Source organism: Heptranchias perlo, chromosome 2 (assembly GCF_035084215.1).
Source record: "Heptranchias perlo isolate sHepPer1 chromosome 2, sHepPer1.hap1, whole genome shotgun sequence".
NCBI classification, from domain to species: Eukaryota; Metazoa; Chordata; class Chondrichthyes; order Hexanchiformes; family Hexanchidae; genus Heptranchias; species Heptranchias perlo.
The window spans coordinates 161,164,487-161,308,665 of record NC_090326.1 but is presented as its reverse complement, the minus strand read 5'-3'; the positions used below and the strand labels follow the sequence as shown (position 1 = coordinate 161,308,665).

General features: G+C 46.8%; 1 protein-coding gene across 1 annotated transcript; it reads left to right on the top strand.

Annotated features, from left to right (window-relative positions):
- The first annotated feature begins 31,603 nt into the window (after positions 1-31,603).
- On the top strand, positions 31,604-107,770 carry LOC137332493 (growth hormone-releasing hormone receptor-like). The gene is made up of 15 exons (XM_067996389.1): positions 31,604-31,832; positions 44,113-44,302; positions 53,412-53,601; positions 55,124-55,229; positions 61,300-61,407; positions 62,628-62,725; positions 71,809-71,906; positions 73,972-74,104; positions 83,163-83,316; positions 86,641-86,701; positions 88,325-88,394; positions 90,326-90,417; positions 97,998-98,127; positions 99,590-99,631; positions 107,672-107,770. The coding sequence occupies exons 1-15, from the start codon at positions 31,604-31,606 to the stop codon at positions 107,768-107,770; spliced, it is 1,800 nt and encodes a 599-aa protein (XP_067852490.1).
- The last annotated feature ends 36,409 nt before the right edge of the window (positions 107,771-144,179 follow it).

Below are 144,179 nucleotides of genomic sequence, written 5' to 3'. Positions count from 1 at the left end.
CAGTGAGGGGAGCCCCCCTGCAGTCTATAGTGAACTCCACTGGCTCACTGCTGATTCACCCGCCCTGAGTCAGTGAGGGGAGTCCCCCTGCAGTCTATAGTGAACTCCACTGGCTCACTGCTGATTCACCCGCCCTGAGTCAGTGAGGGGAGTCCCCCTGCAGTCTATAGTGAACTCCACTGGCTCACTGCTGATTCACCCGCCCTGAGTCAGTGAGGGGAGCCCCCCTGCAGTCTATAGTGGACTCCACTGGCTCACTGCTGATTCACCCGCACTGAGTCAGTGAGGGGAGTCCCCCTGCAGTCTATAGTGAACTCCACTGGCTCACTGCTGATTCACCCGCCCTGAGTCAGTGAGGGGAGCCCCCTGCAGTCTATAGTGAACTCCACTGGCTCACTGCTGATTCACCCGCACTGAGTCAGTGAGGGGAGTCCCCTGTAGTCTATAGTGAACTGCACTGGCTCACTGCTGATTCACCCGCACTGAGTCAGTGAGGGGAGCCCCCTGCAGTCTATAGTGGACCGCACTGGCTCACTGCTGATTCACCCGCCCTGAGTCAGTGAGGGGAGTCCCCCTGCAGTCTATAGTGAACTGCACTGGCTCACTGCTGATTCACCCGCCCTGAGTCAGTGAGGGGAGTCCCCCTGCAGTCTATAGTGAACTGCACTGGCTCACTGCTGATTCACCCGCCCTGAGTCAGTGAGGGGAGTCCCCTGCAGTCTATAGTGGACCGCACTGGCTCACTGCTGATTCACCCGCCCTGAGTCAGTGAGGGGAGCCCCCTGCAGTCTATAGTGGACCGCACTGGCTCACTGCTGATTCACCCGCCCTGAGTCAGTGAGGGGAGCCCCCTGCAGTCTATCGTGGACCGCACTGGCTCACTGCTGATTCACCCGCCCTGAGTCAGTGAGGGGAGCCCCCCTGCAGTCTATCGTGGACTCCACTGGCTCACTGCTGATTCACCCGCCCTGAGTCAGTGAGGGGAGCCCCCTGCAGTCTATCGTGGACCGCACTGGCTCACTGCTGATTCACCCGCACTGAGTCAGTGAGGGGAGCCCCCTGCAGTCTATAGTGGACCGCACTGGCTCACTGCTGATTCACCCGCCCTGAGTCAGTGAGGGGAGCCCCCTGCAGTCTATCGTGGACTCCACTGGCTCACTGCTGATTCACCCGCACTGAGTCAGTGAGGGGAGCCCCCTGCAGTCTATAGTGGACCGCACTGGCTCACTGCTGATTCACCCGCCCTGAGTCAGTGAGGGGAGCCCCCTGCAGTCTATCGTGGACTCCACTGGCTCACTGCTGATTCACCCGCTCTGAGTCAGTGAGGGGAGCCCCCTGCAGTCTATAGTGGACCGCACTGGCTCACTGCTGATTCCCGCTGCCCCTCCAACATTAGGCCATTGCTCCTTTCCCGCTTTAAATAGCGTCGGGAGTCATAGGACAACAGCAACAATTTGCATTTATATAGCGCCTCGAACGTGGTAAAAACTTCCCCAGGTGCTTCACCGGAGCGATTATCAGACAAAATCTGACACCGAGCTGCAGAAGGAGATATTAGGAGAGGTAGGTTTAAAGGAGCCCAACTTTTGCGTATTTATGAGGCGTCGCCTGACTGGGTCGACGCCTTCGATGACCCCCATAACCCGGGAGTTAAAATGGCGACTGGGGCGGGAACGGGGCGCGATCGGGGAGGTTATTCCCAGAGGATGCGGGGGGGGGGTGTAAAAATCGGGGCTGTTTGATGTCCCAATTCTCCTCAAAAAAGTCCTTTATAAAATCACGTGTTGCCTCCCTCTTTGAGTTGATTATACAGCAGCCCACATTAGGGCCCACAATTTCCCAGGGCCCAAAGGGCTTTGTCAAGCTCAATCGGTTTCCCCTTGCACCGAGAAAGGATTAATCAGACCGGCCCTCCATTAATCACCTCAACTAAGAGTTTCAGTAATGCATGGTAACTAGGTTCAAACCCGGGTGTGGAAAATAATGCATTTGCAAGATCACCCTTGGAAACGGGCCACACTGAGGCTTCATTTCCACCGTGCGCTACCTGGTAAATTCCTATCCTGTGCCACTTTGATGCAGACGTTAACCCGTTTAACCCAACCAGGCTGACCACTGTGTTGAAGGTGTCAGCTGTGGCTCAGCAAGTAGCACTCTCACCTTCTGAGTCAGTAGCTCGTGGGTTCACGTCTCACTCCAGGGACAATTCAGTGCCACGCTGTCGGAGGTGCCGTATTTCGGATGAGACGTTAAACCGAGGCCCCCACGTCTGCCCTCTCAGATGGACGTAAAAGATCCCACGACGCTATTTCGACGAAGAGCAGGGGCGCTCTCCCCAGTGTCCTGGCCAATAAATATCCCTCAATCGACATCACTAAAAACAGATTATCTGCTCGTTATCTCATTGCTGTTTGTGGGACCTTGCTGAGTGCAAATTGGCTGCTGCGTTATATAGGAAGGTAGGAGCAGCCTGTTCTGCCATTCATTTAGATCATGGCTGATCTCCATCTTACCCACCTTGGTTCTGTAGCCCTTAATATCCTTGCCTAACATCACAACAGTGAATACACTTAAAAGGAGTTCATTGGCTGTAAAGCACTTTGTGACGTCCTGAGGCTGTGAAAGGCGCCATAGAATCGTAGAAGTTTACAACATGGAAACAGGCCCTTCGGCCCAACATGTTCATGTCGCCCAGTTTACACCACTAAGCTAGTCCCAATTGCCTGCACTTGGCCCATATCCCTCCATACCCATCTTACCCATGTAACTGTCCAAATGCTTTTTAAAAGACAAAATTGTACCCGCCTCTACTACTGCCTCTGGCAGCTCGTTCCAGACACTCACCACCCTTTGAGTGAAAAAATTGCCCCACTGGACCCTTTTGTATCTCTCCCCTCTCACCTTAAATCAATGTCCCCTCGTTATAGACTCCCCTACCTTTGGGAAAAGATTTTGACTATCTACCTTATCTATGCCCCTCATTATTTTATAGACTTGTATAAGATCACCCCTCAACCTCCTACTCTCCAGGGAAAAAAGTCCCAGTCTATCTAACCTCTCCCTATAAGTCAAACCATCAAGTCCCGGCAGCATCCCAGTAAATCTTTTCTGCACTCCTTCTAGTTTAATAATATCCTTTCTATAATAGGGTGACCAGAACTGTACACAGTATTCCAAGTGTGGCCTAACTAATGTCTTGTACAACTTCAACAAGACATCCCAACTCCTGTATTCAATGTTCTGACCAATGAAACCAAGCAAGCTGAATGCCTTCTTCACCACCCTATCCACCTGTGACTCCACTTTCAAGGAGCTATGAACCTGTACTCCTAGATCTCTTTGTTCTATAACTCTCCCCAACGCCCTACCATTAACGGAGTAGGTCCTGGCCCGATTCGATCTCCCAAAATGCATCACCTCACATTTATCTACATTAAACTCCATCTGCCATTCATCGGCCCACTGGCCCAATTGATCAAGATCCCGTTGCAATCCCAGATAACCTTCTTCACTGTCCACGATGCCACCAATCTTGGTGTCATCTGCAAACTTACTAACCATGCCTCCTAAATTCTCATCCAAATCATTAATATAAATAACAAATAACAGCGGACCCAGCACCGATCCCTGAGGCACACCGCTGGTCACAGGCCTCCAATTTGAAAAACAACCCTCTACACCCACCCTCTGTCTTCTGTCGTCAAGCCAATGTTGTATCCAATTGGCTACCTCACCTTGGATCCCGTGAGATTTAACCTTATGTAACAACCTACCATGAGGTACCTTGTCAAAGGCTTTGCTAAAGTCCATATAGACCACGTCTACTGCACAGCCCTCATCTATCTTCTTGGTTACCCCTTCAAAAAACTATTAGGGTACGGTAGCGTAGTGGTTATGTTACTGGGCTAGTAATCCAGAGGCCTGGACTAAAATCCAAAGTCACGAGTTCAAATCCCGCCACGGTGGCTGGCGAATTTAAATTCAATTAATTAAAATAAAAATCTGGAATTAAAATACTAGTATCAGTAATGATAGCCATGAAACTACCGGATTGTCGTAAAAACCCATCTGGTTCACTAATGTCCTTTAGGGAAGGAAACCTGCCGTCCTTACCCGGTCTGGCCTATATGTGACTCCAGACCCACAGCAATGTGGTTGATTCTTAATTGCCCTCTTAGGGATGGGCAATAAATGCCAGCCTTGCCAGTGATGCCCACATCCTGTGAACGAATAAAAAAAAAAATCAAATTTGTGAGACATGATTTTCCTCTCACAAAACCATGCTGACTGTTCCTAATCAGTCCCTGCCTCTCCAAATGCCCGGAGATCCTGTCTCTCAGAATACCCTCTAACAACTTACCCACTACAGATGTCAGGCTCACCGGTCTGTAGTTCCCAGGCTTTTCCCTGCCGCACTTCTTAAACAAAGGCACAACATTTGCTCCCCTCCAATCTTCAGGCACCTCACCTGTAGCGGTGGATGATTCAAATATCTCTGCTCGGGGACCCGCAATTTCCTCCCTAACCTCCCATAACGTCCTGGGATACATTTCATCAGGTCCCGGAGATTTATCTACCTTGATGCGCGTTAAGACTTCCAGCACCTCCCTCTCTGTAATATGTACACTCCTTAAGACATCACTATTTATTTCCCCAAGTTCCCTAACATCCATGCCTTTCTCAACCGTAAATACCGATGCGAAATATTCATTTAGGATCTCACCCATCTCTTGTGGTTCCGCACATAGATGACCTTGTTGATCCTTCAGAGGCCCTACTCTCTCCCTAGTTACTCTTTTGCCCTTTATGTATTTGTAGAAGCTCTTTGGATTCACCTTTGCCTTATCTGCCAAAGCAATCTCATGTCCCCTTTTTGCCCTCCTGATTTCTCTCTTAACTCTACTCCGGCAATCTCTATACTCTTCAAGGGATCCACTTGATCCCAGCTGCCTATGCATGTCATATGCCTCCTTCTTCTTTCTGACTAGGGCCTCAATCTCCTGAGTCATCCAAGGTTCCCTACTTCTACCAGCCTTGCCCTTTACTTTATAAGGAATGTGCTTACCTTGAACCCTGGTTAACACATTTTTGAAGGACTCCCACTTACCAGACGTCCCTTTGCCTGCCAACAGACTCTCCCAATCAACTTCTGAAAGTTCCTGTCTAATACCATCAAAATTGGCCTTTCCCCAATTTAGAATTTTAACTTTTGGGCCAGACCTATCCTTCTCCATAGCTATCTTAAAACTAATGGAATTATGATCACTGGTCCCAAAGTGATCCCTCACTAACACTTCTGTCACCTGCCCTTCCTTATTTCCTTATTTCCCTTATAAATGCAAGTTCTTTCTATTTTTTTTAACTAGAACTTCTTAAGCAGAAAGGTAACACGGAGGGGGAGGGAAAGTAAACTCTTCAACGTGGGGTAGCGGTCTCGTCCGCTCCTTGCTCTGCGACTTTGATTTCGTTTCCATGTTCCCGCTGGGACATATCGACATTGGAAGGAAAAAGAAAGGTAGGTCACCGGAGAAGGAGGGGGAGCAGAGCGACACGATGGGATCAATCACTTGAATTCAAAAGTCCATTCATTTGAAAGCAATTACTCTGATAATAAACTTTACATAGCAACGCCTGAAGGCAAAGCAAACTTCATTATCAGCAGGTATTGCTCCCAACTGGACGGACGGAAATGACTATTGAATTGAAATGATGATTTTCCTCACTTTCCCCTTCTGTTCACCAGGCACTGTTTATTTTTTTAAGCCCAAGCCGCAGATAGCTCTCCTTCTGATTGCCACCAGTGCCAAGCAAACAAACTCCCAAACAGGGAAAAAGCTCTGAGTTTGACGTTTCTCCTAACAAAAAAATGTGCTTTTATACAGCAACTTTAACGTAGTAAAACGTCCCAAGGCGCTTCACAGCAGCAATTTTCAAACAAAATTTGACACCGAGCCACATAAGGAGATATTAGGACAGGTGACCAAAAGCTTGGTCAAAGATGTAGGTTTTAAGGAGCGTCTTAAAGGGGGAGAGGCGGAGAGGTTTAGGGAGGGAATTCCAGAGCTGGGGGCCTAGGCAGCTGAAGGCACGGCCGCCAATGGTGGAGCGTTGAAAATCAGGGATGCGCAAGAGGCCAGAATTAGAGTCATAGAAAGTTACAGCACAGAAGGAGGCCATTCGGCCCATCGTGTCCATGCCAACCGAAAAAGAGCTATCCAGCTTAATCCCACTTTCCAGCGCTTGGTCCGCAGCCCTGTGGGTTACGGCACTTCAAGTGCACATCCAAGTAGTTTTTAAATGAGTTGAGGCAGTGAGTTCCAGACCCCCACCACCCTCTGGGTGAAAACATTTCTCCTCATCTCCCCTCTAATCCTTCTACCAATTACGTTATATCTGTGCCTCCTGGTCACTGACCCCTCTGCTAAAGGAAATATGTCCTTCCCTAGCCACTCTATCTAGTCCCGAGTTAATTTTATACACCTCAATTAAATCTCCCCTCAGCCCCCTTTGTTCCAAAGAAAACAATCCCAGCCTGTCCAATCTTTTCTCATAGCTAAAATTCTCCAGACCTGGCAACATCCTTGTGAATCTCCTCTGTACCCTCTCTAGTGCAATCACATCTTTCCTGTAATGTGGTGACCAGAACTGTACACAGTACTCAAACTGTGGCCTAACCAATGTTTTATGCGGTTTTAGCATAACCTCCCTGCTCTTATATTCTATGCTTCGGCTAATAAAGGAAAGTATCCCGTATGCCTTTTTAACCACCTGATCGACTTGTCCTGCTACCTTCAGGGATCTGTGGACATGCACTCCAAGGTTCCTTTGTTCCTTAACACCTCTCAGTATCCTCCCATTTATTGTGTACTCCCTTGCCTTGTTTGACCTCTCCAAATGCATTACCCCACACTTCTCTGGATTGAATTCCATTTGCCACTTTTCTGCCCACCTGACCAGTCATAGGAACATAGGAACATAGGAACTGGAGTAGGCCATTCAGCCCCTCGTGCCTGCTCCGCCATTTGATAAGATCATGGCTGATCTGTGATCTAACTCCATATACCTGCCTTTGGCCCATATCCCTTAATACCTTTGGTTGCCAAAAAGCTATCTATCTCAGATTTAAATTTAGCAATTGAGCTAGTATCAATTGCCGTTTGCAGAAGAGAGTTCCGAACTTCGACCACCCTTTGTGTGTAGAAATGTTTTCTAACCTCACTCCTGAAAGGTCTGGCTCTAATTTTTAGACTGTGCCCCCTACTCCTAAAATCCCCAACCAGCGGAAATAGTTTCTCTCTATCCACCCTATCTGTTCCCCTTAATATCTTATAAACTTCGATCAGATCACCCCTTAACCTTCGAAACTCCAGAGAATACAACCCCAATTTGTGTAATCTCTCCTCGTAACTTAACCCTTGAAGTCCGGGTATCATTCTAGTAAACCTACGCTGCACTCCCTCCAAGGCCAATATGTCCTTCCGAAGGTGCGGTGCCCAGAGCTGTTCACAGTACTCCAGGTGCGGTCTAACCAGGGTTTTGTATAGCTGCAGCATAACTTCTGCCCCCTTGTACTCTAATCCTCTAGATATAAAGGCCAGCATTCCATTAGCCTTCTTGATTATTTTCTGCACCTGTTCATGACACTTCAATGATCTATGTACCTGAACCCCTAGGTCCCTTTGGTCATCCACTGTTCTTAACTTTTTACCATTTAGAAAGTACCCTGTTCTATCCTTTTTTGATCCAAAGTGGATGACCTCACATTTGTCTACATTGAATTCCATTTGCCACAGTTTTGCCCATTCACCTAATCTATCAATATCGCTTTGTAATTTTATGTTTTCATCTACACTGCTTACAATGTCACCAATCTTTGTGTCATCGGCAAACTTAGATATGAGACTTTCTATGCCTTCATCTAAGTCATTAATAAATATTGTGAATAATTGAGGCCCCAAGACAGATCCCTGCGGGACTCCACTAGTCACATCCTGCCAATATGAGTACCTACCCATAATCCCTACTCTCTGTCAACTTTCGCTCAGCCAATTTCCTAACCAAGTCCGTACTTTTCCCTCGATTCCATGGGCTTCTATCTTAGCTAACAGTCTCTTACGTGGGACATTATCAAATGCCTTCTGGAAGTCCATATAAATAACATCCATTGACATTCCCCTGTCCACTACTTTAGTCACCTCTTCAAAAAATTCAATCAGGTTTGTCAGGCACGACCTACCTTTCACAAATCCATGCTGGCTCTCTCTGATTAACTGAAAATTCTCGAGGTGTTCAGTCACCCTATCCTTAATTATAGACTCCAGCATTTTCCCCACAACAGATGTTAGGCTAACTGGTCTATAATTCCCTGGTTTCCCTCTCTCTCCTTTCTTAAAAAGCGGAGTGACATGTGCAATTTTCCAATCTAGAGGGACAGTTCCTGAATCTAGAGAACTTTGAAAGATTATATTTAGGGCATCTGCAATGTTCTCACCTACTTCCTTTAAAACCCTGGGATGGAAACCATCTGGTCCTGGGGATTTGTCACTCTTTAGTGCTATTATTTTCTTCATTACTGTTGCTTTACTTATGTTAATTTTATCGAGTCCCTGTCCCCGATTCAATATTAATTTTCTTGGGATTTCCGGCATGCTATCCTCTTTTTCTACTGTAAATACTGGCGCAAAGTAATTATTCAACATGTCTGCCATTTCCCCATTGTCAATGACAATATCCCCACTTTCAGTTTTTAAGGGGCCAACACTGCTCCTGACCACCCTCGTTTTCCTGATGTAACTATAAAAGTTCTTCGTATTGGTTTTGACATCCCTTGCAAGTTTCTTTTCATACTCTCTTTTTGTAGCTCTTACTATCTGTTTTGTGACCCTTTGTTGATCTTTGTATCTTTCCCATTCGCCAGGATCTGTGCCATTTTTTGCCTTTTTGTATGCCCTTTCCTTATGTCTTAAACTGTCCCTTACCTCTTTAGTTGTCCATTGCTGTTTTTTTTGGCAAGTAGAGTTCTTGCCCCTCAGGGGTATAAACTGATTCTGTATCACGTTAAATGTTTCTTTAAACATTTCCCACTGATCATCAGTTGTTTTACCCATTAACAGATTTGCCCAGTTTACTGTGGACAGTCTCTGTCTCATCCCCTTGAAGTCGGCCTTGCCCAAGTCTAGAATCTTAGCAGCTGACTCACTTTTTTCCCTTTCAAACACTACATTGAACTCGATCATGTTATGATCGCTATTGGATAGATGTTCGCGTACAGTTAAGCCGTTAACTAAATCCGGTTCATTACTCATTACTAAACCTAATATGGCTTTCCCCCTTGTTGCCTCCAGGACATACTGCTATAGAAAATTGATATCTTCCTGCAGTCTGCAGCTTTCCTCCTCACTATCATCCACTTGGCCAATTTTTGTATTATCTGCAAACTTCTTCATCATGCCCCCTACTTTTAAGTCCAAATCATTAATATATACCACAAAAAGCAAGGGACCTAGTACTGAGCCTTTCAGAACCCCACTGGAAACAACCTTCCAGTCACAAAAACAACCGTCAACCACTACCCTTTGCTTGCTGCCACTGAGCCAATTGGAGGAGCACAGAGATCTCTGAGGGTTGTAGGGCTGGAGGAGGTTACAGAGATAGGGAGGGACAAGGCCATGGAGGGATTTGACAACCAGGTTGAATTTTAAAATCGAGGTGTTCCTGAACTGGAAGCCAATGCAGGTCAGCAAGCACAGGGGTGATGGGTGAACGGGACTTGGTGTGAGTTAGGATACGGGGCAGCAGAATTTTGGATGAGCTCAAGTTTATGGAGGGTGGAAGATGGGAGGCCGGCCAGGAGAACATTGGAATAGTCCAGTCGAGAGGTCGGTACCAGGGGCCGGAAATATAAGATAGTCACTAATAACTCCAATAAGAAATTCAGGAGAAACTTCTTTACCCAGAGAGTGTTGAGAACCTGACGATCCGGATTCTTTCCCCTCAGTCTGGTTCAGTAATAACTGAAGTCGAATACATTTTAAAGTTCAGCACATCTTTAATAGCAGGGTTCTTAGTCTGCAGCATTGATTTGGACTCCTGATAGAGTCCCTCTATGCTGGCAGAGCAAGAACAAGAAACATACAGAAATCCACACGTTTTTATACAGATGAATAGGGTTGGAACATACTTAACGAGGGTCAACACCAATCATAAGCCGGGCATAGGTTGCCATGCAAGGTTACATTATTTCCGGCCAATCATAAATCGTCCATGTGCTGATCATGTTGCTGTTAGACATCAAAGGGGATACTTCCTCACCTTCCAACTTGGAATGTTCTTCCCTGTTCCTTCTGTTCCTTATCTCCCAACCTGGAATGTCTTTCAACTTTGGCTAAGCTCGTTACCTATATTGATCTGCCATAAACATGGAGACATTCAGACCAGTCCTTGACTCACATCAAAGACCTATCATTGATAAGACAATGCAGGCCTGCTGACTAAGCAAACATATGGCCCAGCAGGAGGGCCAGGCCACTTGTATCAATCTCAGTTACTAACTAATTAACCCTTTCTAACCATTTTGCATTCTGCTTCTTTGCCACGTAGGCATTCTAATATTTTACTAAAAACTGACCACGTAGGGATTCTCATTCCCCCCTTTTATCATATCATGATAACCAATTATTACGGTGCTCACTGGTTCTGCAGGTTCTGCAGTGCAGCAACATTTAAGTAAGCAATAAACTATAAGAATTATAACAATGAATATGACTAGCCCTTGAACTAGAGAAGTCCCAATAGAACAGAGACATGTTTCATCAATACGCCTTTGTACTCTTATCTGTTCTCAGGAACAGACTCCTTCTAAACATCTCTCAAGTAAGTTGCGAATGTCCTTGGTCAGCTAAACCTATTCATGTTAATTTGAAAAGGCTAACATAGTCAAATATCCTATGGTGCTTTATATTTTGTTTCCAGCCTAACTAGACTGAATGGTACCTTTCAGACCATTTTACACCTGTGAATTGGTGCCCTCCCCATTATATCCCTTAATCCAAATTCTCCCTACAATATCCCGTTAGATGCTGTACCTCATCCTAACCAGGTTCCCTTCGTGTTGGCCACCAGTCCGGGTGGAAGAGAGGCAAAGCATCTGATAATCCTATCAAACTATAATTGTCTTCCCTTTTACATGCACCTTACCCCAGCGGGTGCTACTCCCAGTACCATTAAGATGTGTTCTTAGTTGAAACCACAGAGACAATGGGGACATTCTCACCCAGGCTCTGTTTTACTATCTTTGCCAAACCCTTCATCCTCTGCTTACATTTATTACATGCAATGAAAATCAAGAAGCACATTACAACAAACTGCACTACGACTAATACATATGAAATTAATCTAATCCAAAGATGGATCTGTATATTCAGTCCCAAATTCCAGAGGTCATTTCACCAGGTGGTGACTTTAATTTGGTCAATGTCATGCTTAATGTTGTTATTGTCCTGTTGTAGGTTATAATAAACCTTCTGGGAGAGGCGTATCTCCATTCGCAATGCTTCCAAGTATTTAGGCAACAGGGGTGTCAGATACCCAAATGTGTCCTGATATGCTTTTAAGTCCTTTCTGACATTCTCAGAAACTTGTAAGGTGGTGAGGTTATGCCGGTGTATCTCTACCAGTTCCTCGGGTCCAATCCGAACCAGGACTTCAGAAATGGAGTAGAATTCTGGACTTAAAATATCACAAGTTAGATTGGCATATTTAAACGTTTTCAAATTAGTTGTAACACAGTATTCGCCCTCTCCGGCATATGCCACTTAAGTGGGTTTTAGATCCGCCTCTAGGACCTCCATGGTACAGTTAATATCCGGATTGGTACCGGTATTATTAAACCCACACTGTGCTTCTAGGCTGTGTCCAACACTATGTGGACACACAGTGACAGCATGTCTAGTAACACATCCCTTTAATTTTGTTCCAGCCAATCAGCTTAAATCTACGTCCTCGAGTTCTTGAACCCTCTGCTAGGGGAAACAGGTACTTCCAGTCTATTTTATCTGGGCCCCTCATAATCTTGTAATTTTGTATCCATCGTGCAGATATCTTCTAAATATTGTTTCTCCCAATTTTATTGTTAACTGATGGGAACCTAACCCTGAATTTTGGAAATCCAAATTACTGTGTCCCTTTTTACTTTAATTTCAGTCCTTTTGATTGATACCAGTGTTTCCTGACTGTTTCATTAATTAGTTGGTTTCTCTATGGACCATGTGTCAGTGCCTTGTTTAAAAGGATTTCTCACTCGCCTGGACCACATTAACCATTTTCCTGTTGTGCTGTTGTCAAGTAACTGAGCCTGTCTGAGACTCATTCTTCAATGTATCTTCTTCATGTATCTCCGCATACTAGCAGCATCTCATAGGAATGAGCTTAGTGTTCTTGGATATTAACTTTCTGCTGGCCAGTCTCTTCTTCCTCATGGTATTTCCGAACATTTTCCATGGCACACATCATATGTCCTGTAGGATTCAGTCCTGTAAAAGCAACTGGTTTGTTTAAAGAGTCATGATGTGGAGATGCCGGTGATGGACTGGGGTTGACAATTGTAAACAATTTTACAACACCAAGTTATAGTCCAGCAATTTTATTTTAAATTCACAAGCTTTCGGAGGCGTCCTCCTTCGAAAGCTTGTGAATTTAAAATAAAATTGCTGGACTATAACTTGGTGTTGTAAAATTGTTTACAATTGTTTAAAGAGTGGTTGCAATAGCTCACCAGGCCACAGGCCTTTGTAATCATGTTCTTCATCCTGATCTCCGTTTCAGATGATGGCAACATACATTTGTATCTTTTATGTCCACTGTAGCCACTCTTAGGTTTTCAGGTTATCTTATCAAAAAGATCAGGGGTGTCTAGAGTGCTTATCTCCCCCTGCATGGTCCCGATGTCAGGGTAGTGGCCAGGCTATTGAGTGTAGTTTTCTCATTATTCATTATAGGCAAGGACACAAATATCTCCACGAGAAAGCTATCAATTTACTATTCTCAACTACACTTTCCTGACTTCCACTAGATTGTATATTTATGCCAGATTGATTTTTTATCATGCCCAATTCAATGACTTTAGAGAAGAAATTCCCATATCTCCCCACCTCGAGCACTCTGTCTCGGAAGACAACAAATAGGTTAAAACAAAACAAATCAAAATGTTTTCAAAAGAGAATCAGGTTGATATCACCACGCTGTGACATTTGGTATCCGCTGATGTCTGCAGCTAAAGTCTTAAATCTTTAACACCACTGGATCGTTTCCTGCACCAAATTTCTCCAGCAAAGGTTGCACCGTAACTTTGTAACTACTCTTGGTAATCCTGCACCATCAACACTCACGTGGTCCCAAAAAAAACCCAGGGTCACCTGTTTTAAAATAAACACAGAAAATCCATTGCGGCTCTTCTTGAGAGCCCAAGTGATTAATTTGTCAAATCTTCATTGATTATTTATTTATCCAAAGGAATAATCCCTATACCCGAAACAAATTTAGAAAACAAAACAGGAGAGAGAATTTGCCTAGTTCCACTCTCTCCCTCTCTCTGAAGCACGCAGCCTGTCTGAAATAAACACTGTCTCTCCCACATACAGATGTACGCAGGGCTGCAGACTGGAATTTCTAACTCCAAGTCCTAATCTCTGTGTTTTCAAGATGTAACCACATTAAGCAGATATCATTAGCAGCCGCCTGCTAAGATACGTTATATTCCTCTTTTATTAATTTATTAATGGTTTGGGCATGTGTTTCTAGCACTGTAGCTATCCTTTGCAAATATATGGTCAGCATTTGATCCTCAGACAATTCCTTATCTGTATTTTCAGTTATCTTTTAATATATCTTTAATGCAAGACCCTAAATCTCTGACCTTTTGATCTAATGTTGTCAAATCAATGGTGTTAACAACTGAAAATTGTAAACAATTTTACAACACCAAGTTATAGTCCAGCAATTTTATTTTAAATTCACAAGCTTTCGGAGACTTCCTCCTTCCTCAGGCAAATGTTTGAGGAAGGAGGAAGGAGGAAGGAGGAAGTCTCCGAATTTGCCTGAGGAAGGAGGAAGTCTCCGAAAGCTTGTGAATTTAAAATAAAATTGCTGGACTATAACTTGGTGCTGTAAAATTGTTTACAATTGTCAACCCCAGTCCATCACCGGCATCTCCACATCATGACTACCGTTAACAACTGAGGCAAAGGCAGTTGCTATATCACTTATCACAGATCTTTACGTCTCCATATTTGCCTATCTCTTTTTACGATGTCCACCTCCATTCCATGTGGCTCTTTGTTTTAACACTTGAGTTAGGAGGTGTTGATCTAATTGCTAAGTTTTCTTAGCATTCTCAATGCGAGGTATATAATTTGTCAGGGAAGGTCTCCCCTCTTTGGTCAGATCTTGTATTCTACTATTAATTTCAAATAAAATTGAACAGCCCCAGAACTTGTCAAAACTTCCTTATCATACTGTGGCAGGGTAAAACTGATAGGTGTTTAGTACCCTGTGTCAGTACATAGCTCAAGTAATGGACTTCCAATTGTCTAACCTATGCTTCCTTTTCATATGATTTGTTTTACATTCCTTTCTTATCAATTTTTCACTGTAGCGTGAAAACTTATATCTCAGTCAATTGTAGCCTTTGGCATTTCCGAGTGATTGGGACAATTTTACTAATATAACCTATACCAATTGTTACCTCATGTTCACCTGTGTAATGGTTAGCCTCAGACAGTTCTCAACCGACTGGGTCATTTCTATCAGTTTGAACTGCTCTTGGCATGACAGTCTGGCTTCTTGGGATGGAAGGGGTTAACATTAACTTGCTCTTGTGGTAGGAGTAACTTGATCCTTCTCCCTTTTGAGATTAAGTTCTCACCTTCAAAATTTCACTTCACACAGGTTTGACTGATTTTTTTTACTTCTCACATTTGTGGATTGCTTTATACTATATTTTTGCACACTATTTTTTCACATACTTTTAGTGGGTGTGATTATAATCAACGCTCCGAGCTGTTCCATCTTTCCGACTTTTCCTATCACAGTGATACCAGATAGTTTTTTAATGTATCCCGTTAATTTTTAACCTCTTTTTAAACCACAGCCAATCACAAAATAAACAATCAAAATGCCAATTTTTTAAGATCCCATGTCTGGAATTTAACATGCCCACACTTTATAAGAACCAGAATTCAACAGGTCACTTAACCTCAATAACTCCAATTTTAATGCAGCAGTATCAGAATTAAACACACGACAAGACAGATACATTACACAAAGGAAGAAAACACACAAGACACAGTAAGAAGGGGGCGTGGCCCACAACACCGACAAAAAAAACACTGATCAAGACAGGCTTTTTAAAGGGACAGTACACTTAAACAACAAAACCTTTCTTTTTCAGGTCTCTGTCTTTTAAACATTTGTCTAGTCACTTAATTCTATCCATATTTTTTTTTACAGTACTGTCTCCATAAAGCAATTAGTTCTTTGGCTGTGGTACCTCTGTTATTTTTCCAAATTAATTCCTGAGCCTTTTTTGGCGGCATCTAAGTTTTATCAATAGTTCCTGTTTATATCCAATCACCAGGAACTTAAACCCTGACTACCCTCAGTGATATTAACCACTGACCTACCGCTTACACGTTATTCCCTCAGTGATATTCGACCACTGACCTCCTCCTGCTATTTCTGTGTATTCGCCAGACTGACCTGAATCTTGTAAGGACGCCACACGAGTGTTAGCGATTGGACGATTCGTCGTCAGACTGACGGATTGGAGGAAAACCGACATAGTAAATTAAGACTACTTACATCGGGGCGCCATTTCCTTCCTCCGTGTCTGAGACAATCCGCCTCTTACTCCGCGAACTCTCGGTGAACGACCGTTAAGATCCCACTTCTGACACCAAATGACGATCCGGATTCTTTCCCCTCAGTCTGGTTCAGTAATAACTGAAGTCGAATACATTTTAAAGTTCAGCACAACTTTAATAGCAGGGTTCTTAGTCTGCAGCATTGATTTGGACTCCTGATAGAGTCCCTCTATGCTGGCAGAGCAAGAACAAGAAACATACAGAAATCCACACGTTTTTATACAGATGAATAGGGTTGGAACATACTTAACGAGGGTCAACACCAATCATAAGCCGGGCATAGGTTGCCATGCGAGGTTACATTATTTCCGGCCAATCATAAATCGTCCATGTGCTGATCATGTTGCTGTTAGACATCAAAGGGGATACTTCCTCACCTTCCAACTTGGAATGTTCTTCCCTGTTCCTTCTGTTCCTTATCTCCCAACCTGGAATGTCTTTCAACTTTGGCTAAGCTCGTTACCTATATTGATCTGCCATAAACATGGAGACATTCAGACCAGTCCTTGACTCACATCAAAGACCTATCATTGATAAGACAATGCAGGCCTGCTGACTAAGCAAACATATGGCCCAGCAGGAGGGCCAGGCCACTTGTATCAATCTCAGTTACTAACTAATTAACCCTTTCTAACCATTTTGCATTCTGCTTCTTTGCCACGTAGGCATTCTAATATTTTACTAAAAACTGACCACGTAGGGATTCTCAAACCAACCCTCCCCCTCCCCACTCTCCTCTCCCCCTCACCCCTGCCAAGGTGCTGACTCATGCAAAGGGGGTACAGTTGCACCATTGTTTGATTCCTTCCCCCGTGGGGAGCTCACGCCTTAAGCCACTACTTTGGGCAACTTTCATTGTAAGTTGGACTTGGTTGAAGCCTGTGATAAAAGACTTTATTCACCGACCAGTGATGCAAAATCCCACACCACAGGCTGGATCTTCCACTAGGATATGGCATATCTCGAGAGGGTATGAAAGGAGAATGAAGAACTTGTATTTATATAGCACCTTTCACGGCCTCAGGACGTCCCAAAGCACTTCACGGCTAATGAAATACTTTAAAAGTGTGGTCACTGTTGTAATGTAAGGAAACGCGGCAGCCAACTTGTGCACAGCAAGATCCCACAAACAGTAATGAGATAATCTGTTTTTTTTAAGCAACGTTGGTTGAGGGATCAATATTGGACAGGACACTAAGGAGAACTCCCCTGCTCCTATTCAAAATAGTGCCATGGGATCTTTTACATCCACCTGAGAGGCAGACGGAGCCTCGGTTTAATGTCTCAATCGAAAGGCGGCACCTCCGACAGTGCAGCGCTCCCTCAGTACTGCATGGGGAGTGTCAGCCTGGAATAAATGCTCAGGTCTCTGGAGTGGGAGTGGGACTTGGACTCCCCCTCCCCCCTCCCCCCTCCCCCCCCAACCTTCCGACTCAGACGACAGTGCTACCGTCTCGACCACTCCACGTGGTAGCGAGTTCCAAAATCCAAACACTCTCTGGGTAAAGAAGCTTCCCCTGAATTCCCTATTGGATTTATCAGTGACTAGCTTATATTTTCGGCCCCTAGTTTTGGACATCCCCCCCACAACAAGGCATGTCTGTCTACTAGAGACGTGACAGAGAGAACGTTAAGAGTGACTTTGTCTGCTTTTCTACATTAGGAGGGGCTCTACAACGTTCCCCTGAGCATGCATCCCACGTAGTTTTAGATTTCTGTGCCCTGCATAATGTTACCATCCAAAATGGACTGGGCATAGGAACATAGGAGCAGGAGTAGGCCATTCAGCCCCTCGTGCCTGCTCCGCCATTTGATAAGATCACGGCTGATCTGTGATCTAGCTCCATATACCTGCCTTTTGGCCCATATCCCCTAATACTGAAGCTGCCTGCAAAGATGGCCCCAGCTGCATTGGAGGCAGAAGGACATGGAGTGGAGCATCACTAGGGCCATCGCTCAGTGGTGGTCTCCTCAGTGAGGGCTGCCAGGGGCACGAGAACTCAACTCGTCTCAACCCAAGTGTGTTCTCTTCTCTTCAATCCCTTTGTTGCCACTGCCATTACTCCATTTCCACAGAATCGACAGCACAGAAACAGGCCATTCGGCCTAACTGGTCTATGCCAGTGTTTATACTCCACACGAGCCTCCTCCCACTCTAATTGGAACATAGAAACATAGAAAAATTTACCGCACAGAAGGAGGCCATTCGGCCCATCGTTAATGTGCCGGTCGAAATAAAGCTACCCAGCCTAATCCCACTTTACAGCACTTGGTCCGTAGCCCTGTAGGTTACGGCACTTCAAGTGCATATCTAAGTGCTTTTTAAATGAGTTGAGGGTTTCTGCCTCTACCACCCTCTCAGGCAGTGAGTTCCAGACCCCCACCACCTTCTGGGTGAAATTTTTTTTCCTCAGCTCCCCTCTAATCCTTCTACCAATTACTTTAAATCTATGCCTCCTGGTTATTGATCTCTCTGCTAAGGGAAATAGGTCCTCCCTATCCACTCTATCTAGTCCCATCATAATTTTATACACCTCAATTAAATTTCCCCTCAGCCCCCTTTGTTCCAAAGAAAACAACCCCAGCCTGTCCAATCTTTTCTCATAGCTAAAATTCTCCAGTCCTGGCAACATCCTCATAAATCTCCTCTGCACCCTCTCTAGTGCAATCACATCTTTCCTGTAATGTGGTGACCAGAACTGTACGCAGTACTCAAGCTGTGGACTAACTAATGTTTTATACAGTTCTAGCAAAATCTCCCTGCTCTTATATTCTATGCCTTGGCTAATAAAGGAAAGGTATGCCTTTTTAACCACCTTATCAGAAAAGATTTACTAGGATGCTACCAGGACTTGATGGTTTGACTTATAGAGAGAGGTTGGATAGACTGAGACTTTTTTCCCTGGAGAGTAGGAGGTTTAGGGGTGATCTTATAGAAGTCTAAAATAATGAGGGGCATAGATAAGGTAGATAGTCAAAATCTTTTCCCAAAGGTAGGGGAGTCTATAACGAGGGGGCATAGATTTAAGGTGAGAGGGGAGAGATACAAAAGGGTCCAGTGGGGCAATTTTTTCACTCAAAGTGTGGTGAGTGTCTGGAACGAGCTGCCAGAGGCAGCAGTAGAGGCGGGTACAATTTTGGACAGTTACATGGGTAAGATGGGTATAGAGGGATATGGGCCAAGTGCAGGCAATTGGGACTAGCTTAGTGGTATAAACTGGGCGACATGGACATGTTGGGCCGAAGGGCCTGTTTCCATGTTGTAAACTTCTATGATTCCATCTACCTGTCCTGCTACCTTCAGGGATCTGTGGACATGCACTCCAAGGTCCCTCTGTTGCTCTACACCTCTCAGTATCCTCCCATTTATTGTGTATTCCCTTGCCTTGTTTGACCTCCCCAAATGCATTACCTCACACTTCTCCGGATTGAATTCCATTTGCCACTTTTCTGTCCACCTGACCAGTCCATTGATACCTTCCTGCAGTCTACAGCTTTCCTCCTCACTATCAACCACACAGCCAATTTTTGTATCATCTTAAAACTTCTTAATCATGCCCCCTACATTTAAGTCTAAAGCATTAATATATATCACAAAAAGCAAGGGACCTAGTACTGAGCCCTGCAGAACCCCACTGGAAACAGCCTTCCAGTCACAAAAACACCCGTCGACCATTACCCTTTGCTTCCTGCCACTGAACAAATTTTGGATCCAATTTGCCACTTTCCCTTGGATCCCATGGACTTTTACTTTTTTGACCAATCTGCCATGTGTGACCTTGTCAAAAGCCTTGCTAACATCCATGTAAACTACATCAAACACACTACCCTTATTGACCCTCGTTACCACCTCAAAAAATTCAATCAAGTTATTCAGACACAACCTTCCCTTGACAAATCCATGTTGACTGTCCTTGATTAATTTGTGCCTTTCTAAATGACGGTTTATACTGTCCCTCAGAATTGATTCCAATAATTTGCCCACCACCGAGGTTAGACTGACTGGCCTGTAATTACTCGGTCTATCCTTTTCTCCCCTTTTAAACATTGGTACAACGTTAGCAGTCCTCCAATCCTCCGGCACCACGTCTGTATCCACTGAGGATTGGAAAATGATGGTCAGAGCCTCTGCTATTTCCTCCCTTGCTTCTTTTAACCGCCTGGGATACATTTCATCTAGGCCTGGCAATTTATCTACTTTCAAAGATGCTAAACCCCTACATACTTCCTCTCTCACTATTCTTACCCCTCTCTCTTTGCTTACTCCTTTCCACCCTACCCCATATCACTCTATTATGTTCTAAACTGGATAGCCAGGTGTTGAAGGATAGAATACTACAGCCTAGTCTTCAGTTGCTTCAAGCTTTGATTCACAGAGCTCCACATTACAGCCCCACCACACCCTAGATCAGCTCTCTTATAAACAGAGACACGAGATTTGATACGCACCGCCTGAATACAATGAACACTAATTGATATAAATCACATGGATACAATTAACATATTACTCTTTCTGTTACTTCTTCAAATAATTCAATAAGTTTGGTTAAACATGACCTTCCTTTTAGAAATCCATGCTGTCTCTTTCTTGTTATATTCTTCCTCCCTAGATGATTTGTTTTCTCATCTTTTAGCAAAGATTTTAACATCTTTCCAACCACTGACGTTAAGCTAACTGGTCTCTAGTTCCCTGGATTAGTTTTATCTCTCTTTTTGAAGATAGGAATTACATTTGCTGTTCAACAGTCCTCTGGCACTATTCCTTTTCCTATTGAATTTTTATTTATGGATACTGGTCCCTCTGCTATTTCTTTGATATCGTTGGGTACCCAGGGTCTTGTCCACCTTAAGTTTGGCTAGTTGCTTACCTATTTCTCTCTCAATCATTATCTTAAACCCTCTTTTATGTTGTGATCACTGTTCCCTCGTGTCTCCTTTATATCTTAGCTGTTGTAATATTCCTCTTGATTTCTTCTGCTGATGTCATTTCCTCTTAGTTAGCCTCTTCAGTGAAAACAGAGACAAAAAGTATCTCAGTATCCCTGCTGTTTCAATATCACCTCTTGTGAGTTTATCTTGCTCATTCCCTTAGTGTCCCTATCCCTACCTTAATTCACCTTTTTTCAAACTTTTGTGCCGATAGAATATTTCACTATTTTTGTTTCTATTCTTTGGTATTTTTAGTTCACGTTTCCTCTTTCTCTTTTTAATCTCTTTTCTAAGCCCATTGTATTCCCTTTTGTCATCCTCTCTATTGTTTATGCACTCTAGAAAAGAAAAGGCTGAGGTGTGACCTGATAGAGGTCTTTAAAATTATGAAGGGGTTCGATTGGGTAGACGTAGAGAAGATGTTTCCACTTGTTGGGGAGACAAAAACTAGGGGCCATAAATATAAGATAGTCACTAATAAATCCAATAAGGAATTCAGGAGAAACTTCTTTACCGAGGGAGTAGTTAGAATGTGGAACTCACTACCACAAGAAATAGTTGAGGTGAATAGAAAGGAGAGAGAGGGAAACCAGGGAATTATAGACCAGTTAGCCTAACATCTGTTGTGGGGAAAATGCTGGAGTCTATAATTAAGGATAGGGTGACTGAACACCTCGAGAATTTTCAGTTAATCAGAGAGAGCCAGCATGGATTTGTGAAAGGTAGGTCGTGCCTGACAAACCTGATTGAAGAGGTGACTAAAGTAGTGGACAGGGGAATGTCAATGGATGTTATTTATATGGATTTCCAGAAGGCATTTGATAAGGTCCCACATAAGAGACTGTTAGCTAAGATAGAAGCCCATGGAATCGAGGGAAAAGTACGGACTTGGTTAGGAAATTGGCTGAGCGAAAGGCGACAGAGAGTAGGGATAATGGGTAAGTACTCACATTGGCAGGATGTGACTAGTGGAGTCCCGCAGGGATCTGTCTTGGGGCCTCAATTATTCACAATATTTATGAACAACTTACATGAAGGCATAGAAAGTCTCATATCTAAGTTTGCCAATGACACAAAGATTGGTGGCATTGTAAGCAGTGTAGATGAAAATATAAAATTACAAAGGGATATTGATAGATTAGGTGAATGGGCAAAACTGTGGCAAATGGAATTCAATGTAGACAAACGTAAGGTCATCCATTTTGGATCAAAAAAGGATAGAACAGGGTACTTTCTAAATGGTAAAAAGTTAAAAACAGTGACTTAGGGGTTTAGGTACACAGATCATTGAAGTGTCATGAACAGGTGCAGAAAATAATCAATAAGGCTAATGGAATGCTGACCTTTATACCTAGAGGACTGGAGTACAAGGGGGCAGAAGTTATGCTGCAGCTATACAAAACCCTGGTTAGACCGCACCTGAGCAGTTCTGGGCACTGCACTTTCGGAAGGATATATTGGCCTTGGAGGGAGTGCAGCGTAGGTTTACTAGAATGATACCCGGACTTCAAGGGTTAAGTTACGAGGAGAGATTACACAAATTGGGGTTGTATTCTCTAGAGTTTCGAAGGTTAAGGGGTGATCTGATCGAAGTTTATAAGATATTAAGGGCAACAGATATGGTGGATAGAGAGAAACTATTTCCGCTGGTTGGGGATTCTAGGAGTAGGGGGCACAGTCTAAAAATTAGAGCCAGACCTTTCAGGAGTGAGATTAGAAAACATTTCTACACACAAAGGGTGGTAGAAGTTTGGAACTCTCTTCCGCAAATGGCAATTGATACTAGCTCAATTACTAAATTTAAGTGTGAGATAGATAGCTTTTTGGCAACCAAAGGTATTAAGGGATATGGGCCAAAGGCAGGTATATGGAGTTAGATCACAGATCAGCCATGATCTTATCAAATGGCGGAGCAGGCCCGAGGTGCTGAATGGCCTACTCCTGTTCCTATGTTCCTATGAATAGCATAGATCTATTTAAGGGGAAGCTGGATAAACACATGAGGGAGAAAGGAATAGAAGGGTGTGATGAAGTAAGATTGCAGGAGGCTCGTGTGGAGCATAAACACTGGCACAGGCCAGTTGGGCCAAATGGCCTGTTCCTGTTCTGTAAATTCTATGCAATTATATATAATATAATGCTTTGTGATGCCTTTTTCTTTAGATACAATTTTATCCTCACCTCCTTATTTAGCCATGGTGTCTCATTCTTGGCTGTTTGTTCTTATTTTTTAATGGAATACGTTTCTCCTGAACTCTCTTGATATTGCCTTTAAACATTGCCCACTGTTGTTCTACCCCTTTGACTGTGTCAGCATTTAACTCCAGTTTATCTCCCGTTGATCTATTCTCATTACCTCACAGTTGGCTTTCTTCCTATCTATTGCTTTGGCATTTGTGCTATTTATATGATTATCTTCAAACCTCATTATATTGTGATCAGCACTCCCTAAATGTTCTCTTGTGCTTACTTCCCTTATCTGCTATGATATCAAGAAGGTTAAGTTATGAGGACAGGGTTGCATAAACTTGACTTGTACTCCCTTGAGTTTAGAAGAGTGAGGGGTGATCTGATTGAGGAGTTTAAAATGATAAAAATATTTGAAAGGGTAGATGAAGAGAAACTATTTCCTCTGCTGGGCGAATCAAGAACGGAGGGATATAATCTTGAAATGAAAGCTGGGTCATTTAGGAGGGGAATCAGGAAGCATTTATCACAGAAAAAGTAGTAGAAATCTGGAATTCTCTCCCCCAAAAGGCTGTGGATGCTGGGAAAATTGGAGCTTTCAAGACTGAGATCGATAAATTTTCGTTACTTAAGAGTATCAAGGGATTATGGAGCAAAGGCAGGTGAATGGAGTTGAGATACAAATCGGTCATGACCCAATGGGATGGCGGAGCAGGCCTGTGGGGCTGAATGGCCTACTCCTGTTCCTATGCTCTGGTTCGTTTCTCACTACTAGGTCTAGCAATGCTAGATATTAGGAGAGGTGACTAAAAAAGTGGTCAGGTGAGTGTTGAGATTCATTGAAAATTACCGCATATATAGTCATAGAACAATGCCTGGTGATTACAGATAATCTTTCCAACTGCCCGTTATCAAGGCCATCACATGAAGGAGAAAGCCTCCGAAAGCTTGTGATTTTCAAATAAAACTGTTGGACTATAACCTGGTGTTGTAAGATTCCTTACATTTGTCCACCCCAGTCCATCACCGGCATCTCCACATCATAAAAAAGTGGTCAAAGAGGTGGGTTTTAAGGAGGATAAGGGGGAGAGGTTTAGGGAGGGAATTCCAGGGCGTAGGGCCTAAACAGCTAAAGGCACGACTGCCAACGGCGGGGCAAAGGGAGCAGAGGATGCACGAGGTCAAAGTTGGAGGATCACAGAGTGCTCGGAGAGTTAAAATTCTCATGCTTGTTTTCAAATCCCTCCATGGCCTCACCCCTCCTTATCTCTGTAACCTCCTCCAGCCCTACAACCCTCTGAGATCTCTGCATCGAGTTACATCGAAACTACAGCACAGAAACAGGCCATTCAGCCCAACTGGTCTATGCCGGTGTTTATGCTCCACAAGAGCCTCCTCCCTCCCTACTTCATCTAAACCTATCAGCATACCCTTCTATTCCTCTCTCCCTCATGTGTTTATCTAGTTTCCCCTTAATTGCATCTATGCTATTTACCTCAACTACATTATCACCACTCTTTAGGTAAAGAAGTTTCTCCTGAATTCCCTATTGGATTTATTGGTGACTATCTTATATTAATGACCTCGAGTATTGGACTCCCCCACGAGTTGAAACATTTTCTCTACGTCTACCCGATCAAACCCTTGCATGATCTTAAGGACCTCAATCAGCCTTCTCTTTTCTAGAGAGAAGAGCCCCAACCTGTTCAGCCTTTCCTGATAAGGATATCCTTTCAATTCTGGTGTCATCCTTGTGAATTTTTTTGCACCCTCACCTATATCCTTTCCATAATACGGAGATCAGAACTGTTCTCAGTATTCCAAGTGTGGTCTAACTAAGATTCTATATAAGTTTAACATAACTTTTCTGCTTTTCAAATCTATTCCTTTAGGAATGAATCCCAGTACTTGATTTGCCTTTTTTTATGGCCTTAATAACTTGCGTTGCTACTTTTAGTGATTTGTGTATCTGTACCCCTGGATCCCTCTGCTCCTCTATCCCATTTGGACTCTTATTATCCAAGTAGTATGTAGCCTCCTTATTCTTCCTACCAAAATGCACTACTTCACACTTATCTATATTGAAGTTTATTTTCCAATTACATGACCATTCTGTAAGTTTATGAATATCCTCTTGCATTTTGATGCATTCTTCCTTTGTATTAACTACATCCCCCAATTTGGTGTTGTCACAAATTTTGAAATTGTACTTCCGATTACATAACATAATAAGAACATAAGAAATAGGAGCAGGAGTAGGCCAATCGGCCCCTCGAGCCTGCTCCGCCATTCAATAAGATCATGGCTGATCTGATCCTAACCTCAAATCTAAATTCATGTCCAATTTCCTGCCCGCTCCCCGTAACCCCTAATTCCCTTTACTTCGAGGAAACTGTCTATTTCTGTTTTAAATTTATCTAATGATGTAGCTTCCACAGCTTCCTGGGGCAGCAAATTCCACAGACCTACTACCCTCTGAGTGAAGAAGTTTCTCCTCATCTCAGTTTTGAAGGAGCAGCCCCTTATTCTAAGATTATGCCCCCTAGTTCTAGTTTCACCCATCCTTGGGAACATCCTTACCGCATCCACCCGATCAAGCCCCTTCACAATCTTATATGTTTCAATAAGATTGCCTCTCATTCTTCTGAACTCCAATGAGTAGAGGCCCAATCTATTCAACCTCTCCTCATATGTCCACCCCCTCATCCCCGGGATTAACCGAGTGAACCTTCTTTGTACTGCCTCGAGAGCAAGTATGTCTTTTCTTAAGCATGGACACCAAAACTGTATGCAGTATTCCAGGTACGGTCTCACCAATACCTTATATAACTGCAGCAATACCTCCCTGTTTTTATATTCTATCCCCCGAGCAATAAAAGACAACATTCCATTGGCCTTCTTGATCACCTGCTGCACCTGCATACTAACTTTTTGATTTTCTTGCACTAGGACCCCCAGATCCCTTTGTACTGCAGTACTTTCCAGTTTTTCGGCATTAAGATAATAACTTGCTCTCTGATTTTTCCTGCCAAAGTGCATAACCTCACATTTTCCAATATTGTATTGCATCTGCCAAATCTCCGCCCACTCACCCAGCCTGTCTATATCCCCTTGTAGGTTTTTTATGTCCTCCTCACTCTCCACTTTCCCTCCCATCTTTGTATCATCTGCAAACTTTGATATGTTACACTCGGTCCCCTCCTCCAAATCGTTAATATAGATTGTAAAGAGTTGGGGACCCAGCACCGACCCCTGCGGAACACCACTGGCTACTGGTTGCCAGTCCGAGAATGAACCATTTATCCCAACTCTCTGCTTCCTGTTAGATAACCAATCCTCCACCCATGCCAGAATATTACCCCCAATCCAGTGGTTCTTTATCTTGAATCCAAATCGTTAATGTAAATGGTGAACAACAGTGGTCCCAGCACCGATCCCTGTGGAACACCACATCCCACCTTTAACCCCGACTCTCTGTTTTCTGTTTTGTAGCCAACTTGCTATCCATTCTGCTACATGTCCCCTGACTCCACATGCTCTGACCATAACCTTGAGTCTACAATGCGGTACCTTATTGAAGGCATTTTAAAAATCCAAATATATTACATCAACTACATTAACCTTGTCTACCCTTTCTGTTACCTCTTCACAGAATTCAGTAAGGTTGGTCAAGCATGACTTTCCCTTCTGAAATCCGTGCTGACTATTCTTTATTATATTTCCGTTCTCTAGATGTTTTTCTATTACATCTTTGAGTAAAGAACATAAGAACATAAGAACATAAGAAATTGGAGCAGGAGTAGGCCAATCGGCCCCTCGAGCCTGCTCCGCCATTCAATAAGATCATGGCTGATCTGATCCCAACCACAAATCTAAAGAACACAAGAAGATTCTATTATCTTTCTTACCACTGATGTTAAGCTAATTGGTCTACAGTTCCCAGGACTTGTTCTATCTCCCTTTTTAAATATAGGAATTACATTAGGTGTCCGCCAGTCCTCTGGCACTATTCCCGTTCCTAATTAATTTCTATATATGCGTAATAGTGCCTCTGCTATCTCCTCTCTAACTGCTTTTAATGTGTGCAAATGCAATCCATCCAGACCAGGGGTTTTATCCTCTCTAAGTTTGATTAGTTTATCAATTTGTTTTTATTCGTTCATGGGATGTGGGCTTCGTTGGCGAGGCCGGCATTTATTGCCCATCCCTAATTGCCCTCGAGAAGGTGGTGGTGAGCCGCCTTCTTGAACCGCTGCAGTCCGTGTGGTGACGGTTCTCCCACAGTGCTGTTAGGAAGGGAGTTCCAGGATTTTGACCCAGCGACAATGAAGGAATGGCGATATATTTCCAAGTCGGGATGGTGTGTGACTTGGAGGGGAACGTGCAGGTGGTGTTGTTCCCACGCGCCTGCTGCTCTTGTCCTTCTAGCTGGTAGAGGTCGCGGGTTTGGGAGGTGCTGTCGAAGAAGCCTTGGCGAGTTGCTGCAGTGCATCCTGTGGATGGTGCACACTGCAGCCACAGTGCGCCGGTGGTGAAGGGAGTGAATGTTTAGGGTGGTGGATGGGGTGCCAATCATGCGGGCTGCTTTATCTTGGATGGTGTCGAGCTTCTTGAGTGTTGTTGGAGCTGCACCCATCCAAGCAAGTGGAGAGTATTCCATCACACTCCTGACTTGTGCCTTGTAGATGGTGGAAAGGCTTTGGGGAGTCAGGAGGTGAGTCACTCGCCGCAGAATACCCAGCCTCTGACCTGCTCTCGTAGCCACAGTATTTATATGGCTGGTCCAGTTAAGTTTCTGGTCAATGGTGACCCCCAGGATGTTGATGGTGGGGGATTCGGCGATGGTAATGCCGTTGAATGTTGAATGGAGGTGGTTAGACTCTCTCTTGTTGGAGATGGTCATTGCCTGGCACTTATCTGGCGTGAATGTTACTTGCCACTTATCAGCCCAAGCCTGGATGTTGTCCAGGTCTTGCTGCATGTGGGCTCGGACTGCTTCATTATTTGAGGGGTTGCGAATGGAACTGAACACTGTGCAGTCATCAGCGAACATCCCCATTTCTGACCTTATGATGGAGGGAAGGTCATTGATGAAGCAGCTGAAGATGGTTGGGCCGAGGACACTGCCCTGAGGAACTCCTGCAGCAATGTCCTGGGGCTGAGATGATTGGCCTCCAACAACCACTACCATCTTCCTTTGTGGTAGGTATGACTCCAGCCACTGGAGAGTTTTCCCTCGATTCCCATTGACTTCAATTTTACGAGGGCTCCTTGGTGCCACACTCGGTCAAATGCTGCCTTGATGTCAAGGGCAGTCACTCTCACCTCACCTCTGGAATTCAGCTCTTTTGTCCATGTTTGGACCAAGGCTGTAATGAGGTCTGGAGCCGAGTGGTCCTGGCGGAACCCAAACTGAGCATCGGTGAGCAGGTTATTGGTGAGTAAGTGCCGCTTGATAGCACTGTCGACGACACCTTCCATCACTTTGCTGATGATTGAGAGTAGACTGATGGGGCGGTAATTGGCCAGATTGGATTTGTCCTGCTTTTTGTGGACAGGACATACCTGGGCAATTTTCCACATTGTCGGGTAGATGCCAGTGTTGTAGCTGTACTGGAACAGCTTGGCTAGAGGCGCAGCTAGTTCTGGAGCACAAAGCTTCAGCACTACAGCTGGGATGTTGTCGGGGCCCATAGCCTTTGCTGTATCCAGTGCACTCAGCCGTTTCTTGATATCACGTGGAGTGAATTGAATTGGCTGAAGACTGGCTTCCGTGATGGTGGGGATATCGGGAGGAGGCCGAGATGGATCATCCGCTCGACACTTCTGGCTGAAGATGGTTGCAAACGCTTCAGCCTTGTCTTTTGCACTCACGTGCTGGACTCCGCCATCATTGAGGAAGGGGATGTTTGCAGAGCCTCCTCCTCCCGTTAGTTGTTTAATTGTCCACCACCATTCACGACTGGATGTGGCAGGGCTGCAGAGCTTTGATCTGATCCGTTGGTTGTGGAATCGCTTAGCTCTGTCTATAGCATGTTGCTTCCGCTGTTTAGCATGCATGTAGTCCTGAGTTGTAGCTTCACCAGGTTGGCACCTCATTTTTAGGTACGCCTGGTGCTGCTCCTGGCATGCTCTTCTACACTCCTCATTGAACCAGGGTTGATCCCCTGGCTTGTTGGTAATGGTAGAGTGAGGAATATGCCGGGCCATGAGGTTACAGATTGTGCTGGAATACAATTCTGCTGCTGCTGATGGCCCACAGCGCCTCATGGATGCCCAGTTTTGAGCTGCTAGATCTGTTCTGAATCTATCCCATTTAGAACGGTGGTAGTGCCACATAACACGTTGGATGGTGTCCTCAGTGCGAAGACGGGACTTCGTCTCCACGAGGACTGTGCAGTGGTCACTCTTACCAATACTGTCATGGACAGATGCATTTGCGACAGGTAGATTGGTGAGGACGAGGTCAAGTAAGTTTTTCCCTCGTGTTGGTTCGCTCACCACCTGCCGCAGGCACAGTCTAGCAGCTATGTCCTTCAGGACATGGCCAGCTCGGTCAGTAGTGGTGCTACCAAGCCACTCTTGGTGATGGACATTGAAGTCCCCCACCCAGAGTACATTTTGTGCCCATCTTGTTAGTCTCCCTGGTAAATACTGAAGGTAAATACTGAAGCAAAGTAACTATTCAATATTTCTGCCATTTCGCTGTCATTACCTGTGAGTTTATCGTGTGTATCCCTTAGTGGTTCTATCCCTATCCTGATTTTTCTTTTGTTATTTATGTGTCTGTAGAATACTTTATTATTTCTTTTTATATTCCTTGATAATTTAATTTCCTCGTTCCTCTTTGTTTTCCTAATTGTTTTTTTGACTTCTTTCCTAATCTCTTCATATTCCCTTTTGTTATTCTTTCTTTTACTGTCCATGTACTTCGATTAAGCCTTTTTCTTAGTTTCAATTCTACCCTTATCTCTTTATTCATTCATGTGTTTCATTATTGGCTGGTTTGTTCTTGCTTTTTTAGAGGAATATACTTCTCCTGATCTCTATTGATCATCGTTTTAAATATTTCTCACTGCTGTTCTATCTCTTTGTCTGTCAATTTTTTTTGCAGTTTACCTGCCCTAGTTCCATTCTCATCCCCTCAAAATTAGCTTTTTCTAATCTATTACTTTGGTCTTTATCTTACTTATGTCTTTCTCAATCATTATTTTAACCTTATTATATTATGATCGCTATTGCCTAGATGTTCCCCTATGCTTACTTCTGATTCCTCTCTTATTGGGCTTCTCACATACTGGGTAAGAAAGGAATCATGTACACACTGTAAAAACTCCATTCCCCTTTCCCCTTTCCCCTTTCTCTACCTCTTCTTGCCAGTTTATTTGTGGGTAGTTGAAATCTCTCTTGATTATTATTTGATGCTTTTTACTAATTTCATAGATTTGTCTACATATTTCATCCTCCACTTCCCTTCCACTAATAGGCGGTCTGTAGAATATACCTATTAATGTGATTGATCCCATCTTAGTCTTTGTCTCAATCCATATGGAGACTGTTTCTATCTTAATATTACTTATGTCCCTTTTTTCTATTGCCATTATGTTGTCTCTAATTCGTACAGCTACTCCCCTCCTTCTTCAATCCCTATCCTCTCTAAATACATTATATCCTGCAATATTTAACTGCCAGTCCTGTTCTTTATGTCACCATGTTTCAGTTATCCATATCACATCTGGCTCCTCGCTATGAATTATTGCCTCCAGTTCCCCCTTTTTGTTTCGGATGCTGTGCCCATTGCTGTACAGGCAATTTAATTTGTTTTTAGTAATTGTTCCCCTCACTTTTTTTTAACAGTCATTTTGTACTTACATTCTGTGACTGTAATTGTTCTCTGACTGTTTATATTACCCTTAATTCTTATCTTGGTCTGACCTTTAATCTCATTTTCTATTTCTTTTCTCTTCAGACTTACGTTATCTTCACCCGATCCCTCCTCCCATCTTACTAGTTTAAAGTCCTATCAATAGCCCTATTTATCCTTTCCACTAGGACACTGGTCCCATTCCAGTTCAGGTGCAGCCAGTCCCAATGGTACAGCTCCTTCCTGTCCCAGTACTGGCGCCAGTGGTCCCATGAAATGGACCCTGCACTCCTCCAATTCTGGCCTCTCGCTCGTCCCAATTTTAATCACTCCACCATTGGCGGCTGTGTCTTCATCTGCCTATGCTCTGGAATTCCCTCCCTAAACCTCTCCGCATCTCCACCTCCCTCTCCTCCTTTAGGATGTTCCTTAAAACCTACCGTTTTGGCCAAGCTTTTGGTCACCTGTCCTAATATCTCCTTATGTGGCTCGGTGTCAAATTTTGTTTGCTAATCGCTCCTGTGAAGCACCTTGGGACGTTTTACAATGTTAAAGACGCTATATAAATGCAAGTTGTTGTTGTAGTAGTAGTAGTAGTAGTAGTAGTAGGTCTGGATGAGGGTACAGAGGTAGGGAGGGGATGAGGAGCCAATGTAGGTCAACGAGCACAGGGGTGATGGGTGAACGGGACTTGGTGTGAGATAGGATGCGGGCAGCAGAGTGGGATTTTCGCTCAGTCTGTGGGTATGCAAAGGAGTTGATCCCGGGATTTACGGCAGGGTGTGTTCTGGAGAGGAACGGCGAGCTGAAGTCCTGGATCAACAGCGGCGACATCGGGCCGAATAGCTCCGTGGAATTCTGGGGTCAACTCTCGGGCATGGACCTGAGCGACACAGAATGGAAAAGTCCCAGGTCCAGTCTCTGGTCCTCGCTGAGTTAGCTGGTCTCGGCTGAAGCAACGTTAGGCTCGGGTTGCCAACTCTGGTTGGACGTATTCCTGGAGCTTTCATGACATGACCCTCCCACCTCCAACTGCTCCATCCCCCAACGCTCCTGCCATTGGTCGCCTGACATGTCCATTCTCACGGTGCCCTGCCTTCCCCCCACCCCCGGCCGACTGGAAAGTGAATGGACTCTTCCCTACCCAATTGGATGATTCTTGACTGTCAAACAGCCTTTTCATCCCGTCTCCAATAAACAAAATTTTTCAACGAAAACAAAATAAATCATGCACAATTTATTTTTTAACGTCGCTATGATTTTTTCCCCCTGACGGTTGCTCGCAGCAGTGTCCTGGAGATTAATCTTTAATTCCTGGAGACTCCATGACAATCCTGGAGGGTTGGCAACCCTACGTTAGGCCGGCCGGGAGAAGTGAGAAAATGGCCCAAGATTTCCTCCTTATAATCACTGTGCAGTTAGGAAGTGAATGTATATGGACACTGATGAGTAGCTCGCCAAGGTTCACCGTCTGAGCCCACATGTAAGCAACAGTCGCTTGAAAGAGGCACTGGAGAGCATCAGTCCCCGTGGCACTATACTCCAGAGCAACACAGCACCTTCAACTCGCCAAGGCTTCTTCGACAGCTTCTCCCAATCCCCGCGACTTCCACCACCAGTGGGACAAGAGCAGCAGGCGCATGGGAACAACACCACCTGCACGTTCCCCTCCAAGTCACACACCATCCCGACTTGGAAATATATCGCCGTTCCTTTGTCGTCGCTGGGTCAAAATCCTGGAACTCCCTTCGTAACAGCACTGTGGGAGAACCTTCACCACACGGACTGCAGCGATTCAACAAGGCGGCTCACCACCACCTTCTCAAGGGCAATTAGGGATGGGCAATAAATGCTGGCCTCGCCAGTGACGCCCACATCCCGAGAATGAATAAATAAAACGAGGGGAACAAGGGGAGGAAATTGTGGGGAGTGGGGCAGTGGTCCCTCTCCTCCAGGAAATAATTTAACCATATCATGTCACTGATAGGTTGTCAATCTATCACAGCATGAATATGAAAAGATTAGATAACCACAAGATAGCACTTATCAGATTTGCTTTATAGCCACAATCATAGAGTAGATCTGTAGCAGAAATAGCTCACTTCCAACAATAGACCCGTCTCGTAAAGCAAGAGGATCCTGCTGGCCCCAAACCTTTTATGTTCCCTAAAGAAGTTGAAAGTATAATTAAAAGAAAGGTGCCTCAGCAAGAACATAGGATCCCAGAGAGGGAGAACAAAGTCTTGCAATGTGATTGAGGAACTCAGCTCGGGGTGTGTGCAGTGTACTCACTCCCACTGTACCAGGGGATTGTGTAATGGGGCCCACATTGCCGACAAATGGGATGACTCATTTACATCACACCATCCCAAAGTGCTTTGCAGCCCATTGAAGTGTAGTCACTGTTGTAATGTAGGAAACATGTTTGCACACAGCAAGATCCCACAAACAGCAATGTGATAATAACCAATCTGTTTTTAGTGATGTTGGTTGAAGGGTGACTATTGGCCAGGGGAGAACCCCTCTGTTCTTCTTCAAAATAGCAGCCATGGGATCCTTTACATTCTCCTGAGAGGGCCTTGATTTAAGGTCAGATCTGAAAGTCAGCACCTTTGACAGTGCAGCACTCCCTTAGTACTATACTGAAGTGTCAGGCTGGATTTGATACTCATTGTCTCTGGAGTGGGGCTTGAACCCATGACCTTCTGACTCAGAGATGAGCATGCTACCCACTGAGCCACGGCTGTCACTTGAGAACCACTCCCTCTTTAACCTCCTGGTCTCCAAGACCCACTCTCTCATCCGTTTCTGTTGCGTTCTCTATCATGGAGATTGCGAAGGCTTATCCATAGCTGTTGGGAAATTCATCTCTTAAAACCACAGGTCTAGCGAGAGACAGCAAGAAGGAAAAAAAAAACACACAGAAAAGACAAACGAGGAAAGAGAGGGAAGTGGAGAGAAGTAAATAACGATGCCACTTGGCACTGCCCTGCAGCCCATGTATTGCTTTTTAAGTGACTCCTTGGCATATGGCTCGTACCTGAAAATCTCACATCCATGATGTGCTTGACATTGATAGCTCTGAGTCCAGCGTGATTAAGGGCACTGATTGTGTAAATAATTTAGCTTGTTAGATTGTTTATGCCCTGTATATGGTCTAGATTGTAGATAGTTACGTTGTTTAGATTGTGTTGCATAATAAAGCTTTTATGGCCAGTGACCACTGTCTCCATCTCTATTTGAGTTGCACATTATTACGAGCTAATACGACCCATTTTGTACAGGCCTCTGCTGAGACAGACCTGTGCTGCCCCCCTGCCCACCAGGAAATGGGTGGAGATCGTCCACAATTCATTCAATTGAGACCCTCTTATTTGGGTTCGAGCTCAGGTTATGGGGGTGGAACAATAATACACCATTCACCAATATTAAACATTATTAATTTTATTACTTGTATGTGGAGAGAGTGGAGAAGCTGGGATTGTTCTCCGTAGAGCAGAGAAGGTTAAGGGGAGATTTTGTAGGGGTGTTTAAAATTATTAGGGGTTTTGATAGAGGGAGAAATTGTTTCCACTGGCAGGAGGGTCGGTACCCAGAGGACACAGATTTAAGGTAATTGGCAAAAGAACCAGAGGGGAGATGAGGAGAATTTTTTTTACGCAGCGAGTTATTATGATCTGGAATTCACTGCGGTGGGAGCAGAATCAATAGTAACTTTCAAAAGGGAATTGGATAAACAATTAAGCATTTTCAGGGTTATGGGGAAAGAGCAGGGGCGTAGGACTAATTGGATAGCTCTTTCAAGGAGCTGGCACAGACACAATGGGCCGAATGGCCTCCTTCTGTGCTGTATGATTCTATCATTTCCGGAAAGGAGTAATTGGGGAATGTGGTGAGAGAGTGGGATGAGGCTCATTCTGTTCCTAATAATGATGTTTTATGAAATCCTTCTGACGCCTTAACAAAGGTCACAGTGCAAAGGTTTTTTAATAGCCAAAAGGATCCTGGGAATATGAACCCCGCTGCTCCAGGAGTGGCTGGGCAATGGACATTGTTAGGCCTGGAGACTGGGAGGCCTCTATCCTTGGGTGGTTAGAAACATAGAAAATAGGAGCAAGAGTAGGCCAATCGGCCCTTCGGGCCTGCTCCACCATTCAAAATGATCATTGCTGATCGTCTAACTCAGTACCCTGTTCCCGCTTTTTCCCCATATCCCTTGATCCCTTTAGCATTAAGAAATATATCTATCTCCTTCTTGAATACATCTAATGACTTGGCCCCCACTGCCTTCTGTGGTAGAGAATTCCACAGGTTCATCACCCTCTGAGTGAAGAAATTTCTCCTCATCTCGGTTCTAAATGGCATACCCCGTATCCTGAGATTGTGACCCCTGTTTCTGGACTCCCCAGCCATCGGGAACATCCTCCCTGCATCTAGTCTGTCTAGTCCTGTTAGAATTTTATATGTTTCGATGAGATCACCTCTCATTCTTCTAAACTCTAGTGAATATAGGCCTAGTCGACCCAATCTCTCCTCATACGTCAGGCCTGCCATCCCAGGAATCAGTCTGGTAAACCTTCGTTGCACTCCCTCCATGGCAAGGACATCCTTCTTCAGATAAGGAGACCAAAGATCTTAAGTCGCCTCGGAGGGAAAGGGTGATGCTTCGGCAGGTGGCCGCACTTGTGTGTTGGACTTAAAGAAACACTTGCGTTTATATAGCGCCTTTCTCAATCTCAGGACATCCTAAAGCGCTTTACAGTCAATGAAATACTTTTGAAGTGTAGCCACTGTGGTAATTGCAGCCAGTTTGTGGGCAGCAAGTTCCCACAAACAATAAATGTGATAATAACCAGATTGTCTGATTTAGTGGTAAATATTGGCCCAGGACACAACTTCCCCTGCTCGTCTTTGAAATAGTGCAGTGGGGATCTTCCACATTCACCCAAGAGGGTAGACGGGGCCTCGGTTTAACATCTCATTTGAAAGACAGCACCTACCGACAGTGCAGCACTCCCTCAGTACTGGCACCGGGAGCGTCGGCATGGATTTTGTGCTCAAGTCTCTGGATGCGGGAGCTTGGAACTCCACAACCGTTCCGACTAACTGAGGCGAGGGCACTGCCCCGCTGATCCATGGCCGGGCACCAGCCCAAAGTAGCTGGCTGTAGACCTGCTTTGGCCGTGGCTGCAGAGATGTCTCCAGTCCTGAGACCCTCCCCTCAGTCAAAGTCCAGGTGGGTGGGAGAAGATGGAGGAAAAGCACATAACAATAAAGGAAACGAAAGGCTTAACCCTCAGAGGTGCCTCGACAATACAGTCAGTAAATGATTATTAGAAATGCTGCCGTTTTACGATTATGCCAAGCCTCCTGATTGCCCTTTTCAAAAGATTTTCCCTCTCCCATTGACGCACCTTTCTGATAACTCATCACCTACTGCGGGCCAAAGGTGAAGGCCACACTTTGCTGGCTTCACCACTTTTATTGTCGCCTTTTTTAAAAAAAAAAATCCCCTGCCGAGCTGCGATTGCGACACCTGCGAGTTACAATCCGGCTCGGAGAGAGACCGAGTCCCACCGCACCTGACATGAACCTCTCAGCGGCCGGGGGAGGAGGGGGAGCAGCTCTGCGATCACTTCTGACATGAAGATGCTCGGCCGGGGCCGGGTTTGGTGCGCTCTCTTTCTTCTTGCAGTGACTGTGAGTACTCTTGGTTTCTCTCTCTCTCTCTCTCTCTCCCCCACTCTTGCTGCGAGAAGTCCTCACAATCGCAGCCAATTCGCATTTTCCAAGAGCTGAAACTTCTTACCTGTTATTTCACACGTTGTTAGAAGGGTTGTGTTGCGTTCTGGTGATGCCATTGGCACAGTCGCTTGAATGGTAAAAAAACCCCCCCCCAAAATCACCGGCATTGTAAAAGCACAGTATAAATATTTATTGGAGTTTATTCGATCAATGGATACATTTTATTTGTCTTTGGGATCTGACCTGTCAATCAATACTTTAAAAATTGTTGGACTATCACTTGGTGTTGTAAAATTGTTTACAGTTGTCAACCCCAGTCCATCACCGGCATCTCCACATCATTAAAACCCAGGCATTTTTGTTTCAGATAAAATTGTTGGACTATAACCTGGTGTTGTAAGATTCCTTACATTTGTCCACCCCAGTCCATCACCGGCATCTCCACATCAGGCATCAGAGCCGTGGTGGGAAACTGAAGGGAAACTGAACTTTCCTTTTTGAAACAAGTCGAGATACATGATAGAAGCATCCAAAGAGATTAAAGTTGTTTAACGTGGGCGAGCAAAGCAGTGCAGGATCCACAAGCCTCAAACATCATGAGCGATTAGAAAAAAAATGTTTTCTTTTTTTGTTTTGTGCCTGCGGATGGCGGTCAGGCAGAATAGAAGTTGACTCAGGGTCAGTATGAAGGGGAGTTGTGTTGCGGAGAGTTGGGTTATTGAGATATTTGGGGTGGGTTTTTTTTCAGGGGGGAGGGGGGGGGGGTCGGAATTTCACTTCTGACAACAGCAACAACCTGCGCCTTTAACTTAGTAAAATCTACCAAGGGGGGAGAGGGGGGAAATCTGACAAAAAAATTGAGACCGGGCCACATAAGGAAGATCTTCGGAAAGGTGTTTGGTCAAAGAGGTAGGATTTAAGGTGCGTCTTATAGGAGGAGAGAGAGGTTTAGGGAGCCCGTCTCCGCCCCTGCCTCAGCTCATCTGCTGCTGAAACCCTCACCCATGCCTTTGTTAGACTCAACTATTCTAATCCTCTCCTGGCCGGCCTCCCATCTTCCACCCTCCATAAAGTTGAGCTCATCCAAAACTCTGCTGCCCGTATCCTAACTCGCACCAAGTCCCGTTCACCCATCACCCCTGTGCTCGCTGACCTACATTGGCTCCCGGTCCGGGAACGCCTCGATTTTAAAAATTCCATCCTTGTGTTCAAATCCCTCCATGGCCTCGCCCCTCCCTTTCCAGCCCTACAACCCTGGATTTATTAAGGGAAAGTCATGTTTGATTATTGAATTCCATTTGCTACTTTTCTGCCCACCTCACCAGTCCATTGATATCTTCCTGCAGTCTACAGCATTCCTCCTCACTATCAACCACACGGCCAATTTTTGTATCATTTGCAAACTTCTTAATCATGTCCCCTACATTTAAGTCTAAAGCAAGGGACCTAGTACTGAGCCCTGCGGATCCCACTGGAAACAGCCTTCCAATCACAAAAACACCCATCGACCATTACTCTTTGCTTCCTGCCACTGAGCCAATTTTGGATCCAATTTGCCACATTCCCTTGGATCCCATGCGCTTTTACTTTTCTGACCAGTCTACCATGTGGGACCTTGTGGAAATCCTTGCTAAAATCCATGTAGACTACATCAAATGCACTACCCTCATCGACCCTCCTTGTTACCTGCTCAAAAAATTAAATCAAGTTACTCAGACACAACCTTCCCTTAACAAGTCCATGCTGACTGTCCTTGATTAACCTGTGCCTTTCTAAATGACGATTAATACTGTTCCTCAGAATTGATTCCAATAATTTGCCCATCACCGAGGTTAGACTGATTGGACTATAATTACTCAGTCTATCTCTTTCTCCCTTTTTAAAAAATGGTACAATGTTAGCATTCCTCCAATCCTCCAGCACTATGCCTGTAGCCAGGGAGGATTGGAAAATGATGGTCAGAGCCACTGATATTTCCTCCCTTGCTTCTCTTAACAGCTTGGTGATTTATCTACTTTCAAAGATGCTAAACCCCTTAATATTTCCTCTCTCATTGTGTTTATCCCATCCAATATTTCACACGCCTCCTCCTTAACTACAATCTCTGCATCGTCCCCCTCTTTTGTGAAGACAGATGCAAAGTATTCATTAAGAACCATACCCACATCTTCCACCTCCACAGATAGGTTACCTTTTGGTCTCTTATAGGCCCTAATCTTTCCTTAGTTATCCTTTTGCTCTTTATAGGAACATAGGAACAGGAGTAGGCCATTCAGCCCCTCATGCCTGCTCCGCCATTTGATAAGTTCACGGCTGATCTGTGATCTAACTCCATATACCTGCCTTTGGCCCATATCCCTTAATACCTTTGGTTGCCAAAAAGCTATCTATCTCAGATTTAAATTTAGCAATTGAGCTAGTATCAATTGCCGTTTGCAGAAGAGAGTTCCAAACTTCTACCACCCTTTGTGTGTAGAAATGTTTTCTAATCTCACTCCTGAAAGATCTGGCTCTAATTTTTAGACTGTGCCCCCTACTCCTAAAATCCCCAACCAGCGGAAATAGTTTCTCTCTATCCACCCTATCTGTTCCCCTTAATATCTTATAAACTTCGATCAGATCACCCCTTAACCTTCGAAACTCTAGAGAATATTAATGTATATATTTATAAAACATGTTTGGGTTTTCCTTGATTTTACTTGCCAGTATTTTTACATTCCCTCTCTTTGCTTTCTTAATTTCCTTTTTAATTTCACCACTGCACTTTCTATACTCCTCTGGGCTTTCTGCAGTATTGAACTCTTGGTATCTGACATAATGTTGGTAACAGGATACGAATAGAGATACAGACAGTATAATGTGAGTAAATGGATACAAATAGAGATACAGACAGTATAATGTGGGTAACTGGATAAAAATAGAGATACAGACAATATAATGTGGGTAACTGGATACAAATAGAGATACAGACAGTATAATGTGGGTAACTGGATACAAATAGAGATACAGACAGTATAATGTGGGTAACTGGATACAAATAGAGATACAGACAGTATAATGTGAGTAAATGGATACAAATAGAGATACAGACAGTATAATGTGGGTAACTGGATAAAAATAGAGATACAGACAGTATAATGTGGGTAACTGGATACAAATAGAGATACAGACAGTATAATGTGGGTAACTGGATACAAATAGAGATACAGACAGTATAATGTGGGTAACTGGATACAAACAGAGATACAGACAGTATAATGTGGGTAACTGGATACAAATAGAGATACAGACAGTATAATGTGGGTAACTGGATATAAATAGAGATACAGACAGTATAATGTGGGTAACTGGATACAAATAGAGATACAGACAGTATAATGTGGGTAACTGGATATAAATAGAGATACAGACAGTATAATGTGGGTAACTGGATACAAATAGAGATACAGACAGTATATTGTTGGTAACTGGATATAAATAGAGATACAGACAGTATAATGTGGGTAACTGGATACAAATAGAGATACAGACAGTATAATGTGGGTAACTGGATATAAATAGAGATACAGACAGTATAATGTGGGTAACTGGATACAAATAGAGATACAGACAGTATATTGTTGGTAACTGGATATAAATAGAGATACAGACAGTATAATGTGGGTAACTGGATACAAATAGAGATACAGACAGTATAATGTGGGTAACTGGATACAAATAGAGATACAGACAGTAGGTAACTGGATACAAATCGAGATACAGACAGTGGGTAACTGGATACAAATAGAGATACAGACAGTATATTGTTGGTAACTGGATACAAATAGAGATACAGACAGTAGGTAACTGGATACAAATCGAGATACAGACAGTGGGTAACTGGATACAAATAGAGATACAGACAGTATAATGTGAGTAACTGGATACAAATAGAGATACAGACAGTATAATGTGGGTAACTGGATATAAATAGAGATACAGACAGTATAATGTGGGTAACTGGATACAAATAGAGATACAGACAGTATAATGCGGGTAGCTGGATACAAATAGAGATACAGACAGTGGGTAACTGGATACAAATAGAGATACAGACAGTATAATGTGAGTAACTGGATACAAATAGAGATACAGACAGTATAATGTGGGTAACTGGATATAAATAGAGATACAGACAGTATAATGTGGGTAACTGGATACAAATAGAGATACAGACAGTATAATGTGGGTAACTGGATATAAATAGAGATACAGACAGTATAATGTGGGTAACTGGATACAAATAGAGATACAGACAGTATAATGTGAGTAACTGGATACAAATAGAGATACAGACAGTATAATGTGGGTAACTGGATATAAATAGAGATACAGACAGTATAATGTGAGTAACTGGATACAAATAGAGATACAGACAGTATAATGTGGGTAATGGATACAAATAGAGATACAGACAGTATAATGTGAGTAACTGGATACAAATAGAGATACAGACAGTATAATGTGGGTAACTGGATACAAACAGAGATACAGACAGTATAATGTGAGTAACTGGATACAAATAGAGATACAGACAGTATAATGTGGGTAACTGGATACGAATAGAGATACAGACAGTATAATGTGAGTAACTGGATACAAACAGAGATACAGACAGTATAATGTGAGTAACTGGATACAAATAGAGATACAGACAGTATAATGTGGGTAACTGGATACGAATTGAGATACAGACAATATAATGTGAGTAACTGGATACAAATAGAGATACAGACAGTATAATGTGGGTAACTGGATACAAATAGAGATACAGACAGTATAATGTGAGTAAATGGATACAAATAGAGATACAGACAGTAAATGTGGGTAACTGGATACAAATAGAGATACAGACAGTATAATGTGGGTAACTGGATACAAATAGAGATACAGACAGTAAATGTGGGTAACTGGATACAAATAGAGATACAGACAGTATAATGTGGGTAACTGGATACAAATAGAGATACAGACAGTATAATGTGGGTAACTGGATACAAATAGAGATACAGACAGTATAATGTGGGTAACTGGATACAAATAGAGATACAGACAGTATAATGTGGGTAACTGGATACAAATAGAGATACAGACAGTATAATGTGAGTAACTGGATACAAATAGAGATACAGACAGTATAATGTGGGTAATGGATAAATAGATAGAGGCCTGGAATGTTTTTGTATTTTTCGGCGTAACTATGATGTAAGAACGGTGTAGTGATGCTTTCACGTGAGGACTCTTGCACGTATTTGATTAACGGCTGTTTTAGGATGAAACATCGCTACGCACGAGTCTGCTTTCTGCGCCGTTTCTGCCACTCATTAACATCGCTCTCCCCCCACCACCCCCATTCAAAAGAATGGCTCACGCAGGCTGATTGCATTTATGAATGAATACTTATCAATGAGTACTTTGCATCTGTCTTCACAAAAGAGAGGGACGATGCAGAGTTTGTAGTTAAGGAGGAGGAGTGTGAAACATTGGATGGGATAAACATAGTGAGTGAGGAAGTATTAAGGGGTTTTGCATCTTTGAAAGGCCCGGATGAAATGTATCCCAGGCTGTTAAAAGAAGCAAAGGAGGAAATAACGGAGGCTCTGACCATCATTTTTCGATCCTCCCTGGTTACAGGCGTAGTGCCGGAGGATTGGAGGACTGCTAACATTGTACCATTGTTTAAAAAGGGAGAAAGAGATAGACCGAGTAATTATAGGCCAGTCAGCCTAACCTCGGTGGTGGGCAAATTTTTGGAATCAATTCTGAGGGACAGAATAAATCATCATTTAGAAAGGCACGGGTTAACCAAGGACAGTCAACATGGATTTGTTAAGGGAAGGAGTTAGTCATGTCTGAATAACTTGATTGAATATTTTGAGGAGGTAACAAGGAGGGTCGATGAGGGTAGTGCGTTTGATGGAGTCGACATGGATTTTAACAAGGCTTTTGACAAAGTCCCACATGGCAGACTGGTCAAAAAAGTAAAAGCCCATCAGATCCAAGGCAAAGTGGCAAATTGGATCCAAAATTGGCTCAATGGCAGGAAGCAAAGGGTGTTTTTGTGACTGGAAGGTTGTTTCCAGTGGGGTTCTGCAAGGCTCAGTACTAGGTCCCTTGCTTTTTGTGGTATATATTAATGATTTGGACTTGAATGTAGGGGGCTTGATCAGGAAGTTTGCAGATGATACAAAAATTGGCTGTGTGGTTGATAGTGAGGAGGAAAGCTGTAGACTGCAGGAAGATATCAATGAACTGGACAGGTGGGCAGAAAAGTGGCAAATGGAATTCAATTCAGAGAAGTGTGAGGTAATGCATTTGGGGAGGGCAAACAAGGCAAGGGAATGCACAATAAATGAGAGGATACTGAGAGATGTAGAGGAACCAAGGGACCTTGGAGTGCACGTCCACAGATCCCTGAAGGTAGCAGGACAGGTAGATAAGAGCAGGGAGGTTAAGCTAGAACTTGAGTACTGTGTGCGGTTCTGGTCACCACATTACAGGAAAGATGTGATTGAACTAGAGAGGGTACAGAGGAGATTTACGAGGATGTTGCCAGGACTGGAGAATTTTAGCTATGAGAAAAGATTGGATAGGCTGGGGTTGTTTTCTTTGGAACAGAGGAGGCTGAGGGGTGATTTAATTGAGGTGTATAAAATTATGATGGGACTAGAGAGAGTGGATAGGGAGGACCTATTTCGTTTAGCAAAGGAGTCAGTGTCCGGGGGCATAGATTTAAAGTAATTGGTAGAAGGATTAGAGGGGAGCTGAGGAGAAATGTTTTCACCCAGAGGGTGGTGGGGTCTGGAACTCACTGCCTGAGAGGGTGGTAGAGACAGAAACCCTCAACTCATTTAAAAAGTACATGGATGTGCATTTGAAGTGTAGTAACCTACAGGGCTACGGACCAAGTGCTGGAAAGTGGGATTAAGCTGTAGAGCTCTTTTTCGGCTGACATGGACACAATGGGCCGAATGGCCTCCTTCTGTGCCGTAGCTTTCTATGATTCTATGATTTACAACCAGGAGTGCAGTGGCATTGATTTACATCCAATCAGTTAGGCACAGCACGGCCTGACGTCATCCGATATCGGTGTAGCTGAGGAAAGTACATCTTGAAAGAGTACCCCAAACCTTTTAGCTTTATTTCTGCAGTTTGATAGAGATTTACTTCACAATTTATATTTTTCTTACCGAGTCCGGCACTAAACGTAACCAAGGTGTGGTCGGCCTTGGTGCAGTCGATATTTTTCGGACCCCAGCCCCTCCCCCCAATGCCTGCAGGAGCACCAAGCGGCCGGAATAACCTTCCCAATGGACGTTTCGCCGTTCTGCAAAACAATAAGCAGAAGAGGAAGAGGATCAGCAGAGGCAAAGAGGCTGTGAGAGCGAGGCCCCCGCGGCAAAAGACGACAGCCTCCTCGTTATTATCCAGAAGGCGCCCAGGCAGTGCACGTCGTACCAAGGCACCTCCCGGAGGAGCAGCACTTCATGAAGGAGGCCGTCGGCCACCTTTGTCGCGACGATCTACAGGAAGCCAAAGTCGGTGGAGTCAAAGGGCACCATGGCCCTGAATCTGTACAGTTCCAGATCCTTCCAAGTCAGCCATGGGGGATCCATGCAACGTAAGGGCCAACCTTCGGTAGGTGACAGATGCCCTTTCGCGGCGGGTACCTGGCTTCATCGGCTATGGCATGCCGCAAGCGGAGCAGAGAGACCGGGCTATTCACTTCTGCAGGCATCACCATTCGAGCCTGCTTGGCCTTTCTGGTCCCCGTTTGGCCTATTATCTGCTCAGAGGTGTCCGCCGTCGCTCAGTGGGCAGCACTCTTGCCTCTGAGGCAGAAGGTCGTGGGTTCAAGTCCCACTCCAGACATAATGAGCAGATAATCCAGGCTGACACTCCAGTGCAGCACTGAGGGAGTGCTTTCGAAGTGTAGTCACTGTTGTAATGTAGGATGAGATGTTAAACTGAGGTCCTGTCTACTATCTCAGGTGGACATAAAAGATCCCACGGCACTATTTCAAATAAAGAGCAGGGGAGTTCTCCCGGGTGTCCTGGCTACCATTTATCCCTCAACCTCAACCAAAATCACTTAAAACAGATTACCTGATCATTACCACATTGCTGTTTGTGGGATCTTGCTGTGCGCAAATTGGCTGCCACGTTTCCTACATTACAACAGTGACTACACTTCGACAAGTACTCCACTGGCTGTAAAGCGCTCTGGGACATTCTGAGGTCGTGACCCTCCAAGAGGACTCCTGCAGGTCTTCACCTGAAAGGTGAGAAACCAATTTCCACTGGTCACTAACTAGTTACCAAAGGAGAGAAGGGAGTTGCTAAGAGAATTGTTTTTTTACACCGATGGATATTAGGATATGGAATGTCCTACCAGAAACAGTGGTGGAAGCAGAGTCCATGATCGATGTCCTTGCCCAGATTGTACTAAGGTTAGATACAAAACTTTGGAATGGATCAATACACACTATCAGGTGCCAGAAATAAACCATGGAATGGATCAATCCACTATATCACCTGCTAGATATATATCATGGAATGGATCAATCCACTGTATCACCTGTCAGATATAAACCATGGAATGGATCAATCCATTATAACACCTCTCAGATATAAAGCATGGAATGGATCAATCCACTGTATCACCTGCTAGATATAATGTGGAGATGCCGGTGATGGACTGGGGTTGACAATTGTAAACAATTTTACAACACCAAGTTATAGTCCAGCAATTTTATTTTAAATTCACAAGCTTTCGGAGATTTTCTCCTTCCTCAGGCAAATGTTTCAAGATCTCCTTGAAGCCTACGCATTTATACATATTGAACAATAATACATGGTGTTTACAGACTGCCCCTGCAACTGCCCGTTGCCAAGGCAATCACCGTGTTCAGACAGAGAGGTGTTACCTGCAGAACCTCCGAATACACATTCAATAAAAAAACAAACAGGGAAAAAAAACAGAGAAAAAAAAACACAGAGAGAGGCAGAAACATCCGGAAGGCAGAGAGAGCCAGCAAATGACCCATTATATTAAAAACAGATAACATTTGTTCGCTGGTGGGGTAACGTGTAGCGTGACATGAACCCAAGATCCCGGTTGAGGCCGTCCTCATGGGTGCGGAACTTGGCTATCAATTTCTGCTCGACGATTTTGCGTTGTCGTGTGTCTCGAAGGCCGCCTTGGAGTACGCTTACCCGAAGGTCGGTGGATGAATGTCCATGACTGCTGAAGTGTTCCCCGACTGGGAGGGAACCCTCCTGTTTGGCGATTGTTGCGCGGTGTCCGTTCATCCGTTGTCGCAGCGTCTGCATGGTCTCGCCAATGTACCATGCTCTGGGGCATCCTTTCCTGCAACGTATGAGGTAGACAACGTTGGCTGAGTCACAGGAGTATGAACCATGCACCTGGTGGGTGGTGTCATCTCGTGTGATGGTGGTATCTGTGTCGATGATCTGGCATGTCTTGCAGAGGTTACCGTGGCAGGGTTGTGTGGCGTCGTGGACGCTGTTCTCTTGAAAGCTAGGTAGTTTGCTGCGAACGATGGTCTGTTTGAGGTTGGGTGGCTGTTTAAAGGCGAGTAGTGGAGGTGTGGGGATGGCCATAGCGAGGTGTTTGTCCTCATTGATGACATGTTGAAGGCTGCGGAGAACATGGCGTAGTTTCTCCGCTCCGGGGAAGTACTGGACGACAAAGGGTACTCTGTTGGTTGCGTCCCGTGTTAGTCTCCTGAGGAGGTCTATGCGATTTTTTGCTGTGGCCCGTCGGAACTGTCGATCGATGAGTCGAGCGTCATATCCCGTTCTTACTAGGGCGTCTTTCAGCGTCTGTAGGTGTCCATCGCGTTCCTCCTCGTCTGAGCAGACCCTGTGTATTCGCAGGGCCTGTCCATAGGGGATGGCCTCTTTGACGTGGTTAGGGTGGAAGCTGGAAAAGTGGAGCATCGTGAGGTTGTCCGTGGGCTTGCGGTAGAGTGAGGTGCTGAGGTGCCCGTCTTTGATGGAGATTCGTGTGTCCAAGAAAGAAACTGATTCTGAGGAGTAGTCCATGGTGAGCTTGATGGTGGGATGGAACTTGTTGATGTTATCGTGTAGTCTCTTTAGTGATTCCTTGCCGTGGGTCCATAGAAAGAAAATGTCGTCGATGTATCTGGTGTATAGTGTTGGTTGGAGGTCTTGTGCAGTGAAGAAGTCCTGCTCGAACTTGTGCATGAAAATGTTGGCGTATTGGGGTGCGAATTTGGTCCCCATGGCTGTTCCGTGTGTTTGGGTAAAGAACTGGTTATCGAAGGTGAAGACATTGTGATCCAGGATGAAGCGGATGAGTTGTAGGATGGCTTCCGGAGATTGGCTGTTGTTGGTGTTGAGTATTGATGCTGTCGCAGCGATGCCGTCATCGTGGGGGATACTGGTGTATAGTGCCGAGACGTCCATCGTGGTGAGAAGTGTTCCTGGTTCAACTGGTCCGTGGGTACTGAGTTTTTGTAGGAAGTCTGTAGTGTCACGACAGAAGCTGGGGGTTCCCTGTACGATGGGTTTCAGGATGCCCTCGATGTATCCAGAGAGGTTCTCACACAGGGTTCCGTTGCCTGATACGATGGGACGTCCGGGTGTGTTGGCTTTGTGTATCTTTGGGAGGCAGTAGAAGTCTCCCACGCGGGGATTACGTGGGATGAGAATGCGTAGGATGCTTTGAAGGTCTGGATCGAAGGTCTTGATCAGTTTGTTGAGCTGGTGGGTGTGTTCTTTGGTCGGATCTGCGGGTAACCGTCTGTAGTGTTCCTGGTTGTCCAGTTGTCGGTATGCTTCTTTGCAATAGTCTGTTCTGTTCTGTATGACTATGGCTCCTCCTTTGTCCGCTGGTTTGATGACGATGTTGCGGTTGGTCTTGAGAGCGTTGATGGCGTTGCGTTGTGCTCGGGTGACATTCTGGACTGTCTTCTGAGTGCGGCTGATGAATCTGGCATTGACGCATTTCCTGACAGCTTGAGCATACATGTCCAGCTGAGGGCAGCGACCCTCCGGAGGAGTCCAGTTTGACTCTTTCCTCTTCGGTTGCTGTACCGCGGATCCCTCTGTCTGCTGTTCCGGATCGTCGATTGTCTCATTGGGTTCGCTGCTGAAATCTTGGGGTTTGTGGTAGAATTCCCGGAGCCTCATTCTCCTGATGAATTCCTCTGTGTCCGCCGCGAGACTAGTGGGGTCCATTTTGGTAGTGGGGCAGAAATTGAGCCCTCGGCTGAGAACTTTGATTTCGTCTGGTTGAAGGGTGTGGTCGGATAAATTGACAATAGACTTCCCTGTGGTTGCAACCGTGGTACCAGGGGAAGCTTGGTCATTGCTGGTGGTGATGCCGAGTTTCTCAAGCTTCCTGCTCTTGGTTTTCATGTAGGCAGCGTAGTTCCGTTGCCTCGTCTGTTTGGCGGTATAACGTAGCTGGTCTGCTGTGTCCTGAGTACAGGTTGAGAGTATGGACTCTATCTTGGTTTCGAGGTTGTGGCGTCTGCTGTAGAGTTGGTGTATGAGATGGTTGGACGTCCCATCGTATCAGGCAACGGAACCCTGTGTGAGAACCTCTCTGGATACATCGAGGGCATCCTGAAACCCATCGTACAGGGAACCCCCAGCTTCTGTCGTGACACTACAGACTTCCTACAAAAACTCAGTACCCACGGACCAGTTGAACCAGGAACACTTCTCACCACGATGGACGTCTCGGCACTATACACCAGTATCCCCCACGATGACGGCATCGCTGCGACAGCATCAATACTCAACACCAACAACAGCCAATCTCCGGAAGCCATCCTACAACTCATCCGCTTCATCCTGGATCACAATGTCTTCACCTTCGATAACCAGTTCTTTACCCAAACACACGGAACAGCCATGGGGACCAAATTCGCACCCCAATACGCCAACATTTTCATGCACAAGTTCGAGCAGGACTTCTTCACTGCACAAGACCTCCAACCAACACTATACACCAGATACATCGACGACATTTTCTTTCTATGGACCCACGGCAAGGAATCACTAAAGAGACTACACGATAACATCAACAAGTTCCATCCCACCATCAAGCTCACCATGGACTACTCCTCAGAATCAGTTTCTTTCTTGGACACACGAATCTCCATCAAAGACGGGCACCTCAGCACCTCACTCTACCGCAAGCCCACGGACAACCTCACGATGCTCCACTTTTCCAGCTTCCACCCTAACCACGTCAAAGAGGCCATCCCCTATGGACAGGCCCTGCGAATACACAGGGTCTGCTCAGACGAGGAGGAACGCGATGGACACCTACAGACGCTGAAAGACGCCCTAGTAAGAACGGGATATGACGCTCGACTCATCGATCGACAGTTCCGACGGGCCACAGCAAAAAATCGCATAGACCTCCTCAGGAGACTAACACGGGACGCAACCAACAGAGTACCCTTTGTCGTCCAGTACTTCCCCGGAGCGGAGAAACTACGCCATGTTCTCCGCAGCCTTCAACATGTCATCAATGAGGACAAACACCTCGCTATGGCCATCCCCACACCTCCACTACTCGCCTTTAAACAGCCACCCAACCTCAAACAGACCATCGTTCGCAGCAAACTACCTAGCTTTCAAGAGAACAGCGTCCACGACGCCACACAACCCTGCCACGGTAACCTCTGCAAGACATGCCAGATCATCGACACAGATACCACCATCACACGAGATGACACCACCCACCAGGTGCATGGTTCATACTCCTGTGACTCAGCCAACGTTGTCTACCTCATACGTTGCAGGAAAGGATGCCCCAGAGCATGGTACATTGGCGAGACCATGCAGACGCTGCGACAACGGATGAACGGACACCGCGCAACAATCGCCAAACAGGAGGGTTCCCTCCCAGTCGGGGAACACTTCAGCAGTCATGGACATTCATCCACCGACCTTCGGGTAAGCGTACTCCAAGGCGGCCTTCGAGACACACGACAACGCAAAATCGTCGAGCAGAAATTGATAGCCAAGTTCCGCACCCATGAGGACGGCCTCAACCGGGATCTTGGGTTCATGTCACGCTACACGTTACCCCACCAGCGAACAAATGTTATCTGTTTTTAATATAATGGGTCATTTGCTGGCTCTCTCTGCCTTCCGGATGTTTCTGCCTCTCTCTGTGTTTTTTTTTCTCTGTTTTTTTTCCCTGTTTGTTTTTTTATTGAATGTGTATTCGGAGGTTCTGCAGGTAACACCTCTCTGTCTGAACACGGTGATTGCCTTGGCAACGGGCAGTTGCAGGGGCAGTCTGTAAACACCATGTATTATTGTTCAATATGTATAAATGCGTAGGCTTCAAGGAGATCTTGAAACATTTGCCTGAGGAAGGAGAAAATCTCCGAAAGCTTGTGAATTTAAAATAAAATTGCTGGACTATAACTTGGTGTTGTAAAATTGTTTACAACTGCTAGATATAAACCATGGAATGGATCGATCCACTATATCACCTGCTAGATATAAACCATGGAATGGATCAATCCATTATAACACCTCTCAGATATAAACCATGGAATGGATCAATCCACTATATCACCTGCTAGATATAAACCATGGAATGGATCAATCCACTGTATCACCTGTCAGATATAAACCATGGAATGGATCAATCCACTGTATCACCTGCTAGCTATTAACCATGGAATGGATCAATCCACTGTATCACCTGCTAGATATAAACCATGGAATGGGTCAATCCACTGTATCACATATCAAAAGAAAGAAAGACTTGCATTTATATAGCACCTTTCATGACGTCAGGCCGTCCCAAAATGCTTTACAGCCAATGAATTGTAGTCACTGTTGTAATGTGGAAAACGCAGCAGCCAATTTGTGCACAGCAAGCTCCCACAAACTAGATGATGATAATGACTAGATAATCTGTTTTAATGATGTTGGTCAAGGGATAAATATTAGCCAGGACACCAGGGAGAATTCCCCAGCTCTTCTTGGAAATGGCACCAAGGGTCCTTTGACATCTGCCTGAGAGGTTTAACATCTCATCCAAAAGGCGGCACCTTTGACAGTGCAGCACCCTCTCAGTACTGCATTGGGAGTGCCAGCCTCGATTTTGTACTCAAGTTTCTGACTCTGACAACCTTCTGACTCAGGAGTGAGAGTGCTAGCACTGAGCCACGGTTGACACCTGAATATAACTTTAAACCAATGAATGGATCAAAATATCCCATCACGTGTCAGCAGGGGACCAGCAGGAGTCAGGGCTTCAAGTCCTAGTGTCTGGGAGACCAGCAGGAGTCAGGGTTTTGGGTCTGGGAGACCAGCAGGAGACAGGGTTTTGGGTCTGGGAGACCAGCAGTAGACAGGGGTTTGGGTCTGGGAAACCAACAGAAGACAGGATTTTGGGTCTGGGAGACCAGCAGTAGACAGGGGTTTGGGTCTGGGAAACCAACAGAAGACAGGATTTTGGGTCTGGGAGACCAGCAGTAGACAGGGGTTTGGGTCTGGGAAACCAACAGAAGACAGGATTTTGGGTCTGGGAGAACAGCAGGAGTCAGGGTTTTGGGTGTGGGAGACCAGCAGGAGTTAGAGTTTTGGGTGTGGGAGACCAGCAGGAGTTAGAGTTTTGGGTGTGGGAGACCAGCAGGAGTTAGAGTTTTGGGTGTGGGAGACCAGCAGGAGTCAAGAGATTTGGGTGTGGGAGACCAGCAGGAGTCAGAGATTTGGGTGTGGGAGACCAGCAGGAGTCAGAGTTTTGGGTGTGGGAGACCAGCAGGAGTCAGAGATTTGGGTGTGGGAGACCAGCAGGAGACAGGGGTTTGGGTGTGGGAGACCAGCAGGAGACAGGGGTTTGGGTGTGGGAGACCAGCAGGAGACAGGGGTTTTGGTGTGGGAGACCAGCAGGAGTCAGAGTTTTGCGTTTGAGCTTCAGGCTTAGGGTTGCCAGTATTTTTTTGAAGAATATATCTGGGAACTGTATGGACAATCTAAAAAGGCCAATCAGAAGCTAAAGCCGCATTCTGTCAGACTAAGTATGTACCACCAAATTGCAGCATCCCTTGAGGCTCTTCTATATTCCGGTTGGTAACAAACATCCCACTGCAGGTGTTTTATTGGGTATAACGCTCACTACGACTCTATATAACTTTATAGGAGGATAGTGATAGACTTCAAGAGGACATAGATAAGTTGGTGGAATGGGCAGACACATGGCAGATGAAATTTAAGGCAGAGAAGTGTGAAGTGAATACATTACGGTGGGAAGAATCAATATAGACTAAATGGTACAATTCTAAATGGGGGTGCAGCAACAGAGAGATCTGGGGGTGTATGTGCACAAATCGCTGAAGGTGGCAGGGCTGGTTGAGAAAGCGGTTAAAAAAGCATACGGGATCCTGAGCTTTATAAATAGAGGCATAGAGTACAAAAGCAAGGAAGTTATGTTGAACCTTTATAAAACACTGCTTTGGCTACAACTGGAGTATTGTGTCCAATTCTGGGCACCGCACTTTAGGAAGGATGTGAAGGCCTTAGAGAGGGTGCAGAGGAGATTTACTAGAATGGTGCCAGGGATGAGGGACTTCAGTTACGTGGGTAGACTGGAGAAGCTGGGGTTGTTCTCCTTAGAGCAAAGAAGGTTGAGAGGAGATTTGATAGAAGTGTTCAAAATCATGACGGGTTTCGATAAAGTAAATGAAGAGAAACTCTTCCCATTTGCAGAAGGGTCGAGAACCAGAGGAGGCAGATTTAAGGTGATCGGCAAAAGAACCAAAGGCGACATCAGGAAAAACGAGTCGTTATGATCTGGAATGCGCTGCCTGAGGGGGTGGTTGAAGCAGATTCAATAGTAACTTTCAAAAAGGAATTGAATAAATATTTGAAGAGAAAAAATTTGCAGGGCTACAGGGAAAGAGCGGGGGGATGGGACGAACTTGATTGCTCTTACAAGGAGCCGGCGCAGGCTCGATGGGCCGAATGGCCTCCTTCTGAGCTGTAACGATTCTATGATTCTACCACTTCCCTCTTATGACACAATCTCGGACACTTTGACATGAGTTGAGAGCTCCTCCTTGTGGAGCCACCTGAACCTCTGAAACTTGCATTTAAAGAAAGAATGAAGTACCAAACTTGCACTTACGTAGCTCTTCTTCAAAAAAATGGCCGTGGCATCTTTTACGTCTACCCGAGAGGGCGGATGGGGCCTCGGCTTAACGTCTCATGCGAAAGATGGCACCTCTGACAGTGAAACGCTGACTCCAGAGTCGGACTTCAACCCCTCACCATGTGACTGTGGGGAAGGCACGCTACCAACTGAGCCAAGGCTCATACTATTTATGCAGCGTCCAATCACACCTCTCAGAAATGCCTCCAAGCCCATCACATATATTGAAATACACTGAAATGCCAATTTGCCTGCATCAAGATCCCATAAAAAGCAGTAAGTTGATTGACCAACTAGTGTGTTTTTGCTGGTGTTGGTTTTGGGCCTTCGTTGTAAAGCCCCATTATTAGGTGTCTCTTCAAAAAATAATAAATCACGCACTCTGTCCATTTTCTGACTAACTCACTTGATTTTTTTGGCATTACCTTTCTTTCTGGGCATCTTTTAACTGCAGGAACGGCCTTTATGCTGTTTAGCCTCGAGCACCAGGCTCAGGCCAGCAGCTGAACTCTGTTTGATATCTGACATGTGTCTTTTCTCTCTGCGTTCCCAGCAAGCGGGAGGGCTGCCCCTCTGACTCCTTCCCCATTGACAGGCCAGTAGGCCTGTCAATAAAACTGGCTGCCTCACCTGCCCACTTGAGGTGTGATCTAAAGAAGCCATCTCTCGGTATTCTCAAAATTAATAATGGCCATTCTCACGTAATTGAGCCTGGAATGGGTCAGTCGACTCTCGTTGTTCAGGTTTGAAGTTGATGCAGAGCCATATCGCTCCACAAACCAACCTGCCTGGCTTTAATATACATTTTCAATGCCCGACTCATTAACTAACGACCCCTTTGTGGGTGGCTACAGTCTGTGCCTTTTTAAACCAGTGTGAAACCACTTTGTTTCAAAACACATGCTTAAAACTCATTCCCAAATTCTTCCTGTAAAAGAAAATTACATAGAATTTACACAAAATGATCAAAAATCCTGAAATGTTGATTTTAAAAAAAGTCTTTTTTTATTTGTTCATGGGATGTGGGCGTCGTTGGCAAGACCAGCATTTATTGCCCATCCCTAATTGCCCTTGAGAAGGTGGTGGTGAGCCGCCTTCTTGAACCGCTGCAATCCGTGTGGTGAAGGTTCTCCCACAGTGCCGTTAGGTAGGGTGTTCCAGGATTTTGACCCAGCGACGATGAAGAAACGGCGATATATTTTCAAGTCGGGATGGTGTGTGACTTGGAGAGGAACATGCAGGTGGTGGTGTTCCCATGCACCTGCTGCCCTTGTCCTTCTAGGTGGTAGAGGTTGCGGGTTTGGGAGGTGCTGTCGAAGAAGCCTTGGTGAGTTGCCGCAGTGCATCCTGTGGATGGTACACACTGCAGCCACGGTGCCCCGCTGGTGAAGGGAGTGAATGTTTAGGATGGTGGATGGGGTGCCAGTCAAGTGGGCTACTTTGTCCTGGATGGTGTTTAGCTTCTTGAGTGTTGTTGGAGCTGCACTCATCCAGGCAAGTGGAGAGTATTCCATCACACTCCTGACCTGTGCCTTGTAGATGGTGGAAAGGCTTTGGGGAGTCAGGAGGTGAGTCACTTACATTTATACAGAGCCTTTCATGACCTCAGGACGTCCCAAAGTACTTTACAGGCAATGAAGTACTTTTGAAGTGTAGTCACAGTTGTAATGTAGGAAATGCTGCAGCCAATTTGCGCACAGCAAGCTCCCACAAACAGCAATGTGATAATGACCAGATAATCCGTTTTTTTAGTTGAGGGATAAATATTGGTCAGGACACTAGGGAGCACTCCCCTGCTCTTCTTCAAAATAGTGCCATGAGATCTTTTATGTCTACCTGAGAGGGCAGCACTCCCTCAGTACTGGAGTGTCAGTTGAGATTTTGTACTCAAGCCTCTGGAGTGGGATTTCAGCCCACAATCTTCTAAGTCAGAGGTGAGAGTGCTACCACTGAGCTACAGCTGACACCCTAACAAGGACATTAAAAATGCAGTTGGAGATTAAAATACAAGTGTTAGACCATTAGAAGAATATGTTTTTAATGGGCTAAAATTTCCCCTGGACTTTGTCAGGTAAGACCCTTAAAACCAGCAAAGGAAGCCCTGGCTTGGCTGGAAACAAACAGAGATTCTGGTCAACTGTGCCAGCCATGTTTAAGCAACTGGGATTAATCCACTAAAATGACTGATATGCAATAGCAACTCAGTATGGTTTTGAGATGTGAAAATGGTCCATGTGCTGACTGTAATCGTCTCACATCATTCAGGTAACAGGAAAGCTGCATCCGGAATGTGAAATTATATCCGAGATAAAAAAAGATGAAGAACAATGTTTGCGAAGCATTAAAGAGAATGGAAATGCCTCAGTCCAAGGTAGGCAACTCACTTAATCAAAGATTCGTACTTCATTCATTAAAAATGCTGTGTGCAAACACACACAAATTCACTACGCTCCTCCCAATTTTCCGTTCAAATCTTTGGACAATTCTGGAATCAGCAGCCCTTCCTCCATCTTCTGAACACTCTTTAAGCCAGGTGATAAACCACGGCTTATCTCTAAAACGGCCGCTGAATCTTAAATGAGCAAAAGCAAAATACTGCGGACGCTGGAAATCCGAAATAAAAACAGAAAATGCTGGAAACGCTCAGCAGGTCAGGCAGCATCTGCGGAGAGAGAAATGTTAGAGATGTTAGAGATTTAACAGTTTATAAGCAAGTACAAAGCCAGGGAAAAATGGAGGGGGGGGGGGCGCGGGGGTGTGGGGGAGAGGAGGGGAGGAAAGAACAAAAGGGAAGGTCTGTGAGAGGCTGGAGGACAGGAGTGATTAAATGACACAAGGGATGATGGTGCAAGGCAAAAGGAGGGTGATAATGGGACAAGTAAAGAAACAAAGGATGGGTCTAGAGGAGGTGTCAATGGAAACAGCAGAACCATTACCAGCACCTGCCGTCTGAAAAAATGGAAGCAGTGGTTATAATCTGAAGTTATTGAAATCAGTGTTGAGTCCGGAAGGCTGTAAAGTGCCTGATCGAAAGATGAGGTGCTGTTCCTCGAGCTTATGTTGAGCTTCCTTGGAACAGTGTAGGAGGCCGAGGAAAGAGAGGTCAGAATGGGAGTGGGACGGGGAATTAAAATGGCAAGCGACCGGCAGGTCAGGGTCCCACTTGCGGACTGAGCAGAGGTGTTGAGCAAAGCGATCACCCAATCTGCGTTTGGTCTCCCCAGTGTAGAGATCAATGAATCTTAAATGAAGATTGTTGTCGTGGCAACTGTTTTGGGGGGAGAACACAAAGGCGCAACCGTGCAACATGGCAACCAAGAGGAGGGAATCAATCTTGGGAGCAGATAAAGTTCTGGATCCACTTTGCTAAGATATAACCCTTCCAGGTAGATTATGAGCCCATCTCAACCTTCATTGCCTTGGAGTGCGAGTCACACAGTGAAGAGATTGGAGGGGATAAAAATAAACGGGAACCCAGCAAAAACTGAAATAGAAACAGAAAGTTGCTGGAAATGAAGAGCAGGTCAGTCAGCGAGTGTCCGAATGAAAATGGATAAGTTAGCAGTTTGGGTTCTCTAGGGGGGTCTCACCTGAAACATTAACCTGCCCTTTTCCTCTTTTCTGAAGCTGTGTTTCTTCAGTAATTTTCTACTTCTACTCAACAACAACAGCAACTTGCATTTATATAGCGCCTTTAACGTAGTAAAACGTCCCAAGGCGCTTCACAGGAGCGATTATCAAACAAAATTTGACACCGAGCCACACAAGGAGATATTAGGACAGGTGACCAAAAACTTGGTCACATAGGTAGGTTTTAAGGATCGTCTTAAAGGAGGAGAGAGGGGTGGAGAGGCGGAGAGGTTTAGGGAGGGAATTCCAGAACTTAGGGCCCAGGCAGCGGAAGGCACGGCTGCCATTGGTGGGAAAATTGGGGATGCGCAAGAGGCCAGAATTGGAGGAGCGCAGAGATCTCGGAGGGTTGTAGGGCTGGAGGAGGAGGTTACGGAGATAGGTGTGTTGTTCTTGCATGTAACTTCAGGAAAAGCAAGACTCGAGGGTTCAAATTGTGCTGCATGTTATTTGCAACCGCATCTCAGGAAGGATATATTGGCCTTGGAGGGGGTGCAGCCCAGATTCACCAGAATGATACCGGGGCTAAAAAGATTAAATCATGAGGTCAGGCTGCATAGACTAGGCTTCTATTCCTTTGAGTATAGAAGATTAAGGGGTGATCTAATCAAGGTGTTTAAGATGATTAAAGGGTTTGATAAGGTAGATAGAGAGAAACTATTTCCTCAGGTGGGGGAGTCCAGAACAATGGGGCAGAATAGGCTCGAGGGGCTGAATGGCCTGTTCCGCTCCCTATGTTCCGAAAAGCCCCAACACGTTTGTCAGTGTGTATTTTCAAGAGGGTGCTAATCCTTCAAAATAAATGGATTAATGTCCCCGTTAAAATGGCAGGCAGAGGAATTTCAGACAACCCTGTTATCGACATTATTATTAATATGGCACAGCAGGATCCCAACCAATTGGTACTTCCGTTTTTTTATTTGAAACTGGCCTATCAACTAAATCTCAAAATCCCATTGATTGTTAACATTCCGCAAGATAACAAGACAATTAGAGATGTGAAAGGCCATTCAGCCCATCTTAATTGATCCAGAGAGATCTAGAGGTCATTTCAACATCCAACTGTTCCTTAAACGATGCCAGAGTTGTCACTCCTACTATTCTACATATTGATCACTGTTTGTATGAAAGATGTACTCATATATGTCCTAAATTTACCTTTTACCCACATCAACCTGTATCCCCTTGTCCTCCTCTTGCAGTTTAAATTAAAGTAATAATATGGATTCATCTTTATCATTCCTTCAACTATCTCACATATCTCTAGAAGATCAGCTCTCAGACACTTCCTTTCTAGGTTGAAAAGCCCAATTTATACGTAGAATTGCACAGAACGTACAGCACAGAAACAGGCCATTCGTCTCAACTGGTCTATGCCGGTGTTTATGCTCCACACGAGCCTCCTCCCTCCCTACTTCATCGAACCCTATCAGCATATCCTTCTATTCCTTTCTCCCTCATGTGTTTATCTAGCTTCCCCTTAAATGCCTCTATGCTATTTGCCTCAACTACTCCCTGTGGGAGCGAGTTCCACATTCCAATCATTCTCTGGGTAAAGAAGTTCCTCCTGAATTCCCTATTGGATTTATTAGTGACTATCTTATATTTATGGCCCCTAATTCTGGTCTCCCCCGCAAGTGGAAACATCTTCTCTACGTCTACCCTATCAAACCCCTTTCATAAACTTAAAGACCTCTATCAGGTCACTCCTCAGTCTTCTCTTTTCTAGAGAAAAGAGCCCCAGCCTGTTCAGCCTTTCCTGATAGGTATAAGCTCTCAGTTCTGGTATCACCTGGTGAGTGGAGAATTCGCTCCAGTCTTTCCTCACAACTTTGACTGCTGACACTAAGGACCAGCCTCGTGCGTTTCCTCTACGCTGTATCCAGCAGTTGAATGTCACCCTTGTGTTTTGGCGACTAGATCTGGATTCAGTACTCAAGTGGACTTTCAACTTACCTTTAGCCCACCCGTACTGTGGAACTCACGTGTTTTTGAGACGTAAAACCCAGCAAAAGCGAAGCAGGGTTTGGTTGAATCAGAGTTTGGTCTCCATGATCGCTGGAACTTTGAGATCTTGAGGTGACACTTGATTCCTTTTGTTCTTGTGCACTCACTACTACAGATCGCTCAGTAAGGAATGAAATACAAATAAACGGTCAATTCCTAGAAAGAAAGAAGGAACTTACATTTATATAGCGCCTTTCACGACCTCAGGATGTCCCAAAACGCTTTACAGCCAATGAAGTATTTTTGAAATGTTGTCACTGTTGTAACATAGGAAACACGGCAGTCAATTTGCGCACAGCAAGGTCCCACAAACAGCAATGTGATAATGACCAGATAGTCTGTTTTAGTGATGCTGGTTGAGCGATAAACATTGGCCAGGACACCGGGGAGAATTCCCCTGCTCTTCTTCGAAATATTGCCATGGGATCTTTTACTTACACCTCGAGAGGACAGACTAGGCCTCAGTTTAATGTCTCATCAGACAGTGCAGCGCTCCCTCACTATGGCAATGGAGTGTTGGCCTGGATTATGTACCTCAAGCCCCTCGAGAGGCTAAATCCTAGCCTCGTACACACCAGAATACCTCTGTAACTTAGAACATGGAGACTATACGATTTCCTTCCACTTTCTCTTTAATTTCAAAGGGAACCATTCCCAATTTATATCTCCATATTCAATTGCCGTTACGTGATCCTGGGTTGTCTGATGGGACCGCTAAAATCTACCCCCTAATCTCATGGGATGAGGCCCAAATCGCTGGATTTCACTTCGAAACAATCAGGGAACTTTCACTTTGAGTGTCTGCCAAAGTTATCTGTAAGTTATTTTGGATCAGTGCCCATCAATGTTTGATGCCACTTACTCATGCTGGGGGGCACCATTCCATGATCACCTAAATTCCTTTAATACCCTGCCTCACGTGGCCATTCTTTACCCTGACCATTGACAGGGAGTGTTAGTAGATTACTCGATTGGGGTGAGGTCATTGCAGCCAACATCCAGGCAGTCATTGCATTGGTCCACACCCAAGCACCTCGCACACTCTTTCCAGCCGTGCTTAATGAATTAAGCTACTTTGGAATGGATTTTCTGGGTTAGCGGTGCAATTTTGGGTCTGTTCTTTGATCTTAACACAGCTAAAGGCTGTTGACGTGAGGGTAAGTGAATCAACTTGAGCTCAGTCACTTAGATGCAATTGAGTAAGCTGATCTAAACTATTATTGTAGCCAAGAGCTCTTCCACCACTCCATTAGCTACAACATCCAAATATCCCGGCTGCTCACTCTAATGTAGCAATGCTAGGACACCACGCCAGCCCTAAGTCTAAAACTGTCAGCCTTGACTCAGTGGTAGCGCTCTAAGTCATAAGGTTGTGGGGTTCAAGTCCTGCTCCAGAGACTTGAGGACATAATCTAGGCCGACACTTCCAGTGCAGTACTGAGGGAGCGCTGCACTGTTGGTGGTGCCATCTTTCGGATGAGACGTTAAACTGAGGCCCCGACTGCCCCCACAGGTGGATGTAAAAGATCCTGTGGCATTCTTCAAAGAAGAGCAGGGGAGTTCTCCCGGTGTCTTGACCAATCCCTCAACCAGCACCTGAAAAAACAGATTATCTGGTTATTATCACATTGCTGTTTGTGGGACCTTGCTGTGCGCAAAATTGGCTGCTGCGTTTCCTACATTAAAACAGTGACTACACTTCATTGGCTGTAAAGCGCTTTGGGATGTTCTGAGGTTGTGAAAGGTGCTATATAATTGCAAGTCTTTCTTTCTTTCTTAACCACCCATCCCCAATTCTAAACCCTATACTGGGCAGTTGAGCTAGAATCCTTAGCTCACCCTTTCTTTGCCTTATAGTTCCCTCAACATCCTTCTCCTTTGTCTTCTGTGAGATATTACCTAAGAATATTACCTAAGGAAGGATATACTTGCCGTAGAGGGGGTGCAACAAAGGTTCACTAGATTGATTCCTGGGATGAGAGGGTTGTCCTATGAGGAGAGATTGACTAGAATGGATCTATATTCTCTGGAGTTTAGAAGAATGAAAAGTGATCTTGTTGAAAAGTATAAAACTCTTAGAGGGCTTGACAGGGTAGATGCTGAGAGGCTGTTTCCCCTGGATGGAGAGTCTAGAACTAGGGGGCATAGCCTCAAGATAAGGGGTCGGCCATTTAGGGCCGAGATGGGGAAAAATTCCTTCTATCAGAGGGTTGTGAATCTTTGGAATTCTCTACCTCAGAGGGCTGTGGATGCTCAGTCGTTGAGTATATTCAAGACTGAGATCAATGGATATTTGGACACTAAGGGAATCAAGGGATATGGGGATAGGGCAGGAAAGTGGGAAATCAGCCATGATCTGATTGAAAGGTGGAGCAGGCTCGAGGGGCCGTATGGCCTACTCCTGCTCCTATTTCTTATGATCTTACATTCTTAAATCCAATAGGGAATCCAGGAGAAACCTCTTTACCCAGAGAGTGGTGTGAATGTGGAACGTGCTACCACAAGGAGTAGTTGACGTGAGTAGCATAGATTGATTTAAGGTGAAACTAGATAAACACATGATTGAGAAACGAATAGAAGGATATGTTGATAGGATTAGATGGAGGAGGCTGGTGTGGAGCATAAACACCGGCATGGACCAGTTGGGCCGAATGGCCTGTTTGTGTGCTGCAAATTTTAAAACCACACAGGATTTTGCTTTAAAACATCAGGGAAATTTTACTTTGAATATAGCTGCCAATGATAAACTAAATTCAGTGCAGATCGATTTACCCAATTTGCCTTCTTGTATTTTTTGTTTCTAGGTTGCGGGATGATATGGGATGGTGCGTTGTGCTGGCCGCACGCTGCTCACGGAGAGGCTGTCAATGTCTCCTGCCCAGCTGCCTTCTTACAATTTAGTCCAATCTTAGGTAACAAGGAATGTTACACATTAACTGTGAATAAGAGTGGACAATTCATCCATTTTAAACCAATTTGATTCCTTGCCCATCAGAGACTCTGAGGTGGGGGAAGAGAGGGAGAGAGAGAGAGAGGAGAGAGCTTGCTCTCATCACTGACCTTAGCGAAGTTGGATTGTAAGCAAAAGAAAACATAGTGACCAGAGTAATCCTTCCCCCAGTTGGTGAACATTGATAGGACATAAGCCCCTCCTGCCAGCGTTCCGGGCTCAGCCTTGGCAGATAGCAATCAGCGGGCGGCAGAATCGCACCCGACGTTTGTCAGTCAGCCTCAGAAGGAGGCAGTGGGCCTTCTCCTTGAACTGCTGCAGTCCTTGTGATGATGGCGCTCCCACGATAGTGTTAAGTAAGGAGCTCCAGGATTTTGACCCAACCGCAATGAAGGAATGGTGGATCCTGGAATTCCCTACCTAAGACCGTCATGGGAGTGCCAGCAACAACTTGCATTTATATAGCGCCTTTAACGTAGTAAAACGTCCCACCGCGCATCAGAGGAGTGTAATCAGAAAAAATAAATTGACACCGAGCCAAAGAAGAAGATATTAGGACAGGTGACCAGGGGCTTGGTCAAAGAGGTGGGTTTTAAGGATCGTCTTAAAGGAGGAGAGAGAGGTGGAGAGGTTTAGGGAGGGAATGCCAGAGCTTAGGGCCTAGGCAGCTGCAGGCACGGCCACCAATGATGGGGCAAAGGAAGCATCCACCACACGGACTGCAGCCCACCACCATCTTCTCAGGGCAACTAGGGATGGGCAATAAATGCCGGCCTTGCCAGCGCCGCCCACATCCCGAGAACAAAAGAATAATCCTCTCCTCCTAGAATACTGCACCTAATGTTGTCTCAAAGTACTCCCCTGCTTTGTATATAGATCTATAAAGTGGCTCTTGTTTTTTTTAAATGCCAGCCTTCCACGTCGGGCCTCCTTCTTGCTAGGTTACTCCAGTAAGGTCACGGACACCACGTGCGTCATGGGCATCTCCGTGGAAAGCAGGGAGGCCGTGACCTTGGACCGATCTGAGAACCGCTACGGAGCTGCCCGACCCAGGCCAGGCACAGTGCCCTCTGGGTGTGTGTGGCAGATGAAGAAAGATTGACCAGGGAGACCGTGAAGTTTCAATGCGGGCCTTTAGAGTATGACTCCTTCGGGCGAGTGACCCTTTGATCTGCTCGACAGGTACAATCGTGAGAAACTGCACAAGTCAAGGATGGTCAGACCCATTGCCAACAGACTTGACCGCTTGTGTAATGGATGCTGCGACGCCAATGGCCGAGGTGAGTGTTTTTTTTTTCTGAATGAGGAGCACCCGGTGAAGGTAGAATTTCTGGCACTTCCCCCCGGTCCGTAGCACTGGATTGGCCCGAACTGACGTCTTGAATGACATTCTTTGCGACTGTGGCACATTATCCCTTCTCATCCTCCTCGAGGACGGAGTCAGTGGAGAAGTCAAGAGAGGTGATGGAGCCTTCAACACGGTCAACCACATCATTCTCCTTCAGTGCCTCTCCTCCCTTGTCCATCTCGGTACCCTCACATGGTTCCGTTCTTGCCTATCCCTTGTCTCCCTGATAGCTCCGCAGGTGAATGCAGCACCCGGTGTGTTGCTGGCCCGTACGGACAGGCAGGTCCTATACTCCGTCCTCCACCTGTGGTGAGTTAGCTGATCCCAACATTGGGCAGCAGCAGGGACGCTGCAGTTGACCCCGAGACTAGTGAGCTAGAGGAAGAGAGAGAAGGCAAAATCGGGCAGGGATCCAGAGGGTGATTGGTGGCTGGAGTGACGTAGGCCTCGAACAGTGGTCTTTGAGAAGCCAGCTTGTAGTTTGTTCCATGAGAGGGCAAAGTTGGCCAGGGATCCAGAGGGTGACTAGTAGACTGGATAGAATGTGGAACTTGCTACCACATGGAGTAGTTGAGGCGAATAACATAGATGCAATTAAGAGGAAGCTAGATAAATACATGAGGGAGAAAGGATAGAATATGCTGATATGGTGAGATGAAGTAAGGTGGGAGGAGGCTCATGTGGAGCATAAACACTGGCATAGACCAGTTGGGCCGAATGGCCTGTTTCTGTGCTGTAGATTCTATGCAATTCTATCCAACCGTAGCCAGAGCATCTCTAGCAGTAGTGTCTCTTCCCATCTCCTTATTGTCATCTCCAAAGATCTCTCCTTGGTCCCCTCCTTTTCCTTATCTACATGTTGGCCCTTGGCGAAATCATCCCTCTCTAAATTTCATCTCATTCAAGTTCGGCCGCCAGTATCCTTTTAGGGTCTCAAGTCACGCTCGCTCATCACCCCCCTATCCTCGCTGAAATTCCTATCCTTGTGTTTAAATGCCTCCATGTGTGCACCCCTCCCTATTTCTGTAACTTCCTCCAGCCCTAAACCCCCATCCCCCAATATTCTCAGATTTTCTGATTCCAGCCTCTTCTGAAATCTCCCCTCCCTTCGCCCCATCATTGGCGGCAGTGCCTTTAGCTGCTGAGGTCGCAATCTTTGGAATTCCCTCTCTGACCACCTTCACCTCTCCACCTTCCCTCAGCTCCTTAAAGACCCTCCTTAAAACCCACCACTTTGACTAAACTCTTGCTTATCCTCGCTAAACTCTCCTTCTTTGGCTCGGCATCTGTTTTTCCCCGTGCCTCTGTGAAACACATTGGGATATTTAATGACGTTATATAAATGCAAGGTTACCCTCACTGGTCAAAGATGATAAGCTGTTGAGTCTCTGTGAAAAGAAGCTGGTGATGGTTGACGATGGGGAGGAGGTAGGTTGAGTTTAACATAGTCCAGGCCTATCATTCTTTAGGCTCCATTGAATTGTATTTCCCCATGATACGAGACTACTCAGCGTGGTACTGGAGGACTGGGGCCGGGCTGAAGTTGGCATCCACTGGGGCCCCCAAGAGCTGGTACGAATCAACAATGGAGACAGATGCCCCTCGATTTATCCAGTAAATACCTTTGAGATTCCCCCTTGAGCTACGCAAAACCATAATTCCTCAGATAATGAAGCAGTCCGTGCCCACATGCAGCAAGACTTAGACACCATCCAGATTTGAGCTGATAAGTGGCAAGTAACATTCGCGCCAGACAAGTGCCAGGCAATGACCATCTCTAACAGGAGAAAGTCTAACCATCTCCCCTTAACATTCAGTGTCATTACCATCGCCGAATCCCCCACCCTCAACGTCCTGGAGCTCGCCATTGACCAGAATCTCAACTGGACCAGCCATAAATATACCGTGGCGACTAGAGCAGGTCAGGAGGCTCACCTCCTGACTCCCCATAGCCTCTCCTCCACCTACGAGGCGCAAGTCAGGAGTGTGATGGAATACTCTCCACTTACCTGGATGAGTGCAGCTCCAACTACACTCAAGAAGCTCAATATCAGCTGGACAAAGCAACCTGCTTGATTGGCAGCCCATCCACCACCTTAAACATTCACTCCCTTCACCACCGGCGCACCGTGGCTGCAGTGTGTACCATCCACAGGATGCACTGCAGCAACTCGCCAAGGCTTCTTCAACGGTACCTCCCAAACCCGCAACCTCCACCACCTGGAAGTGTATGGGACCACCATCACCTCCAAGTTCCCCTCCAACTCACACACCATCCTGACTTGGAAATATATTGACCGTTCCTTCATCATTGCTGGGTCAAAATCCTGGAACTTAATACCTAACAGCATTCACCACATGGACTGCAGCAGGTTCAAGAAGATGGCCCATCACCACCTTCTCAAAGGCAACTAGGGCATGGGCAACAAATGCCGGCCTTGTCAGTGATGCCCACATCCCATGAATGAATAAACAAAATACTGTACTTGTGGGCATTCACCACCATATCTCACCGGTTAGCCTATTGTTCAAAATGGTGAGTAGAGGGCACTGGATCCCTGCTAACAACACAATATCCACTGCAGACAAAGCACTGTGGCACTGTCAAAAATGCCGGCAAAAATCACTTTGAGGACATACTTCGTGTGTGAGCCTGGACGCTGAGTTTAAAATTAGAACTCACCGTTTTGTTCACTCGCTTCTGTATCATGCAATGTGGAGACATTAGTTAGTATTAGTTATGAGTCCTGACTCATAAGAACATAATTCTCAATGAATATACATTCCCTTGAGGAATAAAAACTCTACGGGAAAAGTGATCCATCCGTGGCTAACTAGAGAAGTTAAGGATAGTATTAGATTAAAAGAGGAGGCTTACAATATTGCCAAAAAGAGTAGTAAGCCTGAAGATTGGGAGAGTTTTAGAAATCAGCAAAGGATGACCAAGAAATTGATAAAGAGGGAGAAAAAGAGAGACGAGAGTAAACTAGCAAGAAATATAAAATCAGATTGCAAGTATATAAAAAGGAAGAGATTAGCAAAAGTAAACATGGGTCCCTTAGAGGCTGAGACAGGAGAAATTATAATGGGGAATAAGAAATGGCAGAGATGTTAAACAAATATTTTGTATCTGTCTTCACAGTAGAAGACACAAAAAAAATACTAGAAATAGTGGGGAACCAAGGGTCTAATGAGAGCGAGGAACTTAAAGTAATTAAGATTAGTAAAGAAAAAGTACTGGAGAAATTAATGGGACTAAAAGCCGACAAATCCCCTGGACCTGATGACCCACATCCCAGGGTTTTATAAGAGCTGTAGAGATAGTGGATGCATTGGTTTTGACCTTCGAGAATTCCCTAGATTCTAGAACAGTCCCCATGGATTGGAAGGTAACAAATATAACCCCGCTATTCAAGAAAGGAGGGAGAGAGAAAACAGGGAACCACAGGCCAGTTAGCCTGACATCAGTAGTAGGGAAAATGCTAGAATCTATTATTAAGGACGTAGTAACAGAGCACTTAGAAAACCATAATATGATCAGGCAGAGTCAACACGGTTTTATGACAGGGAAATTGTGTTTGACAAATCTATTAGAGTTTTTTGAGGATGTAACTAGCAGGGTAGATAAAGAGGAACCAGTTAATGTCGTATGTTAGCCTTTATTGCAAGAGGGTTGGAGTATAAGAGTAAGGAGGACTTGCTGCAATTATATAGGGCTCTGGTGAGACCACACCTGGAGTATTGCGTACAGTTTTGGTCTCCTTACCTAAGGAAGGATATACTTGCCTTAGAGGGGGTGAAATGAAGGTTCACTAGATTGATTCCTGGGATGAGATGATTGTCCTATGAGGAGAGATTGATTCGAATTGGCCTATTTTCTCTGGAGTTTAGAAGAATGAGAGGTGATCTCATTGAAACATATAAAATTCTTAGAGGGCTTGACAGGGTAGATGCTGACAGGCTGCTTCCCCTGGCTGGAGATTCTAGAACTAGGGGTCATAGTCTCAGGATAAGGGGTCGGCCATTTAGGACCGAGATGAGGAAAAATTTCTTCACTCAGAGGGTTATGAATCTTTGGAATTCTCTACCCCAGAGGGCTGTGGATGCTCAGTCATTGAATATATTCAAGACTGAGATCGCTAGATTTTTGGACTCTAAGGGAATCAAGGGATATGGGGATAGGGCAGGAAAGTGGAGTTGAGGTCGAAGATCAGCCACGATCTTATTGAATGGCGGAGCAGGCTCGAAGGGCTGTATGGCCTACTCCTGCTCCTCTTTCTTATGTATTAAGTCTTTCAATTCATTTGTTCCCCTCCCTTTATCGCTCTCATTTTCTCTCCTCCCTCTCCTGAAATTGTTGACGCCTCGCTGGGGTACTGTTCTACTCCCGCCGGTCAGTAACCGGTAACCCACCCAACCGGCCCTATTCACACATGAAGATTGAGATGAATATTGTCAAGGCTGCTCGAATGGAAAAGGTCTCCCAGCCGAGCTTGATCCTCTCCCTGCCTCTGCGCATGTCCTTGCAGTGGGGCCACTGGATAGTGATCAGGAGAGGGACTCCCAGGACAACTTTGTTCTTCGTTGTTGGGGTGAAATGTGGTGCCTTCACCACGGCCCCTGGCTGGGGTCAGCAGCTAAATTCAACCCTCCTGTCGGTTATCCATCAGCAGCGAGGAAAGCATCAGAACTTGAGGCATGATCTTACCCCCATTGGACTATCTCTATCCTGCCCCGCTCCCCAATTGGGATTCGGACTTGGGAAAAGATGGTGACCTTGGAACGAGGCCGACAATGAACTGTGCACTGTCAAAACCCTGTTGGAAAAGATGGGGGAAAAGGCATTGAAAATAATGCAAATAGTTCAAAACCACTGGGGGTTTTCCTCGCCTCATGTCTGGGTCTGTGGTAGACTAATTGATGGAGATTGATTGTTATGTTTAGTCAACAACTCCATTATCGTTGTACCATGCGACTATCAGGATGGTAGAAGGCGAACCTAAATGGTCCTTGGTCTTTCATTGTCTACAAATTCCTATGTTCCTCTTTGTGTTTCATCTCTGAAAAACAAATAACACAATTGGCACTGATTGTTCCCTGTTAAGTACCTTTCCTAGAAAATAAAGCTCCATGAATAGGGTCTGCAGAAAACTTCAAAAGGTTATCAATGAACATCTGCGTCTTTTCAACTCTCTGTACTTTGTTTATGTTTTCAATGTTCTCCCTTTTACAGAGTGGAAGGGCCTGGCTAGGATTCATGGGTCACACGAGAAATTAGCTCCTAAAGTACTTGATAACGGGCCTCCCTCACTGACCCAGTGTGCTTATCCAGCGAGTAGCTCAGCCCTGCTGGGAAGGAAAGCCTCAGGTGTGATTGCTGGTTGCTAACTTGGGTGATCCCAGGGAGGGTGGGAGGAGAGGGGTTTGTTGCTAGGCTGCAATCGACCTTATTGCCCTTGTATTAGGACAGGGGAAATCCACAAGGCTCCCAACTCTGAATTGACATCTACCAACTCCTGTCGCAAACGGGCGGGTGGACATTGAGCGAGGAAGGAGTTGAGCTTTGCGGTGACACTCGGTTAGGGGTCGTCAACCCTCCAGGATTGGCCTGGAGTCTCCAAGAATTGAAGATTAATCTCCAGGGCACTCCTGCGAGCAATCGAGGAGAAAAATCATATGGGGGCATTAAATAAACTGTTTTTTTCTGTTTTGTCTAATCGCTTTTGTTATTAGTCATAAAAAATATTGCAGATGGGGTGAGGGGGAGGGAAGGCTGTTTGACTGACAGTCAAGAATCATCCAATCGAGTAAACAAGAGTCTGTTCGCTTTCCGATTGGTTTGGGAAGGTGATGCGTGACGAGGTTGGACGTGTCGGGTGACCAGTGGCAGGACGGGGGGGGGCGGGGCAAGACCATTGGAGGCCATTTGATGAAATCTCTTGGAATACGTCCAACCAGAGTTGGCAACCCTACCCACGGTGAAAAGTCCCTGCCCCCCCCACTCCACCCCGGGCGAGGAATCTGTGCCTGGAGGAGAAGGAAGGACCTTGCTGAGGAGAAAGCACTTTGTTACATCCAATGACTTTCTCACTCAATGTTCCTGTCTTCTCTCAGTGTATTTTTCGTGGTAATATTAGCAAGAAGAGAAAGCTGTGAACAGCACTAGAGTTTACTGTGTAACTTCTCAAGTGCTTATTATTGGAGAGCCATTGCAGCCAGTTATTCTTTGACGCAGGGCACGGATTGTTCGGCAAGGGTCCGAGGGTATTTGTAGAAGTGCTGCAGAATTGCTCGTTTCCCGTTGTGTGATTTGAGATGTGCTAATCATTCCGAACCACTGTTTTAAAGGAAACCCTCGCTCTTCATACATCATTGTGTGTGTGGGGTGGGGGAGGGGGGCAGGTTAATTGGGGGAGCGGGAGGGGAGGGGAGAATTGGGGGGTGGGAGGGGAGGAGGAATTGGGGGAGTGGGAGGGGAGGATGGAATTGTGGGATTGGGAGGGGAGGGGAGAATTGGGGAGTGGGATGGGAGGGAGAATTGGGGGGTTGGGAGGGGAGGGAGGAATTGGGGAGTGGGATTGAGAGGGGGAGGGGAGAGGGGAATTGGGATGGAAGGGGAGAGGAAAATTGGGGGAGTGGGAGGGGAGGGGAGGGAGGAGTTGGGGGAGTGGAATGGGGAGGGGAAGAGTTGGGGGAGTGGAATGGGGAGGGGAAGAGTTGGGGGAGTGGAATGGGGAGGGGAGGAGTTGGGGGAGTGGGACGGGGAGGGGAGGAGTTGGGTGCGTGGGACGGGGAGGGGAGGAGTTGGGTGAGTGGAATGGGGAGGGGAAGAGTTGGGGGAGTGGGACGGGGAGGGGAAGAGTTGGGGGAGTGGGACGGGGAGGGGAAGAGTTGGGGGAGTGGGACGGGGAGGGGAGGAGTTGGGGGAGTGGGATGGGGAGGGGAGGAGTTGGGGGAGTGGGATGGGGAGGGGAGGAGTTGGGGGAGTGGGATGGGGAGGGGAGGAGTTGGGGGAGTGGGACGGGGAGGGGAAGAGTTGGGGGAGTGGGATGGGGAGGGGAAGAGTTGGGGGAGTGGGACGGGGAGGGGAAGAGTTGGGGGAGTGGGATGGGGAGGGGAGAAGTTGGGGGAGTGGGATGGGGAGGGGAGGAGTTGGGGGAGTGGGATGGGGAGGGGAAGAGTTGGGGGAGTGGGATGGGGAGGGGAGGAGTTGGGGGAGTGGGATGGGGAGGGGAGGAGTTGGGGGAGTGGGATGGGGAGGGGAGAAGTTGGGGGAGTGGGATGGGGAGGGGAGAAGTTGGGGGGAGTGGGACGGGGAGGGGAGGGGGGATTTGGGAGAGTGGGAGGGGGACGGGGAATTCTGGAACTGGTTACACTCTGGCCTTTCACCTCTGGAACCTGGATTAAAATCCAGCCCAGACTGACCGGATGAAAGTGTCTATCTGCTAGCTAATAGGGTCTAATACGAAAAGAGCTTTCTCAGTCTCACTTGGGGTTCCGAGTGGGCAAGGGCCCATAGCGTAAAATCGCCTCAGATTTGGTACTAAATTGGCAGCCTGGCTCAGAGAAACCCCAGGTTGGCAGCTGTGGGAAATGATAAAGGGATTCGATGGGGTAGATGGAGAGAAACCATTTCCTCTGGTGGAGCGATCCAGAACAAGGGAGCATAATCTTAAAATTAGAGCCAGGCCGTTCAGGAGTGAAATCAGGAATAATTTTTTCAGCCAAAGGGTAGTGAAAATGTGGAACTCTCTCCCCCAGAAGGCTATGGATATTGGGTCAATTGGAGCTTTCAAGACTGAGACCGATAGATTATTGTTGGGTAAGGGTATCAAGGGATATGGATCAAAGGTCAGCCATGATCTGATTGAATGGCAGAACAGGCTTGAGGGGCTGAATGGGCTTCTCCTGCTCCTATCAGGAACTCCCAGTCTCAGAGATGTGCCGCAGTGCATTCACCATTCTGCACCACGGTGCCACTGCTTCCTCTAACCCTCCACATCTCTCCCCTCAGCGCCTCTGTCCCCCCGGCAGCGCTGACTCGCCCTGGGATACGGTTCCACATCTCCCTGCCGTTCCTCTGATACCTTGCCCTAAGTGGCCATTCCTCATTCACTGAGCCCGGGTGGCAGGTTAATGGCCCGTCGCGGCTAGGCCCGAACACGTCCTCACAGGATGATGACCCTCGCGGGCCTTCCAGCAGGAGTCACCGGTTCACGGTCAAGACTGCGATATTGTTCTGATTTTAGAATCTTAGAATAATCTTAGAATAAGGGGCTGCTCTTTCAAAACTGAGATGAGGAAGCTGTGGAAGCTACATCATTAAATAAATTTAAAAACAGCAATAGACAGTTTCCTAGAAGTAAAGGGAATTACGGGGAGCGGGCAGGAAATTGGACATGAATTTAGATTTGAGGTTAGGATCAGATCAGCCATGATCTTATTGAATGGCGGAGCAGGCTCGAGGGGCCGATTGGCCTACTCCTGCTCCTATTTCTTATGTTCTTATGATTTGTTCCAGGTCGTTTTTCTTTAATAACTTCGCACAAAATGAAGGGAAAACCTGTAAGACTAAATTATAACATTATTGCCACCAAACACTCCGGTCCTTGCGGTGCCCACCGGTCGCGGAAGGCCTCAAGCCTACCGGTGGGCACTGTGCACTCGCTCTCCTGGGCCCACCTCTGAAGAGAGGCAAATAACCAGAGGCAACCCCATCCCCACCTCCCCCACCCGGGCTGTGTCCACCTTGGACCTATAGATGTCCACCTCGGCCAGGCCCAGGAGCAGGCCCACGAGGAGGTCCTCCGACATGCCCGTCCCCCTCCGCCCCGGGCGGCCAGAGAGCAGGAGAGTCGGACTGAAGTGGAGCTTAATTGGGCACAATTGGTTGTGGAAGGGGCGACCCTGGGCTGGGATTTCTCCCTTGCGCTGCCTAGGCAGGAGTCTGAGGCCTCTGTGGTGGTGTTGCTATGCCGACCTGGATACCCGATTGCTGCTTATTTTGAAACGCAGGTGTCGTACTATGGTACAATACAGATGATCTACACCGTGGGCTACAGTCTCTCGGTGGTCGTCCTTTCAGTCGCTGTGGTGATCCTGTTGATCTTTCGGTACGTTTTTCACACTGAAGCCACTAATGTAAATACATCCATTTTAATTCCTTTTCAAAAAAAAATTGCAATTTGTATAATGGCTGCCAAGGATAGACTGTGATAAGATTTAACCATTGTTTCTATGTGTGTGTAATAACTCCCATTAAAGGGGCACTGTCATCATCAGAAAGTATTTGAGGAAAGGCCATTTTAAAATGGAAATCAAACACAGCACTAGAAAGAAATGAAAGACTTGCATTTATATAGCGCCTTTCACCACCTCGGAACGTCCCAAATCACTTTACAGCCAATGAAGTACTTTTGAAACGTAGTCACTGTTACTATGTAGGGAAATACAACAGCCAATTTGCACACAGCAAGATCCCACAAGCAGTTATGAATGAAACGACTAGTTACTCATAGAATCATAGAAGTTTACAACATGGAAACAGGCCCTTCGGCCCAACATGTCCATGTCGCCCAGTTTATACCACTAAGCTAGTCCCAATTTTTGGTGCTGTTAGTTGAGGGATAAATGTTGGCAGGAACAGTGGGAGAATAGTGTCATGGGATCTTTTACATCCACCTGAACAGGGCCTGAGTTTAATATCTCAGCTGTAAGACGGCACCTCCGACAGTGCAGCACTCCCTCAGCACGGCACTGGTGTATCAGCCTGGGTTGTGGACCCAAGTCCCTGGAGTAGGACTTGAACCCATGACTCAGAGGTGAGAGTGCTACCACTCAACCAAACTGAGAAAGGACCAAAGCAATAGGTGATGCCAAGTATAGTTTAAAAGCCTGTAGATTGTAGGAGGAAGGGACGATTAAGAGAGATAAGGAGTACCACAGTTTTAAAATCCAGGGAAAGACAGTGTTAAAGTAGGAGGCAATATGATGATTCTAACATGTAGGGAGGAGGAAGAAACACATCCATTTGCCTCTTGAAATCACTTATCAGTTTGCCAGGTAATTTAGTCCACAAGTCTGTTGCTTTGTGTGAACTACTTCCAACACCTTCCCTTCCTCATGTTAATACACTAATTTGTAACTTGTGTGTCCTAAGAATGTGAACCCTTTTCTATGGACAACATCCAGGCTTGGGCTGATAAGTGGCAAGTAACATTCACGCCAGGCAAGTGCCAGGCAATGACCATCTCCAACAAGAGAGAGTCTAACCACCTCCCCTTGACATTCAACGGCATTACCATCGCCGAATCCCTCACCATCAACATCCTGGGGGTCACCGTTCACCAGAAACTTAATTGGTCTAGCCATTTAAATACTGTGGCTACAAGAGCAGGTCAGAGGTTGGGTATTCTGCGGCGAGTGACTCACCTCCTGACTTCCCAAAGCCTTTCCACTATCTATGAGGCACAAGTCAGGAGTGTGATGGAATCCTCTCCACTTGACTGGATGAGTGCAGCTCCAACAACACTCAAGAAGCTCGACACCATCCAGGACAAAGCAGCCCACTTGATTGGCACCCCATCCACCACCCTAAACATTCACTCCCTTCACCACCGGCGCACTGTGGCTGCAGTGTGTACCATCCACAGGATGCATTGCAGCAACTTGCCAAGGCTTCTTCGACAGCACCTCCCAAATCTGCGACCTCTACCACCTAGAAGGACAAGGGCAGCAGGCACATGGGAACAACACCACCTGCACGTTCCCCTCCAAGTCACACACCATCCCGACTTGGAAATATATCGCCGTTCCTTCATTGTCGTTGGGTCAAAATCCTGGAACTCCCTTCCTAACAGCACTGTGGGAGAACCTTCACCACACGGACTGCAGCGGTTCAAGAAGGCGGCTCACCACCACCTTCTGAAGGGCAATTAGGGATGGGCAATAAATGCCGGCCTCGCCAGCGACGCCCACATCCCATGAACGAATAAGAAAAAATGTGCTATGGACTCGGGAATACCTCTGAAGCTTTGTTCTGTGCTTCTTATCGCCAGCTTCTGCCACTTTAAATCCATGCAATATTAATATGTCCCTTTTGTATAATCTTATACTCAATGTAAATACCAAGATAATAGGTCGTGCTTTGTGTAACTTCTTGCCCTTTTTTTTCCCCAGGAGGCTACACTGCACCAGGAACTACATCCACATCCAGCTGTTTATCACCTTCATCTTCCGGGCTTTATCCGTCTTTATTAAGGATGCTGTTCTCTTTGGCGACGGTGATATTGACCACTGTACCTTTTCCACGGTAATGCACCCTTTGACCTCTGTAAGGCGTGGCTGGGACGGGTTTGTGTTTCAATGGAGGCCTTGGCGCCGAAAGCTGGACTTAAGATGAGGATCTGCGTGGTGTGAGTTGAGTGAGTCTGTCCTGCTTCAACAACAAGTTGCATTTATATAGCGCCTTTCACGTGGTAAAAATGTCCCAAGGTGCTTTATAAGAGCTGGATCAGACAAAAATTGACACCGAGCCAAATAAAGAGACATTAGGACAGGTGACCAGGTCACAGAGGTAGGTTTTAAGGAGTGTTTTAAAGGAGGAGAGAGAGCGGTAGAGAGGCGGAGAGGTTTAGGGAGGGAATTCCAGAGTTTAGGGCCCAGGCAGCTGAAGGCACGGCCGCCAATGGTGGGGCGCAAGAGGCCAGAATTAGAGGAGCGCAGAGATCTCGGAGGGCAGTAGGACTGGAGGAGGTTACAGAGATAGGGGCGAGACCATGGAGGGGTTTGAACACAAGGATGAGAATTTTAAATCTGAGGCGTTGCTGGACCGGGAGCCAATGTAGGTCAGCGAGCACCGGGGCGATGGGTGAACGGGGCTTGGTGCATGTTAGGATGAGCTCAAATTTATGGAGGGTGGAAGGTGGGAGGCCGGTCGGGAGAACATTGGAATAGTCGAGTCTGGAGGGAACAATGGCACGGATGAGGGTTTCAGCAGTAGATGAGCTGAGGCGGGGCGGAGATGGGCGAAGTTACAGAGGTGGAAGTAGGCGGCCTTGGTGGTGGAGCGGATATGGGGTCAGAAAGTCAACGATTGGCTGATAGCAGCAGCCTATGGGTGGGGTTATTCCTTTGATTGACTGTGCATTATTGAAAGGCACATTGGACGTTGTATCATAACAACAGACATTGGCAGGTGTTGGGAGGTAGGGGGTGAGGGGAAGGACGAGGGCGATGTATGTCCCCAGTTTCTTTTTGTTGGAAAGGTCAACCCCCTTTTCTCCCCCCGCTCCAAACCTTGCAATTTTACTCCAGTGTCCCCTCCAACCTTTAGCACCTGCTTATCAAAACCGTTCATGATTTTGAACACCTCTATTAAATCTTCCCTTAACCTTCTCTGCCCTAAGGAGAACAATCCCAGCTTCTCCAGTCTCTTCACATGACCGAAGTCCCTCATCCCTGGTACTGTTCCAGTAAATCTCCTCTGCACCCTCTCTAAGGCCTTGACATCCTTCCTAAAGTGTGCTGCCCAGAATTGAACACAATACCGAGGCCTAACCAGTGTTTTATAAAGGTTTAGTAAATAGGGAAAAATGATTCCCACTGGTCTGTGAGTCAGTAACTAGATGGCATAAATTTAGGGGTTTGCTTTGTCTCAGTGGCACCACTCGTGCCCTACTCCAGAGACTTGAGCAGTACTGAGGGCGTGCCTTGCTGTCCTTCAGATGAGATGTCAAACTGAAGGCTCATCCCAGTCTCATAAGTGGATGTAAAAGAAATCATGCTGTTTGAAAAAGATCAGCAAATCTCCTGGTATTCTGACCGATGTTTATCCCTCAACTAAAACTGATATATCTGGTCATTTATCACATTGCTGTTTGTGGGATCTTGCTGTGCACAAATTGGCTGCCGCGTCTCCTACATTACAACAATGACCATGCTTCAGGAGTACTTCATTGGCTGCAATGAGCTTTGGCACATCCTGAGGTTGTGATAGAAAGAAAGACTTGCATTTATGTAGCGCCTTTCATAGAAACATAGAAACATGGAAAATAGGAGCAAGAGTAGGCCATTCGGCCCTTCGGGCCTGCTCTGCCATTCAAAATGATCATGGCTGATCGTCCAACTCTGTACCCTGTTCCCGTTTTATCCTCATATCCCTTGATCCCTTTAGCATTAAGAAATATATCTATCTCCTTCTTGAATATATTTAATGACTTGGCCCCCACTGCCTTCTGTGGTGGAGAATTCCACAGGTTCACCACCCTCTGAGTGAAGAAATTTCTCCTCATCTCGGTTCTAAATGGCCTACCCCGTATCCTGAGACTGTGACCCCTGGTTCTGGACTCCCCAGCCATCGGGAACATCCTCCCTGCATCTAGTCTGTCTAGTCCTGTTAGAATTTTATATGTTTCGATGAGATCGCCTCTCATTCTTCTAAACTCTAGTGAATATAGGCCTAGTCGACCCAATCTCTCCTCATACATCAGTCCTGCCATCCCAGGAATCAGTCTGGTAAACCTTCGTTGCACTCCCTCCATGGCAAGGACATCCTTCTTCAGATAAGGAGACCAAAACTGCACACAATACTCCAGATGTGGTCTCACCAAGGCCCTGTATAACTGCAGTAAGTCATCCCTGCCCCTAGTACTCAAATCCTCTTGCAATGAAGGCCAACATACCATTCGCCTTCCCAACTGCTTGCTGCACCTGAATGCTCACTTTCAGCGACTGAGTGTACAAGGACACCTCGGTCTCGTTGCACCTCCCCTTTTGCAATCTATCACCATTCAGATAATAATCTGCCTTTTTGTTTTTACAACCAAAGTGGATAACCTCACATTTATCCATGTTATACTGCATCTGCCATGTTCTTGCCCACTCACCCAACTTGTCTAAATCACTTATCACAAACCTCAGGACACCCCAACATGCTTTACAGCCAATTAAGTGCTTCTTTGAGGTGTAGTGACTGTCGTAATGTAAGAAATGCAACAGCCAATTTGCAAACAGCAATCAGACAATGACCACATAATCATTTTTTTTAGTGATGTGGGTTGAGGGATAAATATTGGCCAGGACACTGGGGAGAATTCCCCAGCTCTTCTTCAAATGCCATGGGATCTTTTATACCACTTGAGAGGGCAGTTGTGGACCTCAGTTTAACATCTCATCTGAAAGACAGCATCTCTGACAGTGCAGCACTCCCTCAATACTATACTGGACTGTTAGCCTAGATTTTATACTCAAGTCTCTGGAGTGGGACTTGAACTCATGACCATTCTGACTCAGTATTGAGAGTGTTACCCACTGAGCCACAGCTATATAAATGCAAGCTGTTTCTAATCAAAAGAACAAAGGGAGAGGCTCGGTGTTTTTTATACCCAGAGGATTGTCAGGACATGGTACGTCCCTCCAGAAACAGTGATGGAATCAAAATCTGTAATAGCTTTTAAAAGGTAAATGGATAAACATTTGAAAAAGAAAAATCGAAGGAGTGTGAGGAAAGGGCCGGGCAGTGGGGCTAATTGGATAGCTCTTTCAGAGACCCATGCACAGGCACAGTGGGTCGAATGGCCTCCTTCTCTGCTATGAAATGCCATGATTCTAGGTGGGTCTGGTTAAGCCCAACACCCAAAACAGGTCACATTATTAGCCCAGTTTAGTCATTCTCAGTAGCACAAATGCAATCTGTAATGTGATGGTCCCATCATATCACCAGTGATATACAATTATACTGCTTGCTCCCTCTCAGGCAGAGAGGATGGAGAATTATTTTTTCAGCAAGCAAAGCACCTTCTCCTAACAGCCTAATTAACATCATAAGGCATATCCCACCTGACTTTGTGTTTCAGTGTTGCCGGCCCCGAGTCTGTGACCCGTCCCTAGTGCGTGCTGTTTTCCGTAATTTTTTACGACACTCTCTCACTTGAGCCACATTTGTTTTTTAAAAAAAAAATACCAAACAATTGGGCTTTTTGTGGAATTTGCACTCGTCCAGACGAGAGACGTTCGTCGTTGAGGAAGGGAACACTTTGTAACGTAAAGTCGTCGAGTATTCCAGGTGTGCTAACACGTGGTTAGAGGGGCCGAAAGGCTCCCTCAACTCCACCCCCCCCCCCCCAGCAACAACAGGCCACAGCCCCAACCTCGGAAGAGCCCTCCTTGAGGCACCAGTAATATACTTTGCCGTTCCCCACACTCTGCGTGAGAGTTTTACAGCACAGAAGGAGGCCATCCGGCCCATCGTGCCTGTGCCAGCTCTTTGAAAGAGCAATCCAATTAGTCCCACTCTTTTCCCATAGCCCTGCAAATTTTTCCTTTTCAAATATATATCCAATTCACCTTTCGAAAGTTATTATTGAATCTGCCCTTTCAGGCAGTGCATTCCAGATCATAACAACTCGCTGTGTAAAAAAACATTTCTCCTCATCTCTCCCCTGGCTTTTTTGCCAATTATTTTTAAATCTGTCTCCTCTGGTTACCGATCCTCCTTAGGGGCAATCTTGTTACTGCGGGCTCTAGACATGGGGAAAGAGACTGTCCAATCTCATTTCCCACTTTACACTCTGCCCCATCAGGTTGGGTCGAAGTTCAACCAGAGGTGAAAGGTCAGTAGCTAACCCACACATGCAGCCAGTCCATGCCTCCAACCCCCACCCCCCTGCAATGACCCAAATATTCGGTCTCTCATTAGCCTGAGCTTTGTGCGAGCATGGTGGTGGTTGAAAAACTCAACCTGATATCTTGAAGTGACACAGTTCTGTCTGGAGACAGCAGTCAGAGGTGTGAAAGAGAAGGGAATGAATTAATGAGACTCACATGGTTTTTTTTTGACACACAAGAGCTGGGGATTGCAAGTGAAGGCTACATGATAGTTGGTGTACTGAGGCTGTAATGTAAGGTGATAGATAACAGCCAAGAATACATGCCGGGGATAATAATTAAAACACAGCAACTCACTGACTCTTTGATTTCTGCCTGTCCGTGATTACCTTCAAGGCCATCATTCAGAGGCCACTCTATCTTCCAAGCCTGATCCTTTTAATTGGCTTAGTTTTAAAATACAATCATAGGAAGATTAGGAGCAGGAGGAGGCCAATCAGCCCCTTGAGCCTGCTCTGCCTTTCAGTTCGATCATGCCTGATCTGGACCTCATCTCCATTTACCCTATTATATGGAGTTAGATCACAGATCAGCCATGATCTTATCAAATGGCGGAGCAGGCACGAGGGGCTGAATGGCCTACTCCTGTTCCTATGTTCCTATGTTCCCATACCCGCCTTTGCTCCATATCCCTTGATACCTTACCCAACAAAAATCTATCAATCTCAGTCTTGAAAGCTCCAATTGACCCCCAGCATCCACAGCCTTTTGGGGGAGCGAGTTCCAGATTTTTACCACTCTGTGTGAAAAAGTGCTTCCTGATTTTGCTCCTGAACGGCCTGACTCTAATTTTAAGATTATGCCCTCTCGTTCTTGATTCCCCCACCAGAGGAAATAGTTTCTCCGTATCGACCCTATCGAATCCTTGTAATGTTTTAAACACCTCGATCAGATCACCCCTCAGTCTTTTATACTCAAGGGAATACTCGCTTTATGCAACCCTGGCTTCATAATTTAACCCTTTGTGCCCCACCTGCCCACAGCTGCAGCAATCCGCCAGCTTAAACGTCCACTCCCTCCACTGCGCCCCGTGGCTGCAGTGTGTACCACAGATTCATAGAATCATAGAAAGGTTACATGGAAGGAGGCCATTCGGCCCATCAAGTCCTTGCCAGCTCTATGTAAGAGCAATCCAGCGAGTCCCATTCCCCCGCCCTATCCCCGTAGCCCTGCAGATTTTTTCCTTTCAAGTACTTATCCAGTTCCCTTTCGAAGGCAATGATTGAATCTGCCTCCACCACCCCCTCAGGCAGTGCATTCCAGATCCTAACCACTCGCTGTGTAAAAAAGTTTTTCCACATGTCACCTTTGGTTCTTTTGCCAATCACCTTAAATCTATGCCCTCTGGTTCTTGACCCTTCCGCCAATGGGAACAGTTTCTCTCTATCTACTCTGTCTAGATCCTTCATGATTTTAAATACCTCTATCAAATCTCCTCGCAACCTTCTCTGTTCCAAGGAAAACAACCCCAGCTTCTCCAGTCTATCCATGTAATTAAAGTCCCTCATCCCTGGAATCATTCCAGTAAATCACTTCTGCACCCTCTCTAAGGCCTTCACATCTTTCCTAAAGTGCGGTGCCCAGAACTGGACACAATACTCCACTTGTGGCCGAACCAGTGTTTTATAAAGGTTCATCATGAGTTTGTACTCTATGCCTCTATTTATAAAGCCCAGGACCCTGTATGCTTTTTTAACCGCTTTCTCAACCTGCCCTGCCACCTTCAATGATTTGTGCACATATATCCCAGATCTCTCTGTTACTGTACCCCTTTTAGAGTTGTGCCCTCTAGTTTATATTGGCTCTCCTCGTTCTTCCTATCGAAATGTATCACTTTGCATTTTTCTGAGTTAAATTTCATCTTATTGAATGGCGGAGCAGGCTCGAGGGGCCGATTGGCCTACTCCTGCTCCAATTTCTTATGTTCTTATGTTCTTATGTCAGCCCATGCCACCAGCCTGTCTATATCCTCTTGAAGTCTATCACTATCCTCCTCACTGTTTACTACCCTTCCAAATTTGTGTCATCTGCAAATTTTGAAATTGTGCCCTGTACACCCAAGTCCAAGTCATTAATATATATCAAGAAAAGCAGTGGTCCCAGCACCGACCCCTGGGGAACACCACTGTACACCTCCCTCCAGTCCGAATAATAACCGTTCTCCACTACTCTCTGTTTCCTGTCACTTAGCCAATTCTGTATCCATGTTGCTACTGCCCCCTTTATTCCATAGGCCGCAATCTTGATGATAAGCCTACCGTGCGGCACTTTATCAAACGCCTTTTGAAAGTCCATATACACCACATCAACTGCATTGCCCTCATCTACCCTCTCTGTTACTTCATCAAAAACTCTATCAGGTTAGTTAAACACGATTTGCCTTTAACAAATCCGTGCTGGCTTTCCCTAATCAATCCACACTCGTCCAAGTGACTGTTAATTCTGTCCCGGATTATCGTTTCTAAAAGTTTCCCCACCACCGAGGTTAAACTGACTGGCCTGTAGTTGCTGGGTTTATCCTTACACCCTTTTTTGAACAAGGGTGTAACATTTGCAATTCTCCAGTCCTCTGGCACCACGCCCGTATCTATGGATGTTTGGAAGATTGTGGCCAGTACCTCCGCAATTTCCACCCTTCCTTCCCTCAGCAGCCTAGGATGCATCCCATCCGGACCGGATGACTTATCTACTTTATGTACAGCTAGCCTTTCTGGTATCTCTTCTTTATCAATTTTTAGCCCATCCAGATCGCAACTATACCTTCCTTTACTGAGACTTTGGCAGCATCTTCTTCCTTGGTAAAGACAGATACAAAGTACTCATTTAGTACCTCAGCCATCCCCTCTTCCCCCATGAGTAGATCTCTTTTACAGTCCCTAATCGGCCCCACCCCTCCTCTTACTACCCGTTTATTGTTTATTATATTAGGATAGTTGAAGTCCCCCCATTATCATTACTCTATGGCCTTTGCACCTCTCTGTAATTTCCCTGCAAATTTGCTCCTCTATCTCCTTCCCACTAGTTGGTGGTCTATAGAATACACCCAGTAGTGTAATGGCACCTCTATTGTTTCTTAACTCTAACCAAATAGATTCTGTCCTTGACCCCTCCAGGACATCCTCTCTCTCCAGCACTGCAATATTCTCCTTAATTAATACTGCCATCCCCCCTCCTTTCTTCCCCTCCCTCTCTTTCCTGAACACCTTGTATCCAGGAATATTTAGTACCCAATCCTGCCCTTTTTTGAGCCAGGTCTCCGTTATCACCACAACATCGTATTCCCATGTGGCTATTTGCGCCTGCAGCTCACCAACCTTGTTTACCACGCTTCATGAATTTACACACATGCACTGTAAACCATCTTAGACTTTCTTGTACTCTCTCTTAGTCTGATCCCACCTAATACCGTACTATTATTTACTCTAGTGCTATTTTTCTCTCCCGATCCTTTGTGCCCCTTGTTACTCCTTTCCAATGCTACATCCCGGTGCCCATCCCCCTGCCAAATTAGTTTAAACCCGCGCCCCCCCACCCCCCCATCACTAGTGACCATCCCCGCGAGGACATTGGTCCCAGCTCCGTTAAGGTGTAACCCGTCCGGCCTGTACAGGTCTCACCTTCCCCAGAACTGGTCCCAATGCCCCAGAAATCTAAAGCTCTCCCTTCTGCACCATCTCTCCAGCCACGCATTCATCTGCTCTATCCTCCTATTTCTATACTCGCTAGCGCGTGGCACCATCTACAGGATGCACTGCAGCAACTCGCCAAGGCTTCTTCAACAGCACCTCCCAAACCCGCCACCTCCACCACCGAGAAAGACAAGGGCAGCAGGTGCATGGGAACAACACCACCTACACGTTCCCCTCCAAGTCACACACCATCCCGACTTGGAAATATATCGCCGTTCCTTCATCGTCACTGGGTCAAAATACTGGAACTCCCTTCCTAACAGCACTGTGGGAGAACCTTCACCATACGGACTGCAGCGGTTCAAGAAGACAGCTCACCACCACCTTCTCAAGGGCAATTAGGGATGGACAATAAATGCCAGCCTTGCCAACGATGCCCACATCTCGAGAATTAAAAGATGAAATCAACAAAGCCAATGGAACATTGAACTACAGAGATAAAACAGTAGTTTTGTAGTCAGAGGAAGTCGTAATCAAACTGTACAGTGCTTGGTCAGACCTCACCTTGAGTATTCATTGGTTCTAACTCATAGATCTTTATTGGGCCCCAGAGCACCCCACTCCAACATAACCCCTTTAAAGAGCACCCATCATTTCTTTACCCGCCAGCCAGTTTCTTGCGGAGTGCTGAGGTTTACTCCGAGTCCCCACCGGATTGGATGGAACCTTCCACGCACGTCGGAGGCCCCTCGGAATTCTGAGCCCGTCGACACCGCGAGGCGTTTCCCACGCAGGAGGTCACTTCCTCAGCAAAGTCACGGAGCTCGGTCAGGCGGGCTCCTCCTCTTCTTAGCCCCGCTGTTTACTGGCTCGTTATTGTCCAGGCAGCTCTCAAATTCAATTCCGATTGCGTCATTTGAGCACGGTGTTGACTAATTGACGTAGGCGGGGTGGGGTGGGGTGGGCGTGGTGAAGTTCCCCCCCCCACGTGGACACCATCCCACCTCAGCGATGATGGTGGTACATGCGCTGACGATGCTGGGAGCTGATGCTGTGACTGTTCTTCTGTTGCAGGCGGGGTGTAAGGTCGCTGTGGTGTTCTGCTACTTTTGTATGATGACGAATTACTTCTGGCTGTTGGTGGAAGCTCTTTATCTCAACTCCCTGCTGGTGGTCTCCTTCTCCTACGGCAGGAAGTATTTCTGGTGGTGGAGCGTGCTGGGGTGGGGTAGGTACCAAAACTTTGAGGCAACGGGTAAACTCAGCAATGCCGGTGATATACTTCCCGGTGTAATGTTTAATAAAGGTGGTGGTGTGCGCAGAAAGAAAGAACTTATACTGCGCCTTTCACGACCTCGGGATGTCCCAGAGCGCGTTACGGCCAATGAAGTACTTGTTGAAGTGTAGTCACTGTTGTAATGCAGGAAACGCGGCAGCCAATTTGCACACAGCAAGATCCCACAAACAGTAATGTGATAATGACCAGATAATCTTGGTTGAGGGATCAATATTGACCAGGGCATTGGGGAAAATTACACTGCTCTTCGGCAAAATAGTGCCGTGGGATCTTTTACGTCCCACCTGAGAGGGCGGACAGGGCCTTGGTTTAACATCTCAGCTGAAAGACAGTACCTCCGACAATACAGCACTCCACTGACGTAGCAGCCTAGATTTTGTGCTTATGTCTCTGGAGTGGGGCTTGAACCCACAACCTTCCAATTCAGAGGCACGAGTGCTACCTACTGAGCCTTGGCTGTTACAGGGCTTTGAGGCAGCGTTCTCTCAGTGCTGCGGGCCAGGGACAGACACAGATTTGAGCCCTGATCCACGCAATGTCCAGGGAAATGGTTTAAAGAGACGGCTAGACGTTGGGATTGCAGGGTTCCACGGAAGGATGGCCTCCCTCATCAACTGCCAGCTTGGCCCAATGTTAACACTCTCACCTCTGACCTTGAGGCTTCAATCCCACCTCAGGAGTTCAGCATGTCATCTAAGCCCGTACTCCAGTGCAATACTGTGGGAGTGTCAGAGGTGGCGCCTTTCAGATGAGACGTTAAACTGTAGCACCATCTTTCTGCTCAGGTGGACATAAAAGATCTTACAGAAGTATTTGAAGAAGAGTGGGGGGAGTTCTACTGATGTCCATACCCAACATTGATCCCTTAACCAAAACCGAAAGAAACAGTTGAGTTGGTCAGTTATCTCGTTGCTGTTTGTGGGACCTATTGGCTGCTGTGTTTACTTACAAAACAACATGACTACACTTCAGAAGTCATTTATTGGCTATGAAGCCAAGGATGTGAAAGCTGCTTTATAAATTCAAGTTCTTTTTTTCTTCTGTACCTATCTTTGTGAAGATTAAATGGGCGGACCTCGTGTGGACATCCGGGAACTAGCCTTTTACTTGTGAGACCTGGGTTCGAAGCCTGGCCAGACCGACGGGATGAAAGGCTCCCCTTTCTGCTGGCTTGTAAGGGTCCTGTGAGAAGTTAACTTCGCCAGTCTCAATCCAGTTCCTCACTGACAGAGTCTATCACACAAAACTGTCCCCAAATCATCACTCATTATGAACCTCGTGCAGACAGGCCACAGCATTAGGGTTGCCAACTGTTTGGACGTATTCCTGGAGGTTTCATCACATGACCTCCTGCTTCCAACCGCTCTACCCCACCCCCCCCCACAATTGGTCGCCGACATGTCCATCCTCACGGCAACCCGCCTTCCCACAGCCAATTGGGAAGCGAACAGACTCTTCATTACCCTATTGGATGATTCTTGACTCGCAGTCAAACAGACTTTCTTTCCATCTCCAAAAATTTTTATAACAACGAAGCAAAAATGTTCAAAGAAAATGAAAAAAAAACACAATTTATTTTATTGCCCCTGTGATTTTTCTCCCGGGTGTTGCTCGCAGCTGTATCCTGGAGATTAATCTTCAATTCCTGGAGACTCCAGGCCAATCCTGGAGGGTTGGCAACACGACATAGGATTGAAGAAGAGTGGGGGAGGGGGGGACATTCTACTGATGTCCATACCCAACTCTTCTGCTGGTGTGGGAAACAGGAACAATGTCACAGTGGTTCAGTGGACTGACCTTCTAAGGCTGGGACTGAGGCATGTGGTTGGAGCTGCGTAGAGTGAGCGTTACTCTGCGTCTGGCTGTGCTACAGCTGGCCTAGGAATGCTTAATGGGATGGGGGCTGGGCTGGGACTAGAGGCTGGGATGAGACAACAGCACTAAGACAGTCCTTTCCAAACCTCCAGCTCTACAAAAAACCCTCACGTTTGACGAGCTGTTTGGGCTTTAAGGGCTGGATTGCTAGGAGTCTGCATGTGGCCCCGTGGGCCGGAGATTGGACACTCTGGCCTAGGCCCTTCTCATGTTAACCGCTGTTGGTATTAATGAAGGCCAAGCCTGGGCCTTTGTTTCGCTTCATGGCCCAGTAAAGTGGCAGGGCTTGACTGGATCCAGGGAGGGAATAAAAGTATGAATTTATAAAAATATGTAGAAATGTTTTACTACAAGCAGGGTCAAACAAATTAAATCAACACCATAAAAAAAACAAGAGAGCACAATTAGTGTAAAAAGGTAACAAAACATGATCCCTGTTGAGTAAGAAGTACAATAGCATCAACATTATCAGTGTGAATGGGATCTTCCTACTGCCGATATAATTTATAATTTCAAAGGCGGGTAAATGGCATTGAGGTACAGATTAGCCATGATCTGATTGAATGGCAGAACAGGCTCGAGGGGCTGAATGGCCAATCCCTGTTGCTGTGTTCCTAACTTCTCACAGGATTCATCTTTCCATTATCCGCAATCCTCCATTCTCCTCCCCTGCTCCATATTTTTTGCTGCTCTCAGACCTCGCAGACTTTAATTGAGGTGTTCAAAATTATGAGGGGTTTTGATAGAGTAAATAAGGAGAAACTGTATCCAGTGGCAGAAGGGTCAGTAACCAGAGGACACAGATTTAAAGTGATTGGCAAAAGAACCAAAGGGGGGAGATAAGGAGAATTTTTTTTACGCAGCGAGTTGTAATGATCTGGAATACGCTGCCTGAAAGGGCAGTGGAAGCAGATTCAATAATAACCTTCAAAAGGGAATTAGAGAAATACTTGAAGGGAAAAAATTTGCAGGGCTACGGGGAAAGAGCAGGGAAAGTGGGACTAATTGGATAGCTCTTTCAAAGAGCCAGCACGGGCACGATGGGCTGAATGGCCTGCATCTGTGCTGCACGATTCTATGATTCTACCGATACTTCCCAGTTTGGTTTATTTCTGATCCTGTCAGTCGCTGCTAAGTGCGGAGAGATTAAACTGAGCATCTGAAGCGAGACTGATTCGCTCCTCTGCGGCTACAGCATGCGCTGCAAATAATGACCCAAGTGCCTGGCGGGGTCAGATTTGAATTCTGATCGCTTGGCTTTCAGTGAAAGGAACCTGAATGGGGCCTCACTTTCTCCTCAATTCTGATTCTTCCGCACATTGAGAGGGAAGGCAATCTCTCACTCTCTGGGGCTCTAATGAACGATTTCTTTCCTCCAAGGTGTTCCGACTGTTTGTACCATCGCCTGGGTGATTACAAAATTCAAATTTGAAGACACTGAGTAAGTAAAAAGGTTTTTTAAAAAAAATTTAAGGTTGGTACCTAAAGTTAAATAAATTAAATGGAAATAAACCGGAGGTCATAAGTATAAGATAGTCACCAATAAATCCAATAGGGAATTCAGGAGAAACTTCTTTACCCGGAGAGTGGTTAGAATGTTGAACTCGCTACCACAAGGAATAGTTGAGGCGAATAGCATAGATGCATTTAAGGGAAAGCTAGATAAACACATGAGGGAGAAAGGAATAGAAGGTTATGCTGATAGGGTGAGATGAAGTAGGGTGGGAGGAGGCTCGTCGGCATAGACCAGTTGGGCCGAATGGCCTGTTTCTGTGCTATACATTCTATTTAATTCTATTAAGCACAGTGTATTTTCACAAATTTGAAAGAAACGTCACCTAGAGATGGTCAAAATGTTAAGTGGAAGTCATTTTTCCCAGAGACTAAACAATAAGTCTCCATTAGTGTGTCTAGGTAATCAAAACCACCTCACGCCCACTGTGTTGGAAAATCCCTCGATCCTTGTCTATCTGCAAAAGGCCACGGAAGAAGAGACTTTTTGAAACAGCAAGGCTGAGAGGGCAGTCAGGTTTGTTAAAGGGAAATTGAAGAAGTCTTTTGCTGAGACAAAGTGCTTAGAAATGCTGGAGGATAGTGTAGGGGATCTTCTTTTTTTAACTCTCTCTTTACTCTTTAGGGTAATCCAGAGGTAAGATCAACCAAGGCGTTAAACTTTTCTAACAATTGGCTTTCTTAACATCAAATAAAACTCAGCACTTGCACAGATAGAGATTCATACAAGTTTAGTCAGCAATGCAACTGGAAGCTCAAAGTGGTCAAAGTCTTCTGCTTCGAGACACTGAGGGGTTAATTCTCCGTCGACATGCTTCTTGGTTCTCTGCTCCTGGGCTGTGTCTCCTCGAGCTTACTAAAAATGGCTGCTTTTATGCCCTTCTCACTGGCAAAACAAGCTGCTGCCAACAGATTGCCATTCTCTCTCTTTCCCATGGTTCAAACAAGCTGCTGCTACAAAAACAGCATCTGCTCACAGCTTTTCAATGCCTCGCTCGGCAACTGTCTCAGCTTTAACCTCGGCCCTTATTCCCGCCAAAGTATATCGTCTCGATTAGCCTTCAACAGTCTGAAGCATTAATAATACCGCTCGAACTTGGTCAAGCTTCCCATCATGCCTTCTAAACAGTAACATTTCCGTGTTCTCTCCTTTGTTGTAAGGAATACTTTTAACCAAATTCTGCTCTTCGAGCAATCCAGGGTCTCTAGCCCCTCCTTTTAGTTTTCTTCAAAAGTCCGAAATCCTTCAATAGTTAGAAACCACCTTGTTAAAATCAAGTACTGTGTGGGCTGGTGTGGCGTGTTCTTTATTTTGTTCCTAACATGAAGATAAGTTGTAGAGATTGAATGAGGTGAGTCCGGTCATAACAATTAATCTACATGCTCACCTTACTGTGAAATAAAGTAAGCTGTTGTTGTTGACGACCAGACAACGCACTCACTGCCTTGCGACTGAGTCCTCACATTATATATTGCAGTGAATAGATTGTAGCGTAAACTAGGAAAGAAATGTTAGAAGCAGTTTCCCAATAATTTTCTGGTATGTCTCCAGGTGCTGGGATATTATTGAAGACTCTCCATATTGGTGGATAATCAAAGGACCAATTGTGACCTCTGTTGCAGTAAGTTATACCCAAGTAAAATTGAGACTTTTAAGTCGAACTTAAAGAAGAACAGCACTGTTTCGGGAGGTAGTTTGGTGCAGAGTACCAGTTTAGCAAACATTGAAAGTGGGTTGAAGGTGGCCAACATTCCTCCCCTTACATTTATTCTAAAGGGAAACAAATGACTGGAAATCAAATGAGATAATGGAATATGGACACTCGATATATTCAGCTGAAATTCCTCTCCGCCATTTTAGGGGAGACATTAACCCCTTGAAGCAAATGAGCCAACATGTTCACTAAAATAGCAGAGGGAGGAATTCACGCAGTCCTCAATTATCTCATAGTGTCATTTGATGGCCAAGAGCTCTTAAGGTACAAGACTTTACATCGTGAAGCTTGACATAGCTTTTCATGCTGCAGGATCATTCGGGGAGCGAGCAGATTATCAGTGATGGAAGCCATTTTAGAATGTGTTTAAATCTCGCATTGGGAAATTGCTGAGTCGGGTGCATTGGATGAGCATGGGTCAGATTCCTTTTAGAAAAAATTGCCCTGAAGTTAAAGGAACAGGAGTAGGCCATTTAGTCCCTCGAGCCTGTTCCCCCGTTCAATGAGATCATGGCTGACCTGTGACCTAACTCCATATACCCGCCTTAGCCCCATATCCCTTCATACCTTCGGTTAACAAAAATCTATTAGTCTCATATTTAAAAGTAACTATTGAGCTAGCATCAACTGCTGTTTGCGGAAGAGAGTTCCAAACTTCTACCACCCTTTGCGTGTAAAAGTGTTTCCTAACTTCACTCCTGAAAGACCGGGCTCTAATTTTCAGGCTATGAAACCAATAATTATTGGATTCAAAAGGCACTTATTTCCTCCATCTCCATATACATCATACCTGCTGGTTGGTGTAGAGTGAAGGTCCAGAATGTGAGCACCAGTCTTGTGTCTTGGCGAATGGAATTGGACACCGTACTCAAAGTGTGGCCTGATCAGAGCACAGCGCAGTTTGATTATGACTTTCTCTGACTTGTAATAGAAACATAGAAACATCGAAAATAGGAGCAAGAGTCGGCCATTCGGCCCTTCGGGCCTGCTCTGCCATTCAAAATGATCATGGCTGATCGTCTAACTCAGTACCCTGTTCCTGCTTTTTCCCCATATTCCTTGATCCCTTTAGCATTAAGAAATATATCTATCTCCTTCTTGAATACATCTAATGACTTGGCCTCCACTGCCTTCTGTGGTAGAGAATTCCACAGGTTCACCACCCTCTGAGTGAAGAAATTTCTCCTCATCTCGGTTCTAAATGGCATACCCCGTATCCTGAGACTGTGACCCCTGGTTCTGGACTCCCCAGCCATCGGGAACATCCTCCCTGCATCTAGTCTGTCTAGTCCTGTTAGAATTTTACATGTTTCGATGAGATCACCTCTCATTCTTCTAAACTCTAGTGAATACAGGCCTAGTCGACCCAATCTCTCCTTATACATCAGTCCTGCCATCCCAGGAATCAGTCTGGTAAACCTACTGGTTTGGTGGTATAGTTCAGCCATTTCAAAAAATGCTGGTAGGTATCTATGTGTTTATTTATTTCATGCATCACTCATGCATCTGTGGCTCAGTTGGAAGCACTCTCACCTCTGATATCAGAACGGTTGTGGGTTCTAGTCCTATCCATGGGGCTTGTAGTGCAATATCTAGGCTGATACTTTAGTGCAATACTGAGGGAGTGTCAGAGATGCTGTCTTTCAGCATGAGAAGTTAAACCAAGGTCCTGCCTGTCTTCTCAGGTTGAATGTAAATAGATCCCATGAGCACTATTTGGAAGAAGTGCAGGGGGAGTTCTCCCTGGTGTCCTGGCCAGTATTTATCACTAAAACAGTTCCTCTCTCTCTTCATCTATCTATTCATTCATTTGTCTATTTTTTTTTTTCCTTTCGCAGATCAATTTTGTCCTTTTTGTTAATATCGTCAGGATCTTGGTCCAAAAGTTGATCCCCAAGGAGGTCCACATGGCCAATTCCTCTCAGTACAGGTAGGAGAGCTCGCCAGCTGACGAACTTGTCATGGGCAGCACGGCAGCAATACTCATTTCACCTTCATTCAAGGGGCCACGATCCCAAGGGCTCTTAAGGATCACTTTCTTTAATGGTTTTTAATGCACTTCATTGCGGAATGCAGGTCTGCAGTGTCACTTACCCACTTTGCTGACCTAGAATCATAGAAGCTTACAGCACAGAAGCAGGCCCTTCGGCCCGTCTTGCCTGTGCCGGCTCCTTGAAAGAGCTATCCAATTTAGTGCTCTTTCCCCGTAGCCCTGCAAATTTTTCCTTTTGAAGTATTTATCCAATTCCCTTTTGAAAATTACTGTTGAATCTGCTTCCACCGCCCTTTCAGGCAGCGCATTCCAGATCGTAACAACTCGCTCCGTAAAAAAAATTTCTCCTCACCTCCCCTTTGGTTCTTTTGCCGATTATCTTAAATCTGTGTCCTCTGGTTACCGACCCTCCTGCCAGTGGAAACAGTTTCTCCCCATCTACTCTATCAAAACCCCTCATAATTTTTGACCTCTTGAATTCAAAGGTGCCACTTCGGGCAGTTCTAGGGTCCCCAGAATGCACCTGTGCTTACAACTTTCTTACTGATCGACTGGCCATTCACAGAGCATGCAGGGACTTGCAGTTTCTAAGGCCCGCCCACTACTCCCTTCCCGCTCGTGGCTGCATACGGTGACACCACTATTCCCGGCTTGAATGGAGATGATTAGGTAATTCCCTCGTCAAGCATGCCTGAAGCCGGCACTGCTGTAAGTGACCGGGATTGATCTTATGCACATAATTTATATTATGTAACTATCCTCCACTCACTGCATTTTTGCTGGAGAAATCACCCTGCATTGATCAGGAGAAGTTGCTGTAGTTTCGGTCATGAGTTCTGTTTGCTGTAGTGCGCTGTTTAAATAGACTCTGTTTGCTGAGTAAATAGAATTTGTTTGCTGTAAAATGGACTCTTTGCTCTGAGCCCTGCCATCAGTCCCGCCACACCTCCAACTCATTGGCTGACACAGTGGTGTCAATAGACACTCTGCCTGTTCATTGACGGAAAATACTAAGGACCGATAACCATTTCTTACCAGTCCTTAATCACCGTGTTTAAGATTAAAAGATTTGGTGGTTTAGATAGAGAGAAACTATTTCCTCTGGTGGGGGGAGTCCAGAACGACGGGGCATAACCTTAAAATAGAGCATGGCCATTCAGAGGGTGGTGTCAGGAAGCGTTTCTTCACACAAAGGGGAGTGGAAATCTGGAACTCTCTCCCCCAAAAAGCTGTTGAGGCTGGGGGTCAATTGAAAATTTCAAAACTGAGATTGATAAATTTTTGTTAAGCAAGGGTGAAATGTGAAAATACTTAACAGGAGGAGGGCAAATTTCAGTGAGTTAAAAAGGGATCTTGCCCACGAAGATTGGAATCAAAACTTGGTAGGAAAAACAGTAACTGAACAATGGGAGGCCTTCAGGGAGGATTTGGTTCGGGTACAGAGTGGGCACATTCCCATGAGGCAGAAAGGAAGGGCATCCAAAGCTAGAGCTCCCTGGATGAATAAAGATATAGAGATTAAAATGAAACAGAAGACAGAGGTTTATGATGAATGTAAGGTTCATCATACAGTTGAGAACCAGGGTGAATATAGAAAGTACAGAGGAGATGTAAAAGAGGGAATAAGAGGGGCAAAGAGAGAGTATGAGAATAGATTAGCGGCTAACATAAAAGAGAACCCAAAAGTCTGTTATAAACATATAAATAGTAAAAGGGTCGTCAAAGGAAGGGTGGGACCGATTAGGGACAAACATGGAGATCTTCTTGTGGAGGCAGAGGGCATGGCTGAGATACTAAATGAATACTTTGCATCTGTCTTCACTAGAGAAGAGGATGCTGCCAATGTAATAGTAAAGGAGGAGGTAGCAGTGATATTGGATAGGATAAAAATAGATAAAGAGGAGGTACTTAAAAGATTGGCAGTGCTCAAAGTAGAAAAGTCACCCGGTCCGGATGGGTCCAGGTAATCCTAGGTTACTGAGGGAAGTAAGGGTGGAAATTGCGGAGACTCTGGCCACAATCTTCCAATCCTCCTTAGATATGGGGATGGTGTCGGAGGACTGGAGAATTGCAAATGTTAAACCCTGTTCAAAAAAGGTGAGACGGATAAGCCCAGTAATTACAGGCCAGTCAGCCTAACATCGGTGGTGGGGAAACTTTTAGAGACAATAATCCAGGACAAAATTAATTGGCACTTGGAAAATTATGGGCTAATAAATGAAAGTCAGCACAGATTTGTTAAAAGAAAACCATGTTTGACCACCTTGATTGAGTTCTTTGATGAAGTAACGGAGAGGATTGATGAGGGTAGTGTGGTTGATGTTGTGTATATGGACTTTCAAAAGGCATTTGATAAAGTACCACATAATAGACTTGTTAGCAAAATTAAAGCCCATGGGATTAAAGGGACAGTGGCAGTGTGGATACAAAATTGGCTAAGGGACAGAAAGCAGAGAGTAGTGATGAACGGTTGTTTTTCAGACTGGAGGGAGGTATACAGTGGTGTTCCCCAGGGGTCAGTATTAGGACCACTGCTCTTTTTGATATTTATTAATGACTTGGACTTGGGTATAGAGGGTATAATTTCAAAGTTTGCAGATGACATGAAACTCGGAGATGTAGTGAACAATGTGGAGGATAGTGACAGACTTCAGGAGGACATAGACAGACTGGTGAAATGGGCAGACACATGGCAGATGAGAAGTGTGAAATGATACATTTTGGTAGGAAGAATGAGGAGAGGCAATATAAACTAAATGGTGCAATTTTAAAGGGGGGTGCAGGAACAGAGAGACCTGGGCTGCACATACACAAATCTTTGAAGTTGACAGGACAAGTTGTGAAGGCTGTTAAAAAAAACATATGGGATCCTGGGCTTTATTAATAGAGGCATAGAGTACAAAAGCAAGGAAGTTATGCTAAACCTTTATAAAACACTGGTTAAGCCTCAGCTGGAGTATTGAGTTCAATTCTGGGCACCACACTTTAGGAAGGTTGTCAAGGCTTTAGAGAAGGTGCAGAAGAGATTGGCAAAAGAACCAGAGTCGACATGAGGAAACATTTTTTTACGCAGTGAGTTGTAATGATCTGGAATGCGCTGCCTGAAAGGGCGGTGGAAGCAGATTCAATCGTAACTTTCAAAAGGCAACTGGATTAATACTTGAATGTGAAAAATTTACAGGGCTCTGGGGAAAGAGCAGGGGAATGGGACTAATTGGATCGCTCTTTCAAAGAGCTGGCACAGGCACGATGGACCGAATGGCTGCTCCTGTGCTGTACTTTACGATGATACTATGTTACTATGAAGGGTATTAAGGGATACAGAACCAAGGCAGATAAGATGGCGTTAAGATACAGATCAGCCATGATCTAATTGAATGACTGAAGAGGCTCGAGGGGCTGAATGGCCTCCTCCTGTTCCTATGTTCCTAAGTTCCAGAACCTCGTGAAGACAATATTAGAATCAGTGAAAGTAATTTCATTTTTTTATTTGTATAAAAACAATAAAATCACTAAGTCTAGAATCTTATCTCAGGTAATATTCACAGGAAAATCATGTTATTATGTTAAAGGGTTCCTCGTTTAGGAATTACGGTGCCTTATATATGCGGCAAATGAAACTGGAACTTTGCCATTGTTTAATCTTTACTAAGACTAATGGCTGCCCCATGGCATTTCTCGCAGTGAGCTGGAAGTTTTATTCGATCAGGGGTATTATGCCAAGTAGTATTATCAGGGAAGCAGACTTATCAGCATTGAGAGCTTCCTTGGGCTCAGAGTATTGGGAAAGGAACGCAGGGCCTGGCTGTTCAGGGATGGGGGGGATCTCAGGATCTAACAGTAGTTTGAAAGGGATTTACCCTTGGGATCTATGAGCAACAACAACAATTTGTATAGAGCCTTTAACGTAGTAAAACTTCCCAAGGCGCTTCACAGGAGACAAAAACTGACTTCGAGCCAAAGAAGGAAACATTAGGGCAGGTGACCAAAATCTTGATCAAAGAGGTAGGTTTTAAGCAGCATCTGAAAGGAGGTGAGAGAGAGTTGGAGATCCTGGGAGCATCGGGGCTGGTCACGTCATCTAGGATCGCTGGAAGAAGGGGGTCCCTGGGATTCACCATCATTCGAGACACAGCGTTCCAGAAAGTTTTGGGAAAGGGATCTAACTATCGAGATGCTTCTGGCCTGGAACCCCAAATCACCCCACTTCCACCTTCTGCTGGGGAGGCAACAACAACAACAACTTGCATTTATACAGCGCCTTTAACGTAGTAAAAGGTCCCAAGGCGCTTTACAGGAGTGATTATCAAACAAAATTTGACACCAAGCCATGTAAGGAGATATTAGGACAGGTGACCAAAAGCTTGGTCAAAGAGGTAGCTTTTACGGAGCGCCTTAAAGGAGGAGAGAGAGGTAGAGAAGTGGATAGTTTTAGGGAGGGAATTCCAGAGCTTAGGGCCTAGGTTAGTGGAGAAGAGAAGCCAGGGGTTATCTTTGCATTCCAGGATGATCCTGGAATAGTGAACAGTTTTGGCAGAGGAGAACAGGACCCCATGGTGCTTTATGTGGACCAGCCAGATCTGACAATGAATGGCTAAACCAGTTGTCCGCCATAAACATTCAAATCTGCATCCCCTGGACATAAGGGAATGGAGATGAGGGCCGTACCAGGGGGAAGGACCAGAGTGAGAGAGAGTAATGGTTTTAACAGGGACAAGGGCATCAAAGGCGGTGGTGAGGGTGTGATTGAGCAGATCGGTAGCTGCAGAAATGTCGTGGTGAACGGAGGGCCAAAGGCTGGAGAGTGGGGAATTTGAAAGTGTTGTTGTAAGTGACTTGGGGGGGTTAGTTTTTTCCAGGGGCGAACACAGAAGTAAGTGGGATTGGGAGGGGAAAGGGGGATGTGTGTCGAGAGGGATACAAGGAAGTGCTCAGAGATGGCCTTATCCGTGATTAACATGGTGGGAGTAGAGAGGCCACATGAGATGGCAGGGTCGAGAGGATGGCCGTGAATATGGGTAGGGGAGTTTATATGGAGGGAGAGATTAAGGGAGGATAGTGGGGGCAGTGAACTCAGAGGAGAGGGAGCATGATGAGTTGAGATGGAAATCACCGAGGATGAGAAGTCGCTCGGTGCAGAGGCTGAGGGAGGAAAGCAGTGAAGATATCTCGGTGAGAGACTTGGCGTGGTATTTGGATGGGCGGTAGAGAACGAGGATTTTAAAGGAGAGGTGAGAGGGGTGGAACAAGGTGAGATGCTCAAAGGAGGAGAAGGTGCCGGAGGAGTAGGGGGACAGACCAAGGTGAGATTTGGTGATAAGGGTCACACCATCACTGCGGCGGTCTGGGCAGGACAAGTGGTGGAAGGTATAGCCAGACGGAGAGGCTTCATTGAGGGGGAAGGTGTTATCACCCATCGGCCAGGTTTCTGTCAAGGCCATGATGTTTCCTGCAATCATCCACAATAAGCTTATGGATGGCAAAAGCATTGTTCACAAGCGAACGGTAATTCTGGAGGGAGATGCGTAGTGGGGCAGTGAAAGTTAATCCGCTGGCAGAGTCCACAGGGTTAGTGGTAGGAGAGGTGAGTAGATTGGGACTCTACTAATTGGAGTTCAGAAGAATGAGAGGCGATCTTATTGAAACATATAAGAATGTGAAGGGGCTTGATCGGGTGGATGCGGTAAGGATGTTCCCAAGGATGGGTGAAACTAGAACTAGGGGGCATAATCTTATAATAAGGGGCTGCTCTTTCAAAACTGAGATGAGGAGAAACTTCTTCACTCAGAGGGTAGTAGGTCTGTGGAATTTGCTGCCCCAGGAAGCTGTGGAAGCTACATCATTAAATAAATTTAAAACAGAAATAGACAGTTTCCTAGAAGTAAAGGGAATTAGGGGTTACGGGGAGCGGGCAGGAAATTGGACATGAATTTAGATTTGAGGTTAGGATCAGATCAGCCATGATCTTATTGAATGGCGGAGCAGGCTCGAGGGGCCGATTGGCCTACTCCTGCTCCTATTTCTTATGTGAGTGGGATGGGAAGGAGATTGACAAGATTAGCTCCTATCGAGCAGGAAGGTCAGTGAGAGAGTAGGATGGGGCAGTTGGGGTTGCTGCTCATAAGGAGGCAGTGACGAGTGCTTCGATGGGCCCTTTGGAGGATGAGGCGCAGAGGGAAGCTGTGGGCTTATCTAAGAGGGAGTCAAGGCTGAGAAGGCGGCAGGAGAGTAGGAAGGTTGAGGGGTGCTGAAGGGTTGGGGTGGGGATTTGGGGGGTGGGGGGCGGCAGAGTACCCGAGAAGGGAGAAATGAAAGAGGCGTATCTGGTCTGACTAAGCATTCTTCCCTCTTGACTATACGTTGAGTCCCACTGAGGGTCCGAGGCCTGGGAACCCCTGGCGTAGGGAGTGCCCACCCACGTGCAGCCAGCCGCCTCTCCTATTCTGGGCGTGCTTGGAGTGGGCAGAGGCTTCACCCCTAACTGATCGCCATGGTATCCCTATCGTGAGGACGGGTCCCCGTCTGGTATCTGGACCGACAAATATTACGGCTGGATTTTAGCCAGAAGAGCCATGAATTTTTAAGGCCCGTTCATTTATTTTCCAGCAAACAATCAAAAAAAATGTACTTCATTGTCTCTGAGCAGAGCTCTTACAAAAGTCTTTCTAAAATCCTTTCAGTGACCATGCGTACTCCTGCATTTAGATACCCCAGTACCCTCCCCTATCAAAGAATTACCTCAGATGCACCATGTTAGCCATAGCTCAGTGGGTAGCACTCTTACTCTGTGAGTCAGAAGGCCAAGCGCTCAAGTCCCACTCCAAAGGCTTGAGCACATAATCTAGGCCGACACTCCCAGTGCAGTACCGAGGGAGTTCTGCACTGTCGGAGGTGCCGTCTTTCAGATGAGATGTTAAACCGAGGCCCCGTCTGCCCTCTCAGGTGGACGTAATAAGATCCCACGGCACTATTTCGAAGAAGGGCAGGGGAGTTCTCCCCGCTGCCCTGGCCAATATTTATCCCTTAACCAACATCACTAAAAAAACAGGTTATCTGGTCATTTCTCACATTGCTGTTTGTGGGATCTTGCTGTGTGCTATTTGGCTGCTGTGTTTCCTACTTTACAACAGTGACTACACTTCAAAAAGTACTTTATTGGCTGGGAAGCGCTTTCGGGAGTCCTGAGGTCGTGAAAGGCGCTATATAAATGCAAGTTCTTTCTTTATGGGCAATGGCTGGGAGCAGGGGGTAACAGATGATAAATTTAAGCCAAGGTTACAGGTATGTGAAGCAATTCTGTTTTCCCAGCACAATGCCTCACATTAACAGGAGCGTGGGTCTGATACCCTGGGGCGTTTCCAGCCCCGTCTCTGACCTGAGCTCTGGTCTAGGGGAAGCCCTGAGCTGGAGGAGCCGGGAGGTCGCTGAGTTTGCCCTTTACGCGACTAAAGGGTAGATCCCACTTCAATTCAAGTGTTAAAAAAATCCAGCGCTAATTGTTCACCTTTCCTACGCAGACGCCTGACAAAGTCGACCCTGCTCCTGGTTCCTCTGTTTGGGGTGCACTACATCGTGTGCGCTTTCCCACCAGATGGTGCTGTGTTGCCCATCAGGCTCTACCTCGACCTCTGCATCGGATCCTTTCAGGTACTGTGAACTGTGAACTTTGAACTCTCCCTGAGCACCGCGAACAGTGATCTCCCGTTGGAAGGGAGCGTGTTGGCGCCGTGATGATGTCACTGCGCTCGTTTGAGATGGGTAATTAAAGGATAGAAATACTTCCAACATCCTTGTGATCCTAGAATCTTACAGCGCAGAAGGAGGCCGTTCAGCCCATCGTGCCTGTGGCGGCTCTTTGAACGAGCTATCCAATTCGCCCCACTCCCCTTGCTCTTTCCCCACAGCCCTGTAAGTTTTTCCTTTTCGAGTACATAAACCAATTACCTTTTAAAAGTTATATTGAATCTGCTTCCTTTCAGTGCATTCCAGATCATAACAACTCTTTGCGTAAAAAAAAAATCCCCTCATCTTCCCCTCTGGTTCTTTTGACAATTACTTTAAATCTGTGTCCTCTGGTTACCGACCCTCCTGCCACTGGAAGCAGTTTCTCCTTATTGACTATCAAAACTCCATATAATTTTGAACATCTCTATTAAATCTCCCCTTAACCTTCGCTGTTCTAAGGAGAACAACCCCAGCTTCTCCAGTCTCTCCACATAACTGAAGTCCCTTATCCCTGGAACCGTTCTAGTAAATCTCCTCTGCGCCTAGGGGTTGCCAACCCTCCAGGGCTGTCCTGGAGTCTCCAGGAATTGAAGATTAATCTCTTAGACGCTGCTCTGAGCAACACCCGGGAGAAGAATCAATGGCATTAAAAGTGAAGTGTGTATTTTTCATTTTTTTCTAATACTTTAGCTATAAAAATATTGGAGATGGGGAAAAAAGGGCTGTTTGACCGGGCGGGGAGGTTGGAGTTGGGAGGTCATGTGATGAAACCTCCAGGAATTCAACCAACTAGAGTTGGTAACTTTATCTGCACCCTCTCCAAGGCCTTGACATCCTTCCTAAAGTGTCTGAAAAGTACTCTGGCCAGGCCGGGTATAAGAGACCCAAGCTTCTTGCAGTCAGGTACAGTTGGTGGCAGGCGGAGTGAGTTAGGGCGCTAGAGTAATGAGCCTACTAGCTAGGCCCAATAGCCTTCCTCATCCTTGATGAATGAAAAAAGGAAATGTTTTCACAACAACAACAACAACAACTTTCATTTATATACAGCGCCTTTAACATAGTAAAACATCCCAAGGTGCTTCACAGGAGCGATTATCAGACAAAATTTGACACTGAGCCACATAAGGAGATATTAGGACAGGTGACCAAAAGCTCGGTCAAAGAGGTAGGTTTTTAAGGAGCGTCTTAAAGGAGGAGAGAGAGGCGGAGAGGTTTAGGGAGGGAATTCCAGAGCTTAGGACAGCTGAAGGCACGGCCGCCAATGGTAGAACGATGAAAATCGGGGATGCGCAAGAGGCCAGAATTCGAGGAGCGGAGAGGTCTCGGAGGGTTGTAGGGCTGGAGGAGTGTGTTATTACTGATCTGTCTCTCTCTTTTTTCGCAGGGTTTTATAGTGGGAGTGCTGTACTGCTTTCTGAATCAGGAAGTAAGTGAAAGCTTTATTGCAACATGTTGACTGAGAGCCTTTCCATCCGCCACCCTCCAAAATAATTCTCAGTGTTACTTCTTGTTACTCACCCCATTCAATCCGAGAAACTGCCTGTAAGTTTCTGTCACGACACCCCCTGTCACCAACCAAATACCACCAGTAACATGTGAAATATTCACTACATCACCAAGGTGTGTATGTGATGCACAATAACACACTCTGGAATGTGTAAAACAGGAGCTTTACACAAGGCTTTATCCAGCGATTATTAATTCTTTACATGTTACTGCTTTGTAATGGCTGCACATTGTGCATTATTCCAAATATAACACACTGTAAACTGTGCATTATTCATAAGAACACAGGAACAGGAGGAGGCCATTTTACCCCTCGAGCCTGTTCCGACATTCAGTTAGATCATGGCTGATCTGTAACCTTAACTCCATCTACCCGCCTTGGTTCCGTAACCCATAATACCCTCGCCTAACAAAAATCGATCAGTCTCAGTTTTGAAATTTTCAATTGACCCCCAGCCTCAACAGCTTTTTTGGGGGAGAGAGTTCCAGATTTCCACTACCCTTTGTGTGAAGAAGTGCTTCCTGACATCACCCTCTGAACAGCCTGGCTCTAATTTTAAGGTTATGCCCCCTTGTTCTGGACTCCCCCCACCAGAGGAAATAGTTTCCATCTACCTCCCCGGACTTGGTTGTGAAGCCTCCACAGGCAAATATCCTGCATATTTTTCCTTTGAGTATATATCCAATTCCCTTTTTGAAAGTTACAATTGAATCTGCTTCTAACGCCCTTTCGAGCTGTGAATTCGAATTCATAACAAGTCGCTGTGTAAAAAAATTTCTTCTCATCTCCCCCCGCCCCCGGTTCTTTTGATAATTATCTTAAAGCTGTGACCTCTGGTTAACGACCCTCCTGCCAGTGGTAACAGTTTCCCCCTTTCTACTCTATCAAAAAACCCTTCATGATTTTGAACACCTCTATTAAATCTCCCTTTAACCTTCTCTGCTCTAAGGAGAACAACCCCAGCTTCTCCAGTCTCTCCACTAATCAAACGTGTCTCAATGGGAGAAGTGGGGAAAAAGAAAGGACACCTTTTATATCAATGACTGCTCACAGACTCAACCCCGTTGGTTGCTCATAATTATCGCTAAAGCGCAGAGCACATCGCGAACAGAGTGGGAACTTGAGAATTCGGTGAGAGTGGGAATCTGGGTGCATTGAAATTAAGTTTAAAATTTAACTTAGAACTTTAAAACTTAAAAAGAAACTGCAAGTTAGTTATCGGTTAACAGAAACTGCTAGTCAGTGGCCGTTAACGGGTTAACAGTCAATCAGCCTTAAGTGATTGCCTGAATAGAGGGTAATTACTGTGAGTTGGAAGCTGATTGAGCAATTGGAAATGGTGTTCTCAAAAGGTGTATACATTCAAATGTTTTCTGCTGAAGCCCAGAGCAGGCATCTCAAAGAGAGTGGAAACTTGAGAATTTGGTGAGAGTGGGGGAAAGGAGGTGCTTAAATTTTAAAAAATCATAAACCAAAACAGACTAAAAAGTAACTATATATAAATAAATATAGACTAAGATATGGCAGAGTGCCTGAACTGCAGTATGTGGGAGTTTGTGGACAGCAAGGTATCTCTGCCACGAATCTCTCCGGCTCGGAGTCATTGAGCTGGGGTGTGAGTTGGAGACGCTCCGACACATAAGGGAGGGGGAGGGGTATCTGGACGGTTTGCTCCAGACCTCGGTCACACCTCGTAGAGAGGTACAGGATCAGAACGGGGTTGGTGTGACCGATGGTGTACAGAGTAAGGGGAACCCAGGTGAGATAGAGAACGAAGATCCCCAGAAACTTTTTTTTTATTATTCGTTCACGGGATGTGGGCGTCGCTGGCGAGGCCAGCATTTATTGCCCATCCCTAATTGCCCTTGAGAAGGTGGTGGTGAGCCGCCTTCTTGAACCGCTGGTCCTATCCAACTTGCTGCCTGTGAGGATAAGGATAAAGACTGTCGGAAGGGCAGCCAGAATGCTAACCATGGTACCCTGGAGCAGGAGGCTGCCCAAAGAGGGGAGGAGGAGGAGGAGAAGCGTAATGTAGTAGTTGTAGGGGATTCAATAATTAGAGGGACAGATAGCATCCTTTGTAAGCAGGATCGAGAGTCCCACATGGTGCCAGGGTGAGGGACACCTCGAACCAGCTTGAAAGGATATTGGAGAGGGAGGGGAAGGATCCAGTCATTGTGGTCCATGGTGGGACCAACAACATTGGAAAGAGTAGGCAAGAGAGTACTAGGAGCTAAATTTAAAAAACAGGATCTGTGGGTTGTAATCTCTGGATTATCACCCGAGCCACGTGCAAATTGGTGTAGGGATAAGCAGATTAGGGAGGTGAACACGTGTCTGAAGGAGTGGTGTGGGAAAGAGGGGTTCCATTTCATGGGACACTGGCAACACTACTGGGACAGGAAGGAATTGTACCATTGGGACGGGCTCCACCTGAACCGGGCTGGGACCAGGGTCCTAGCAGAGAGGATAAATAAGGTGGTCACAAGGACTTTAAACTAGTAAATGGGATGGGAAGGGGCTCAGGTGGAAAAGGTTGTATTAATAATTCTAAAACAAACGAAAAGGAAGAGAGTAGAGTAATAGTCAGAAATGATGCTTTAGGCACTTCAGATAAAGGAAAACTAAAAGATGGAAAGTAATTAAATCAGGAGAGAGAAATAAGAAATGTGTGAGGAAAAACAACATTAAAGCAGAAGGACAGGTTAGGGGGTGTGGCCTAAATAAACGTTCTTTATACAAACACACGGAGTATAAGGGACAAATTGAATGAATTGCAGGTGCAAATTCAACTTAGAAGGTACAACATGGTGGCCATTACTGAGACATGGCTGCAGAATGGTCAGGACTGGGAACTGAATGTACCGGGTTATAAGGTCTACAGGAGAGTTAGGGGAAACTGGTAGAGGGGAGGAGTAGCCTTAGTGATTAAGGATGAAATTACTTTAATACTTTAATGATAAGAGAGGATGTAATGAGAGATTAGCAGGTATTGCTTGAAAAGGATTTAAGACCGTAGTGGGAGTTGTGTATAGGCCCCCTGGTAACAGCTGTGAAGTGGCAGAATGTATAAATGCAGAGATTAGACAAGCATGTAGCAAAGGCAGAGTGATTTTAAAGGGGGATTTTAACTTTTGTGTAGATTGGGATAAGCAGACGAGCTCATGTCAGAAAGGTAACGAATTTCTTATGTGTTCAAGACAGCTTTCTGCATCATTATGCCCTACAACCAACAAGGGGGCAGGACATATTAGATTTAATAATGAGTAATGAGCCAGATTTCGTTAACAACCTAACGGTGCGTGAACATTTAATAGCGATCATAATATGATCGAGTTCAACGTTATGTTTGAAAGGGAGAAACCCGTAACGGCTGATAAGATTCTAAATTTAAGTAAAGCCGACTTCAACGGGATGAGACAGAGACCGTCCACAGTAAACTGGATAAATCTGTTAATGGGCAAAACGACAAAAGATTAGTGGGACGTATTCAAAAAAGAATTTAACGTGATGCAGTACCAGTTTATACCCCTAAGGGGCAAGAGCTTTACTTGCCAAAAAACAGCCATGGATGACTAAAGAGGAAAGGGACAATATTATACTAAATGAAAAAGCAAAAAAAAAAGCAAAAAATAGCACCGATCCTGGTGACTGGGAGAGATTCAAAGAACAGCCAAGGGTGACAAAACAGATAGGAAGAGCTACAAACGGGAGTATGAAAAGAAACTTGCAAGGGATATCAAAATCAACACAAAAAACTTTTACAATTATTTTAGGTAAAGGAGGGTGGTCAAGAGCAATGTGGGCCCCTTAAAAACTGAGAATGGTGAGATTGTAAATGGAAATAAGGAAATGGTGGACATGTTAAGTAATTACTTTGCAGCAGGTGGTGAGCGAACCAACACAAGGGAAAAACCTACTTGACCTCGTCCTCACCAATCTACCTGTCGAAGATGCATCTGTCCATGACAGTATTGGTAGGAGTGACCACCGCACAGTCCTCGTGGAGATGAAGTCCCGTCTTCGCACTGAGGACACCATCCAACGTGTTATGTGGCACTACCACCGTGCTAAATGGGATAGATTCAGGACAGATCTAGCAGCTCAAAACTGGGCATCCATGAGGCGTTGTGGGCCATCAGCAGCAGCAGAATTGCATTCCAGCACAATCTGTAACCTCATGGCCTGGCATATTCCTCACTCTACCATTACCAACAAGCCAGGGGATCAACCCTGGTTCAATGAGGAGTGTAGAAGAGCATGCCAGGAGCAGCACCAGATGTACCTAAAAATGAGGTGCCAACCTGGTGAAGCTACAACTCAGGACTACATGCATGCTAAACAGCGGAAGCAACATGCTATAGGAAGAGCTAAGTGATTCCACAACCAACGGATCAGATCAAAGCTCTGCAGTCCTGCCACATCCAGTCGTGAATGGTGGTGGACAATTAAACAACTAAAGGGAGGAGGAGGCTCTGTAAACATCCCCATCCTCAATGTTGGCGGAGTCCAGCACGTGAGTGCACAGGACAAGGCTGAAGCGTTTGCAACCATCTTCAGCCAGAAGTGCCGAGTGGATGATCCATCTCAGCCTCCTCCCGATATCCCCACCATCACAGAAGCAAGTCTTCGGCCAATTCGATTCACTCCACGTGATATCCAGAAACGGCTGAGTGCACTGGATACAGCAAAGGCTATGGGCCCTGACAACATCCCGGCTGTAGTGCTGAAGACTTGTGCTCCAGAACTAGCTGCGCCTCTAGCCAAGCTGTTCCAGTACAGCTACAACACTGGCATCTACCCGACAATGTGGAAAATTGCCGAGGTATGTCCCGTCTACAAAAAGCAGGACGAATCCAATCCGACCAATTACCGCCCCATCAGTCTACTCTCAATCATCAGCGAAATGATGGAAGGTGTCATTGACAGTGCTATCAAGCGGCACTTACTCACCAATAACCTGCTCACTGATGCTCAGTTTGGGTTCCGCCAGGACCACTCGGCTCCAGACCTCATTACAGCCTTGGTGCAAACATGGACAAAAGAGCTGAAAGAGAGTAACTGCCCTTGACATCAAAGCAGCATTTGACCGAGTGTGGCACCAAGGAGCCCTGGTAAAATTGAAGTCAATGGGAATCAGAGGAAAAACTCACCAGTGGCTGGAGTCATACCTAGCACAAAGGAAGATGGTAGTGGTTGTTGGAGGACAATCATCTCAGCCCCAGGACATTGATGTAGGACTTCCTCAGGGCAGTGTCCTAGGCACAACCATCTTCAGCTGCTTCATCAATGAACTTCCCCCCATCATAAGGTCAGAAATGGGGATGTTCGCTGATGATTGCACAGTGTTCAGTTCCATTCGCAACCCTTCAAATAATGAAGCAGTCCGAGCCCGCATGCAGCAAGACCGGGACAACATCCAGGCTTGGGCTGATAAGTGGCAAGTAACATTCACGCCAGACAAGTGCCAGGCAATGACCATCTCCAACAAGAGAAAGTCTAACCACCTCCCCTTGACATTCAACAGCATTACCATCGCCGAATCCCCCACCATCAACATCCTGGGGGTCACCATTGACCAGAAACTTAACTGGACCAGCCACATAAATACAGTGGCTACAAGAGCAGGTCAGAGGCTGGGTATTCTGCGGCGAGTGACTCACCTCCTGACTCCCCAAAGACTTTCCACCATCTACAAGGCACAAGTCAGGAGTGTGATGGAATACTCTCCACTTGCCTGGATGAGTGCAGCTCCAACAACACTCAAGAAGCTCGACACCATCAGGGAAAAAGCAGCCCACTTGATTGGCACCCCACCCACCACCCTAAACATTCACTCCCTTCACCACCAGTGCACAGTGGCTGCAGTGTGTACCATCCACAGGATGCACTGCAGCAACTCGCCAAGGCTTCTTTGACAGCACCTCCCAAACCCACGACCTCTACCACCTAGAAGGACAAGAGCAGCAGGCACATGGGAACAACACCACCTGCACGTTCCCCTCCAAGTCACACACCATCCCGACTTGGAAATATATCATCGCTGTGTCAATTCCTGACTCCCTTCCTAACAGCACTGTGGGAGAACCTTCACCACACGGACTGCAGCGGTTCAAGAAGGCGGCTCACCACCACCTTCTCAAGGGCAATTAGAGATGGGCAATAAATGCTGGCCTTGCCAGCCACGCCCACATCCCATGAATGAATAAAAAATAATTTCAGTCGGGGAAGAGGATAGCATGCCGGATACCCCAGGAAACTAATTTTGAATCCGGGACGGAGTCTCACCATAATTAACGTAAGAAAATTAACTCTAATGAAGAAAATAAAGTGACAAATCCCCAGGTCCAGATGGTTTCCATCCCAGGGTTTTATAGGGAGTAGGTGAGCACATTGCCGATGCCCTAATTATAATCTTCTAATGATCTCTCAATTCAGGAACTGTTCCTTTAGATTGGAAAATTGCACATGTCACGCCGCTATTTAAGAAAGGTGAGAGGGAAACCAGGGAATTATAGACCTGTTAGACTAACATCTGTTGTTGGGAAATTACTAGAGTCTATAATTAAGGATAGGGTGACTGAACACCTTGAAAATTTTCAGTTGATCAGAGAGAGCCAGCATGGATTGTAAAGGGTGGATCATACCTGAAGAACTTGATTGAATTTATTCAAGAGGTGACTAAAGTAGTGAACAGGGGAATGTCAATGGATGTTGTTTATATGGATTTCCAGAAGGCATTCGATAAAGTCCCTCATAAGAGACGGTTAGCTAAAGTTGAAGCTCATGTAATTGAGGGCAAATTATTGACCTGGTTAGGAAATTAGCTGAGCGGCAGGAGACTGAGAGTAGGGATAATGGGCAGGTACTCAAATTGGCAGGATGTGATTAGTGGTGTTCCAAAGGGATCTGTGTTGGGGCCTCAATTGTTCACTGTATTTATTAACGACTTAGATGATGGGATAGAGAGCCGCATATCCAAGTTTGCCGATGACACAAAGATAGGCAGCATTGTAAGCAGTGTAGATGGAAGCATAAAATTATAGAGAGATATTAATAGATTAAGTTAATGGACAAAACTGTGGCAAGTGGATTTCACTGTAGGCAAGTGTGAGGTCATCCACTTTGGACCTAAAAAGGATAGATCAGATTACTTTCTAAATGGTGAAAAGCTCGAAACAGTGGGGGTCCAAAGAGACTTAAGCGTCCATGTACATAGATCGTTAAAATGTCATGGACAGGTACAGAAAATAATCAAAAAGGCTAATAGAATGCTGGCCTTTATAACTAGAGGATTAGAATACAAGGGGGTAGAAGTTGAGCTACAGCTATACAAAGCCCTGGTTAGACCACACCTGGAGTACTGTGTTCAGTTCTGGGCACCGCACCTTAGGAAGGATATATTGTCCTTGGAGGGAGTGCAGCGTAGGTTTACTAGAATGATACCTGGACTCCAAGAGTTAAATTACGAGGAGAGATGACATAAACTAGGATTGTATTCCCTGGAATTTAGAAGATTAAGTGGTGATTTGATTGAAGTTTTCAAGATATTAAGGGGATCCAGTAGGGTAGATAGAGAGAAACTATTTCTGCAGGTTGGGGAGTCTAGGACTACAGGACACAGTCTAAAAATTAGAGCCAGGACTTTCAGGAATGAAATTAGGAAACACTTCTACACGCAAAGGTAGTTGTTTGGAACTCTCTTCCACAAACGGCAGTTGATGCCAGCTCAATTGTTAATTTTGAAGCTGAGATTGATAGATTTTTGTTAACCAAAGGTATTAAGGGATATGGGGCTAAGGTGGGTATATGGAGTTAGGTCACAGATCAGCCGTGATCTCATTGAATGGCGGAACAGGCTCGAGCGGCTGAATGGCCTACTCCTGTCCCTATGTTCTGAATGTAATTAATACATTAAAAGATCAGTCAGCCATTTTTATTTTCTTGCTCTCTCAATAGGTACAGTCTGAAATACATGGAAGGTGGCTGAGGAAGCAATTAAACAGTTACTGGGCCGTGCCAGTGGTGGGGAAAAGCCAGCTGGACACCTCTTGTTGAACTCCTGGGTCAAAGGTCAAATGAAAGCACCGCCAATCCCAATCGATAACCCTCCTCTTTCCTTCCCCTTTCTGTGCTGAAGAATTCTGCCCCTCGCGTCACTTTGGTTAAAAGAAATGCCTCCAGAAAAAAATTCTCAAAGAACTCACTTTGAACGGAGTTTGAGCCATTGAACAATCCGGAAGGTTCTACGACTCAGATGGTGAGCGAAATATTGCTTTGAAGTCTGGATGCCTTGCACCGCAGCAGAGCCAGTTTGACATAAGGGTATTAAGGAAAAAATGTCATAAGCTGCCCCGTTGACTGGGTAAATGTATTGACTTGTGTGTATGTTGGAATGTAGGAAACGTGGCAGCCAACACAAACAGCAGGGTGATAATGATCAGATAATTAATATTGGCTAGGGCAACGGGGAGAACTCCCCTGGTCGTCTTCATAATAGTGGCCGTGGGACCTTTTACGTCCACCTGAGGGGGCAGGCGGGGCCTCGGTTTAACATCTCACCTGAAAGACGGCACCTCCAACTGTTGCTCAAAATCACACTGAATTGTCAGCCTAGATTACATGCTCAAGTCTGTGGAGTGGGACTCAAATCCACGACCCTGTGACTCAGAGACGAGAGTTGCTACCACTGAGTCACGGCTGACACCACCAGGTCTGGCCTACACGTGACTCCAGTCTCACGCTACGTCGTTGGCTCTTTAATGCCTTCAGGGCAACTAGGGATGGACAATAAATACTGGCTTTCCAACGTCACTCACATCTCCTCCTACCCCTGCTGCACTAAGAGATAATTCTCGGGATGTGGGCGCCACTGGCAAGGCTGGCATTTATTGCCCAACCCTTCAGAAGGAGCTGGTGGTGGCGGTCCTTTGTTTCTTGAGCCACTGAAAACTCTGCCCTGTTAACCTGCTGCGACGATAAATTGGAATCCTGAAATCGGAGGCCCTTTTCTAATTGTGATCTCTTGCACTGTGTTTTAACCCAGGTGGAACCCCTTTTTCCAAATGAGAACGGGATGGAGCGGCTGGTCCGTACTCTTGCGTCACTGAGCCGGGGTGAGGAGCAGCGTCTGGAGTTTAACGAGCCGGGACGCCCTGCCTCCCTCAAGCTGCCACGTGGGAAAGTTAAATCCCAGCCTTCGCGAACTCACGGGTTTCTTTCTCGCGACACGGCGCACCTGCTCAGTAGTCGGCCCGTTTAATGATATTTTTCCATTAACTCGCGGAAGAACATTAACTGCCATTCAGTGAATTGACTCCGGAGGGCTGATTTTACCAAATTGAACTTCTGGTGGGGAGCCTTTGAAAGAAAAGAACGAACTCTCATTGGGACAACGTCTTTCAGGACGTCCCACAGCACTTCACAGTCAATGAATTACTTTTGAAGTGTAGTCATTGTTGTAATGTAGGAAACCCAATTTGCGCACAGGAAGATCCCACAAGCAGCAATGTGAGAATGATCGGATCATCTGTTTTTAGTGGTGTTGGTTGAGGGATAAATATTGGCCAGGAGACCGGGGAGAACTCCCCCTGCTCTTCTTCAAAATAGTGGCCCTAGCACTTCAGAGCTGCTGCCAGGGCTCCTATACACAACTCCCACTATAGTCTTAGGTCCTTTCTTATTTCTCAATTCAACCCATAAGGTCTCTGTTGGCTGCTTACCTCTCGTTATATCCTCCTTTATCATTGAAGTGATTTCATCTCTAATCATTAAGGCTACTCCTCCCCCTCTTCCATTTTCCCTGTCTCTCCTGTAGACCTTATAACCTGGTATATTTAGTTTCTAATCCTGACCATCCTGCAGCCATGTCTCAGTAATAGTTATCATGTCATACCCTCCAATTTGAACTTGAATCTGTCGGGGAATAAGGAAATGGCAGAGACATTAGATACAAATATTTGTTTGTCTTCATAGTAGAAAACACAAAAAGCATACCAGAAGTAATGGGGAACCAAGGGTCCAATAAGATTGAGGAACTTAAAGTAATTAACATTAGTAAAGAAAAAGTACTGGAGAAATTAAAGGGACTAAAAGCCGACAAATCCCCTGGACCTGATGGCCTACATCCTAGTGTTCTAAACGAGATGGCTGCAGAGATCGTGGATGTGTTGGTTGTGATCTTCCAAAATTCCCTAGATTCGAGAATGGTCCCAATGGATTGGAAGGTAGCAAATCTAACCTGCTATTCGAGAAAGGAGGGAGAGAATAAACAGGGAACTACAGACCAGCTAGCCTGACATCAGTCATCGGGAAAATGCTGGAATCCATTATTAAGGAAGTGGGAACAGGGCACTTAGAAAATCATAATAGGATTAGGCAGAGTCAATGTGGTTTTCTGAAAGGAAAATCGTGTTTGACAAATTTATTAGAGTTTTTTGAGGATGTAACTAGCAGGGTAAATAAAGGGGAACCAGTGGATGGAATATATTTCGATTTTCAAAAGACATTCGATAAAGTGCCACATAAAAGGTTGTTACACACGATAAGGGCTCATGGGATTGGGGGTAATATATTAGCATGGATTGAGGATTGGTTAAAGGACAGAAAAACAGAGTAGGGATAAACAGGTCATTTTCATGTTGGCAGGCTGTAACTAGTGGAGTGCCGCAAGGACACAAAGGGCCCGATTTTACCAGGGGTGTGGGTTCTCGGCGGGTGGGCCAGCGCGCCCGGTGAAATTAGTGGGTTGCCCGCGCGATCGTAGCAGGCAACACACTAATTGGATCCACTTACCTGCTCCTCCAGGTTCCCCGCTGCTGATCTGCGCGTCGGGCGGGCTGCGCATGCGCAGTACGATCCGTCAGCTGGAGGCGCTCTATTTAAAGGGGCAGTCCTCCACTGACAGATGCTGCCACAAACAGCAAAAATTACAGCATGGAGCAGCCCAGGGGGAAGGCTGCTCCCAGTTTAATGATGCCTCACCCCAGGTATCATTAGATGAGGTGAGGAGGAGGGGGAGGAAAGAGATCTTCCACCCGGCGGGCGGGAGGAAGCGGCCCGCCTCTGCCACCAAGAAGGCCTGACTCGAGGTGGCAGAGGGGGTCACCTGCGCCACCAACATATCGCTCACCTGCATACAGTGCAGGAGGCGCTCCAATGACCTCAGTAGGTCAGCCACAGTGAGAACACGTAGTCTTTCCCCTACACTCCGTCTGCCACAACACTGCCCCCACCCCACATCTCCTTCGGCACTGCCAACACTACTCTGTCACATCACCCCTCATACCCACTCAAACCTCATCCTCATCTTACCTGCACCTACTCACCTCGCGAGTACTCACCCCGCCACTAACACGCAACCCAATCCTCATACAATCTCATGGCTCTATCCCATACTCACCATCTTGTGCATCTCCCTCACGGCCAGCCTCACTCAACCTGCCACCACCTGTGCTGCAGCCACAGGGCATGCATCACATATATGCAGTAGGCAGCGTAAGGCAAACGTGTCGTGAGCATGAAGGGGATGCACAAGGGTGTTTGAGGGTTTGTCATGGTTCTTACTTCTATTGAATTAAAGAACAACTCACATCACACATTATATTGGCACCACAACTGCCATGTCTTCGCGAATCCTGTCTGGTTTGTGCAATAATGCCCGCTCCTGGGTATCCCTATGAGGACCCACCACTGATGCCACCCAGTGTGTCACTGCAGAGTGGGTGTAGGTGTATTTGCAGGGCTCATCTGCGCAGACGACTGAGAGACATCGGGGGTGTCCCCGGTTGCAGCCTGGAAGGCTGTGGAGCAGAAGTTCGGGAGGGCAGTGGTGACTTTGACAGCGACAGGTAGGGAGATGGAGCATGGGCCTGCCAGGAGCAGCTCGGCATGAAAGAGGCTGCAGATGTCCACGGCTACATGTCGGGTGACTCTGAGCCTCCGTGTGCACTGCTGCTCAGAGAGGTCCAGGAGGCTGAGCCTCGGTCTGTGGACCCTGTGGCGAGAGTAGTGCCCTCTGCGACGCATCTCTCTCTGTGGTTGCCCTCCCTCCTGCTGTACAGGTGGATGTGTCACAGCACTCTGTTGTGGAGCTCCACGTGTCAGAGGTGGATGGCGAGGCTGGTGAGGCTGGTGATGCTGTTCGCCCTCAGAGGAGGTCATGACTGCAGCTACGGCGGCCCCCATCCGCAAGATGTACATCTGAGGGGGTCCGCAAGGTAGGTACATGTCTCCGGACCCCGGGGTAAGTGTGCAGGTTGGTGACTTCAGCCATCAGGAGGAGGGTGGTGGAGGCCAAACTTTGTCCCAAGTGACAGAGCGGCCTCCTGCAATGGGTGAGGGTCTCCCCCCACCCCACCTGTCAAATGGACCTTTGCAGCTGCCACAGGCTGACAGCTGCAACACGTCCATTTCAACTTGGAGTGTTTCCCCCAGTGTGGGAGACAGTCCCATGTTTATCCAAAATCACACACAGTCCCTTAATCAGGTCAGTTAATGACCTGAACAAGCAAAGTAAATACTCTCAAGTGGCATCCCGCTGGCTTTAATTGCCTGCGGGATTCCCACCAGCGGGGGCTGCGCGCGCACGCCGGCGCGTCATCGGGGAACCCGGAAGTGGGCGGGATCGAGGCGCGATCCGGTCCCGCACCTGGATTTCGGGATTTTCGGGCCCCCCTGCCGAGAACACACCCAGTAGCGGGTGCTAAAATCGGGCCCAAAGAGTCTGCAAAGGGATATAGACAGGTTAAGTGAATGGGCAAGAAGGTGGCAAATGGAGTATAATGTAAGGAAATGTGAGGTTATTCACTTTGGTAGGAATAATAGAAAAACAGAATATTTAAATGGTGAGAAACTATTAAATGTTGGTGTTCAGAGGGATTTGGGTATCTTTGTAAATGAAACACAGAAAATTAACATGCAGGTACAGCAAGCAATTAGGAAGGCAAATGGTTTGTTGGCCTTTATTACAAGGGGGTTGGAGTACAAGAGTAAGGAAGTCTTACTACAATTGTACAGGGCTTTGGTGAGACTACACCTGGAATACTTTGTACAGTTTTGGTCTCCTTATCTAAGGAAGGTTATACTTGCCATAGAGGCGGTGCAACGAAGGTTCACTAGATTAATTCCTGGGACGAGAAGGTCATCCTATGAGGAGAGGTTGAGTAGAATGGGCCTATACTCTCTGGAGTTTAGAAGAATGAGAGCTGATCTCATTGAAACTTATATGATTCTGAGAGGATTTGACAGGGTAGATGCTGAGAGGCTGTTTCCCCTGGCTGGAGAGTCTAGAACTAGGGGTTGTTGGCTAGGGGCTGCAGAAACTACCGAGTTTATTCCAAACTGCTGACACACAGGCAAAAGCAACTTTTGAACTGAAGTAACCTGAGTTCAGTCGCTGGCCTGAGCTGGCTGGAACCGTTTTGAATTAGCTAAGTTTCGTGAAAGACAAAGGAGCTGTGATAAGACACAAGTCCTTATTTAGAAAAGGAGTAATGATGTAATGCTACCTAAGTCCTTGGGACAGAGCCAATAAGGAGAAGACACGGACTGGGCGAGCAAGCTTAAACCAACGGGAGAGAGACAGCACAGCTTGAAGAGATAAGATTTGGAATAAGAAGGAAGAATCTCGGGTGTGGAGCCAGAGCGAAGACTCCAGAGACCAACCATACGCGGAAGTGGAAGAACCTACGTCAGGGACGTAGAGACGACGTCGAACGAGAGAGAGAGAACGGAACGCCTGGCCAGCGTCAGCTCTCCTTTTCTGGTATTAGCCTTTATATTCTGTGACCACTCAGGGAGTGTCAGAGAAACCTAGTGGGTGTGCGTTTAGATCTTGTTTGGGTATAAAACTGTATAACCTGGTGCAAACTGCATGTCTAAATCTAACCAGACGTATAGCGTTTAGATCCTAGTTTGGGTATAAAACTATATAACCTGGTGCAAACTGCATGTCTATATCTAACCAGACGTATAAGCTGTATATGATCTAACGACGTGAATAAAGCGAATTGAGAGTTAAGAGAGAATTGACTCTTCTCCTCTTTGTACTAAGCCTCAGGATAAGGGGTCGGCCATTTAAGACTGAGATAGGAGAAATTTCTTCACTCAGAGGGTTGTGAATCTTTGGAATTCTCTACCCCAGAGGGCTGTGGATGCTCGGTCGTTGAGTATATTCAAGACTGAGATCTATAGATCTTTGGAGGGTGATTTTAAACCCCAAGAATGGTGGGTTAGGGGCAGGTGGGAGTTGAAAATAGTTGTTTATTTCGGGTCGCAACTGCAAAATTTTCGGACTTTGCATTCCCAGTGGGAAGTCTGGACTTTTATGTGCCGACGTTAAACCCGGAAATAAAGCCGGGTTGCAGTCGTGACCGAAAAAACAAGTATTTTCAACTCCCACCCGCCCCCAACCCACTCGTTCTTGGGGGTTAAAATCACCCCCCGGACTCTAGGGGAATCAAGGGATATGGGGCTCTGGCGGGAAAGTGGAGTTGAAGTCAAAGATCGGCCATGATCTTATTGAATGGTGGAGCAGGCTCGAGGGGCCGTATGGCCTACTCCTGCTCCTATTTCTTATATTCTTGTATTTTTAGAAGATGTTTCTACATGCGGGAGAGACCAGAACTAGGCATCATTAATATAAGATAGTCACTAATAAATCCAGTCGGGAATTCAGGAGAATCGTCTTTACCCAGAGAGAGGTGAGAATGTGGAACTCGCTACCACAAGGAATAGTTGAGGCGAGTAGCATAGATGCATTTAAGGGGAAGCTAGATAAACACATGAGGGAGAAAGGAGAAGAAGGATATGCTGAGAGAGTTAGATGAAGTGGGAGGGAGGAGGCTCGTGTGGAGCATAAACACCGGCATGGACCTGTTGGGCCGAATGGCCTGTTTCTGTGCCGTACAGTCTATGAAATGCTATGTAATTCTATGAATATAGAAGTTTAAGGGGACGATTTGATTGATATTTTTAAGATTTTGAAAGGAATTGATAGGGTAGATAGAGAGAGACCTTTTCTGCTGGTGGGGAAGTCTAGGACAAGGGTCATAATCTTAAAATCAGAGCCAGGCCATTCAGGAGAGAAGTTGGGAAACACTTCTTCACGCAAAGGGTGGTAGAAATGCGGAACTCTCTCCCACAAAAAGCAGTAGGTCCTAGCTCAATTAATAATTTTAAATCTGAGATTGATAGATTTTTGCTAGCCAATGGTATTAAGAGATATGGAGCCAAGACGAGTGGATGGAGTTAGGATACAGATCAGCCACAATCTCATTGAATGGCGGAACAAGCTCGAGGGGCTGAATGGCCTACTCCTGTTCCTATGTTCCTATGTTAAGGGGGTGGGGTGGGAGGCCTACCATATTTTATGACAATATAGTAAGGGACAGGGCTTATTTGTTAGAGCCATTTGATTCCTTTACACTTGGAGTATCGTTCTGCTGTGGTCTACGGAAATAGATTCTAGAACAATCTTTTCAAAGCACTGACGTCTTTCTGCAGAACAGTCCCACAGAAAAATCTCTGCCATTTGGCACATCGCCCAAGACATTCTCAAAGAGTGAGCCTCGACGGCAAGTGTCACCAGGCTATTCCACCGTGGGTGGCATAACCTCACCTGACCCTGCCCTCACCTGATGTCAACACACTCACTTTTAAACCGGGGTTGGAGGGATGGGTGGGGGGGGAAGCACTGGACGCCGTTCAGGAGTGGGAAATTTGGCCGAATTATTAACCTTCTCCATATCTCAGTGGCTTTGAGTCTAATTTGTAATGCTGCTAACTCCAGGGTGAGATTAGCTAACACGGAATCAGCCCGGTCAGTACGGCTCCTTATCACACAGGATGGTGCGATTACCAAATGAGGCATAAATTGGGTGGGGTTTATAACATACGGAAATGACGGGCAGGAACAGACCAGCTGGTCCATCAAGCCTGCCCCACACTCAACAAGGGCTGGAGCATCATGACTAGACCCTTCCTAACTCCCCGGGGGTATGTAACAGGTGGCCGATTCGCTATCACCAGGTTTCCACCCTGGCTGGAAGTGAAAATAACCCTCCCAAGATGTCTCCCAACACAGGCATGATGGGCCGAATGGCCTCCTCCTGTGCTGTTCATAGGAACATAGGAACAGGAGTAGGCCATTCAGCCCCTCGTGCCTGCTCCGCCATTTGATAAGATCATGGCTGATCTGTGATCTAACTCCATATACCTGCCTTTGGCCCATATCCCTTAATACCTTTGGTTGCCAAAAAGCTATCTATCTCACATTTAAATTTAGCAATTGAGCTAGTATCAATTGCCGTTTGCGGAAGAGAGTTCCAAACTTCTACAACCCTTTGTGTGTAGAAATGTTTTCTAATCTCACTCCTGAAAGGTCTGGCTCTAATTTTTAGACTGTGCCCCCTACTCCTAAAATCCCCAACCAGCGGAAATAGTTTCTCTCTATCCACCCTATCCGTTCCCCTTAATATCTTATATACTATGAGACTACGATACTTGGGTGTTAATTAAGGGGTAAGCGGGGTGGGGGGGGAGGAGATAAAGGTTGAAGGATATTTGAGGACACTTTTGAAAACAGGGAGGGAGTGAGGGAGGGAGGAAGAGGGATTTGGGGAGGGGTTCCAAATGACAGGGGCATATTGACAGTAAGAGTGGTCACCTATGATTGAGTAAAGGAAGCAGGAGAGGCAAAGAGCAAAACTACCGACCGCCATGCTCTCGGGGCAACTAGTGATGGCAATAAATGCCCAGAGACGCTCACATCCCGAGAATGAATTAAAAGACCATTTTTACCACAGTGTCTGTGACTCTTCCACTGCAGTTAAGTTAGTTGAGTGGGAGATCACGGGGTTAAATTGACCCCCTTTCTCTCACATCCCCCAAAACATCAACCCATCATTTCTCTTTAGAAACGCTGACTACCTTTAATATACCTGTGGTGGCCGGAACATAGGAACAGGATCAGGCCATTCAGCCCCTCAGACCAGCTCCGCCAATCAATTAAATCATGGATGAACTGTATCTTATTTCCATTTACCTGCCTTTGCTCCATATCTCTTGTTACCTTTGCCGAACAAAAATCTATCGATCTCAGTCATGAACGCTCCAGTTGTCCCCCAGCCTCCACAGCTTTTTGGAGGGAGAGAGTTCCAGATTTCCACTACCCTTTGTGTGAGGAAGAGCTTCCTGATTTCACTCCTGAACGGCCTGGCTCTAATTTTAAGATTATGTCCCCTTGTTGTTGATTCCCCCACCAGAGGAACATAGGAACAGGAGTAGGCCATTCAGCCCCTCATGCCTGCTCCGCCATTTGATAAGATCATAGCTGATCTGTGATCTAACTCCATATACCCGCCTTTGGCCCATATCCCATAATACCTTTGGTTGCCAAAAAGCTATCTTTTTTTTTTATTCGTTCATGGGATGTGGGCGTCGCTGGCGAGGCCGGCATTTATTGCCCATCCCAGATCTATCTCAGATTTAAAATTAGCAATTGAGCTAGTATCAATTGCCATTTGCGGAAGAGAGTTCCAAACTTCTACAACCCTTTGTGTGTAGAAATGTTTTCTAATCTCGCTCCTGAAAGGTCTGGCTCTAATTTTTAGACGGTGCCCCCTACTCCTAAAATCCCCAACCAGCGGAAATAGTTTCTCTCTATCCACCCTATCCGTTCCCCTTAATATCTTATAAACTTCGATCAGATCACCCCTTAACCTTCGAAACTCTAGAGAATACAACCCCAATTTGTGTAATCTCTCCTCATAACCCTTGAAGTCCGGGTATCATTCCAGTAAACCTACGCTGCACTCCCTCCAAGGCCAATATGTCCTTCCGAAGGTGCGGTTCCCAGAACTGCTCACAGTACTCCAGGGGAGATAGTTTCTCTGTGTCTACCCTATTGAATCCTTGTAACATTTTAGACACCTTCGAGTTTCCACATTAGGCAAAATCGGGAAATTGCACCCAAAATGTGCTTGAAATTGCACTGGTTGGGTTACACTTCATGGGGGGGTGATTTTAATCCCCAAGAACGGGTGGGTTGGAGACGGGTGGGAGTTGAAAATAGTTGTTTTTTTGGGTCACGACCGCAACCCGGCTTTATTTCCGGGTTTAATGTCGGTGAGTAAAAGTCCAGGCTTCCCACTGGGAATGCAAAGTCCGAAAATTTTGCAGTTGCGACCCGAAAAAACAATTATTTTCAACTCCCACCCGCCCCTAACCCACCCGTTCTTGGGGGTTAAAATCATGTTTCTGCTAAAATTTATTTGCAAAATCACAAATGTAAAATCTTCCTCGAGCCAGCGTCATCAGGCAGTGTAATAGAACGTAATCTTTTCTTTTGAGGTCCCTGGGTCTCACTAAAAAGGCCACACAGCTGCAGCACCTCGATTTTAAAATTCTCATCCTTGTTTTCAAATCCCCTCCATGGCCTCGCCCCCTCCCTACCTCCGTAACCTCCTCCAGCCCTACAACCCTCCGAGGTCTCTGCGCTCCTCCAATTCTGGCCTCTTGCGCATCCCCCCGATTTCCTTCGCTCCACCACTGGCAGACGTCCTCTGGAATTCCCTCCCTAAACCTCTCCCCCCTCCCTACCTCCTCTCTCTCCTCCTTTAAGACTCTTCTTAATACCTACCTCTTTGACCATGCTTTTGGTCACCTGTCCTAAGATCGCTTTGTGGTGGCTCTGGGTGAAACTTTGTCTGATTACGCTGCTGTGAAGCGCCTTGGGACGTTTCATTACGTTGAAGGCGCTATACGAATGCACGTTGTTGTTGAATGAAGCATGACGGCCTGAAGTGAGGAAGGCGAGCAGCCATTTTACAGCCGGGCAGGAAGAACATTGACATGATGTGAAAGAACTGCAGCTCCCGCTCCATAACGAGATCCGATGCCAAGCTTTAAGACAGGATAACATATTTGCCATGGCAACCGCTCTGCGGACGTTCGTCCAGTATACAACGTTTCTTCTGGAAATAATCTTCAAGTTCATCTCTCGTGACTTTTACTTTCCAACATCAATCAGTCAGTGCGTTTTATTATCTCATGTTCATTACACGAAGGGCAGCCCTTCAAGGAAAGAAGTCAAAAGAGAGGCCCGATTTTATATAGTGCTTTGTCGCCTCTCTCAGAAGCAGCTCAAAGCACTTCACACTCAATGACTTTGAAGTGCGGTGACAAAGCACAGCAGGCTGTTTTCACACGGCAAGCTCCGGCAAACAGCGATGAGGCAATTGACCGGTTGATCTGTTTTTGAACGAGTCGGTTGTCGCATCTGGAGTACACCAGCGTTCAGTTCCGGGCACCGCGCCATAGGGAGGACATATTGGCCTTGGAGGGGGTGCAGCGCAGGTTGACCAGAATGATACCGGGGCTAAAAGGGTTAAATTATGAGGACAGGCTGCACAGACTAGGCTTGTATTCCCTCGAGTATAGAAGATTAAGGGGTGACCTAATTGAGGTATTTAAGACGATTAAATGATTTGATAGGGTCGATAGAGAGAAACTATTTTTTTGTGGTGGGGGGAGTCCAGAACAAGGGGGGCATAACCTTATAATTAGAGCCAGGCCGTTCAGGGGTGATGTCAGGAAGCACTTCTTCACACAAAGGGGAGTGGAAATCTGGAACTCTCTTCTCCCAAAAGTTTGTTGAGGCTGGGGGTCAATTGAAAATGTCAAAACTGAGATTGATAGATTTTTGTCAGGCGAGGGTATTAAGGGTTATGGAACCAAGGTGGGTAAGATGGAGTTAAGATACAGATCAGCCCTGATCTAATTGAATAGCTGTAAACAATTTTACAACACCAAGTTATAGTCCAGCAATTTTATTTTAAATTCACAAGCTTTCGGAGGCTTCCTCCTTCGTCAGGTGAACGATGTGAAAATGAAATCCTCGAAATGAAGTCGCATTTATAATTCACAGAACAATGCTTGGTGAGTACAGACAGTTTTTTCAACTGCCCGTTGCCAAGGCAATCAGTGTGCAGACAGACAGGTGTTACCTGCCAGGTCTCAGAATATACAAATCACCAAAAAAAAACAACAAACAAAAAAAAACAGAGATAGAGAGGTAGAAACATAGAAAAGACAGCAACTGACCCGTTATATTAAAAACAGATAACATTTGTTCGCCCACCAGCGAGGGGCTGAATGGCTGACTCCTGTTCCTGTGTTCCAATGATTGCGGGAGGTTGTCCAGGACAGTAGGAGACCTCCCTGCTCTTCGAATAGTGCCGTGAGCTTTTTAATGCGTTACCTGAACCACCAAAGAACGGGGAGGTGAGGGCCTTGGTTTAACATCTCATCGGAAGGATGGACCCTCCGACAGCCAAGCGATCACCGAACAGGGGAGGACCAGAGCTGCTCCTGCTCCTCCTGCTGTAACTCGGCCGGGAGCGCGGCGGGAGTGCCGTACACGCACCGTAAAGTTACGGTGAAGTTACGGTGCAGGAGCGGGAGCAGCTCTGAGGAGATCCCTGGCCTATATGGAGCGGAGCGACCTCATGACCCTGAGCGAAAGCGTGCTGTTCTGTTCTTTATCTGACACGAGCCAGCTAATGAACAACAACAAGAATAATTCTGGAATCCAAGGGATGTGGTGTTGTGCTTTGCTGTTGAGAGCTTTTTCAAGCACTGGGAGTGGCTGTTGTCTATTTGTCCCTTTTCAAGTAGTCTTCAGGTCACTGTTACTGTTAGTATTTATGTGGTATTTCTTAGTGATGTCAGTATTTCCATCCAAGATGTCCCCCAACAATTTGAAGGTTGGTGGAGAAGCAATGGGTGTGTATTAAGGGGGAGGGGATGGTGGGGAGGCGGGAGGGGGGGGGAGGAAATAAAGGCCGGAGAGCTTCGAAAACAGGAAGAGAGGGAGGAGTTCCAGAGGACAAGGGCATAACAGGCGAAAGAGTGGCCTCCGATGTTTGAGTAGAGGGAGTAGGGGAGGCAAGGACCAACCCAGATCCTACCACCACCTTCTCAGGACAGCAATGCCCCAGAGATGTCCACATCCCGAGAATGAATTAAAACACCATTTTTCTTCGGTTTCCGTGACTCTTCCGCTGTAGTTAAGGGAGACGAGCGGGAGATCTCCGGGATACAATGACCCCCCCCCCCCCTTTTCCCTGATACCCCCCAAACCATCAACCCATCGTTTCTCTTCAGAGATTCTGACTGATCCGATATTTTCAACAGGCTGTGTTGGGGGGGAAGCCCATGATACAATAGCCACACATGGACTCTGGATGGAGTGGGCCCAATGGGTTGAATGGCCTCTCTCGGTAGATGGTGTTGAGGTACAGGTGAGCCATGGTCTAACTGAATGGTGGATCAGGCTCGAGGGGCTGAATGGCCCACTCCTGCTCCTGTGTTCCTCGCTCTGGATTTTCTGGCTTTGTCATCAGTTATTTTTTTGTGTTCTTCAAAACACGAAGCAGGTTCAGGCTTCTGCTGGGATAAAGTAACAATCTCTCAGTTTCTGCACACCCGTTGCCTGGAGCAGATAATAACAATTTAAAATACTCAACCCACAAAATGAATGGATCATCACGTCTCAACCTGCTGAAATCACCACTGCATTCAACTCATAAACTGCCCAGTGGCATCGCATCAGATACACTCATTATATGTTCACTGTGGATGGGCTTCATCTAATGCAGGCAGAAATTGTTTATAGGGGAAGGGAGGTGAGGGCGATGCTTTCTGGTCAAAGTAATCGTCCCGGCGTCTATGTAAAAAATAGCTATTTACTTACAAGTTTTGAGAGAGTGCATCACAGGCCAATTGGCACATCCCCGAGGTCATAGTCCAGATGTCACACACCAGAGGTCACAGTCCCGATATCACACACCAGAGGTCACAGTCCAGATATCGAGGTCACAGTCCAGATATCACACCCCCGAGATCACAGTCCAGATATCACACCCCCGAGGTCACAGTCCAGATATCACACCCCCGAGGTCACAGTCCAGATATCACACCCCCGAGATCACAGTCCAAATATCACACCCCCGAGGTCACAGTCCAGATATCACACCCCCGAGATCACAGTCCAGATATCACACCCCCGAGGTCACAGACCAAATATCACACCCCCGAGGTCACAGTCCAGATATCACACCCCCGAGATCACAGTCCAGATATCACACCCCCGAGATCACAGTCCAGATATCACACCCCCGAGATCACAGTCCAGATATCACACCCCCGAGATCACAGTCCAGATATCACACCCCCGAGGTCACAGTCCAGATATCACACCCCGAGGTCACAGTCCAGATATCACACCCCCGAGGTCACAGTCCAGATATCACACCCCCGAGATCACAGTCCAGATATCACACCCCCGAGGTCACAGTCCAGATATCACACCCCCGAGGTCACAGTCCAGATATCACACCCCCGAGATCACAGTCCAGATATCACACCCCCGAGGTCACAGTCCAGATATCACACCCCCGAGGTCACAGTCCAGATATCACACCCCCGAGATCACAGTCCAGATATCACACCCCCGAGATCACAGTCCAGATATCACACCCCCGAGGTCACAGTCCAGATATCACACCCCCGAGGTCACAGTCCAGATATCACACCCCCGAGGTCACAGTCCAGATATCACACCCCCGAGGTCACAGTCCAGATATCACACCCCCAAGGTCACAGTCCCGATATCACACACCAGAGGTCACAATCCAGATATCACAAACCAGAGGTCACAGTCCAGATATCACACCCCCGAGATCACAGTCCAGATATCACATCCATGAGTTCACAGTCCAGATATCACACTCCCGAAGACACAGTCCAGATATCACACCCCTGAGGTCACAGACCAAATATCACACCCCCGAGGTCACAGTCCAGATATCACACCCCTGAGGTCACAGACCAAATATCACACCCCCGAGGTCACAGTCCAGATATCACACCCCCGAGATCACAGTCCAGATATCACACCCCTGAGGTCACAGACCAAATATCACACCCCCGAGGTCACAGTCCAGATATCACACCCCCGAGGTCACAGTCCAGATATCACACCCCTGAGGTCACAGACCAAATATCACACCCCCGAGGTCACAGTCCAGATATCACACCCCCGAGATCACAGTTCAGATATCACACCACCGAGATCACAGTCCAGATATCACACCCCCGAGATCACAGTCCAGATATCACACCCCCGAGGTCACAGTCCAGATATCACACCCCTGAGGTCACAGACCAAATATCACACCCCGTGGTCACTGTCCAGATATCACACTGCCGAGGTCACTCCAGATAACACACCCCCAGAGGTCACAGTCCAGATGTCACACGGCAGAGGTCACATCCAGATATCACACGACTGAGGTCACAGTCCAGATATCACACCCCAGAGGTCACAGTCCAGATATCACACCCCCAAGATCACAGTCCAGATATCACACCCCTGAGGTCACAGACCAAATATCACACCCCCGAGGTCACAGTCCAGATATCACACACCCGAGATCACAGTCCAGATATCACACCCTCGAGGTCACAGTCCAGATATCACACACCCGAGATCACAGTCCAGATATCACACACCCGAGATCACAGTCCAGATATCACACCCTCGAGGTCAGAGTCCAGATATCACACCCCTGTGGTCACTGTCCAGATATCACACTGCCGAGGTCACTCCAGATAACACACCCCCAGAGGTCACAGTCCAGATATCACACCCTCGAGGTCACAGTCCAGATATCACACCCCTGAGGTCACAGACCAAATATCACACCCCTGTGGTCACAGTCCAGATATCACATGCCAGAGGTCATAATCCAGATATCACACCCCAGAGGTCACAGTCTAGATATCACACACCAGAGGTCACAGACCAAATATCACACCCCTGTGGTCACAGTCCAGATATCACATGCCAGAGGTCATAATCCAGATATCACACCCCAGAGGTCACAGTCTAGATATCACACACCAGAGGTCACAGTCTAGATATCACTTGCCAGAGGTCACAGTCCAGGTATCACACCCCTGAGGTCACAGTCCAGATATCACATGCCAAAGGTCACAGTCCAGATATCACTTGCCAGAGGTCGCAGTCCAGATATAACCCCCCACCCCGAGGTCACAGTCCAGATATCACACCCCAGAGGTCACAGTCCAGATATCACACCCCGAGGTCACAGTCCAGATATCACACCCCTGATATAACAGTGCAGATATCACAACCCCGAGGACATAGTCCAGATATCACACCCCTGAGATCACAGTCCAGATATCACACCCCTGAGATCACAGTCCAGATATCACAACCCCGAGATCACAGTCCAGATATCACACCCCTGAGATCACAGTCCAGATATCACACCCCCGAGGTCACAGTCCAGATATCACAACCCCGAGGACACAGTCCAGATATCACACCCCCAAGATCACAGTCCAGATATCACACCCCCGAGATCACAGTCCAGATATCACACCCCCGTGGTCACAGTCCAGATATCACACCCCCGAGGACACAGTCCAGATATCACACCCCCAAGATCACAGTCCAGATATCACACCCCCGAGATCACAGTCCAGATATCACACCCCCGAGGTCACAGTCCAGATATCACACACCCGAGGACACAGTCCAGATATCACACCCCCGAGATCACAGTCCAGATATCACACCCCCGAGATTACAGTCCAGATATCACTTGCCGGAGGTCACAGTCCATATATCACACACCAGAGGTCACAGTCCAGATATCACACCCCTGAGGTCAGAAGACCAAATATCACACCCCCGAGGTCACTGTCCAGATATCACACCCCGAGGTCACAGTCCACATATCAAACCTCCGAGATCACAGTCCAGATATCACACCCCAGAGGTCACAGTCCAGATATCACACCCCTGAGGTCAGAAGACCAAATATCACACCCCTGAGGTCACTGTCCAGATATCACACCCCCGAGGTCACAGTCCAGATGTCACACGGCAGAGGTCACAATCAAGATATCACAACCCAGAGGTCACAGTCCAGATATCACACCCAGAGGTCACAGTCCAGATATCACACCCCCGAGGTCACAGTCCAGATATCACACCCCTGAGGTCAGAAGACCAAATATCACACCCTCGAGGTCACTGTCCAGATATCACACCCCTGAGGTCAGAAGACCAAATATCACACCCCAGAGGTCACAGTCCAGCTATCACACCCCCGAGGACACAGTCCAGATATCATACCCCAGAGGTCACAGACCAGATGTCACACGGCAGAGGTCACAATCCAGATATCACAGCCTGAGGTCACAGTCCAGATATCACACCCCAGAGGTCACAGTCCAGATAACACACCCCAGAGGTCACAGTCCAGATATCACATGCCAGAGGTCACAATCCAGATATCACACCCCAGAGGTCACAGTCCAGATATCACACACCAGAGGTCACAGTCTAGATATCACTTGCCAGAGGTCACAGTCCAGATATCACACCCCAGAGGTCACAGTCCAGATAACACACCCCAGAGGTCACAGTCCAGATATCACATGCCAGAGGTCACAATCCAGATATCACACCCCAGAGGTCACAGTCCAGATATCACACACCAGAGGTCACAGTCCAGATATCACACCCCCGAGGTCACAGTCCAGATATCACACCCCAGAGGTCACAGTGCAGATATCACACCCCAGAGGTCACAGTCCAGATATCACACCCCAGAGGTCACAGTCCGGATATCACACCCCAGAGGTCACAGTCCAGATATCACACCCCAGAGGTCACAGTCCAGATATCACACCCCAGAGGTCACAGTCCAGATATCACACCCCAGAGGTCACAGTCCAGATATCACATACCAGAGGTCACAGACCAAATATCACACCATTGAGGTCACAGTCCAGATATCACACCCCAGAGTTCACAGTCCAGATATCACACCCCCGAGATCACAGTCCAGATATCACTTGCCAGAGGTCACAGTCCATATATCACACACCAGAGGTCACAGTCCAGATATCACACCCCTGAGGTCAGAAGACCAAATATCACACCCCCGAGGTCACTGTCCAGATATCACACCCCGAGGTCACAGTCCACATATCAAACCTCCGAGATCACAGTCCAGATATCACACCCCAGAGGTCACAGTCCAGATATCACACCCCTGAGGTCAGAAGACCAAATATCACACCCCTGAGGTCACTGTCCAGATATCACACCCCCGAGGTCACAGTCCAGATGTCACACGGCAGAGGTCACAATCAAGATATCACACCCCAGAGGTCACAGTCCAGATATCACACCCAGAGGTCACAGTCCAGATATCACACCCCCGAGGTCACAGTCCAGATATCACACCCCTGAGGTCACAGTCCAGATATCACACCCCAGAGGTCACAGTCCAGATATCACACCCCAGAGGTCACAGTCCAGATATCACACCCCAGAGGTCACAGTTCGGATATCACACCCCAGAGGTCACAGTCCGGATATCACACCCCAGAGGTCACAGTCCAGATATCACACCCCAGAGGTCACAGTCCAGATATCACACCCCAGAGGTCACAGTCCAGATATCACATACCAGAGGTCACAGACCAAATATCACACCATTGAGGTCACAGTCCAGATATCGCACCCCAGAGTTCACAGTCCAGATATCACACCCCAGAGTTCACAGTCCAGATATCACTTGCCAGAGGTCACAGTCCATATATCACACACCAGAGGTCACAGTCCAGATATCACACCCCTGAGGTCAGAAGACCAAATATCACACCCCCGAGGTCACTGTCCAGATATCACACCCCGAGGTCACATTCCACATATCAAACCTCCGAGATCACAGTCCAGATATCACACCCCAGAGGTCACAGTCCAGATATCACACCCAGAGGTCACAGTCCAGATATCACACCCCTGAGGTCAGAAGACCAAATATCACACCCCCGAGGTCACTGTCCAGATATCACACCCCAGAGTTCACAGTCCAGATATCACTTGCCAGAGGTCACAGTCCATATATCACACACCAGAGGTCACAGTCCAGATATCACACCCCTGAGGTCAGAAGACCAAATATCACACCCCCGAGGTCACTGTCCAGATATCACACCCCCGAGGTCACAGTCCAGATGTCACACGGCAGAGGTCACAATCAAGATATCACACCCCAGAGGTCACAGTCCAGATATCACACCCAGAGGTCACAGTCCAGATATCACACCCCCGAGGTCACAGTCCAGATATCACACCCCTGAGGTCAGAAGACCAAATATCACACCCTCGAGGTCACTGTCCAGATATCACACCCCTGAGGTCAGAAGACCAAATATCACACCCCAGAGGTCACAGTCCAGCTATCACACCCCCGAGGACACAGTCCAGATATCATACCCCAGAGGTCACAGTCCAGATGTCACACGGCAGAGGTCACAATCCAGATATCACAGCCTGAGGTCACAGTCCAGATATCACACCCCAGAGGTCACAGTCCAGATAACACACCCCAGAGGTCACAGTCCAGATATCACATGCCAGAGGTCACAATCCAGATATCACACCCCAGAGGTCACAGTCCAGATATCACACACCAGAGGTCACAGTCTAGATATCACTTGCCAGAGGTCACAGTCCAGATATCACACCCCAGAGGTCACAGTCCAGATAACACACCCCAGAGGTCACAGTCCAGATATCACATGCCAGAGGTCACAATCCAGATATCACATCCCAGAGGTCACAGTCCAGATATCACACACCAGAGGTCACAGTCCAGATATCACACCCCAGAGGTCACAGTCCAGATATCACACCCCAGAGGTCACAGTGCAGATATCACACCCCAGAGGTCACAGTCCAGATATCACACCCCAGAGGTCAAAGTCCGGATATCACACCCCAGAGGTCACAGTCCAGATATCACACCCCAGAGGTCACAGTCCAGATATCACATACCAGAGGTCACAGACCAAATATCACACCATTGAGGTCACAGTCCAGATATCACACCCCAGAGTTCACAGTCCAGATATCACACCCCAGAGTTCACAGTCCAGATGTCACACCCCAGAGGTCACAGTCCAGATATCACACGCCAAAGGTGACAGTCCAGATATCACAACCCAGAGGTCACAGTCCAGATATCACACCCCTGAGGTCACCATCCAGATATCACAACCCAGAGGTCACAGTCCAGATATCACACCCCTGAGGTCACCATCCAGATATCACAACCCAGAGGTCACAGTCCAGATATCACACCCCTGAGGTCACCATCCAGATATCACAACCCAGAGGTCACAGTCCAGATATCACACCCCTGAGGTCACCATCCAGATATCACACCCCTGAGGTCACAGTCCAGGTATCACACCCCTGAGGTCAAAGTCCAGATATCACACCCCTGAGGTCACAGTCCAGGTATCACACCCCTGAGGTCACACAGTCCAGATATCGCACCCCTGAGGTCACAGTCCAGATATCACACCCCAGAGGTCACAGTCCAGATATCACACCCCTGAGGTCACACAGTCCAGGTATCACATGCCAGAGGTCACACTCCAGAGGTCACACTCCAGAGGTCACACTCCAGAGGTCACACTTTAGTTCTCACATGCCAGAGGTCACTCCCCAGAGGTCACAGTCCAGATCTCACACCCTAGATGTCACGTCATAGAGGTCACACTCCAGGCGGCACACCCCAGAGCACACTCTGGATGTCATACTCCAGAGCAGACTTTAGATGTTATACTCCAGAGGTCATACTCTAGATGTCACACTCCACAGTATAGGTCACACTCCAGGGGCTTGATTTTACCACCCGCTGTCGGGTGCGTTCTCGGCGGGGGGGGGGGCCCCGAAAATCGGGGAATCCCGGAGTGGGACCGGATCCCGTCTCGAACCCGCCCACTTCCGGGTTCCCCACGGACGCGCAGGCGTGCGCGCGCAGACCCCGCAGGCGGGAATCCCGCAGGCAATTAAAGCCAGCGGGATGCCACTTGTAAGTATTTATCTTGCTCGTTCAGGTCGTTTACAGGCCTGATTGAGCTGTTTTATTAGGAGGGGTGGGATTTTACCTTGAACTGAGACTGTTTCCCATACTGCGGGAAACGGACGTGTTGCAGCCAGCAGCCTGTGGCAGCTGCCAAGGTGCATTCCACAGGTCGGGGGGGGAGAGCCCCTTCACCAACGCAGGAGGCCACTCCGTCACATCGGGCAACACTTGCCCTCCACCACCCTCCTCCCAGCAAGAAGATTCACCGACGTGGAACCACAACCCCGGTGCGAGGACACACTTACCGACCTTGCACAACCCCTCAGACCTACACCTTCCAGATGGGGGCCGCCTTGACCTCCTCGGAGGACGAACAGCATCACCAGCCTCAGCAGCCTCGCAGGCCACGCCGTCCGCCTCAGACACGTGGAGCCCCACAACACGGTGCTGTGGCACACCCACCTGCACAGCAGGAGGGAGGGCAACCGCAGAGAGAGATGCGTCGCAGGAGGCACTACCCTCCGCACAGGGTCTACAGACCGAGGCTCAGCTTCATGGACCTCTCTGAGGAGCAGTGCATACGGAGGCTCAGAGTCAGTCGCCAGGTAGTCGCCGACATCTGCAGCCTCCTTAATGACGAGCTGCTCCCGGATGGACCAAGCAGCATCTTCTTACCCGTCGCCGTCAAAGTCACCACTGCCCTCAACTTCTTCGCCTCCGGATCCTTCCAGGGTGCCACCGGGGACATCGCCGGGGTCTCTCAGTCGTCTGCACACAAGTGCATAAGGCAGGTCACCGATGGGTTGTTCCACAGGGCCTCGCACTACATCAACTTCACCATGGATGAACGCAGCCAGACGGAGAGGGCGGTTGGATTCCATGCTGTGGCTGGCTTCCCACGGGTGCAGGGTGTAATCGATTGCACCCACATAGCAATACGGGCACCTCCACATGAGCCAGGGCTGTTCATCAACAGAAAGGGTATCACTCCATGAACGCCCAGCTCATCTGTGACCACCGCCAGAGATTCCTACACGTGTGCGCCAGATACCCCGGCAGCTGCCACGATGCCTTCGTCCTCAGGGAGTCCACCGTCCCGCCCCTATTCCACGCACCCAACACCGGCAACGGCTGGCTCCTCGGCGACAAGGGATATCCCCTGCACACGTGGCTTATGACACCTCTGAGGAACCCCATCACTGAGCCGCAGTGTCGATATAATGACAGCCACATTGCTACCAGGTCTACAATTGAGCAGGCTATAGGGCTGCTCAAGATGCGCTTCAGGTGCCTTGATCGTTCTGGGGGAGCGCTCCAATACACGCCACTCAGAGTGGGACGAATTATAGTTGTCTGCTGTGCCCTGCACAACATGGCACTACAGAGAGGGGTGCCGCTGGAGGAGGCCCCATGCACATCCGCCACCCATATTGAGGCCGACGATGAGGAGGAGGAGGAGGAGGAGGAGCAAGAGGAGGAGGAAGGACCCATGGGCCGAACACCGGCTCACCTGGATGCTCGTCAGGCCAGGGAGGCACTCATATGTCAACGGTTCTCCTAACATCAGACTGTCTGAGGCGTCCAGACCTCATCACGTGCACAGAGGAGCGGCCATACCAGCCCCCTCCACAGAAGTGTGGTGCAATTACTCCTGCACCCACTGTAGTGTGACCCAATGGGTGGGACCAGGTGTTCGTCATCATGATGAGCCCCACGAAAGGAACCTATTGCACAAGCCGCTCAAGAATGGACAAGAGGTGGCAGTAGTGGTGAGAACAACTGTGTTTATTGTGTACGTGCAGTAAACGACTATAAATAAAAACATAACAAATTGTCACACACCCTGGTGCATTCCCTTTGTGTTCATAACACCCTAGCCTTATGTTTGCGGGAACCCCTACGTGGTGCTACCCCTGTGGCTCCAGCAGAGGTGGTGGCAGGTTGCTCTTGTTCGTGCCCTGACCGGGTAGATGCTTTGGGCCGACGCCCCCTGGGTTTCGGTGCCCGTGAGGGCACCTCCACAGACTGCTCCTCCTGCACCTGTGCGGGGGCAGACTCGGCCACCTGGAGAGGAGGCACCATTGCGGGTACTGGTTGAGAGGGGGGCAACGGGTGAGACGTGGGGGCACTTTGAGTAGCGTCCCCACTTCCATGTCCCCGTTCACCATCTTCCCTCTCATGGCCTAGGCCCACATCACTCCTTCCACCCTGCTGGACGGCAGTTTGGATGACCTGTGTGAGACCTTGCAAGGCCACCTCTAATGTATCTGACAGCCTGTTTAAGGCGGCAGAATGTTGCTCACCCTGAATCCGAACAGCCGTTGTCAGGGCCTGGATGGACTCAATGTTGAGCTGTGCGTGACGCTCGAGGAAGGCTAGCCTTTCCTCCACCGCAGACGTTCCCGCACCTACCCGCGACACTATCTCGCAGATACCCTCCTGTACTTGTGCCACCATTGCCCGCATGCAGGAGTTGGACTCCTCCATCACCTGCGCGATTGTGGAGAGTGCGCGTGGCACCTCTTCCAGTACCTCGGCAATGTGCTGGTGCCCCTCGACGACTCTCCTTTTGACTGATGGACCCCTGGGTTCAGCATCTGGGTCCGGCTGAGCAGAGCCTGGAGAAGAGTGCTCCCACCGACGCGGACCCTCTGCGGCTGCCCCTGCCACCAGGGTCTGCTCATGCTCACATGTGCGCGGTGACTCACCATGTGCAATCCCAACTAATTGAGGAGGGGGACCCACCGAGGTGTGTGTATCTGCGCTGGTGGATGCTCGGCTCATATGTGACGATGGACCCTCAGAGACCGGCAGGTCCTCTGAGGAATCGCCCTCCACAGACACGGCGCTCGCAGACGGCCCTGCAAGAGAACAAAGGGCAATATCAGGCATGTGGACAAATGTTGAGGTGCGGCAGATGCCAAGTGATGCTAAGATCATTCGCGATCATGAGTGCTGAGTGTCAGCTTTCCGTTACCGGATGTTTCTGCAGCCCCAGCCTCGCCATCCGCCACGGACAGGCAATGCAGCGTGTGGCTGATCTTCAAGGCGTCCAGCTCTGCGTGCGTTAGAACCACCTCGTGTGGCGGCCCCCCTCCGGTGCGTGCCCTTTCCCGGGCGTTCTTGCATCTCTTCTCCTGTCAAGGCAAAACACAGATGCGTGATTGAGTGATGATTGCATTGTGAGACGCTTCAAGCATTGGTGTGGGTGGGTTGAGCGTGTGGGAGATGGATGGGAGGATGCGTGTGCCACATGCCCATCCCATTGTATGGGGATTGGGGTGTGTGGTAGTGTTCAAATGGGGACAGGGACGGTGGGTACGTGCAGGCACGGTGAGGATGATAGTTGAGTGGCTGTGAGGATTGATGCGGGAGCGCTGTGGTGGCAGTGCAGAAGGGGTTGTGAGGTGTTTGAGGTGATGTGGAAGACGGAGTGTGGGAGAATGCGTTAGTGTACTCACTTTGCCGGACCTAGTGAGATCATTGAATCTCTTGCGACACTGGATCCATGTTCTTGTGGTGTTGCCCCTGCTGCTAACCTCCGCGGCCACCTCCGCCCATGCCTTCCTGGTGGCGGAGCCAGGGCACTTCCTTCCGTCGCTGGGGAACAACGTCTCCCTCCTCCTCCTTACCCCGTCCAGCAGCAGCTGGAATGAGTCGTCAGAAAATTGTGGGGCAGCCTTACCCCTGGGGTGCTCCATGGTGTGCTACTTCTTGTTTGCAGCAGGAGGAGCATTGGTGGACTGCCCCTTTAAATAGAGCTCCACCATCACTCAGACGTCACTGCGCATGCGCAGGCCGCCAGCGCGCAGCTGAGCAGCGGAAAACCCGTAACCACAGGTAAATGACTTCAATTATCCTGTGATCGCGAGGGGGACGCACTCATTTCACCAGGCTCGTTACCCACGCGCCCGATAGCCCCCCCGCCGGGAACCCGCAGGCCTGCTAACATCGGGCCCTAGATGGCACATTCCAGAGCAGACTCTAGATGACACACCTCAGAGGTCACAATCCAGAGGTCACACCACAGAGGTCACACTTTAGCTGTCACACCCCAGAGGTCACACTTTAGCTGTCACACCCCAGAGGTCACACTTTAGCTGTCACACCCCAGAGGTCACACTCCAGACAGCACACCCAGACAGCAGACTCTAACCTTGAGATAACCCGGACAGGCTGTATAGATAAGAACAGGACAAGTCAATCTAAAGTAAACTTCCTTCAATGATAATAATTAGCCTCTAATTAAACTTCAAACCTGTTTGGACCACTTCCTCACAAGGAATAGCTGAGCAGAGGCCTTAAGAGGACAGACCAGGTTAGCAACTACACATTCCAGATCTCAGACTACCTGGGAGCACCTTCAAACAAGAAGAACTAACACATGGCAGTGGCAGAAGGGTCAGTAACCAGAGGACACAGACTTAAGGTGATTGGCAAATGAACCAGAGGTGACATGAGGAAATATTGTTTTACACAATGAGTTGTTATGATCTGGAATTCACTGCCTGAAAGGGCGGTGGAAGCAAATTCAATAATAACTTTCAAAAGGGAATTGGATAAATACTTGAAGGGGAAAAATTTGTAGGGCTTTGGGAAAGAGCAGGGGAGGGAGTGGGACCAATTAGATAGCTCTTTCAAAGAGCCGGCACAGGCACGATGGGCCGAATAGCCTCCTTTTGTGTTGTAACATAAAATAATACTATGATACTACGTAAAAGTGAAGTTTTAGGTGAAAGTTCTGTGTCAGAAAGAATGTTAGTTCCTAAATGTTTCTTCTGAATTTATTGTTTGAAGTATAGAAGATTAAGGGGTGATCTAATTAAGACGTTTAAGACTAAAGGACTTGACAGGGTAGATAGAGAGAAACTATTTCCTCTGGTGGGGGGAGTCCAGAAAAAGGGGGCATAACCTTAAAATTAGAGCCAGGCCGTTCAGGGGTGATGTCAGGAAGCACTTCTTCACACAAAGGGGAGTGGAAATCTGGAACTCTCTTCCCCCAAAAAGCTGTTGAGAATAAATCAATTGAGATGGATGGATTTTTGTTAGGTCAGGATATCAAGGGATAGGGAACCAAGGTAGGTAGATGGAGTTAAGATACAGATCAACCGCAATCTAATTGAATGGTGAAGCAGGCTCGAGGGGCTGAATGGTTTACTTCTGTTCCTATATTAAGACTCTATGTGATATCCATCGGAAATTATTAATTGCACCAGTGCAATTTATTTGGGGATGGATTTTTTTTTTTTTTTGCTTTAAAAATAAATCCTTGTAAAATTCAACGATGCTGACCTCTGCGTTTCCTCAGGGCAAAAGTCATTTTCAGTTGACAGCCGAGTGACTTGAACCAGTTCAACTCCTGCCCATGAGGCCAAGGCCCAGTGCTGAATGTCACTCCATTTCACTTAAGGCAGCCGACTGACTTTCAGCAGTTACATAGAGTTTACAGCACCGAAACAGGCCATTCGGTCCAACTGGTCTATGCCAGCGGTGAGATGGAGGGTTATGTGTACAACAACAGTTTGCATTTATATAGTGCTATTAACAAAGTAAAACATCCCAAGGCGCTTCACAGGAACGACTATCAAACAGAATTTGACACCGAGCCACATAAGGAGGTATTCGGACAGGTGACCAAAAGCTTGGTCAAAGAGGTAGGTTTTAAGGAGCATCTTAAAGGAGGAGAGAGAGAAAGAGAGACAGAGAGGTTTAGGGAGGGAATTCCAGAGCTTAGGGCCTAGGCAGCTGAAGGCACGGCCGCCAATGGTGAAGTGATTAAAATCGGGGATGGGCAAGAGGCCAGAATTGGAGGAGCGCAGAGATCTCAGAGGGTTGTAGGGCTGGAGGAGGTTTTTTTCATTCGTTCATGGGATGTGGGCGTCGTTGGCAAGGCCGGCATTTATTGCCCATCCCTAATTGCCCTTGAGAAGGTGGTGGTGAGCCGCCTTCTTGAACCGCTGCAGTCCGTGTGGTGACGGTTCTCCCACAGTGCTGTTAGGTAGGGAGTTCCAGGATTTTGACCCAGCGACGATGAAGGAACGGCGATATATTTCCAAGTCGGGATGGTGTGTGACTTGGAGGGGAACATGCAGGTGGTGTTGTTCCCATGTGCCTGCAGCCCTTGTCCTCCTAGGTGGTAGAGGTCGCAGGTTTGGGAGGTGCTGTCGAAGAAGCCTTGGCGAGTTGCTGCAGTGCATCCTGTGGATAGTGCACACTGCAGCCGCGGTGCGCCGGTGGTGAAGGGAGTGAATGTTTAGGGTGGTGGATGGGGTGCCAATCAAGCGGGCTGCTTTGTCCTGGATGGTGTTGTGCTTCTTGAGTGTTGTTGGAGCTGCACTCATCCAGGCAAGTGGAGAGTATTCCATCACATGCCTGACTTGTGCCTTGTAGATGGTGGAAAGGCTTTGGGGAGTCAGGAGGTGAGTCACTCGCCACAGAATACCCAACCTCTGACCTGCTCTTGTAGCCACAGTATTTATTTGGCTGGTCCAGTTAAGTTTCTGGTCAATGGTGACCCCCAGGATGTTGATGGTGGGGGATTCGGCGATGGTAATGCCGTTGAATGTCAAGGGGATGTGGTGAGACTCTCTCTTGTTGGAGATGGTCATTGCCTGGCACTTGTCTGGCGCGAATGTTACTTGCCACTTATCAGCCCAAGCCTGGACGTTGTCCAAGTCTTGCTGCATGCGAGCATGGACTGCTTCATTTATCTGAGGGGTTGCGAATGGAACTGAACACTGCAATCATCAGCGAACATCCCCATTTCTGACCTGATGATGGAGGGAAGGTCATTGATGAAGCAGCTGAAGATGGTTGGGCCTCGGACACTGCCCTGAGGAACTCCTGCAGCAATGTCCTGGGGCTGAGATGATTGGCCTCCAACAACCACTACCATCTTCCTTTGTACTAGGTACAACTCCAACCATTGGAGAGTTTTCCCCCTGATTCCCATTGACTTCAATTTTACTCGGGCTCCTTGGTGCCACACTCAGTCAAATGCTGCCTTGATGTCAAGGGCAGTCACTCTCACCTCACCTCTGGAATTCAGCTCTTTTGTCCTTGGTTACAGGGATAGGGAGGGGCGAGGCCATGGAGGATGAGAATTTTAAAATGTGTAGGGATGGTCAAGAGCGCAGCTAACTTGAGGTCAATTCAGAGACAGTTGGCTGCTGTGATGGGAACGCTGTAGGTTTTCGCAACTGGATGAACTAAAAAAAAAAGAACTTGCAATTATATAATTGTGGGGAGTCCAAAACTAGGGGCCATATAAAAAGATAGTCACTAATAAAGTGACTACCAGCAAGAGAGCCAGAGGCAACACGAGGAAACATTTTTTTACACAGCGAGTTGTTATGATCTGGAATGCACTGCCTGAAAGGGCGGTGGAAGCAGATTCAATAATAACTTTCAAAAGGGAATTGGATAAATACATGAAGGGAAAAAAATTGCAGGGCTACAGTGATAAAGCAGGAGAATGGGACTAATTGGATAGCTCTTGTAAAGAGCCAGCACAGGACGATGGGCCGAATGGCCTCCTCCTGTGCTGTACCAAGTATGATAAATCCAATAAAGTATTCAGGAGAAACTTCTTTACCCAGAGAGAGGTCAGAATGTGGAACTCGCTACCACAAGGAGTAGTTGAGGCGAATGTTATAAAAAGGGGAAGTTAGATAAACACACGAGGGAGAAAGGAATAGAAGTAGATGCTAAGAGGGTTAGAAGAAGAGGGGAGGGAGGAGGCTCGTGTGGAGCATAAACACCGGCACAGACCTGTTCGGCCGAATGTTTCTGTGCAGTAAATTCTATCACTGTCCTCCCCCACAGTGAGATATCGCTGTGGGGGAGGACAGTGAGTGAGATATCACTGTGGGGGAGGGCAGTGAGTGAGATATCACTGTGGGGGAGGGCAGTGAGTGAGATATCACTGTGGGGGAGGGCAGTGAGTGAGATATCACTGTGGGGGAGGGCAGTGAGTGAGATATCGCTGTGGGGGAGGGCAGTGAGTGAGATATCGCTGTGGGGGAGGACAGTGAGTGAGATATCACTGTGGGGGAGGGCAGTGAGTGAGATATCACTGTGGGGGAGGGCAGTGAGTGAGATATCGCTGTGGGGGAGGGCAGTGAGTGAGATATCGCTGTGGGGGAGGGCAGTGAGTGAGATATCGCTGTGGGGGAGGACAGTGAGTGAGATATCGCTGTGGGGGAGGGCAGTGAGTGAGATATCGCTGTGGGGGAGGACAGTGCGTGAGATATCGCTGTGGGGGAGGGCAGTGAGTGAGATATCGCTGTGGGGGAGGGCAGTGAGTGAGATATCGCTGTGGGGGAGGGCAGTGAGTGAGATATCGCTGTGGGGGAGGGCAGTGCGTGAGATATCGCTGTGGGGGAGGGCAGTGAGTGAGATATCACTGTGGGGGAGGACAGTGCGTGAGATATCACTGTGGGGGAGGGCAGTGAGTGAGATATCGCTGTGGGGGAGGACAGTGCGTGAGATATCACTGTGGGGGAGGGCAGTGCGTGAGATATCGCTGTGGGGGAGGGCAGTGCGTGAGATATCACTGTGGAGGAGGGCAGTGAGTGAGATATCACTGTGGGGGAGGGCAGTGAGTGAGATATCGCTGTGGGGGAGGGCAGTGAGTGAGATATCACTGTGGGGGAGGGCAGTGCGTGAGATATCACTGTGGGGGAGGGCAGTGCGTGAGATATCGCTGTGGGGGAGGGCAGTGCGTGAGATATCGCTGTGGGGGAGGGCAGTGAGTGAGATATCGCTGTGGGGGAGGGCAGTGAGTGAGATATCGCTGTGGGGGAGGGCAGTGAGTGAGATATCACTGTGGGGGAGGGCAGTGCCTGGTTTAACGGGCATCTCATGGATTGTGCGAGCGCTGAAAGACATTGATGCCTCTCTGCGCGGTGGGCTCTCACGTGCTGAAATGCTTCACCGCACCACTCGTGCGTCAATGCCACCGTAACCAGCACGAGGCGGGGCTCTTCTCCCTCGGGACGGGTTAAAATGGCCTCTCGGTGCAGCGGAATCACTAAAATACAAACGTGTCCATGACTTAGCGCATGAGGAAATCTGGCCCCATGATTCGCCAAGCAGTTTTACGCAACAACAGTGCCCCCTTTAAAGAAAGACTTGTATTTATATAACGCTTTACATTCAATGAATTACTCCTAAGGTTTAGTCACTGTTTTAATGTAGTAAACGCGGCAGCCAATTTGCGCACAGCAAGGTCCCACAGACAGCTTTGTGATAATGTCCACATCGTCTGTTTTAGTGACATTGGTTGAGGGATAAATGTTGGCCAGGACACTGGGGAAAACTCCCCCGCTCTTCTTCAAAATAATGCCACGGGATTATTTACGTCCACCTGAGAGGGCAGACTGGGCCTCAGTTTAACATCTCATCTGAGAGACGGCACCTCCGACAGTGCAGCACTCCCTCAGTGCTGCTACTGGGAGTATCAGCCTAGATTTTGTGCTCAAATCTCTGGAGTGGGAGAGCGAACCCATGCCCTTCTGACTCAGAGGAGAGAGTATTACCCATTGAGCCAGTGCTGACACCATTTTTCTATGCAGTTCATACCTGGAGGATCCCTTTAAGACAGCTGGCTGATAACGAAGACTGGGAGTAATTAGTAATGATCCCAGTGGTGGAATACATGTGCATGACACTGAGCATGATTATATTATGGTATAGCTCATTACCAGTCTTGGCATGTCTGCACTTAATCTATCAGCATTTGATATGTAAATCCAGCGCATACAGCTCCAAGCAAAGATTTAGTTGTACGCACTTATTATGTTGGGCCTTTATCTTTGATGCATTCTTGAAGTATTTAAGCTTTTAATGGGGCATCAATGACTCACTTACCTGGTACAGAATTTTAAATAGATGCAGACCTGTTTTTTTTTTGTGATTTATGTTTACATTGCAGGGCAGAGCAGAGTAGAAACGTTGAACGATGAGATAATATTGTGTTCAGCAGGGTATGTTTATGTAACCTCCTCCAGCCCTATAACCCTCCCAGATCTCTGCGCTCCTCCAATTCTGGCCTCTTGTGCATCCCCGATTTTATTCGCTCCACCTGCAAGGCCCTGAGCTCTGGAATTCCCTCCTTAAACCTCTCCACCTCTCCGCCTCTCTACCTCTCTCTCTTCCTTTTGGACTCTCCTTAAAACCTACCTCTTTGACCAAGCCTGTCTTAATATCTCCTTATGTGGCTCGGTGTCAAATTTTGTTTGATGATTGCTCTTGTGAAGCACCTTGGGACGTTTTACTATGTTAAAGGTGCTATATAAATGCAAGTTTTTGTTGTTGTTTGGGGACTTCTTCCATTTGGGAGTGAGCTGGAAGTGATAAACACATTGTCTATAAGTGAGGACAGACCATGAACCTCCTTTCAGATGCCCCAAACCAAGAGGACAAATGGGTACAGGTTCCGGGATTGGGAAGGGCAAGGTCAGGAAGTGTTTCTTTACGTCAAAAATGTTCAACGGATGTAAGAGGTGCAAGATAGGGTGGTAGAGGCTAGAACATTGAGGTGGGCAGATGATAGGGTTGATATTCTGGAAGGATGAGATTGAATGGGCCAAAGATGCTTCTACACCCAGATATCATATGATCTTGGGAGAGTTGTAGCAAGGTGGAGGGGATCAGGAAGAGAATTCTAGAGTGCAGGGCCAAGATGGGTGAATAACTGGAAAGTCATCACATTTCAAATGTAAGGAGTCGTACAACACCAGGTTATAGTCCAACAGCTTTATTTGAAATCACAAGCTTTCGGAGCTTTCCTCCTTCGTCAGGTGACCTGTTGGACTATAACCTGGTGTTGTACGACTCCTTACATTTGTCCACCCCAGTCCATCACCGGCATCTCCACATCATCACTTTTCAAGGTTGCTGAAAGTTAAGGACTCCCCATACTTGTCTCTGATGAAGGTGACAGGGATGTGTTTGTGTGTATAAATGATTCCATGGCCTCGCCCCTCCCTATCTCTGTAACCTCCTCTGGCCCTACAACACTACCCCTTGAGCTCTCCATTCCTCTGACTCCGTCCTCTTGTGCATTTCCTCCTCCCACCATTGACTGCCATGCCTTCAGCCACCATAGTTCCGTGCTGTGGAATTGCCTCCCTAAACTCCTCTAGCTCTCCACCTCCCCTCTTCCCCTACAGTACTTCACTGGCTGTGAAGCACTTTGGGGTGTTCTGAGGCCTTGAAAGGCTCTATATAAACGTAAGTTCTTTCTTTCATAGAATCATGGAAAGGTTTCAGCACGGAAGGAGGCCATTCGGCCCATCGTGTCCGCGCCAGCTCTATGCAAGAGCAATCCAGCTAGTCCCACTCCCCCATCCTATCCCCGTAGCCCTGCAAATGTTTTCCTTTCAGGTACTTATCCAGTTCCTTTTAGAAGGCCACCAACCCCCATTCATTCATTCATTCATTCTTTCCTTTCTTTCTTTTTAGCCTTCCTAAAATCCATCTATTTGACCAAGCTTTTGGTGCCCCTCCTCTTATCTCCTTTTGCTCACCATCCATTTGCTCTTAAAGCACCTTGAGACATTTCTCTATGTTAAAGGCGCTTTATAAATGCAGGTTGCTGTGGCAAATGCGCTGGAAAGCCCAGAACCAAACCAGAAGGTACGAGAATGTTCCAGAAATGATCCTTCCAAACACCACGGACGAGCACCACAACAATTGATTGAAGTGCGGTAAAAGACCAAACATGAAGAAAATTATTCTGACCAGTGTTTATCGAGGCCAATTTTGTGAGCTTTACAAGGAAAACGACGGCAGTCCTACATCAGCAGTGGAGAGAAGTTTAACAATTCACCATCGTCGCTGGGTCAAAATCCTGGAACTCCCTACCTAACAGCACTGTGGGAGAACCTTCACCACACGGACTGCAGCGGTTCAAGAAGGCGGCTCACCACCACCTTCTCCAGGGCAATTAGGGATGGGCAATAAATGCCGGCCTCGCCAGCGACGCCCACATCCTGAGAATTAATTAAGAAAAAATAATTTGACAGGAAAGGAGGGCCAAAGTCAGGCCTGGCACATTATACCTTTCCATTTTGCGATGGACAGATCGACTGCATTAACTGTACTCTATTCCACTCCTAGTTTTGGGAGTGATGCAGTATATTAAGAAAAAGAACTTGCATTTCTATAGCACTTTTCACGACCTCAGAATGTCCCAAATCGCTTTACAGCCAACAAAGGACTTTTTGAAGTGTAGTCACTGTTGTAATGCAGGAAACACAGCAGCCAATTTCGCACACAGCAAGATCCCACAAACAGCTGTGTGATAATGACCAGATCATCTATTTTGGCCATATTGGTTGAGGAATAAATACAGGCCAGGGCACCGGGGAGAATTCCCCTGCTCTTCCTCAAAATAGTGCCTTGGGATGTTTTACGTCCACCCGAGGGGGAGACGGGGCCTCGGTTTAACGTTTAGAGTGCTACCAACCGAACCACGGCTGACCCTAAATTATTTCCCTTAGCAGAGAGGTCAATAACCAGGGGGCATAGATTTAAAGTAATTGGTAGAAGGATTAGAGGGGAGTTGAGGAGAAATGTTTTCACCCAGAAGGTGGTGGGGGTCTGGAACTCACTGCCTGAAAGGGTGGTAGAGGCAGAAACCCTCAACTCATTTAAAAAGTACTTGGATACGGCATTTGAAGTGCTGTGACCTACAGGGCTACGGACCAAGAGCTGGAAAGTGGGATTAGACTGGATAGCTCTTTATCGGCTGGCGTGGACATGATGGGCCGAATGGCCTCCTTTCTGTGTTGTAAAATTCTATGATTCTAGAGCAGAGAAGGTTAAGGGGAGATTTGTTAGAGGTGTTCAAAATCATGAAGAGTTTTGATAGAGTAAATAAGGAGAAACTGTTTCCAGTGGCAGAAGGGTCGGTAACCAGAGGACACAGATTTAAGGTAATTGGCAAAAGAACCAGAGGGGAGATAAAGAGAATTTTTTTTTTTTACGCAGCGAGTTGTTATGATCTGGAATGCGCTGCCTGAAAGGGCGGTGGAAGCAGATTCAATAGTAACTTTCAAAAGGGAATTTGATAAATAATTGAAGGGAAAAAATTTACAGGGCTACGGGGAAAGAGCAGGGGAATGGGACTAATTGGAAGCTCTTTCAAAGAGCTGGCACGGATAGCTCCCGTCTGTGCTGCATGATTCTATGATTCGATGATAATCCGTTCCTTTCTGCTTGAGCCGGTGCCATTGGCATGTCTGCACCTGTTGGGGGAGGGGGTGGTAAATGTACGCCCTCAATGCCAGGGTGCTGGGGGGGAGGGTAGATGGGAAAATCAGGCAGGGAGGATCACACGCCTGTTACAGGAACGGAAGGGTAATCAGGCAACGGCTGATCCCACCGTGTGATCCTCCCAACCATATTTTCCTCACTGCCCTCCGCTCTGTTGATGCTTAATCTAACTCTCTTCCTCACTTGACCTAGGGTAACGAGCAACCATTAATAGATCTTTTAAAAAAAAAATTATTCTTGAGGAACCTTGGTCAAGGCCCAAAATGAAGAACGGCACCATGGTTGGAAAAGATGAAGAACTTCAAGAGACAACAAATCGGTGACACCAAGCTTGGGTTTTAAAAGCCTGTGGTTGCAGGAGGAAGGGGAGGTTTTCAACATCTGGCAAAGAATGAGTTAGGAGTCAGAGAGAAAGCTAGTCTGGCTTTGAAATTCCATAGAATGACATAGAGTTTCCAGCACAGAAACAGGGCGTTTGGCCCAACTGGTCTGAGCTGGTGTTTATTCTCCATACGAGCCTCCTCCCTCCCTACTTCATCTAACCCTATCTGCATATCCAATTCCTTTTTCCCTCATGTACTTATCCAGCTTCCCCTTAAATGTATCTACGCTATTTGCCTCAACCACTCCTTGTGATAGTTAGTTCCACATTCTAACCACTCTCTGGGTAAAGAAGTTTCTCCTGAATTCCCTATTGAATTTATGAGCGACTATCTTATATTGATGGCCCCTAGTTTTGGACTCCCCCACAAGTGGAAACATCTTCGAACCAATCATTCGTTTTTCCTTCTGTCTGTCTCCTGCGGGAACCCCAAGGGAAATGGCTCAAAGTGACTGTCTACACCATTTCCCCGCTATTCCCATTGATCTGCCACCATATCCTGAGAATGAATTAAAACAAAAGACTGAGAGAACTACCTGGTGGAGTGTGAAGGCTGCAGTTTGCATTCAAGTGGTAAACAAATTTCACAATTTCCTGAAATTCGACTTTCAAATAAAATACAAAAGCAAAGTTCCTGACTGTATTGGCGTCAGAATAAAAAGAATGGAAAAAAAATCGACATCTACATCTGAAGGTTAACGCTATGTCCGATAAGCACTCAAGTTGGTGTGGTAATGTAGTGGCTGCTTTTAATACCTTCCTCAAAGATCCTCTCACAACTCACGCTCGTTTTGGTGGGGAGGGGGGCGGTTTGGGAGTTGAACATTAAATTAAACGTGCCTCAAATCTGACTTCACATTCGGAACAAAATAAGGCTGGTAACCAACTGGGAATAAAATTGAGCCGGCTCCCACTGAAGAGTTGGGAGGTAGCCCTTTTCCCAGAGAATTGTGGATCTCCGGAACAGGCTGCTGGCTCGTGCAGTGGACTATGATACGCTGAATTCCTTTAAATGAGAGCTGGACCTGACTTTGGCTGGAGCAGAGATCACCTGTTACAAAAGTGAGGTAATGCATAGACTTATCGGGGCCAGAGTGATCTCCTGGATTAGTTTTGATCGTCTAAGGGGGTCGGAGAGCACTCTTCCAGATATTCTTTTTCCCAAATTGGCCTGGGTTTTTGTTTTAATCTGGTTTTTCGCTTCTCCCAGGAGATGGGTGGGGTGGGGAGTGTATATTTCGTGATATCACACGATGTGTGGGGCAGGCTGGATGGACCAGAGGGTCTTTGCTTGTCCGTCCATTCGTAAGAGAGGATTACAAATGGAGCAGGTCAGAGAGTTTCTTATATTCCAACTCGTGCGTTGATAATATTTTGGAATTTTAAATATCTTTTGCCATTGTAGGTAAAACACTGTGCTGGTGAGCTTACTGGTGCAGAACCATGCAATTATGGCTCTTACTGTAGTAGCAAGTAGCTTTGGTTTGGAGACAGTGAGTGCTGGAAAGTCTGACATATCCTGCAACCATTTGAGCATGGCATTTAATTTGGTGGGCTGCTTTGACTCTGATCTGATTGTGTTTACATCAAGGTGCTGGTTCAAGCACTTTAATTTTGTTTTTGTGGTTTAGAATCATAGAATCATGGAATGATACAGCACAGAAGGAGGCCATTTGGCCCATCATGCCTGTGCCGGCTCTTTGAAAGAGCTATCCAATTAGTCCCATTCCCTTGCTCTTTCCCCATAGCTTTGCAAATTTTTACCCTTCAATTATTTATCGAATTCACTTTTGAAAGTTATTATTGAATCTGCTTCCAC

Coding starts and splice junctions, on each gene's coding strand:
- LOC137332493 (XM_067996389.1), top strand. CDS start 31,604: ATGCGGGCAGCAGAGTGGGATTTTCGCTCAGTCTGTGGGTATGCAAAG. Junction 83,317..86,640: donor GTGGAGCGTGCTGGGGTGGG/GTAGGTACCAAA, acceptor CTTTCCTCCAAG/GTGTTCCGACTGTTTGTACC. Junction 90,418..97,997: donor GCCAATTCCTCTCAGTACAG/GTAGGAGAGCTC, acceptor TTTCCTACGCAG/ACGCCTGACAAAGTCGACCC.